Source organism: Dicentrarchus labrax, unplaced genomic scaffold, assembly GCF_905237075.1.
Source record: "Dicentrarchus labrax unplaced genomic scaffold, dlabrax2021, whole genome shotgun sequence".
Taxonomy (NCBI): Eukaryota; Metazoa; Chordata; class Actinopteri; family Moronidae; genus Dicentrarchus; species Dicentrarchus labrax.
Genome location: NW_026136702.1, coordinates 24,766,599 through 24,910,777, shown reverse-complemented (window position 1 = coordinate 24,910,777; position 144,179 = coordinate 24,766,599). Strand labels below are relative to the sequence as shown.

The 144,179-nt window shown below is 41.0% G+C and overlaps 4 protein-coding genes across 12 annotated transcripts; all 4 read left to right on the top strand.

The window, feature by feature from the left end:
• Positions 1-21,224: 21,224 nt before the first annotated feature.
• chchd1 (coiled-coil-helix-coiled-coil-helix domain containing 1) lies at positions 21,225-25,391 on the top strand. Its single transcript, XM_051424641.1, has 3 exons — positions 21,225-21,511; positions 23,308-23,426; positions 24,632-25,391. The coding sequence occupies exons 1-3, from the start codon at positions 21,373-21,375 to the stop codon at positions 24,731-24,733; spliced, it is 360 nt and encodes a 119-aa protein (XP_051280601.1). The 5' UTR covers positions 21,225-21,372; the 3' UTR covers positions 24,734-25,391.
• A 5,139-nt stretch (positions 25,392-30,530) lies between these two features.
• On the top strand, positions 30,531-55,678 carry si:ch211-51a6.2 (neurotrypsin). Of its 2 annotated transcripts, XM_051423074.1 has the most exons (14): positions 30,531-30,805; positions 34,355-34,394; positions 39,898-40,140; positions 41,300-41,438; positions 42,761-42,936; positions 43,545-43,692; positions 43,898-44,076; positions 45,455-45,596; positions 47,102-47,316; positions 47,495-47,636; positions 48,030-48,308; positions 48,583-48,705; positions 49,289-49,569; positions 52,095-55,678. In XM_051423074.1, exons 1-14 carry the CDS (start codon positions 30,734-30,736, stop codon positions 52,412-52,414), a joined length of 2,499 nt encoding a protein of 832 aa, XP_051279034.1. In that variant the 5' UTR covers positions 30,531-30,733; the 3' UTR covers positions 52,415-55,678. The 2 variants fall into 2 exon arrangements, with proteins under 2 accessions (XP_051279034.1, XP_051279044.1); XM_051423084.1 differs by lacking the exons at positions 30,531-30,805; positions 34,355-34,394 and adding an exon at positions 38,741-38,763.
• Positions 55,679-58,956: 3,278 nt separating this feature from the next.
• zswim8 (zinc finger, SWIM-type containing 8) lies at positions 58,957-92,799 on the top strand. 6 transcript variants are annotated; one of them, XM_051422631.1, is made up of 28 exons: positions 58,957-59,188; positions 60,396-60,642; positions 70,222-70,375; positions 72,041-72,135; positions 72,237-72,409; positions 73,837-73,944; positions 74,070-74,151; positions 75,245-75,365; positions 75,471-75,672; positions 75,923-76,098; positions 76,311-77,601; positions 78,347-78,478; positions 78,811-78,990; positions 79,747-79,930; positions 80,419-80,526; positions 80,689-80,813; positions 82,863-83,184; positions 83,575-83,730; positions 84,327-84,549; positions 84,898-84,945; positions 87,166-87,455; positions 87,534-87,757; positions 88,009-88,521; positions 88,716-88,893; positions 89,075-89,248; positions 90,954-91,073; positions 91,344-91,522; positions 92,228-92,799. In XM_051422631.1, exons 2-28 carry the CDS (start codon positions 60,465-60,467, stop codon positions 92,429-92,431), a joined length of 5,940 nt encoding a protein of 1,979 aa, XP_051278591.1. In that variant the 5' UTR covers positions 58,957-59,188; positions 60,396-60,464; the 3' UTR covers positions 92,432-92,799. The 6 variants fall into 6 exon arrangements, with proteins under 6 accessions (XP_051278591.1, XP_051278602.1, XP_051278612.1 ...); XM_051422642.1 differs by having other exon boundaries at positions 58,957-60,642; positions 80,428-80,526; XM_051422652.1 differs by having other exon boundaries at positions 58,957-60,642; positions 88,009-88,506.
• Positions 92,800-100,963: 8,164 nt separating this feature from the next.
• ndst2a (N-deacetylase/N-sulfotransferase (heparan glucosaminyl) 2a) lies at positions 100,964-141,832 on the top strand. Of its 3 annotated transcripts, XM_051422999.1 has the most exons (17): positions 100,967-101,114; positions 110,509-110,632; positions 115,021-115,082; positions 120,087-120,137; positions 121,167-122,800; positions 126,984-127,071; positions 127,922-128,076; positions 128,177-128,362; positions 129,286-129,414; positions 130,979-131,161; positions 132,227-132,323; positions 132,411-132,534; positions 133,356-133,530; positions 133,624-133,794; positions 135,109-135,218; positions 135,317-135,419; positions 138,988-141,832. In XM_051422999.1, exons 5-17 carry the CDS (start codon positions 121,727-121,729, stop codon positions 139,111-139,113), a joined length of 2,721 nt encoding a protein of 906 aa, XP_051278959.1. In that variant the 5' UTR covers positions 100,967-101,114; positions 110,509-110,632; positions 115,021-115,082; positions 120,087-120,137; positions 121,167-121,726; the 3' UTR covers positions 139,114-141,832. The 3 variants fall into 3 exon arrangements, with proteins under 3 accessions (XP_051278951.1, XP_051278959.1, XP_051278966.1); XM_051422991.1 differs by lacking the exon at positions 110,509-110,632 and having other exon boundaries at positions 100,964-101,114; XM_051423006.1 differs by lacking the exons at positions 110,509-110,632; positions 115,021-115,082.
• Positions 141,833-144,179: the final 2,347 nt, after the last annotated feature.

Here is a 144,179-nt window from a genome sequence, read left to right as displayed (position 1 = left end):
CATTTGCTCTTTTCCCACCTTACCCTCTCTCCCTCTCCCCCTCTCTCTTTCTCTTTCAATTCACAAATTCAAATAAGCTTTATTGTTCAGTATATCAAAGCATCTACTGTAAATAAAAACATGCTATCAGAAATAGAAGATTTTTAACAATTAAAGCTCCATTGTGTGTAACATTGAGGAGGATATATTGTCAGAAATGCAATATAATATTCATAGGTATGTTTTCATAATCACCAGAATATAAGAATCCTTGTGTTTTTGTTACCTTAGAATGAGCTGTTTTTATCTACAAAAGCTGCAGGTCACCTTGCATGGAGTCCCCCATGTTGAACCGTCATGTTTCTACAGTAGACCAGAAGGGACAAACCAAACACCGGCTCTAAATAAAAATGCGCTCCAACAGTTTCAGAGTTGAAAAGCTCCACAAGTGCCTGTGTGCCCCCCACAGTCAGACCACTGCAGCCAACACAGCCCCAAAACGGTAATTTGTAATTTTTGACCACTCTTATTCTGTCATTACATCACATTTCTGAATGTTTCCTAAACCAGAGACCCGCTAAGCCTGGTCTACTGGCATACTGCAAAATAAAGCGATACTGAGTTGGGAGTATGTAGCTTGTGGGTTCGAACACAGCATACGTCCAAAGATAACAACAAAGCAATTCAATTATATACAACATATAAGATAGCAGTAAAAAACCTAATAGTCTTCCCCATCAAGGCTCTACACCTGGCATCAGACAGATCTTTGCGCTCACTGCATAATCCGGTGGTAGCCCTATAAATGCCCTATGAATCCGAACCAGGGGGGTTCACAGACATTGCACCAAGTGCCAAGTGAGACATACAACCAGAAGTAATATCCCTGAGATATGGGAAACCATGAAGCAGCCAGGCAATGTCTTCCAACAACACACCCCTACAGAGGTCGGTTGACTACAGAGTGCTCCTGGTCCCACCCAGATAGCACAAACCATTGCCTCAAAACCTATGCAATCCCACCACACAACCCAAGAGCTTGCCACTGAACCATCAGTGGACCACCCTTGGCCCGCAGTCCATGGCAGAATAATATTTCCCATAAAACTTGTGCCACCAGCATATCAGCTGAGTATATGTAAAAGTACACAGAGCAAAGGCCCCTCTCCCTCCGGTATCCACTTCAGCAACCCTGGGCTTGAAGGCATATGGGGTGACCTTGGGTTGAATGTCCACAACTCCATAAAATGACAGTACAGCTATGTCTCCTAGCTGTAAAGCGGACAAAACCGCCATAGCCAGCTGTGTTCACTGCTGCAAATACCCCTACAAACACCCCCAAGGTCCCTCTTGTCAAACAGTCTACAGAGATGCAACACATCCTGCTGGAGGCAAGAACACAGGTCGGTGGAAATGTCATTTCACCAGTTCGTGAACATGCACCCAAAGCATCCCACATGGCTGGGAGAGCTAAACCATTTAGTTTCAGCCTCTCAACCTCCAAACCAGGAGGTAGTGTTCCAGGATGGGACAAAAATCCCTATTTGAATCAGTTCCATGAGCAGTGATTTGGACAACTTGAGCACACACAGCTGTCATTTTTGATGTAACCACAGTATGATGTTGGCAGTAACTATCAAAGAATGGCTGAGGCTAAAAAGTGGAAATAGAGGGTGAAAAACGTACTCGCCTTTGTGTTGCCCTCTCCGGTAAGGGAGAAATGTAACAAGAGAATGGACGCTTCCATTATTGTGGTCCTGGACAGAATCACCAATAAACCATGTGGGAGCCTGGTTGGGAACTCCTGTGCAGCAAGTGAAGGCAGAGGATAATAATGACAATTGGAGGAGAAAATTGACAAAGCAAAGGAATCGAGCAGGTTGAAGGTCATACCAAAGTTCAACAGGACTTGCTTTGTGAGGTGACACCACAGGGTTAGGCGTTTGTATGTTCCGAACCTCATTAGTGGTGGCTATTAGTCTTAAATCTCCCTAGCTAAGCTACCTATGGATTCCAAATCCCAAAAAAGAAAATAAATAGATAATTTAATAGTGCGTAGATCAATTAGTTTGCTTTAACCATAAACGCTGCTGGCTTACAGTATGCTTGATCTGTGGTGAAAAATTCAGATCAGACAGATTTTATTAGGGACCAAGCACTGACCAGTGCAAGGCCCTATTGTTATTGCAGGAATTATTATTTTTCTGCCTCTTCGACTGCATATTTGGCGGCTGCAACATGCTCGAAAAGTCAGGGAAATTTGCACAAAATTCAAACGTAGCGAGAATATCGGTATGCAATTGTCCCGTGCACAGGCGCCGCCTAATGGCTAAGCCCCCCCGAATCAGCCCTCAAGACACGTTCGACATGTACGAAAATCGGTACGCATATGTATCTTGATAAAAAAAAAAAGCAGAAAAGCCTCTTGGACCCATACCTCAAACCCAACAGGAAGTCGGCCATTTTGGATTTAGCGGTCATTTCTGGCGATTTGCACACGCTGAACGAACTCCTCCTAGGGAATTTATTAGATCGACTCCACACTTGGACACAGTCATCTAAAGACATTCACCATTAAAACTTGTGCTATTTACATTATTTTGTCGAACACTGTGGACATGGTGTCCAATTTCGATCCTTCACCATAAAAAGAGGGATTTCTTCTGCGTACATGATCCGACTGCAACGAAACTTCACGTTTGATAAGAGTCCCGTCCTGAACACGTCTATGTGATAATATTCAGTAATAGTGAGAGCGCCACCTAGTGCCAACAGGAAGTATCACGTTTATACTTTCATGTTCTACTCCTAGCAGGATGATCAGATCCAGCTGAAATTTACTCATGAAATGCAAAACACATTGTTGATGATATGTGATGACTGTGGTGAGGGGGCGTGTCTGTGTGTTTATTCGTAAGTCATGAGTTATCCATGTAACAGGTATACATATTACTGATTGTTTTCAATATGTGCTACATAATATAGTTTAAATTTGTCAGTTTGCTTTAGTTAATTGCTGCTGGAATACAGGTAAAGAAACCAGTGCTATCAAAATGAGTCACAGCTGCTTTATATTTAGTTCTTTAACACTATCTGAACACAGACAAAGTGAATGGAAAGTTTCACAGTTGATTTATTTTAAACAGATTTATTGTGGAGACAGTGGATGTAAACAGTAGGAAACTATTGATTTGAAACAAGTTATTCATGACAAGTCTTAGAAAACAATTAACTTAGTTAAAATCATATTTGCTTTCATGAAGATGTCAAAACAGTTAGCAGGGCACCGCAGGGAATCGAACCCCATCCCAGCAAACCAGGAGTACCATTACCGGAGCCTTTTGCTTTTTGACACTACATAGAAGGTGAAGCAAAACCTGCATTATCAGTAACATTTTTGGGTCTCTGTAAATAATGTTATAAGGAGTTCGGTCTAGACCTGCTCTATTTGAAAAGTGTCCTGAGATAACTTCTGTTATGAATTGGAGCTATACAAATAAAATTGAATTGAATTGAATTTGAAATAATCTCATAATTGTACCAGTGTTTCCTCTAGGATTTTTTTTAGCAGGCAGGCCTCTCAGAATCTGAACATAGATTATTACTTGATATCGGCCACATTAATGCTGAACGTTAGCATGTTTAACCAAAGTCAGGACCAATGCTAACAATATAGAACCATGTGTCATACTTACAGCAGCTGCAGCCTGATGGCCTCCCCCTGCGGGTGGTGGTCCAGCGTGGGGAGCCGGGTGGGAGAATTTATATTGTTAGTCATTCCTGTAGAAAAACAGAACACAGTACAAAATAAATCACCTACAAATAACATCCACAGCATTAACATAGAAACATACAGTGAAAACAACACAAAAAGTGGCATGCCTCACAGCAACGTGCAGTAGCGACTTACTTAGGGTCTCCAAATCCGGTAATGACCGGATCCGGGAGCCCACGTTAATTGGAATTGCGGCCAGTGCAGATCTGACACTGTTAAAAGGGCGCGAAAGCAGAAATTCAAAAATAAACTGCAGGATTTTAAAGAGACTAATATTGTCAATCAATAAGCACACTTAATAACTGCTGATGTATAAAAGGAATAAACAGGACACGAACAAATCAAACAAAGACTGTGAACTACAGTGAACATTGATTTGTGTTGCCATGGCAACCATGCATACACTATATTGATCAGGACAGCCAAAGGATCTAATGTTACAAATTAAAAATATAAAATAAAATTGTTCTCTTTGAATATACTAGAGGAAAACAACATTTTGCAGCATTCATAGTAAAATAAACTAAAATAAAAATATAATCTGGTAATTTTGTAATAATACATTTTTTTTAAATAATCTGTTATTAGTTAACACGCGCTGCATGGCGATTTTGATCTTACATGACATTTTAATGTTTTTTTTTTTTTTTTTTTTTTTATTTTTTTTTTTTTTTTTTTTTTTTTTTATTTTTTTTTTTTTTTTTTTTATTATTTTTTTTTTTTTTTTTTTTTTTTTTTTTTTTTTTTTTTTTTTTTTTTATTTATTTTTTTTTTTTTTTTTTTATTTTTTTTTTTTTTTTTTTTTTTTTTTTTTTTTTTTTTTTTTTTTTTTTTTTTTTTTTTATTTTTTTTTTTTGTTTTTTTTTTTAATTTTTTTTAATTTAAAAATAAAAGAATTTTTTTTTAGAAGAAGGGGGGGGGTTTTTTTTTTTTTTTTTTGGTTTTTTTTTTTTTTTTTTTGTTTTTTTTTTTTTAAAAATAAAAAATTTTTTTTTGTAAAAAACAAAACACTTTTTGGAACTCTTTTCTCAGAATCTTAGAGAGGAAGGGATGTTGTGGTCCACACATGATAAACTGTCGCATCACACAGCCGCAGCACACACTGACATGCACAGACTGCAAATATTTGTAGGTATTAAGGTTATAAGATTATTATAACATTATGAACTAATAATTTTGATAATACTGATCACAACATAATGATTTTAAAAATGTTCTTTACCTCAAATTTTAACGTGAAAATAAATTCTGGCTTGGTGTGTGATTAGTTTTGCACTGAAAATGCCAACATTAACTCATGGTCATAGCGCCCCCTACTGGCAACAGGAAGAGATGTTTTATACTGCTCCTTGTTGCAGGATGATTAGAGCAGCTTTAATTGATCGGAAGATGCTTTTAAAAAGATAATACTCATAACTTCAGTGTACATGGTCCTATTTCAATGAAACTTCACATATTTTATGCGAAGAGTCCCGCCCTGAACACGTCTACGTGACAATATTCAGATATATTGAGAGCGCCACCTACTGGCAACAGGAAGTAAGCGCTGCATGGCAATTTTTGATCTGGTTTACGTGAAATGTTCATGTTGTGGGCCGCAGCACACCTCGACACGTGCTGGCTGCGAGGTCCCATTCAATGCTGCTTGCAGCTTTAATTGTTTTTGTTTTGTTTTTGTTTCCAAATATGGCTTTTGATAACAAATGTTGCTAACCCCTAAACTAATACCATAAAGGGAATTACAAGTTCTAAGTGACAAGAAATGAAGGGCCAATAACTGTCACCAGATCATGGAGATGAGTGGAAAATAGGTCTCAGTGTAAGCAGTAAAGTGATTAAAAGGAATAAATGATGTGATCCCAGAAGAAGCACATATAGGGCAAAGAGAGAGAACAGGGTGATACCAGCTATGAAGGATGAGAAATTGCCCAAAGTGGCAATAGTGTTAGAGGTACCCCAGTCTAGAACCGTACCATTAACATCAGCTACATTGTGAAGGCCATTCAACAGATCACAATGATAGAGATAAGATATTGCAAGCAGAGCTCTGCAGAGGAAGGCATGAAATTGATTTATATATATATATATAATATATATATATTCAAATTGATTACTGTACGAGAGTTATTTATATTCATCTCTGTTTTCATCTGTTGCAGTCTCACCTCCTGCCTCTGATTCTGGTTATCTCTCATCGAAATTCTCCATCCTCCCTCTTCACTACTCTCTCTCTCTCTTTCTCTCACCGTCTCTGTGTCTCCCTCAGGCTGCCTTCACTCCCTCCTCCCTAATACCTCTAAATCTATTCAAAGCTCATCAGTTGATTATCAGCTGCAGGGAGAGAGAAACTGGAGATACAAAGCAGGGATTCGTGACACAAACACAAACTTCTCCCTGCTGTGGGTTGTGACTAGAAAATGTCTTGCTGTGTCAGAACAAATGCCAGTAATTGAAGGGTTTGGCTGGAGAAGAGTATAATGTTTGCAAAAAGCTGTGCCTGTGTATCTGTGTGGGTAGGAGAAGGGCAACTGGAGTAGCTATCCTTGTGAGGACCAATGTTGAGCAGCCAGCTGTTCTTATGAAGATATACTGCATATAATACAGATCACAACACAGATTACAGTACAGTTCCATTTGAAGCAAAGCACCACCACCACAATGGCTGAATGCTACAGGCAGAGCAGAATGCCTTCAGATGCATTACCACTAGTGGCCACTCGGTGGCTTCAAAACATCACTGACACAATAAATTTTTTCTCTCAATCGCTAAACTTAAATCCACTTGCTCTTCATCATCGCCTTCTTAACACAGCGAAAGTCTTCTGTTGCACACCTTTTCACTGGTTTCACACATCTTTTTTCAAAACAGTTAACACAGATCTTAAAGTAACCTAGACTCGGGTTACCTTCTTGGTAGGTTTGCTGCATGTCATCCCTTCTCTCTACACACTTTCCAAAAATATGTAGATATATAAAAAAAGAAACAAAAGGAAAACATCTACTCGAGGAGCGGCTGTGGCTCAGAGGTAGAGCGGGTCGTCCACTACTCAGAAGGTTGTTGGTTGCTTCTCCCACCACATGCATCCTTGAGCACGATACTGAATCCCAAATTGCTCCTGATGCTGCGTGTATGAATGTGAATGAATGAGTTAGTTTCTGTTTGATGGACTTTGCCATCAGTGTGTGAATAGGTGAATGTGAAAGGGCAAGTGTGGCATATAGTGTAAAAGCGCTTTGAGTGGTCGGAAGACTAGAAAGGCGTCAAGTACAGGTCCATTTACCATTTACTGACAGAAGTTACTTGCATATTTATGAATCGCTATGAAACTCCTTTGCACATCTCTTCAATCAGCAGTCAGACCTCTTTCTTAATTATTTTGGGTCCTTTTTGCCTTTTATTATTTTCATTGAGACAGCTGAAGACAGATAGTAAATGGGTGAGAGAGAGGGAGGATAACATGCAGCAAAGAGTCACAAGCTGGAATCAAACCTGGGCTGCTGTAGTAAAGACAGAGCCAGGGTACAAGTGCTGCATAGAAGATGCCAATACAGTACATTATAAATGTTTGTTTCTTAGTTTTTCTCAGTTTGGGTGACATTATTATTTGGTTCTTTGGAGGGAGAAATAATGCAGAACAAAAGCTTACATAGCTTACATGTCGACAGTAGAATAAAATGAAAACCACTGCATCTCTCTAACCCACTGTTAGCACATGAAAAGCCACGTATCTCTCTCTCTCTGTCTCTCTCTCTCCTCCCCCTCTCTCCCTAGTTCCTCTTGCTTTTCCTCTCTTTTCACTCAGGCTTCTCTGGGGTGGACCGGTGGTTTGATGGAAATATTTGCTTTTGTTGCATGTTTTTAATGTTTTGAGTGTGTTTCGCAAATAAAACGTGTAATTTTGGCCAGCGAGTTTCAGTTTAGGCCTGTGTGTGAACCAGGGGTGTTTCCAGATCCAGATTATTTGAATGAAAATGGGTTCTATGGCTACCCACAAGTCTCCCCTTTGCAGACATGCCCACTTTATGCTAATCCCATGCAGTTTTTTTGCATAAACAGTGTTTCATAAATTGGGAATGACTGGAAAGCTGAGACACAAACAAAAAAAAAGTCTGGACACGCCCCTGGTGAACTGTTTTGAAAATGTGACTTCTGAATGGGCAAACGTGCTCAACCAAATAAGAAAAACTGTAATTAAAAAAGTTCCACCTTCTGTCTAGAAGCACTTCATTATAAATACACTAATGCTTAAATGCATTTTTGGATGCATTTTTGAGCACAGGAACTCCACAATATCCATCTGGTATTAACACGCAGTCTGTATCAGGATAATCACATCTTATCACATGCCGTATCCCAAATCTGCTACTCAATTGATTCTTGATTGTGATCAGAGCTCAATATGCAAATTGGATAGCTTGCGGACTGAGGTAAAGGGAGGCAATGAGATGAGGGTCACACAGCTACTTATCGTAGCCTTGCTTACGAGGCTAATATTACTTACACTTAGGGTGCGAACTACAGGGGAGCCAGGGGGAGCTCAGCTCCTTTTAGTAAGACATGAGCTCCCCTGAAATCAGGATTTGTAAAAAAATGTTTCTCTAAAATATTGAAAATATGCTATTTTTGTCATACATTTTAATTTTTATGTATCTTCATTATGATGTAAGTCATAGTTTAGGCTATTATTGATGATTATGATTCATGCAAAAGGTTTTCCACGCTTTCCATTTTTTTGTTGAGAAAAAAACATTTTGTTTCCTATATTTACAAATGATAGTCAGGAAACATTTCTCATTTCATGAAAAGCTGCAAAGTACACTGACCTTCATCAGTAATTCACTTTAATAAAGATTCTTGCCATCACCATCCAAGCGTGGTGGCGCAATATCCCAAACCTTACTCACTTAAAGTATTTTCAAAGATCAGAAAAAAAACTTTCTTAGTCCGATTGAGCCTGTGAACAGAATTGCCATTATTTCCTAAAAAAGAGTGAGCTCCCCCAAAAGCCATAGTTTGCACACTGCTTACACTGTAAGAAGGTAATTAGAGGCAGTGGAGGTGCTTTCAGGCACTAGTGCTAGCTCAGCTGCCCTCATTGATCATATGACATTTATATCATATCATTTTGTGGAGGTCAAAACTAAACAAATGAGCATAAAGGCCAAAAAGCTCCATAGAGCTGAATAAAATGTCACAATTGGTGATATTTCTTGAATCATACCCATTTGATCCATTTTTATATAGAGAAAATATTGCTTAGTGCAGCTTTAAAGGCTCCAGCCTTCAAAGCCAGCTGCTTCACAAACCTACAGGTGACATCCCATGATTTACACAGTCTTGTCTTACATTTCCCCCACATCTACCTCCATATCCAGCCCTCACCACCAGAGGAAGAAAGCTAGTGTCAGTGGGTGGATTTCTGCTGGATCTGCTCTCTATGCAGCAGGGGGAGTGCTTGTACCTTTATCTGCTCATGGCGCCGGATAACAGGACTGGTTAATGTGTTAGTCCCTATCACAAACCCCCACCCCAGCCCTGGGCTTACATCCAGTTTCATCATCTGGAGATCAGGCACATACCAAGGCATAATGTAACCCTGCAGCTCCTTTTAATGGATTGAGAATATTTCAGGTGAGGTAATGCAGGTTACAGGTTAGCATGTGAAGTCATCTAATGACACAATGCCCCATCTCTGCAAAAAAGTTTGACTCTGAGGAAAAGAGGATGGCATAACTACATTGGACTTATGAAGGGTGTAAAAGAAACTGAATTTGATCTCATTTTGATGTGTATATGTATAAAAGTAGCACTTAGTGTGACTTAATGACCTTTTTTTCTCATAATTAGCTTTGCTGGTTATGTTTAGACTCTAAATGCTAAAGCATGATAGTCTTGTGACTGAGAGCAGTGAGAATGTGAGGAAATGTAATTAGGACATCAGTTAGGAGTTAGGTAGTTCCCAGGCCCAAGAGGCTGTCCAGCCAGTAAAACTATTTACAGTACTCAAAACTAAAGTATTTCATTATTAGTACTGAAGAAATGCATTAATTATTTCAATTATATCTAAGGCCTTGTACACCCAAGCAGGTGTTTGCAACTATCATTACTAATTAGACCTCAGGTTGAAGTTGGAAGGGGCTATACACCGATCGGCAATAACATTAAGAGCACCTGGGCACTGTGTGTTCTGACACCTTTCTATCAGAACCAGCACTAACTTTTTGAGCAGTTTGAGCTACATTGTTCAACATAACGGTACTGTGGCAGTGTTGTCCCATGGCCAGATTTTTTAGCCATTAGTGTTTTACAATTTCATTTTCCTTAATTACACAATCAATAATAAACAGTTTAAATGGGCATGGATAAAGTAACAGTACTGCAGTAGCAGTGCCTGTAAAAAGTAGACTTGGTCTGTGACTATTTATAGACATTGGTCATTTTATGAGTATCAAACATTAAGTTGACAGTTTGAATACAGTCTAATAACCAATGATGCAACATAGCTGAGGCATTTTTTCTATACCAAAGGGAACGTGTTCCCCTCCGGCTAACCAAATTACCACAGCAGACAATCTAATTGTGCTCAGGTTCCATAAGTGCTCCTTTGACACATCTCTTTGTACACACACTTTCCAGTCTATGTTGAGTAATCTATGGCATTGAGGATTCTATTTAGGGAATAAACCTTTGGACTAATACAGTTTTAGCCATGTTTGATCAATTTAGCGTAATGCAATGAGAAGTCGTCTAAAAGGGGATCTTCACTAACTTTACACACCAAAGTCTGTAAAGGTATTGGTGTATTATCTGAAAAAAAAATTGTGTTTCCGGAGGATGAAGTATGATAAATGTGCCTAAACGGTAATATCGATGTAAGCACCAGCTGGGACTGAAAATTACAAGTTAGACAATAAAAAGAATCTGGGGTGTCAACTGTAGAGTTAGAAAGAGTTGCGTCGTTGGTAATGTAGGCACCAGGTTTTGTCAAGAAAGAAGAAGAATAAAGTCAACATCTCTTTGCAGCACTGACTTTAATGCTTTCATTTTTAAACTGTCCAGTAATCTTTTAAGTTGTAGTGGTCTCTGAAGAATGTAGAAGGGTGAACACAAGGACTCATGAAGGGACATAAGCAAATAAGGTGACAGCCAGACAACTTATAGGTGGGCTCATGGACTGAAATATATAAGTCTTATGTATCTGAAAGAACACAGTATGTTTCCTGTAATAATACTACATCACATTTTCTGATGGAGTGGAGTACCTCAGAGCTCCGTTCTGAGACCTCAGCTTTTCTCTTTTTATATTTCTACTAACTCTACTCATGTCAGACCAGACTTTAAGGTACGGTGCTTCAGATGACTTACAAAATTCAAAATATCACACCCCTACATACCTGTCTCTAAACCTTACATTCCATCCCGTGCTGATCACTCTCGGAATATAGGGCCCCATCTGTCCCTAGAGTAACAATGAAGTCAGTTGACTGTAACTCAAGTTTCAGTTAGTTGCTTATGATTTGACAATGATTTGACAATTTCAGGCCTTCTACCTGTTATTATTATCCTACCAGCAGGTCAGTCTCAGTCTCAGTGAATCAGTTAGGCCTAGTACTGTTTGTCCTGTTGAAGAGAATACTGTGAACTTCCTGAAAACCACTGCACCTCTTTAACCCACTATTTGTTTGTTGTCCCACAAGCACATGAGCATCCCAGTTGCGTACCTATCGGTCGCTTTCTCCCCCTGTCTACCTAGTTCCTCCTCATCCTCTGTCTCTCTTTCCAGATGTTTGGATTGGGATCTTTGTCCTCCAGAAGATTCCGCCTCTTTTCTTGTATCTCTCTCTCTCTCTATCTCTCTTCCTTGTGTGCACGTTGTCCTTGTCTCTCTCGCTCTCTTTCTTTGTGCTTGTTTCTTTTCTTCTATCTGAGCAGTGTCTCCAGCTATACGGCACCAGATACAGTTGGTGAGCACAGGTCTTGGTAATATTGATCTTCTCATCTAACTCTTGGAAGGGACACAAATAAGAACATTTCTTTACACACAGAGTATCTGCCAAAATGCAAAATGCCAAAGTGGTTTCCTTTAATCCCTAAGAAAAGCAATTTGTGAAGTCTCTGATCACATTACATCCTGCTGTAATTCATCGAGTGTGAGTGCAGGTAGCACAAGTCATTAGTATGCAGGCAGCTCCTCTTTGTCATACATGAGCATAATTGACGCTAATGCATTGGATCATAAAAACAGCTTTGGGATTCATTAACTGGACATTAAGGCAGAAGCTAGAGAGAAATTCTTTGATTTTATGCAAGGTCACGCCATCTGCCTACGAAGCCGATGTTTTTCCTCATGGCTGCTTATATCTGCACATGAATGTGGATGGTTAATGTTGTTGCGCTTGTAAAAAACGGCATTGATGCAGCAGTGTGTTGGGGTGTGAGGATTGTGATTTCTCAGAGGAAAACACCGGTATTCTCCAGACAGACATGCGCTTCATTAGCTAATGGTCTTGTCGGGATAATCAATTCAGTCTGTCAGGCCGCCTCAGACAGTCTGATGCTTTCCCACCACGCTGTCCTTCACCTCCCTTTGGCTCCAGCTCACATCCCCAAAAGCACTGGCTGCTATTCTTTTTCTCTGTGTTTCTTGGTTTCTTTCTTTCTAATTCTCTGTTTATCTGCTCTTTCTATAAGTTAAACTTCATTTCTGGTCAGTTCTGTTCTGTTAAGTGAAAATTCAATTCACTTCACTGAAGCTGCAGTAAAAGCAAAATGCATTTCCAGTGAGTATGAAAGTTCATTCTTTACCTTTCTTTCTTTGACAGAAAATCTCACTTAATGTCCAATTACGAAATTTGAACCACATCGGGCAATCTTCACCAGCAGATGGAGCCAACAACAATATGCCATATGTGGCGGCTAGTTTGGTTAGCCAGCAAGATCCATCAGAAGCAGATCCCTATGCAATTAACCCTTCCTAAGTCCCCTCGGTCAACTTTCCCAGTTCTTATAGATACCAGATTATGAAGATGTTTAAAAGATAAAACATATATGGAGTCATATCTTAAGTTATCCAATGTAAGCAAAAAACTAGCTAACTAGCTAGCTAATCTAAATCAATTGTTATCTAGCTAATAAAAAGCCTGCTAACTAGGTAGCTAACGACTGACGTAGATTAGCTCACTACTTAGCTAACATTTTGCTAATATTAGCTAGGACTAACCTAAGATGTGTCTATTTTGGCTATGTCACTTACAGTACAGAAAGGTGACTTCAACTGACGTTGAAGCGCAGAGCAAAAAGGGGCGGGACTTAAGAAGCTAATCCAGTGAGTTGTTCACTTTGGGTCATATTAAGACAGAGAAGCACTTTATATATTGTACATTTGAAAAGCTATACTTGTGCTGCTTGCCCCGATGTTGTTATGCCATAACTGATTGTGACAGAGATGCTTGTAAATGAAACAAACACTCTCCAGGCTGAAATGTTTTATTAACTATTGATATGTATGAAACCTAATTCAGTACCAGGAGCTGTCCATTTGATAACCTTATTTTCATATCTTTTACACTATTAAGATATTAGCTTAGCATTATCATTATTATTATTAATAATAATAATAATAATAATAATCATATTCAATTCAGTTATTTTATTTCAGTTTTCTTAAACAGCAAGGCGTTTGATTGTATTGTATTACTGGCAGTTTGCTGTCTGATTACACTGCTGTATTAGTGTTGGGCTGAGCTCTCAGCACTGACTTGTCACTCAGCTCAGACAGGTCATCACAGCTCATCATATGTTGTCGCCTTAACACACACTTTATACAGTCCTCCGTTCATTCTCTCTGCTACCAACAGCTGTGGCTGTGGACCAGCACTCAACAAGAGGGCAGGGTGAGGTGAATCCCCTCCAACCCCCGACGCACACACACGCACACACACATGAACTCCCTCCTTTCCCTTTCTGCACTATACCAGCTGTTGCTTTCCGAAGACCCTGTGCCCCAATTAATTATTCAGTTTTAAAAGGCAGACAACCATACACACTCACAAACACACACTCACAAACACACACACACACACACACACACACACACACACACACACTCATGCACAGCAGGATGGTCTCTCTTCATACAGTCAGCCCACATGGGCCTGTCATGGGAGATTCATGCTCAGCCCCAAGTATCAGGTCCACTTATAGTCCATGAAACATTTAACCTATATAGTGGCTAACATGTACTCCTTAGCATCAATTTTGTCTTGTTTCCAAATGTAATGTGGTATGGGTCAAATAACAACCAATACTTATGAAGTGGGATAGCACTGAATACAAAAACTCAATACTAAGGTCTCACTCCATAAATTATTTTCTTATGCTGATGCTTTTTGGGAACAAGCCTTCCTCAGAGGACAACAAGAATGTCTTCCTTCTTCTGTAGAAGCAATCAGTCCCAGGTATGTATGGGAACCTAGTAATACATCTCTCAAACAGCCTGGAATACAAGCCTTATAAAAAGGATTAAACAGGATGTAAAAAGAACTTCAATCCCAGGGACACTAAAACTCTGTACTGTTCGTGCTTGCCTAACTTGGAACATCTGGTGATGTCATGCTGTCCATCCTACTTTTCCCAAAAACCCACCTTGGTCATCATCTCTGCTGTGTACATTGCACCAAAAGTGGATATTGACCCAGCAGAGATCCTATAATGGTGAGTGGGGATGCCTCCCATGACCTCAATGATGCATACTTTAATGTTAACACTGCGGAAAATTTTTTTTTTTTTTTTTTTTTTTTTTTTTTTTTTTTTTATTTTTTTTTTGTTTTTTGTTTTTGAAAAAAAAAAAAAAAATAAAAATTTTTTTTTTTTTTTTTTTATTTTTTTTTTTTTTTTAAAAAATTTTTTTTTTTTTTTTTTTTTTTTTTTTTTTTTTTTTATAAGTTTTTTTTTTTTTTTTTTTTTGTTTTCTTTTTTTTTTTTTTTTTTTTTTCCTTCATTATGATTTTTTTTTTTTTAATTAAGGGATGTCCCTTTTAGAGTAAATAACCCAAAAAGGGGGGTTTGTTTTGGGGGGGGGCTCCCTTGTAATTGACAGGATTCTCAGTGAGCCGTCCAGCTCAAGCTGCCATTGTTTCCTGCTATGGACGAGTTGCCAATGAGAGCAGCTCATCTCGCAGTACGTCACCTCGACTGGCTCTGACAAACTATCATGGCGACGACCATAATTTCAAACTCAAAGCTTCAAAACAGTACTCCACAAACCAATGGGTGACATCACGATAAGTTCACATTTGGTCCACACTTACTGACTGTGTGGTCAGGAACCGGTTCAACTCCATTATTGAGTGTTGCTGACCTAACCTTGGGTTACCAACAGTGATGAACAGGTCAAAGGAAAGGAAGAGGTGGGGAACCTGTGATCGCGTTTCCACCAAGCACTATTTCAGTTCACTTCAGTTTGTTACACTTATTTTTAATATTTTCCTTTGGCAGAGGTTGTGGATGGTACCAATAGAACCACTCTATAGATCATCTGTTGAGGTCCCAAGCAAAGTGAGCCAATACTAAAACTATAATACTGTTTTTTTCTCAACTGCTGGAAAAGTGAAAGAATTCTGTCTGCTGTAGAATCGAAAAACCGATCCAAGATCTTCATACATGTAGACTGGGATTTCTATACTGTACTATACTGAAAGGTGGAAACTGGTGAAAAGACATCTTACTGAACGTCAGCAAATAAAGAGGCTGGTTTTGCGCTTTGGGAGGAAGCAGCAGAGGAACTACACCGAGGGTGAGAATCGGACATGACCCGTAAACATCATGGCCAGAAGAAAAGAAAGAATCAGTGTTTGTCTGAGTCCTAAAGACCTTCCACACTTGTGCTGTAGAGCAGTTTTAGAAAGCCTGGTGGGCATTTACTGATATTATATGTATTATTATAAAAATTATTTTTAATGATAAATGGCATATCAAAACCATGCCATGCTCATCTTTCTAATTGCCTGTCAGTCAAAACAACATTCCATCTCATAAACTGTTGTTTAGTCAACGTAGTTAGCTTTCCAGCATCTATCTACCTAGTGCTAACTTACCAAAATTGACTTGATTTTGAAAAGACCTGACGAGCATTAGTAGAACTGACCAGTGTCTCAATGTCTATCCGTCCATTATCTACAAGCACTTATCCTTTGCAGGGTTGCAGGGGGTTGGAGCCGATTCAAGCTAACATTGGGCGAGAGGCGGGGTACACCCTGGACCACTCACCAGTTCATATGATTTGTTTCATTTGACTGGAACTTTGTATGTATTGATTAGCTTCACTGCAGCATCATATTTCCATATTTTTTTTGCTGCACTGTTTTGGTTGTGTGTTGTTTCCACCTTCTAGCCAAACACTGAGAAACTGTCCCAACCTCCTTTTCACAAACTCAAACAAAGGGCCTAGAAATCTGTCATCGGTTCAGCGTTTTTTAAAGGATTGGTTTTCCTTTTAAAATGGTGATTACTGTTGTTGCGTTTTATGTAGTCTTACTTTTTCTGACGGCATCTGCTTAACCAATAAGGATAACAGAACTGCTGGCTATCCATGAAAGTACCTGGAACTTGGATTTAGTATCCCCTCTTGAGCAGCGCCTAGACTACAGGAACTCGTCCCCATTGTTGGCGGAGACTGTTGGAAACAAAAAGCAGAAGCTGTAAAAATGGTCACACTTTATGTTTTGTCCCTGCAGAGAGAAAGGGATGTACTGTCCAAAAAAAGATGATTCGAATAATAGAAATTCAACAGTTGCTTTTTGTTTGTAGTTGGGGGGGCAAACATATATTCTCTGAGATATTGGTCAGCAGTAGCTGAGGCTTGTCTGGTCTCTACAGGAGAAGTCAGAGTTAACAAAGCAGCAGTGACCCAGCCTGGCCTCCCACAGAGTGCGCTGGGAAATATGCAGATCTGCAGAAGGCTTTCAGACCTGGAGTCAGACTCTGCAGCACTGAAGGCAAACAAGACAGAAGGGGTCAAAGTTCATGCTACAGCTGGAGAAGCGGAAACACAAACAAGGCAAAGCTGAGATGCTAAAAGGCATTCCTCAATCTCCCAGCTCAGTCACCAATCAGACCCTGATCCAGAGGAGCAGGAAAAACAGGTGGGGGACAGTGTAACTTCAGCTCTCTTAAAGAATATGAGTTCGACTTAATGCATCAATAATTCAACAATCTCAGAGGAGCCTTTCTTCATAATTAGATCTTCTTTCAATGTAACTGTTGTCATGTGTGACATTGTTTGTTGTGATTGGCTGAGCTTGTGGTAAAAAATGGTGAAAATAAAAATTTAAAGGCTCTATATGTCACTTTAAGAAAACCGTTGGTAACGGCCACACCATTGTTATTGCTACTTTTACTTAGTGAGGAAAGTGAATTTCAGCACTGTATTTTTGTAGGTATATGCAACTCTTAACTGCTAATGAAAACAATGACTCTCCTCACTCACATCTTTCTCACTATCCATTTTCACTTACCAGTCCCCAGTCAACCAGCATGCCTTTCTGTTACAAAGAACTTACAGAAATGATTTACCATGCCCAACTGTTGATAACCCACAACAAGTTCCGAGTTGTGTGTCAGTCTGCTTGTATTTTGTGTTCTGCGGTTAGAAGAAGAATAGTTGGCAGGGACACTCATTTTCCCTGTTTACACGAAGATTATCAAAACTATGTCATAATTATATAGACATACAGTATCTTGAATGTGTTGGAACCTGACTCATCAGCGACTAGTTTTGTGGATCATAACTGTAGAATTATAAACTTTTATCTAATGCTGTTTGGAAAGGTCAGATATTACATGACTTCTCAGTATATCAGAGTTGAAGTTGGATCTTTTGAAAAATCGATTTTTCTTTTGGACATGTTAAAACTAGTAGAATTTTCAGGGCTGTAATGTGTAAAAGGTGGCAGTGCATTTTTCAGCTGGGGGTTAACAGGAAAGGAAACTGCTTCATCAGCACATCTAAAAGAATGCTCAAACACTGTCAGCATGATTTATCAGACCACTTGAATCCTCACAAAAGATTCTTTAAGACTTCAATTGTTTTTAGTGTGTTTCTGTGTGTGTGTGTGTCAGAGGTCTTGAAGGTTAAAGGTTCAACTCAGGACTCTGCCCTCTCTTTTTTTCCTTCTGCCGTTGAGCATGTGAAAATAAAAGCTTTGGCACACATTGACGCTTTGCTGTCACGTGCGCATACACCTCGTGGTAAGAAAAAGAAATTAGCTCGGTCTGTGGTGTGTGCTGTAATGGTCCCTGGGTGTCGGATCGCTGTGGATGAACTGATGCTGGCCCAGAATCAAGCCCATATTTATCCCAGTGCAGAGACAGCTGTGTGCAGCACATGTCCTCCAGGTGAAGAACGTGCAGAGACACAGAGAATACCACACAGCTTCCAGGCAGACAGTGGCAGGAATGTGTTCACCTCTGGGAACCTGAGGACACAAACAGTTTCCAGATTGTATTTAAATGAAAGCATGGTTGTGTGCCTTTGGAAGAAAATCATTTTTCAGACATCTAAATAAATCATATTTATTTAGGTTAAAGGTTGTATATATGACTTTTTGAAACCTGTTAATACTCCCACCAGTGGCTGTTAAGTGAACTGCTGTTGCATTATCCTGGGCATCAGTCAAAAGTGACTTACACTAGACTGAATACCGGAAGAGAAATTACAATTATATTGTACAGTCTGCAATGTTCCTATATTTTATTACTACATGCTACTAACTAGCTCAACGTTTGCAAATCACCAATCAGGCAACACCACAAACAACCAACGCCAGGCCACACCACACAGTGGGCGACTGTGGCTCAGAGGCAGAGCGGGTCGTCCACTAATCGTTGTTGGTTCGATCCCCGGCTCCTACTGCCACATATCGAAGTATACTGCAAGATACTGAACCCCGAATTGCTCCCCCGGTAATGTGTATGAATGTGTTAGTTTCTGTTCGATGGGCTTTGCCATCACTGAGTGAATGTGTGTGAAAGGGTGAATGTGGCACGTAGTGTAAGAGCGCTTTGAGTGGTCTGAAGACTAGAAAGGTGCTATACAAGTACAGGTCCATTTACTATTTACAGCCAAGACACAGCCAGTCGGACAACACCAGCGTAGCTTAGCTACAGTTAGCCAGTTTCAGTGTCATTTGTCTCCATCCTTCTGGTTGGTGCTAGCTAAATCCTAGGAACCTGTTTTTATTGATTTGCATTGGGTGCTACAGGACCTGCAGGATCCCAAACCAAATGCAGTCCTCTAGGGTCAATAATGGATGGTCAGTTTAAAAAAATAACTGACATTTGAAAGGTGTACGAGGAGTGGCTTCAGAAGTTGTTGGACCGATCCGACCAGCACTTCTGATAAAGTATACTGGCAGCAACCCTGTGTGAACGCGGGGCCTCAATTTCATTGAAGCATGTAGAGAGCCGTGCACAACACCGGTTAAATATAGACTTATTTTATTTTCTTACAGAGGTACAGTAATTATTAATGAATGTAATAGTTGGTATAGTCATTAAACTACAGCTGGGGACCAGTGATCTACAGTATTGTAACAGCGAGGCCTTTTGATATCTGATATACTGACGACCCACGAGTTTTGTTACTTAACATATCTGTTTGAAGTGGGAAAGTCTGATATGTGAGTAACACAGTGCTGTTTCCTCTGAAAGCTGATATTATTAAGCTGAACCTGATTTCATTTGATGATACCAGTTCTACTACATGCTGACACTGCATCCACACTGAACATGCCCTCAGAAACAGGCTGATGTTAAGACTTGCCCTGCATTCTCCCTGAATGTCATGTAGCCATAGGCCAGGTGCCAGAACACAGTGCAGAGGACCTTTTCACTGGAAACTCTACACAACCTTCTTTATCATTGTCAGTGAACTGGTAGCACTATGCAACATCTGACATATGAGTACAATCAAAATGGCATAGTTTAGGCATTAGTCTACTTTTACCATCAGTTGATACAACCTCCCTCTTTGGGCTCACAATGTCACATTAGTTGGACACATCTGGTTACATAAACTGCTTACAATGCACTGCTAATGGGCTGATTTGTTGTTGTTCTTTTTATATAGAATAAGGCCCCATATCAAAATGCTCAACTTTAGAGCAGAAATTATCTGGTTTAAAGCGTGGTACAAGAATTTGATTTAGATTTTTTAGGTGTTGTTCATAACTATTAAATGTGCTATAAATTATCCTAGCCATTCAAATGTATGCAAAAACAATCAATGTTATGCATTTAGCATGATCATTATATAGACTGACTTTCACTCAGCACCCCCAAAACAACTGACTTCCAGCGTCCCTGCCAGAGCCGACCACACTGAGCTTCACAATGGCTCTTCAAGCGATATTTGAAGAGGAAGGGATGCATTTTTTCATTGTGTTGTTCACAGGGTGTTGGGCTATGATGATAATAATAATAGCTTTATTTGAATAGCACTTTTACATACAGATTAAATGCTTTACAACAATCAATATACATGCAAACAACAAATAAGATAAAAGTAAAAAATACCATAAAAGCTCAAATGTTTCTTCACAAGTGAGATAAAACAGAGAACTGAGCCTGTTCTACTCTGGCAGGTTGTTCCAAAGTGTAGGGGCCCTGACAGCAAAGGCCCTACTTGCTTTGGTTTTCAGCCTAGAGCTAGGAAGGCCTTGCAACGCCCTACAAAGGGATCTCAGTCTGTGTCCTGGCTCGTTGGGGGACAAAAGGTAAGAAATGTAGGGAGGGGTCAACCCATGCATGACCTTAAAAGTAATAACTGTCACAATTCTAATATTGAACCCAGATGCAGACACAGACCAGGAGATAAGTTGAAAACACAAAACAAGTTTTATTGAAAATACTGGAAGGACTGGTGGAATGGTGGATGGCTGGCAGGAGGCTGAGGCTAAGGTGAAGGTAAGTTATCCAGGGGAGGCTTGGCAGAGGGAATCCAGGGATGAGAGCTGGCCAACAGGCTTGGCAATCTGACAAGAAAGGCTGGAGGGTAATATTACTGGACATGGAAACAGGAGTACACTGAACTGGTAGGCAAACACAGTAAACACTAACTGCAGTCAGATTGAGAAGAATACGGATGGAGCTTTCACCTTTGTCAGCATGCATAAGGATGTCATTAGACACTGTCACTAATGCTGTCTCCGTGCTGTGTTTTTGGCGAAAACCAGATTGGAATTTGTCAAAGATATAGAATCTTTACCATCTACCAGCTTCAGGTTGGGCTTTGACTATGGAGAGGATTCGTAATTATTATTATAATTATTATTACTACTACCAGTAGCAGGCGTAGGGTTAGGCGTTTATCATGTTATTGAGTATTTCTTTAACCGTCGGACTGCACCTGAATGCGACAGTGGCTCCTTGTGATACAAACTGCTATACGTCCGTTTTACGACAGAACTGCGTCTTACGGCAAAACATGGCGCTGTCCTGAGCAGCTCAGCGCAGGAAGAAGAAGCGCAGAGTGAGCGCTGTGGTCGGTCACAGAGAGCAGTCCACATACCAGAACACTGTAGAGCAGCTCCTCGCTGTACTGAGGAGAAGAGGGGCTTTAATGGCGGCAAAGAGAGGCATCGCGTTCCAGGAAAAGGTCAGCAGACTGCTCAGCAAACAGAGCGGGAAACCAGTGCTGAAAGCCAACAGGAGCCTGTCTCTGAGGGACACTGTGGCCGACCGCAAGCAGAGGAAGGGAGGTATGAAGAGACAGAGAGACAGAGTACAGCACACACACACACACACACACAGTGTCAGTCCAACACCCGAAGCAATGGCGTCCAACATGTTACATGTCGTTCTGATCAGGTTAGATAATCAATCTACCCCAGATAATAATGCTGATGGGGACATACTGGGCTGTCATGGTACCAACATGTGCTAATGCAAGGACACACACACACACACACACACACACACACACACACACACACACACACACATTTAATAGTGTTCTGGATGATCATCAGTTTGATCATGTGACATTCTGTCGTATGTTGTGTGGTGACACAATGAGATATTAGTTTATGACTTTATAATCTAACGTTAGCTGGAATATGTGCAGTGTGCAGAGGGGATGTTGAAGGGATTACAGTATGCCTTGATTGGCCCACAAGGATCTTCAAAGGTCATAGCAGTGCCCACTGCCCTGATCACACTCAGAGGCTCAGTGCACTGGTTATAGTGGGAGAGAGAGGCTCAGTGCACTGGTTATAGTGGGAGAGAGAGGCTCAGTGCACTGGTTATAGTGGGAGAGAGAGGCTCAGTGCACTGGTTATAGTGGGACAGAGAGGCTCAGTGCACTGGTTATAGTGGGAGAGAGAGGCTCAGTGCACTGGTTATAGTGGGAGAGAGGAGGCTAGGGCAGTGCACTGGTTATAGTGGGAGAGAGAGGCTCAGTGCACTGGTTATAGTGGGAAGGGCTCAGTGTTAGTAGGGCTCAGTGCACTGGTTATAGTGGGAAGAGAGGCTCAGTGCACTGGTTATTGGAAAGAGGCTAGGCACTGGTTATAGTGGGAGAAGAGGCTCAGTGCACTGGTTATAGTGGGAGAGAGGGGCTCAGTGCACTGGTTATAGTGGGAGAGAGAGGCTCAGTGCACTGGTTATAGTGGGAGAGAGAGGCTCAGTGCACTGGTTATAGTGGGAGAGAGAGGCTCAGTGCACTGGTTATAGTGGGAGAGAGAGGCTCAGTGCACTGGTTATAGTGGGAGAGAGGGGCTCAGTGCACTGGTTATAGTGGGACAGAGAGGCTCAGTGCACTGGTTATAGTGGGAGAGAGAGGCTCAGTGCACTGGTTATAGTGGGAGAGAGAGGCTCAGTGCACTGGTTATAGTGGGAGAGAGAGGCTCAGTGCACTGGTTATAGTGGGAGAGAGAGGCTCAGTGCACTGGTTATAGTGGGACACAGAGGCTCAGTGCACTGGTTATAGTGGGAGAGAGGGGCTCAGTGCACTGGTTATAGTGGGAGAGAGGCTCAGTGCACTGGTTATAGTGGGAGAGAGGCTCAGTGCACTGGTTATAGTGGGAGAGAGAGGCTCAGTGCACTGGTTATAGTGGGACAAGAGGCTCAGTGCACTGGTTATAGTGAAGAGGCTCAGTGCACTGGTTATAGTGGGAGAGAGAGGCTCAGTGCACTGGTTATAGTGGGAGAGAGGGGGGCTCAGTGCACTGGTTAGGGGAGAGAGGGGCTCAGTGCACTGGTTATAGTGGGAGAGAGGGGCTCAGTGCACTGGTTATAGTGGGAGAGAGGGGCTCAGTGCACTGGTTATAGTGGGAGAGAGGGGCTCAGTGCACTGGTTATATCATGCTTTGAGGTAGCTGTTGTAACTGTGCAGAATCAAAGCCAGCTGACTGAGAGGGTCTGGCCCTGGGATCACTGAGGAGGTGTCACCAGGAGCCACTAATCAATGAAATGCAGTGCATGGAAATACAAAGACTGCTGAATAATTTCAGCAGGGGCCATCACACAGGGTAAACACGAACCTTTCTCTCCACAGAGGCCACCTGTGTCACAGAGATGTCAGCCCTGATGGTCTGTTGGAAGCAGCAGAACTTTGCAGAAGAACCATGCTCTTATGAGATGAAATCCTTCTTCACTTGTGTGGAGGAGGCAAAGGTATGTTCACGTACACAGCAACACAACTGACACCTGGACTGGTTTGGGCTGTAGTGAAGCCCAAAAACACTTTTCTTGTAATGCACACTGGGAAATTCTGGGAAGCGTTATTCAGATTTGACATATTAGACATTTCTTACCACAGTAATCAGAAATAGTGAAAACATGGACCACTTGACCATCTGCCACATTTCAACTGATGTGCTGTGTAATGTTACTGTGCTAGCTAGCTAGCTAGCATAATCAATCAAGAGTTGCATTTAATTATCACAGACCACTTATATTAGTTATAATTAGTTTATTCTGATTTATAAAATATAAAATTCAGAATTCCTAGAAATAAATTGATCATACAAGCAAAGAGTACTACTGTGTGCAAAACAGCTCCACTGTGCAAGTGTCTTATAACAGTACCAAACATCCATAACCAAATTAGTTTGGAAAAGAAATAGGCATTCAGTAGGGCTGTCCCCTCATGGTCGACTAAAGCGTGAATACAGGGTCAGCAGAAAAACACCACATAGAAAAGGCCTACTTATGAAGATTAATATTAGTTAAAGTGTTCACTGTGTTTAGAATATTTCCACTGCTTTACCTCGCCGACAGACAGCCCTTTCCAACAGGAAGTCTTGTATTGCTCTCTTCAAAGGCACCAGACTTCATTGACAAAAACAGCAATTTCTGGTCCACCGCTACCTCAGTCAGTGTTGATGTGGGACTTCAGTGTTTTAACACATTAGTTGTAACATTTGTAGCTGCAGACTCAGGCAGTGGTGGACCACCAACTTCTGTATTCTGTGAGGTAAAATGGACGTTTTTGTCAAAGGGGTTTGGTGGCTCCCGTTGGAAAGGGCTGTGTGACAGCAAGGCAAAGTGGCTAAAATGTGTTTTTCTGCTGACCCTCATCCACAGCAGTGCACCTGTGGGACAGGAGAAGGCATGAAATCTCTATTGTGAATGGTAGCAGACGGGAGTGGAGCACACACACACACACACACACACACACACACACACACACACACACACACACACACGTACACTTGCTGGTACTCCTGTCCGCTTCTCCAAACTGAGGACGTGCTGACCGTCTTGAGTATGGTTAAGAACCTCATACAACAGCACTTCAAAAAACCCAAACTAACCCTTTAATAAACACATTACTGTATTAAAAAGCACTGCTAACAAATGATCTTCCTCTCTCACAGGCTATGAAGAATAAAACTGAAAGCACGAAGGCAGAACGTCTGCCCCCAAAAGTAGCCAAGACCCTGCTGAAGAGATACCCTAACCTACACACTGAGATCTAAGAAACAAACCTCTTAATGAATCACTGATACAGACTTGAAATGTGCAGATTAATAAAAACACCATTGGACTGAGCCCTGGAACTGGAGTTCATCATGTTACGTTATGTTGTTAATGACTGTATGATTCAACACCATATACATTTATTAAATAAATAAAGTTAGCAGTAGAACACTGAAAGATTTCAACACAAACACTCCTTCCAAAGGTTATTCACTCATTTCATATTGCCTCTGTAATGGTACAGCCTTTGTATTCACAGCATGCTGCATTTTATGGTTTGAAATATAATGGGACTTTCTCCTTGTGTCCTGAATTGGCTCTGATGAAAATTACGCCATTTCGTCTCAATCCAATTTCCTAGAGTGGGCTTGTTCAGTGCTGAGATGTTATTAGTGGACACGATGGAATTATTCTTCTTGGGTTTCATGGCTCCTGGCCGGCAGCTTACTGTTATCACCGAACACTTAAATGCCTCGTCATTCCTGTGAAGGCTGATGCTGAAATGAAATCTGCCAGTCAGACAGATAGAGTTACATATGTTACCAGTAAGCAAGGCTCAGTGGTTGATATGGATATTCCTGAATGGATTTAAACTGTTTTTCTTTATCGAGTCTTTTATCTGTCGAATTATACATAATTAAATCTGTGGGAACATTTTGTTTGCTGTTTTTTATTGATAATTGCAGTCAAAGTTCACAGTTTTGAAAGATGCATGTATGTTTTTGCACATACTGTATCATTTCATGTCCATAAAAAAAAAAATCACTTTGTTTTATACATTCATTATGAAACAATGTAGCATGGAATTGGGACACTGCCCTCTCTTTCTTTCTGTGCACGAGCATCAATTTGAAATCAGACAATATCAGTGTGAATATAGTGGTTGGATGCAAGGACACGTAATCGTTAACGTGTGACATGCATTTAGCATTAAGCACTTCCTCGCACGAGGTCACAGTCTGCACAATGCATTACATTACTGATAATATTTTTGTCAAAGATATGTTCAGGGTTCCCACACGTTCTGGAAAACCAGGAACTTTAGGGACTAGTCATGGAAACACCTGGAAATCCGTTAAAATGACCTATTATTGATTGACGTGAAATAGTAGGGTAAACACAGGTGTTACTGTGTTTTGATAGTGATTATTGTTCTGTTCCAATTAGGTCAGGGGGGATGTCTGCTCACTGGAAATGCTTTGCTATACTTATTGGAACAGAGCGTTTGTTAGTATCATTGCTAACACCTGTGTTTACCCTACTATTTCATGTCAAAATGGCTGCTGTAAAAAGGTCTATTAAAAAAAGTGGACAACGCGAAAGTGAGCTAAAGCAGAGTGTCCCATAAACCTATGGCTGACCACCATCAGGATGTGGCTAACCAGAAGTTGTACATTTAAGTCTGAAATTGACATGAGTTGATCAGAAGTTGCTATATTTATTAGAAAACTATTTGCAGAACAACCTCAGAATTGAGCTTCAGAGCAACGTTTGGATTGACTATCTTTAAATAAAAGTTGCATCAACCCTGAGGTGAGTGGACAAGCTACCACACAAATCTCCTCTTATACTCCTCTCTACAGAACTCTAAGCTGATCTTGATTTGTAAAACCTGGATCTCCTGACAGAGGCATTGCATTTGCTTATAGTTTTTTTCTGGGTTTGAGTTTCACAATATAGTGAATATGATGCAGAAATGCAAGTATGTTTTTCTTCTCAGATAAATAGGTAAATATCAAGTACTACTTTTTAATTAATTAATTAATTTTTTAAGTGTGTAACATTTATTGGCAGAAATGTAATATAGTAGATATGGGTTTTTTATTTTTTATATGGGTTAGTGTATAATCACCTGAGTCTTTTTGTCACGTTAAAATGAGCTGTTTTTATCTACTAAAGTTCCTACAGTAGCCCCGAACAGACAAAGCAAACACTTTTTTTGGTGCGTTTCTTCCTTGTGCTTGAAAAAGTAGGGTGAAGCAAGGGAGTTGCTCTCTGAAACTACACTGCTAGATGCCACTAAATCCTGTACACGGGATCTTTGAAATGTTACATAACATCAGACTATCTAATAATATGTGTTGTTATAGATGAAACCATCCAAGAGTATATAGAATTGTTTAGCTGTTTGTGTCAACTTTATTATTAATTCCATACAGTAGGCTAGCATTTCCCCCTTGCTCCTAGTCTTTGTGCTAAGCTAAGCTAGGCTGCAATATATTTACTGGATGCAAGTAACATACACATAATTCATATCACTCCTCTCATCTGACTGGAACAGCACGCATGTTTAAGGTTGGACTGTTTCTGATGCTACATCCCTTTTTTTAATGACTGTCCCAATTATTTCCCATGTTTCCTGATTTCTCCTGACGTCCTCTTCCAGTTTATTGTGGCAGAAATATTGACATTTTGTTAATGATGCTCTAAGTGTGGATTTGGTTTCATGTTTTGTCTGAGGGACAGGAAGGATTGTGTGGTATGTTTGCACCCACCATTGTCAAAATGTGGTATTTTTGCTGCGTCCGTTTATCTGCCCGTCATTATACAGAACCATTTCCCCGCCCTGCTTATCACTTCCTCCCAAACATCTCGACTGCCGAGTAACTTCCTCCACAGCCCGCAGCAATTACTTACCCACTGGTGCACACACATCTTCAGGCTTCTTATGCACGAGGATTACTTCAAGAGACTGTACAGCTAACAGGAAGGGGCCAAACATCACCTCACACAAAACTACAAGGCTTCATTAGCAGCCCTTTGAGATGCTCTTTACACACCAGCCAACAAAATAATTGGATGGAATGTGAGAGACAGCTTTGCTATCCTTAATTGTTATTCATTTACTATTAGGGCAAAATATGTCATATTTGTCATATTCTCAGGTTGGTGTTGCATATATATATATATTTTAATAAAAAAATGGAAAGAGGTGAGGGGATGGGCGTCTCCAGAGTTGTTTATATTGAAGGATTATTGTATTGTGGGTTTGTGAAAAGTGTAAAATATTACAAGCAAACAAGTATCAAAGGTCCAGTGAGTAACCTTTCAGGAGGATCCATTGGCAGAATTACAATATATTATTCATAGGTATGTTTTCATTAGTGTATAACCACCTGAATATTAGAATCGTTGTAGCTGTTTTTATCTACAGAGGGAGTGGGTCCTCTTCTATGGAGTCCACCATGTTTCTACAGTAGCCCGGAACAGACAAACCCAACACTGGCTCTTCATAGGGGCGTTCACATTTTTTTGTAGCCACCATAGTTTCTCCTTCACACCCGGAAGGGGAGGGTGAAGCGAGAGAGTGGCAATCTACAACTGCACAACAACATGCCACTAAATCATACACACTTTGTTGACTTTCGGTTGGTTTGTTGGCTAGTCAAACTTGTTCCCTGACACGACTACATCAATGAATTGGTGAAAAATGGTGAGAGCATCATCCAAACACTGTTTCAGTATGCTCAGAGCATCCTCTTGACACAATGGAGAGGTTACGTCCGATTGTTAGCTAACGTTACAGGCTATCAATAACATTTGCTAAGTTACTTGCCTATGACGAGTTTATGCATTAAAAATAGTTAATATATATACAGTACAAGAAAATGAAGCTAAAGTTCACTTACATCTGTTTTAAATTTGTTTAGTTTTGTCTCTTAAAAATGAATAAAAAGAACCAATGAGAGTATCGGTAAAGTATCATATTGATAAGCAGTATCGGTAAAAGTAGTGGTACTGTTAAAATCTTAATGATACCTATCCCTACCTACGGAGTGGCATCAGATAATCAACCAATACCTAATAATACTACACCTGAATCTACGTAGCTACAACTCAGTACTGATAGTGTACTAAGATCCATTCTGTGGTCTATAAACTTGTTGATCGTTACAAGTTTATTTACTTGATACAGACCCTTCTCAAAATGATGAGAACAAGACATAAAGCTCCTCAGTGACTGCCTTTGAAAACCATCTCAAAGCCTCAAGCGGCTTTTGGTTTTTGTTGGGCCCCCTGTCGATGCCTTGTTTGGATTTATCCACATTAAATCCTCAACTGTTGCAGAGTAGTTCAGTGGGATCTTTGAAAATGTTGCTATCTTTGACATCCATCTAATGAGGCAAGACACACCTCTGCCCCGAGAGGGGCGCTGTTTTGATGATACGATCAGGATAAAGCTTTACAGTCATCTGTGTTTGTGAGAAGTGGCCAAGATCAACAATCAGTGCCTCGAAAGTCGGCCATTGAAACCCAGCCTATCAGGCTTTATTATTGAGATAAATCATGGCCATGCCCTGCTTATCTCCGTCTGATCTTCTGAGTTCTTTGGTTAGTCTTACAGTGACAGGATGTTGACTTCCACTGCTGTTGTTTGCAGAGCCTCCATTGTTCCCCAGGTGTCAGAATGTCGCTATCAGTAAGTTTAACTTCAGGTTGAACCCTCCAGACAAAATATTATCAAATTATGACCACACCCTAATCGATAAGATACCTAGGTCTTAAGCAACTTAAGTTCTTTATTCATTCTTTGGTTCAAGGTAATGTTGCTGTTGAATTTGTAACATACAAGCAGTCAGTTTTCGGTGTAGTGGGTAAAGCTTTGAGAGCCCTGTGGTGTCCCCGGCTCAGACTGCCAGGATCCTGGGTGTGACACTGAATGACCAGCTGTCCTTCGCTGCCAACATCATTGCAACAACCCGCCCCTGCAGATTAATTCTCCACAACATCTGGATCCGAGCCAGTGCCTGCACTGACTGGAGAAATTAACCTAACATACATGTTTTGATGGTGGGAAACCGGAGCACCTGGAGGAAACCCATGCGGACACGGGGAGAACATGCCGGGAATCAAACCCCGGACCTGTAAGGCGACAGTGCCGCCTCAGTAGTCATGGCTTGAACCACACTCATCTTGGAACTCTGCCTTTATTATGATCTGAACTGCACACCTGTACAGTTTCTTGACTATTGTGTCATAAACACAGACATAAACACCTGCCTTACTACTGAAAATGAAATATTTTCCCTAAAAAGATGTCTAAAACAGACGGAAAAATGCGACTTTCATTAATCAATTTAACACACCTGTCAGAATAATCAGATTATAGGATTTTAGACTGGACACAATGCAAAGTAAATCCCATGTCAGATATATATATTCACCATGGTGATACATTCAGTATCAGTACTGCTTTCCAGGGGTGCTGGGTACTACGGAAGCCCATTTCCGCCAATGTGACAAAAAGATCCTGTAAGTCATTATAATGAGAAACCTTGTCAAAATAATGACTAATATCACAACGTCAGCATCGTTGAGATACTAAGTGAAAGTTTACAGAATGTTTTTTTTATAATTACAGTGGCAGAAATGGGCTTCCATAGCCACAACATGAGCTCCTTTCCCTCTTGCTGTTGTTGACAGCTCTGCTCTGATGCTCTCCATGAGGTCTTCAAGGACCTCAGGGCTTTTCTGTACTCTAGCGCCGGCTGCGTCATATTATCTATATCTATATATTGTATATGTGGCACCTTCACATAGACTGCTATACGCGGACTATTATGAGACTATTTAAGTGTAAAGATGAAGAGGCTCAAATGTCAGTCATTGATATTAAAGGGTAAGCATGAGGCTTTCACACCCTTGATTTAAAAGGGAAACTGCTTGAAAAGACTTTGTTCGGCGCGCTGTGTGTGTGTGTGTGTGTGTGTGTGTGTGTGTGTGTGTGTGTGTGAGAGAGAGTGAGTGAGAGAGAGAGAGAGCGAGAGAGAGAGAGAGAGAGAGAGAGTTTCCTCACCAACAGACAGTCATTTTTAGCTCGGCAGCAGGTTGTGTGTCTGGAGTTGAGTTCAGGGCGGACCAGCCGGGCTGTTTGAGGGTGTTTTCCCGGCACTTTGTTATCGCTCGGAGGGGACAGATTATCAGCAGGCGGTGGGTCGGTGGGTTGGTGAAGGTGTGTGTGGAAGGTGTGGGGGAGATGGTTCCTTCCTCCCGGCAGGATGGACCGGAGGAAAGTCGTGCCCGGGTTCGTCCCCTGCTGTCTGCTACTGGCCCTGTGTGTCTCCGCAGAGGTAAGTTTAAGCAGCCTATATAAAGCTGATGTTTACGGGTTGTCATTAGCCCGGACCGGCCTTTGTCACGGTATTCTGTAACGGAACACGTCTGATTTATCTCCATAGATACAAAACACCCTATTCTGTGGATCTGTCATAAAAACATCTAGGAAGTTTCCTGGAAATAATTTCTTCATTATTATTATTATTGTTATTATTATTATTATTATTATTATTATTATTTATTTATTTATGTATTAGTCATTACTAATTTTTTTCAATTTTCAATTTAATATGCTTTTAATGGCATGGATGTTAGAAACAATTATTGCAGTGTTAATATTTCAAAACAACAAACAATAAACAAGATTCTAAAAAGATGAAAATAAATACAATTCATTAAGAAAACAGTCCGTTAAGAATACACTTCATAAATATACAATAGCTACAATATGTAGATGAATAAAAACAACAACGATACTATACTCTTTTAAAAAGTAACATCATTACTTTACTCATAACACCCTGCCAACAATTAGTTTCACTACTAGTTATATTACTTTTGTGCTACACAAAACTGTGGTGGTCATTGTGTCCCCGAAATCCAGTTTTGTTTGTTAAAATTAAAGTAATGGAATATTTTTTCCATCTTCCAAACTAGTTTCCTCCACGAGTACAGAAATGAATGAATGAAGGATGTGATTGGATTGTTGGATTTCAAATTAGGGGGTGACAACAAAAATAAGGTTGTAATTAATTCTATTTTAGGGATACTGTAATATTATGACTGAAATGTTTTAGTAATTGGTTACACTACTAGTTACTGTGGAAAGTAATATTATTACTGTAATATTATTACTAGTAACGAGTTACTGCCCAGCGATTAATAAGGAAATTACAGAAAAAATCCGACACTGTGCTTAAGTTCAGCTGACCTGCTAAAATGAAATCAGGTCTGGGGTGTCAAGCCTACGGCACGCAGGCAAAAACTGACCTGCCAAAGGGATGACTTTGCAAAAGTGTGAGAACTGCTGGAAGTCATTCATTTCAGTTTTTAATAAGAGGCATTGCTATTAGTGATCTGTCCAAAATACTAAATACGTACCTTTGTAGATGAACAGTGATCTGAAAAATGGAATGACAGTAGACCGACTGACTGTGGAATGACTGAGATATTGTTTTTCCTCTCATGCTGTTTATTATCTGTTTTTCTAAATGGATGATTCATGAATTGTGACTGTGTTTTCAGAAGATACTTCTTGATATTAAGAATCCGACACCCCTGTAGGTTGTGTTATTACATGGAATTAAATACACTGTCCCCTCCATGAACCTTTAGAGGAATTTACTGACATATCAGATAGCTTAATTTCTAGAAAACTATAAGACCCATAACACAGACTTTGTAAAACACAAATGGCTAAAATAACTGGCCATGGGATAACAGTTGAAAATGAACCTTTTGGCTAACACTGGCACAGTTACTGTGATGTTGAACAATGTGTCCTGTCCCTGAAAATGAATAAAACATTTAAAAAACAGTGGCAGTTCTTATATCTCATAGTGCACATCCAGAGCATCTTGTACGTTGTTTTTCTTTTTTTCAAGATGAATAGTTAGAGTATGACAATGCTGTCACAGTCTCAGATAAGAGTACACTTGTATAATCCCTTGTGGAAATCAGAGGCGGGCGCTGATACAACCAAAAAGCAGCAGCTCTCAGCAGGAATAAGAGAGAGCTGTAAGCAGTGGGAATGTATGTAACACAAACCATTACCCATATCTCTTTGCTAAGTTACGGTTGTTGTTTTTTTTTACAAATTTCGGAGTTGTTGTCTTCTCCACCATTGTCATCATTGCAGTCTGCTTCTCCTGGTTAGGATTCCTTCAGTGTTCATGGTTCAGGAGGTTTCTACCGGGAGCCCAGTTATCCACAGAGGTCTCCTCCGCTCCAACACAAACAGACCTGCTGATTAAAACCGCTAAAAACACTGAATAAAGCAGTTCCACTTTAAAAATCACTGTTTCTCCCACGCTGTTGGACAGACAAAGGACGACCCAGAGGGGCGGCGAGCCGAGCTGCTGCTAACGTTAGCTCAGCTTGTTTCTCTGATAACTTAAGATCCAGACGTCCGATGACTAAAATCCTTCATCCGGTTCAAATCTAGAGTTAAAAAGCACCAAGCCCTAAACAGTGGATGGTAACAATGTGGCTTCAGACTGGATAAACAATAAATGTATGACAGCTTCTGGCAGACAACCACAACGCTGACGCAGGCACAAAGGGGATATGACGCCATTGACATGCGACCAGTAAAACACAGTGGTACCTGAATAAAATGACAGATTTCTCTGAGTTTGAACATTGTTGCAAACATTTGAGATAATGGAAGTACACAACTCAACTACATATAGAACATAGCTCGAGTGTTGAAGAAATGCAGAAATGTTACATGTTACAGCTTTAAGGCCAGGCTCAGATCGGTTTTCAAACAGGATTTTTATCTTATAGTTTTGTTTTTGAACAACCTGTGCTGGGCTAAGATATCTGACTGAGTTGTCTTGCATCAGATGACCTGACTGTGTTTTGAAAGGTTGACTGACAGCTTTAAAGTTGTCACATCTACAGTACACTGGGTGAACAGTGTAGGACATTTAGCCCTTTTATACACAGTCCCACAGTGTTGGAGGACAGTGACAGGGCTGTAATTCTTGCACCGTTCACCCAGAATGCACTCAAACAGCCTTAAATCCAAGCTGAGTCATAGTCTCAGATCCACTGTGCCGCAGGAGGAAACGCAGTGTGTTTATTCATTCATTCCTCCATTGGCGGTTGATCTGTTTGCTTCATATTATCAGCAGGTCAAAGTCTGTGCTCATTTTTATTTATATCACTGCAGATAAGTGTGACAGTGAAACACCACAGTTTAACAACTCTTTCAGGTACGGTCCGAGTCTTTTAGAGGGTTTTTAGTGATTTTAAACCCCCAAACACTGATCAAATAAACATAATTATGTAAAAGAAACCATATTAACATGTTTTTTTTTTTTTTTTTTTTTTTTTTTTTAAATATTTTTTTTTTTTTTTTTATTAAATAAAAAAAAATTTTTTTATAATTTTATTAAAAAAAAAAAAAAAGGATTAATTCCTCTTTTTTTTAAAAATTCCCCTTATAAATTTTCTATTTTCTACATTACATTCCCCAAAACAGCTGACATTAAGAATTGGACATACGATAAACTGAAATAAAAACAAAGATGGAAAAATCCTTAGCAGTATAGCACACTGAGGCTTACATTTTTGTAATTGTATAAAGTCAAGAAAATGAGTCAATGGAACCAACTGGAATTATATCATTATATCAAAACACTGCACAAATTTAAGATCTCTAAAACACTACAACTTTATTTACTTATTACTTCAACAGTAGTTGAAAGTTGGGTCTCTGGCATGAAAACTGTATAAAAGCCTTGCAGTATAATATACACCATGTGTTCGTTGCTTTAGTCCTCTGCATTCTGCTTGTAAATCATTGTTTGTTCCATGATGTCTTATTTCCTCCACAGGTCAGTGAAGGTGGATACTCGAATACTGTGCAGAGTGCAGGTAAGGGTAATCTTAAAAACGTAATTCTGTTGCATGGACCTTACTGAAATATGTGGTCTCGGAACTAGTGTGAAGTCATTGCTTGACAGTAAAACAACAGTATTTACGAGCAAGACAGGTAGTATGTAGTGACTCCCCTAGATCAGATATTGTAGTCAAGATTTGGTTTGCATCCAACATTTGTTGTTTGGGTTGACAACCCTCTGTAGTCCAGTCATTGTAATAATTAATTCTGATTGACACAGTTTGATAACCTCCATTGTCTGAATGAGTGGTTGCATCATTTATATGGCCCATTCTTTATGATATGTGGTTTCAGTTTCAATCTTTCTATATTCCTATTGTGATGAGTGCTTTCAGAGAGGAAGATTCAGTGAGTGTTAAATTAATTTAGTTTAAGGTCCAATGTGTTGGGTTTTTTTTTATCAGTGCAACGTTAACATGATAGTTAAGACAGGAAGACATATGAGACATGACAAGGTAACACAAACAATGACAGCAACTGGGGTAACAACAACAACAACAACAACAACAAAAAAAGTACCAGTGTGCAGGATTTAGCGGCATCTAGTGGTTTAGTTGCAGATCACAACTCCCTTGCTTCACCCTTCCCTTCCAAGTCTAAAGGAGAAACTATTAAAAATGGGTGAAAAACCCAAACGGCCTTATCTAGACTGCTTTTTATTTACAATCGTCAATAGTCCAGCTGCTTTAATAGCAAATGGCATATGACATCAGGGGCTAGTGTTTGTCAGAAGGCATGTGAGAGATTCTGAAACAAAGGTCTGAGTAGGCCAAAACTAACACCATCACACTTAACACTATGTTTGGTGTAAGCCAAACTAAACACAACAGCAGAAAGACTCCATATAGGATTTTAGATTTTTGATACTAATTTTAGAGGAGAAAATTTCACACCAAAAATGTGACCCAAACACAGAAATTCATTACCGATATGGCGGCCAATATAGTGAATGTTTGAGCTGGAATGAAAACAGACCTTTTTTCTATGGGGATTGTGCACTGATATGATGCTGCAAATGTTCTCAGGAGGCTGCTTTCTTCAACAAATAACTTTATATTTAAATTAAATATTCAATAATTGAAAATATACACTGTCAACCAATTGTAGTTGCTGAGAGCTCCTTCTTCTCTCTTACTCTGTGCTGCTCACCACGGTATTGCAAATCACAGCACGCTCTGCTAGAGAAACTTTGCAGTGACACCAATACACATTTCTTTGTGCATTATATACCAGAAAATATATTGAATTTTTTTCATATATATACTATACTGATATGTCTGCGATTGACCAATATCTGCTGATGATATCTTAGTCACCAATATCTCAGTCCGGCTCTAGACTCCACCCCAGCATGAGCCTGGGGAAGGCAGCAAGACAACAAGCCCCAAACAGAAAACCAAAGCTTTACAGGGATGGCTTTAAAACAACAGTAAAACCACATACTGCACAATTCTTTTCATGCAGTATGTGGACCCCCCTGTTCACATAACTACTTTCGGTCTGTTTTTCCTGGTCTGGGCCCTTTACTTCCAATGAAGGAAGGAACTCTTAATACAGCAGCATACAATACCACAAAACCAGCTCCATAAAGAAATGGTTTCCCACTATGCTGTGTAAGAACTATCTAACACCTTTAGGATGAGCTGGAGCACCAACTCTGGCTGATTCAACATCAGGGCTTTATATCTAATGCAGTCTTTAAGTATTTTATATTTGTGATTGAATGATTGAATTTACCTTAGAATGAGCCGTGTCTATCTACAGAGGAGGCAGGTCCTCTTCCAAGGAGTCCGCCATGTTAAACCACCATGTTTCTACAGTAGCTCAAAAGGGACAAACCAAACACTGTCTCTAGATAGGGGTGTTTGAGCATTTTGTGTTTCGCGGCCACCGTAGTTTCTACATGCTTGGAAGGGGATGATGAAGCGAGGGAGTTGCGATCTGCAGCTACACCACTAGATGCTACTAAAACCTACACACTGGTCCTTCTGGTCCTTTACACTGTGTTCCAAATTATTATGCAAATACGATTTCAATTAAACAAACATTCGATTTTTTGTTTTTCAATGAAAGCTTTCAATTGTGCTGCTTCCCATGTCTGTTTAAATCACTGACATCAATCTCAGACAGGTTTGTCTTTATTAGTTTGCCAGGTGAGCCTAATTAACAGGAAACTACCTACGGATGTTGTTCCACATTATTAAGAATGTCACAGGTTTCATGTAATATAGTGGAAAAAAAGATCTTTCTGCAGATGAAAAGCGTGAAATAGTGCAGTATCTTGCAAAAGGTATGAAAACACTGGATATTTCACGAAATATTAAGAGAGATCATCTTCCTGTGAATTTCCCCTGGGATAAATAAAGTATCTATCTATCTATCTATCTATCTATCTATCTATCTATCTATCTATCTATCTATCTATCTATCTATCTATCTATCTATCTATCTATCTGTGAAAACATTTGTCTGATTCAGAGCACAGACGGGTTCGTTCAGATAAAGGCGTGTTAAGGAAAGTTTCTGTAAGGCAAATTCATCGTATTAAGAGAGCAGCTGTGAAAAAGCCACTGATGAGTAGCAAACAGGTATTTGAAGCTGCTGGTGCCTCTGGAGTCCCAAGAGCCTCTCGATGCAGGAGCCTCCAGAGGCTTGCTGATGTGCATAAAGCTGTATTTCAGCCACCCCTAAACAATGCCCACAAGGAGACATGATTGCAGTGGGCTCAGAAATACATGAAGACTAATTATTTAACAGTTTTATTAATTGATGAATGCCGTGCTACACTGGATGGTCCAGATGGATGGAGTTCTGGATGGTTGATGGATGGCCACCATGTCCCAACAAGGCTGTGACGTCAGCAAGGAGGTGGTGGAGTGATGTTTTGGGTTGGAATCATGGGAAGTGAGTCGGTAGGCCCCTTTAAGGTGTCTGAAGGTGTCAAAATGACCTCCGCAAAATATATGAAGTTCCTAACTGCCCATTTCCGGCCATGGTATAAAAAGAAGAACCGTGCCTTTCGGAGTACAATCATTTTCATGGAAGACAACACACCATCCCATGCTGCAACAAATACCATTGTGGCCTAGGCTGCAATGGCCATTAAGGGAGAAAGAATCATGGTGTAGCCACCATCATCTCCTGACCTCAACCCTACTGAGAACCTGTGGAGCATCCTTAAAAGGAAGCTCTATGAGGGTGGGTGGCAGTTTACCTTAAAACAGCAGCTCTGGGAGGCAATTCTGGCATCCTCAAAGGAAATACAGGCAGAAACTGTACATGGACTTAAAAGGTCAATGGATGAGAGAGTTGTTAAGGTGATATCAAAGAAGGGCTCCTATGGTAATATGTAGCTCGATCTGTAAAGATGTTTTTGATTGGAATAGCTTTGATTTGAGAAGAATTACCCCCTAATGGTAAAATTCACAACAGATTTCTGTTTTCAGTCCTTTAGAAACTGTTAAGTGTTTTGAAACTCTGTTTTGCATAATAATTTGGAACACTTTTATTTTGCAAAAAATGCCATTGTTATTATTGGTAATTTTGTTTAATAAAATCCAGATTACGATATAATTGTTGAGAAATAAAAAATCATATTGACTATCTAAAACTAAAATAGAACAAAAACATTTGGAACACAGTGTAGTCAGTGTCCAATAGTAATATCCACAGTGATTGAATGCCGTGGAAAAAAATATGCTTGAGGGTGTGAATCACTTCATTGGTAGCGTACAAACCTGTGCCTCTAATTTCTAACCTCTGTTTCTGTTGCCTCCCACAGTCTTGTCATAATAACCAACATCATCCACCAAAAGCAGACACTCACAGTATCAGCCTTTATGCTCCTTCTGTCCGTTGTTCTTTCCAGCCCTCTGTCTCATCACCTCAGCTCCCTGCCCTGTCCCCTCCAGTCACAGCATGTCTGTGTATAGTGTGGTTTACTGTTTTACCCCCACTACCAGCAGCAGCACCCTGTGCATATAGCTCATAGCCACAGTTAAAGTGCCTGTACATTTCCTGATTTTCATGCTTGAGCCCATATGGCAACGAGGGTTTACCTCTAATGGGAGCAAAGCCCGACTGACTTCATACCTGTCTCATACTCCCTCTGGAAAATATATGAGCTGGCAGCTGTGTCTGCAAGAGTCTGCACGTACAAATGTTGAGTAATTGACTGTGGGATTCTGGGTAAATCAGAGTTGTTCTTGTTTCTTTATTTCTTTCTTTCTTTATTTATTTATAGGGACATTAATCAACAATTCTGTAAATCTGCCAGTGTTAGCCAGCTGGATCTGTTTCAACTGCAGGGCTTTGGTGAGATCCGACCAGTAAGGTGAAACCAAGGTGTGTGTGTGTGTGTGTGTGTGTGTGTGTGTGTGTGTGTGTGTGTGTGTGTGTTGTTTGTGAACCAGTCACATAGCGTCTCCCCAGGAAGCAGTTTTATAGATAAGTTTTACAGTTGGCAGTGCTTCTGGCTGCTCTTAAGCGTCTTCAGCCACAGCATTGTCTTGTTAAACTACCATCTGCCCACCAGATGAATGTTTCCTGTTTGACATGCACTCCAGCTTCATAGAGCTTGTTCTTAGCAATCACTACGGGAGCCCATAACCCAAGGAAGAGCTCTGAAGCTGCTTCAGACACCACTGGTGATCAGCCGGCTAATGAGGATCCTAACGTAGAAATAAATAAAGATCCTAACAGAGAGCAGCTAAGCATTTTGAGGATCATGTAGGCTCTTGGCTTATTTATGGGGCTGTCAACAGTGATCAACCCTGTTCTGAATGTGTCTCCAGTGTTGTAAAAAATCCAAGTTTGTTGATAAGGGAGGTTTTGAAGATCACCTCAGACCAACCACATGCCCATTGCAGCATCACACAGAGGCACTCAGATCCTTTACTCAAGTAAAAGTGACAATACTACAATGGAAAACTACTCTGTTACAAGTAAAAGTATTGTTTTGTTTTTTTAACTAAATGTACTACAAGAAGTTTTTACATGGTTATGAAACAGTCTCAATTTACTGATGCCTCTATATGACATACAGAAACAAACAAGACCATCAGAGATAAGACTGGATATTTCTATACAGTTATTCTTACTGTCTGCCACCAGGTTGGATTCCCCTTGAATTCAATAAAACCAGGCAGTAGAAACACTACCACTTTTGTCCACATGGGGCGCCAGAATCAACATAAAATGAATGTTCCTTGTAGGCGCTGATGGTCTTGTTTGTTTATGCAGGTCATATAGAGGCATCAGTATTACATTGAGACTGTTTCATAACCACTTAAAAACTCCTTGTAGTACATGTCGAAGTGTCCTTGAGCAAGCTATTGAACCCCAAATATGGGGCGGCTGTGGTACAGGTCCATTTACCAAATTGCTCCTGAGTCGAAGTATTATGACCAGAATGTTTCAAAGTAAAATCATGTGCAGTAGAGGCTGTATAGCTGACTGAGTGACGTCCTGTTTCTGCAGCTCCGCTCTCCTGTTCTGAAGGCTTTACAGAACTGGGATACTATAATGGCTCGGTTTCCCGCACGGAGTCAGGCTCCCCCTGCCTGAAGTGGACAGACTTCCCAGATTACATGCAGCAGTATCCAGGCCGAGGCCTGGGGGAGCACAGCTTCTGCCGAAACCCAGACCAAGAGGCCAACCCCTGGTGCTTCTTCAGGCAGAGCTCCGGTGCCATCAGCTGGGCCTACTGCGACTGCCATCAGGGTGAGCTGATATGTGAGGATGGATGGCTGGATGGATGGATAGATGGACAGGCTGAATGGATGGATGGGTGGAAGAATGGGTGAATAGATGGATGGACAGATAAGGGAATAGATGGATGGATGGATGGATGGATGGATGGATGGATGGAAGATGAATGGATGGATGGATGGACAGGGGGAATGGACATATGGATGGACGGATGAATAAATGGATGGATGAAAAGAAAGGGGAATGGAAGTATGGATGAATGGATGGATGGGTAGATGTCACCAATTATTTCTCTATTCAGTAATGGCCATATCAACCTGCTAGGGGCCCCCACAGCAAACAGGAACTGCTGGGCCCCTGTTAACCCCCTGGTCGTCCCACTCTGTACCGTGTGTACAGGTTTTCAATGTTAGAAATTTACCTGGCTTCAGATTTGCTGTGATTCATATATTTGATTATTATAACACCTTAATTTAGGAATATGCAGCATATATACAAATAATTAAGAACTTTCAGCTTGACTTTGATACAGGAAACCTCTTCAAGACAGACCCCCTAAAGCTCTTATCATGTCAGCTAACATTGTGCTTCAATAATGCAAATTAATTAATTTGTAACAAAATGTTCAGTTAAATTCACAAACTTGGACACAGTGAGGCTGTTTTTCAAAGTTTTCAGGTCTTCTGGTGCTTTGAGCTCCTAGTGTAGTTTCACACTTTCCCTGCTTGTTAATCTAATTATCTATCTATCTATCTATCTATCTATCTATCTATCTATCTATCTATCTATCTATCTATCTATCTATCTATCTATCTATCTATCTATCTATCTATCTATCTCTATGTCTTAAGTGTGATGTGCTAATTATTGCCATTACAACAATGTGGGCTTGTTGCAGGTGATGGGGGCTGGGCTTTGTGATTGTTGCAGGTGGTGGGGCCAAATACCAATTATAGGTGCGGAGTGTCATCTCTGATGGTGGGATAGGGCTTGTTTTCGGGGCCAGGTGGAACAGCCTATGTGTACACATACTTTTCAGCTAATTATGTTTCAATATACCTTTGTTGATACCTGCTCCTGATTGAACTTTGTCTAAATATTGTATAAATATTATATACACATTTTTCCATGTGTTGTTTACCTGTGGGAATTCTCCCTGTGTGATTTGCAGGCGCAGCCAGATTGGTGGGGGGGACATCAGGCAACAGTGGGCGTCTGGAGGTCTATCTGAATGGCCAGTGGGGGGCAGTATGTGACACACACTGGACCGATCGCGATGCCAGTGTCATATGCAGACAGCTGGGACTGGGGTGAGAGCGCAGAGCCAGACATGTTTCTAACGATAATACACATATAGAGATGACTGGTCAAAACCTTGTTTGTGATTAGCCACCCTAGCCACAGCCTGTTCACCCTGCTGCATTCTGGGAAGAGGTACTGAAGTATCCGCTGCCGTACCACCAGACTGAGAGACAGCTTCTTCCCTCAGGCTGGGAGACAACAATTCATCATACAAAAAAAAAAAGAATTGTTATTAATTTTTTTTTTTTTTCATTTTAGATAATAATTTAAGCTTTAAAAAAAACATGATCTGAACACAAGCTATATTAACAGATCCTTTACTCACTGGTGAACAGCCTCATCCTGCATTAGAACAATGGCCAAGTATCAGGGAGAAGAAAACACTGAATCTGTCAAAAAAGAAGCCTATAAAGTATGTTAAATATAAAAGTATTTATAAAGAAATCCTGAAAATACCAGAAAAACACATTTCTAATGCAGCATTTATAATTTGTACTGTTTATAAGTTGTTCTGTTTGTATAATATGAAATATCCCTAAAATATGTCATCAGTTTACTAAATAATGGAAAAGGAGTCCCTTAAAGAAAAAGGTTGGGACCACTGGCATAGAAGGAACTATGACAACATTTCATTATACAACCCTGCATAAATGACAATGAACAGCAATGATTTCACTGCAGACAAAGCTATAACCATACTGACCTTTTTCAGTTTTGTTGCAGTTTTATTTTGAATGGCCGCCTCTACTTACTTTGCATTATAGTTGTGTTTTTGGACAGACAGAGTGTCTTTCGCACTGTTGTGGAAGGTTACACACAACTTTTGATCTAGTGCTAAATATTACTACTTGTGACTGATCTGACCCTGGTCTACAAACCAACTCTGTTCAGAAAGAGTGACACAGCTCCACATGCAAACACAGTTGTTATGGACAATATAATTAAAAGCATGATGCACCCTGATCACATACAAACATCCCTCTAGTGTTGTGATGCTGCTATCAGTGGATGGAATCTGACACTGTACGATGAATCAAAACAGAGGCAACTCCATCACGCATTGTTTCAACTATGAAGCAGGCTTCAGGCACTAGAAGGTCACTTAGGGCAACACAGTAAGGCTCATTGACCTACCCCAACCCAGGCTTAAAAACTAAAGTGAAAGTTTTTACACCATTGAGGTTGTAGCTTATAAACTTTGGAATTTGCATTTAGCTTAGCATGACTGGACAGAGTAGCTTCCATCAGAATTGTCATTTACACTTTGAAGTCTTTTTTAATGTGACATTTCCATTGCCCTTGCCTCTGTGTGCATCTTCTGTTCATGCAGTGAGATTGGTACAGCCCTGCAGCATTCCTACTTCGGCCCAGGTTCCGTATTCCACTATGAGCGTCTGGGTTGCCGTGGTAATGAGAATTCCCTACTGGAGTGCCGAAACAGGAAGTTTCTCACCGGCGACTGCAGCCATGGCAACGAAGCTGGGGTGATTTGTGCTGAACCAGAAGGTGAGATCAGAGTGTCGCCTCAGATAAACAAATACATAACTAATAAATAATAACAAATGTATTGTGGAAGCATTATAACCACACATAATGCTGGAAACATGTCACATGGTACACAATTGCACTGCTGGCCATATACAATCATATGTAGAGATAGGATCTTGTCTTGTTGGCAATGTTTAGAATAGATTCAAGACTGACCAACTGACCCTTCCAAAGTCCCGCCCTTTTTTGCTCTGTGCTCCACTAACAGTTGAGCAAGCCTCAGTCAACTGTCTCCTGTAATTAGAAAACCTAAGTTCTTGTCTACGTTGAAAAGATTTTTAAGATGTTGGTTTTGCCCAGTGGTTCATCAAGTCACATTTCTGTTGCATATTCAAAAGCTTTGCATGCAGCCCAATACACAAATATACACACACATAGGTAATGAGGCAGCAAAATGAACCAGAAAATGAGACTCTATGGCGCCTGTGAAGATAGAGACGATTGTTATGACGTCCGGGGCTACATGGCTCCAGATCCAGGGTCTGAAAATCTTCCCAAAAGTAACACCATATTTTGGTGATATGTGTATAATCAGCTCACTTATTCCTTTACCCTTTGTTTCTCAGGCAGGGGCATCCCTTTGAGGCTAGTGGGAGGCCTGGAGGACTTTGAGGGCCGTGTCGAGGTGTACCGTGACGGCAGGTGGGGTACCATTTGTGATGACCAGTGGGATGACACTGATGCTGAGGTTGTGTGCCGACAGTTGAACCTGGGGTAAGAAAAACACCCTTTCTACTGGGTGCACCACTAGAAACACCAGGTGCATCAACATACAGTTTAAAAAAATTTAAACTCATATAAATCGATGATGCCAATATAGCACCCCACCAAAACATAAATACAACATGGACATTTCTTGGGTGTAATTGACCTTATACTACAGATTAAAGGTGTAGTTTGTTTGCCCTTTTACCAACAGGGGCGTAGCCAAGGCGTGGACATGGGCCCACTTTGGCCAGGGTTTTGGTCCCATCTGGCTGGATGGGGTTCAGTGTACAGGCAACGAACTCTCTCTGGAGGAGTGTCCTCATAACATGTGGGAGCAGCACAACTGTGACCACATGGAAGACGCAGGCGTGTCCTGCAATCCATACACAGGTCAGAGCCAAGGAAGGAAACACTTACTCACACGTTCATATTAGACAACACTGTAATCATTCCTGTGGAACCCCATTATAACAGATATCACTGCAATATCTAAAGTCAAAGACATTTGGCCTCTCATCCGAAAAGGGTCCTTCTGTTCTGACTGACTTCTTTAACATAAAGAAGTGAAAGGGAAAACAGCTCTCCAGGTTGTTGCTTTTGTGCAACAGAGAAAATTTCTGTTTAATCTTTCTCAACTTCCCCAGGTTGCACTGCTGAGTGACTTTTGAGTCTTGTGTCTTGCTGCAAGACCCATGGATGTTATTTGGAGGTTCAGTACACATCTGTCTGTCAGTCGGTCAGGTCAGCTGGTTAGTTCACTAATATATATCTATATATAATATTTCAAGAACAGATGGATTGCCATGAAACTGTGTAAAAAACAAAGATTTATTTTGACAGATAATTGTGATCACTCAACTTTTTTCTTTAACACAACCACAAAGTTTCGCATTTTTGATTTTGCATGAAATCTCCCAACATTAGGCAGGATTTCCATCAAATTTGGAACAGGCATTTATGCTCCTCTGAGGATTAATTGTAATAACTTTGGTTATCGTTTAACTTTTTATCTAGCACCACTACCAGGGGGGAAGTTGTCCAATACATTGGTATAGAACCAAATACCTGCAAACTAATGACATTTCCATCAGCCTCAGCTTTACTTTGTGTTTAGTGCTAGTTAGCAAATGTTACCATGTTAACATGTTAAAATAAGTTGCCGAACATGGTAAATATTATAGCTGCTATATAACAGAATGTTAGCATTATGTTGCCATACCTGCTTTAACCCCTAGTCTTTTTGGTCTGAACATGGCTGGTAAGTGGTGTCGCAGACACCTGTGATGGTTGTTCCAGTTTGACATATATGGCCCTCTTCACTCCTCATTCAAATCATCTGTCTTCTCTGTCCAAACTGTATACATTGTTATTCTCAGAGATGTCCTTTAGATGCAGGTAGGACTACTGCATCTTGACCCAAGGATTGGCCCTCCTGTGTTTGGCCATGCAGTTGTTCAGTGGGTGTTTTGTGGCCCTACTATAGGTCAGTGTATTCCTTACTGTAGGTTAACAATCCCACAGAGATTATTTGTCTGGGACTCCCCACTGGTCAATCAGAAATGGAGAAGCCTCTTGGATGAGGGGCAAAACATTTTCAAGAATGTACTGCATGTACTATCCCATAACTTGGATGACTGAGAATCCTTCCACACAGTGTGAGCTAAAAGAGACCACTAACACCAACACTAAACCAGACAAGATAATGTATGTCATGCACTCCCCTGAGTATGAGATCTAATACAGTATTTATTTTCCTGTGTGGCTGCAGATGGTGCAGTTCGTCTGGTGGGAGCAGACAGTCACTGGGAGGGTCGCGTGGAGATTTACCACCAGGGAGAATGGGGCACTGTGTGTGACGACAACTGGACTGAGCTCAATGCTCAGGTAGTGTGTAGACAGCTGGGCTTCAGGTCAGTGCATTGCTACATCTGAGTCACTATGGAATAATGTTTTAAAGAGTTCGGTCTAGACCTGCTCTATTTGAAAAGTGTCCTGAGATAACTTCTGTTATGAATTGGCGCTATACAAATAAAATTGAAAATTGAAATTGAAATTGAACACCTCTGTGCCTTAGGAGCTTGTGTACCAACCTGTGATTTTATATCAATCTAAAATAGGGATAAACAACCATGTGCCATCATGTGTGCAGATGATCATTCTTACTAAGCACTAAAGGTTTCTTTTCCCTGCTCAAGCAAAAAGAAAAGAAACCCACAAAGATTGAACAACATACTGGCATTTTTTTCTAGTCTTAGAGCCTTATGATTATCCATCTATCCATTTTTCTGCATTGTATATGGGTTCCTGTCATAGTGGCCGGCTAGGCAAGGTAGTCCAGATGCCCTTCTCCCCTTACTCTGTTTGGTCCCAAGGCATTCCCTAGGATTTAGTATAAATTACCATCGAGGCTTCCGCAGGGGTCTCTTCAGAGTTAGATGTGCCTGGAATACCTCCTCAGAGATGGATCCAGAACAAATGCCCAAACTACCTCAACTGGTTTCTTTCAATGCAGTGGAGCAGGGATTCTATTCCTGTCTGCTTCCTTCCTACCTACCTACTCCTTCTAAGGTCCTTTGGGATGTCTGAGCTCCTTACCTAACCATAAGAAGCCCTCCAAGAGGATCAAATTTTGTTCATTTGAATTCATGATCTTATTCTTTGGGTCATTTTAGTGGCATCAAGCACGGTTGCAAATTAAAAACCCCTCAACTCACCCTCCCATTCCCAAGCGTTTCCGAGAAACTATGATGGCCACAAAAAAACATGAAAGGCTCTATCTAGAGCCAGCATTTGGTTTGCCCATTCTGGGCTACTGTAGAAACATGGCTGTGCAACATGGTGCTACCATCATTGTTGTGGTGGCACAGAACTGAAGCCAAAGTGTTAGAGACCAACTGTGTAAGATCACAATCAAAAATTTGACTGGTTTTATGATTACATATCTTTTTACCAGTTTACCATCTGATTTACTGATAGGTCCCTTCAATCGGATAATTCCACCAAACTCAAATCCAAGATTGGTTTGAATGAAAACATGCTGACACATAACTTGCAGTGGCACATGGTTCCATGTCTCTGATCAAATTAATATAAGACTATATTATTAGATACTCATACACTTATATCAGTTAATAAATAATGATAAAGGTTTTTCCACCAAATTTCAGAACACTGAGAACAACCAGTATGCATGATGTTTGTCCATAGAAAACTTTATTTACAACCTTCAAATTCTAGAGAAAATCCTTACAGGAAATTATACTGTTTCTGTAGTTACAGATGGGTCATTCTGCAAATTAAATTAAGATTTAGCAAGCCTTTGTACAGAAGTCTTCCTCTCATTCACCAGAGTTTTGGTGATGTTGTCAAAATGACCATACAGCTATAGATGTTCTGTGGTTGTTTCTGTCTGCAGGGGCCGAGCAGAGGTGGCTCCTGACAGGGTGTATGAAGAAGTTCATGGACTAATCCTGCTGGACGAGGTGCAGTGTCAGGGAACAGAAGCCACTTTACTGGAATGCACCCACTCTAAGTGGGGCCAACATGACTGCTCTCACAGTGAGGATGTAGGTGTCCGCTGTCAGAGAGGGGGTGATGCCAATGAGATACCAGGCCTAATGCTTCGTATTGGTAAGCACACACATTAGTGGCTAAAGAAGACCTGCTTATGAGATTAGTGTGAATTATCGTTGTAAAGGCCAACATACCTCAGGATATGTCAAAACTTGCTAGCATCTGAAAACCTCAGGGCATGAATAATTCTCATCAACTACACAGTAATCCCATGTTTTCTCTTGTGTGTTTGCAGGCCCTCTGGTGCGTTTGGTTGCTGGAGAGACCAGGAAGGAGGGTAGAGTGGAGGTCTTTATTAACGGCCAGTGGGGAAGTGTGTGTGATGATGGCTGGAATGATGTCAATGCAGCTGTGGTTTGCAGACAGCTGGGGTTCATGTTAGTATTATTACACCTTCTCTGATATTTTGGCCTAAGAAAGCTAGTGTGTCTAAAATGGAAAGGGTTTATCCTTCTAGGAAATCCATTGTTGGTTGACCACTTTGATCCAGACTAAATTATCTCAACAACTGCTATATTGATTGCCGTGAAATTTTGTACAGACATTCATGATCCCCAGAGGATGGATCCCGAACACTTTGATGATCCTCTTCGTTAAGTACTAGAAGCAAGGTGACATTTTTGGTTGTGCATGAAATGACAAATATTGGATGGCTTGCCATCAAATTTGGTACACACAGGTTGAATTATAACAACTTTGGTGATCCCTTAACTTTTCTTCAAAAAGGAACAGAATTAATGATGCTGTGACTTTGTGTGCTGTCTTCCCAGCGGTGTGGCTAAAGCCCGATCCATGGCGTACTTTGGCGAGGGTCGGGGTCCCATCCATCTTGACAATGTTCGATGCTCAGGCACTGAGACGTCCCTAGGCCAGTGTCCAGCTGTGGGCCAAGACAGCCATGATTGCCGCCACAGTGAGGATGCAGGTGTCATCTGTGATTACACTCTGGATCCTATGGGAGATGGCGCCATAGCAATGCAGACCTGTGGCCTGAGACTCAATAACCAGCGTCGTCGACGCAGGATCATAGGAGGAGATAAGTCACTGAGGTTAGTATGCGCACACAACACTTGGAATCCAGTGGAATGTATGTATATTCACACACACTTACAAAAAGCAGAGCTGAGTTTGATTTACTGTGTCTTTAAGCCCCTGTACAGCCATGGATCTCCACCCAACAGAGGTGCTGTTACAGTAGTTATACAGTGTAATTTCTGTGTGTGCAGTTGTCGAGACATGTGAAACTGTGCAGTTGTTTCAGCAGCAGCAGCAGCAGCCTCCTGAAAGCTTAACTCTGACCTGTGTGTCTGCGTGTGATTTCAGGGGTGAGTGGCCCTGGCAGGTGTCTCTGTGGCTCAGGTCTCAGTCTAAAGGCAACCATCCTCTGTGTGGAGCCTCACTCATCAACCCCTGCTGGGTTGTGACTGCTGCCCACTGCTTCAAGAGGTAGGAGACAGCTCCCTCTAATGGTCGCCTATTGTCATTAGAAACCGTACACAGCTCAAAAATACACATTGATGTCACATAGTCCTTTTCCAGCTGTGATTAATTATTCATGTATTAATATTAATGTAACATTTATGTTTTTAATTGTTACCACATAATGTGACCACAATGGACACACATTTTGGCAGAATATGTGAATCTGGTCAACTTCTTTAGTTGCATTGCTTAACCTGTACCTTTTCTTTTTTTTAAACTTTTTTTTTAAACTGGCAAATTTCACACACACAACCAAATATAAAGTTCAAGTATCATTCAGTGGGTCACTCAAAAATGCATGCGTGATTAGAAATCCAATCTACTCACTTAACTTACATTTAATGTTTTTATTTTGGTTGTTTTTACCTTAACTAACAGGTCGCAAACGCAGATTGTCTTAACTGCATATGAAGGTGTAGTTTGAATTGATATGAAGCAAGAACAAATATTTTGAAAAAATAAAATAAAGCAAATCCTCCTGAGCTGCAGTAGCACTACTTTGTGGGTTATGCATGTCATATATACTGTCTCTCTTTGCTCCCTTCAGATTTGGCAGAGACCCAACCCGCTATGTGTTGCGCCTGGGTGACTACCACACTGAAGAGCAGGATGACTTTGAACGCACTTTGTCCCCCGAACGCATTGTTATCCACAGAAAGTACCATAGTCAGGGCTGGGAGTACGACATCGCCCTGCTGCGGCTCAAAGGCACAGAGGGCAACTGTGTGGCATTCAACCCTCACACTGGTGCAGTGTGTCTGCCAGAGCCAGGTAACAAGTGGGAGAAGAGGCCTGCTGCCTGTGTGATCACTGGCTGGGGCATCACAGGTAACTTCACCGCTCAGACTGTCGCATGTTGAGCCCCATTCTCAACGGGAGAAAATTATTTCTGTTTGTGTTTCATTAGGCTATCATTACAATGTGACAAAAATATTTTACCATTAGTATCTTAATCCAGCATGGTGGCTTAGTGATGACAATAAGGCAACCACTTAAATGAGCATTGCATCTTTTTGTCAGATGAACAGATAACAGCTTCATTTCTGTACGTCCACTATATAGATACAGAAACATAAGTCAACAAAATTCTCAATATTTAACCGACCACCATCTGTCCTAACCTGACTAAACCAGATGGTTTGTTACACAGAACCATGCAGAAAGTCGTCATTGAAAACTGGCACAAAAGAGCAAATAAATAGTAACAAAAAAACATCACTATCGGCCAAATAGTTATTAGAAACATGGGTATCTGCCCAGAATTTCCCAATCTGTGCATCCCTACTTATGTCTGTCTGCGGCCTTCCCAAGGCTAACAGTGCATTCCTGTCATACAGAAAGACACATGATCAGCCTAAATCACATAGTATATTACCATTTATCAACAACACATCCTGCCTTACAACAAAATGCCACAATGTGTTCATCCGTCTCTCACTACTTGCTGACTTCCCTACCCTGTCTGTGGCTCTCAGCTCCAAGAGCAGCCACTTTCAAAAATGACTCGGCAGGTGACTGGATGAACCATTTGTTTTATCACCATCTATCACAGGTGAACTTCACAAGATCAACGAACCATATAATGTAGTCAAACTCGTGAGGAAAGGGAAAACATATTTTCCATGGAGAAAAACCTTCAGTGTCGTTGTTTGCTCTTCTTTCAAAGAAGAAATACTCTCCAGTTCTTATAGAACTGATGCTAGCAGCATCTACACTAACCTCTTTAAGCAGCGGCTATTGTTGTTTTCAAGCAAACAGTCACTCATCACACGCATCATCACACACTGGCGTTAAACCCTGCCTGTAGCTCACGCTGTAGCTGCCAGTTGTTCCTCATAGGATGCTGATTGGTCAGAACCACTGTGGCTGGACACAAGAACATAACAAGGTTACATCTTTTCCTAACTTAAATGTTTTACTTGCCTAAACCTAAAAACATGTAGGACCCCGGTTTCTGGTGTCAAAGTCAAGACAGGACTTTTAAGACACTGCTTGTAGTCACAGGATCACTAACAATTTGCTGGAAGGTATTTTTACCACCTCTTACAGAGCTATAGTTTCCTCTTGCTTTTAGGAGTCTACGAAACTAGGCTGAACACAATCCAGACCTATCCCTGTAGTAGATGATCTTTTCATTGAACTCTTGGCAAACAGGCATTTCTCAAAATGTCAGCACATTCCTTGGTGTCATCATTACTCTGGACACACTCAGACAAAATCAAGACTTCCCCCAATCCCCTACCTATAACTGTATTGTTGCCATCTTTACTATGTCTTAACCTAACCTCATAAATGGCAATGTGAAGGTTTCCATAATGGTGCAACTCAACCTGGGTTAACTCAGACTTTTGTGCTACAGGTCACTTGCTATCTTTAGTTAGCACGTCTATACAAATCACACAATGGGTCCACGATGAGTCACTTGAGCCAGTCCAAATGAAACCCAGCTCAAATTGCCCCCATTGGCATCCACTGAATGTCACAACCACTGATGCTGCAACTGCTGAGGCTGTTGATAAGTGAGCCTGATCAGCAGACAAACATTAATTAACTTCCCATTCACAGTGTCTCACGTCTTTCCCCCTTCAACTCTTCCAAGGCCCCTGACGCCTCACAGATCAAAAACCTCTGTTCTGGAGTGACTGTCAGCAGCTATCACAGGGATTACCTCTTCAGTATAAAGTAGTTCTAATAAAATCTCTTCACAATAAGGTGTATTAATTATCCAGACTTACAAGGACACTGTTTGTAAGTGCTGATGAATTGTTTAAATGTCACATAGCTGTGGCGCTCATAGCAAAGTCACACCAAAACTGCGTTCACCTCAGTTATATTTTATTGCAGTGGTAAATTGTTAATTGTTAAGTACATTGTCTAATACAACAATGGCCAAGCATCAAGGACTAGAAAACACTGAATCTGTCAAAAAAGAAGCCTATTACGTGTGTATGATTGTTAAAAATGCTATAAAATCAGCACACATATATCTTTAGTAGCATACATGTTCCTTGTACTATACGTCCAGTTTTTAGAGTGCAATGCTCATGTCACTGTACCCTGACTTCTACTGTACATAGTGCGTACATCACAGTGGCGAAGTCATGACATGCCTTACTGGCTCTGATTGTACTGGTACTCGTTGCCCTCATTGGTTTGGCAGGTTAGGTTTAGGCATGAGGAGTGAGATTGGTTAGGGTAAGAATGTCAGGGTAAGCAGAGTGGGTTAGACATGGACTACTCCTTTTTTTAATAATGAAATGTTATTATTTTTACACACTGGTCCTTTAATGCTTTAATACTGTACTCACATGTAAATAAGAATAAATAAGACCTGTTTTTTCCCCCGCTGTCAGACTCAGAGTACTCCCGCACTCTGCTCCAGGCCTGGGTCCCCTTGCTTCCAGCCTGGAAGTGTAAGAAGCGATACGGTGATCGTTTCACCAGCCGCATGCTGTGTGCCGGGAGCCTGTCAGAGCACCACCGTGTGGACAGTTGCCAGGGTGACAGTGGGGGTCCACTGGTTTGCCAGGGCGAGGAGGGCCGTTGGGTGCTGACAGGAGTAATCTCTTGGGGCCATGGTTGCGGTAACCCCTCTTTCCCTGGGGTGTACACACGTGTGAGCAGGTTCCTGCGATGGATCGACAAGGTCATCAACAAACCCTACAAGAACTAATGACGGAGAGCACTTAGTAACACTGGATAACCAGTGTTATTCAGGGCTTCTGACAGGAAGTGTGTGTTCGTAGGAGCCTCCAGGCCATTGCTTATGTGTTGTGCCTCCTGGCCTTCTACACTCAGCTCTTAAAATCATTTCCCACATCACTTCAATGAGCATGTAAAGGACATTATATATACATGTATAATATTCTCACGGTGTAAACTGATGCCAAATGTCCATACAGTAGGGGACACCTGTGTTGTGGCATACTTTGATGAGAGCCAGTGATGAGCGCACAGCCAGCAGTAAAGATAGCTTACTTTAATAATTTGCTGCAATACGTGCCTGTATCTTGCACGTCTTCATCTAAACAGTTCAATGGCTGCATCTTCTTTCATTCCACACTCACAACAGAGTATTTAAAACTGAACACAGAAACACTAAGAAAAATTTCCATATCTTGCAATGTAAATACATTTTTATTATACAAGGACTTAGCAGGGCTTTGCCAGTGGCTTGCCTGTGGAAAGCTGTTAATGTGAAGCAGCAGCAGCTTGAAGGTAGACATTGTTTTGTGGTCTGGCCATGCTCCCAAGCAGCCATCTCCTGCTGTGAGTGCGTGGAAAGGGAAATGTGTATGATCATGGCTAGAAAATACAAGTCAGGGGAAAAACCTACCAGTACCCACTGTGCATGAATACATTTTGATTTATTGATGAGTACTGCTCTGGCTGGAGAGTAGTACCTATCCAAACAGACTGGAATAGAGAAACATACTGACACACCTGAGACCTGTGCAATCAAATTTTGATTCGGCTACAAGGAAACAAGGGGACTCATGAAGACCTCTACTGGGTACACAATGAATGACATTGCACTAAAATGCATGGCTGATAATCACACTGGGGTCACCTGTAAATGAGAATCTCATGTAGGCTGTCCTATGACACTGAATTTGTTAATGCAGACATTTTATTTGTTTTATTGACATTCCATCTCTGAAGCAAAACCACAGGTCAAACCATTATTCATTGTTATTCATCATTAATCATTGTTGCCATATATCTGCTGAAATGTAACTAATTACAGGCCTAAAAAATAACATTTATTCTCAACTATCATACAGAAAAGTGCATGTCTATTGACAGGCTGTCTACACAGAGGCCTATAGCCAGAATTATCAATCTGGCAAAATAGGCAACTGCCCTGGGGCCCAGGAACCTGCAAAAGCCTCAGGTTTACTGTTTATGATAATTGGTTTGTGGTAATGATTAACTGTAACTGTGTTTTTGGGGATATGGGAGTATGTATATTATCAACTGACATCATTAGGGTCGTGGGGCTGTATTACAGAAACTCTAACTTGCAGATCCTATCTTAAAGCTGCAGTAAGTAAGTTATAAAAATAACTTTTTGACATTATTGCTGATATTTCCAATGTGTTCTGACAGTAGAACATGAGACAGATAATCGGTGAGAAAATCACGTTCCTCTGGCTTCTCCTAGTTCTCCTAATGGTATTCGCAAGAATCCACCGGGCCTGAACAAAAACAACCAATCAGAGCCAAGAAAGATATAAGGATGCTTTGGGTTGGAGATTGAAGATAGTTGATTGCTGAATCTCATTCCCAAACACCCTGGGAATGAAACTCAACAATCAACTATATTTCTTGACTCTGATTGGTTGTTTTCGTTCAGCCGCAGTGGATTCTTGCAAATGTCATTAAAGGAACACTAGGAGGAGCCAGAGGAACCTGATTGTTTCACAGATTATCTGCCTCATGTTCTACTGTCAGGATATAGTGAAAGTTTCAGCAAATATAACAAAAAGTTATTGTTATAAAAGTTACCTACTGCAGCTTTAAGATAGAACGTTTCTGTAATAAGTCCCCTGGCGTCTGATCTTGAGGCGCTGTCTTGGGGCCCTGTTTTGAAAAATAGATTTAAAACCATCATCATTTCAGCTGATAAAGTGATTACACGGTAGATAATCCAAAAAGAAGTTGTATTTATTTTTGGAATACTGCACACAATTTGTGTGTACAACTGTAGTGTATACAAGAAGATATACTATGTTCTGTTATGTATAGGTCAATGCAATTTTCATTTTTGTATTGTGTTAATTTATTTTGAAAAAAAACATCAATGTTGACTTTGTTGAGCTGTATTTATTGAAGCAGTGTTGATTTGAACATGGTCACATTCCACTACTAACTGCTGAAAGAAACGATGCTGCTGGGACATTTCAGATAATGCGTCTAAGCCACAGGACACCAGTATTCAACCCTAAGACACTTAACAGAGACTAGCTGGCTAGTCTCACTGGCCTTTTTCATTATGCAGATATCATTCAGATAAAAGTCTCAAAACAAATTATTACATTAACCACAATCTCACAGATTCCCATATAGGCCTACTTTATGACCCATGCTGTATAAAGATGGGGAAAAAAACTGTCCTACATTGGCTCATGTGTTGATTTCAGTAAAAAAAAAAGTACATTTCCACAGCACCTTCCCCTCACTTTCTCTTTTTAACAAAAACAGGTCTCTGTGGTTAATTTATTCTGATGATTTTCTGATGTTAAGTTGCTCTTCTGCGATTCCTGCAAATGTTTGAAAAGCCTTACAGGGAAGGGATTACTGCCTAAACTGCTGGAAGGCTTTTAATGTTAAACCGATTGAAGAAGTATGAAGCTTGCATTTACAACAAACGGCAAATTAGCATAACAGAATACAGTTTTTTTCAACAATATATTTATTATTCTTTGCCTCATATACACAAAAACACAAACAAAGCAAACCTTGATCAGTCATAGGATGCAGAAATCCTAGATCTATCAGTATTCATCCATTTTAATAAAAAAATATATATTTATCTGGATAAAACCTTAAAATTGGAAGGTTTTTTGGAATAATTTCCCACCTCATCCCACATATAATTTTTTTTGCATTGCCAAACACAGTGTAACCCTACAGTGTTTCGTATTGATTTATTTCATTTTACAAGAGTGACATGTTTGCATTTACCAATTCTACTGTAGTTATCTGAGTTGAGTACTTATGACCATATGACCTCTGGCTACTAACTAAAGGAGACTAACTCACCGATCTGTGTCAAATTTGGACATATAAAGTATTGAATAACACTGCATTGCATTGCAAACAATGAAAACCAAAAGAGGAGTAGGACACTTTTTCAGCTGTTAAATATTAATTTATGTTCCTGAAGATCTTACTTTCTTGTTGTGGATGAAATAAATTCATTGTGTTAAAAGTTGACATTTGTACAGGTTTTTGCTTTTATTGCCTTTAATTGATAATGACAGCTGAAAAGACAGAAAAGGTGATGACATGCAGCAAAGGGCCACAGATCAATCCCGTCAGGTTCTCCAGCTCATCAAAGCAGCAGGTCTTACTATCATTACCAGTTAAGGTTTGGAAGTGGAGTCATTAGACACAAGTGGGGAAGGTGCAGGTCATGCAGGAATTACTTGTGCCCACAACTAAGAATATGGTTATCTTTCTTGGGGTTGGTATAGGCGATTGATTACAGTCCTGCATAGCCCTGACTTCTCCAAGCCATTTACCCTGCACACAGACACATCAGGAGTAGGCCTGGGAGCTGTGCTGCTGCAGGAAGTGGATGGGGAGCAGAGGCCAGTGGCATTCTTGAGTCAGAAGTTGCGGAGGAGAAGCCAGGTACTCAACTAACTCATGCTGGTGTATAAATGTCTGTATGTTCATGCTTGTGCAACATAGGAGGATTCGTTGGTCTGCAGCTCATGGCAGCCTTGGAAGTGGGTCCTACACAAAGCATGAAACATAAAAAAGCAGTTGGGCAAGAACTAATGAAGTTACGTTTTAAAAAAGACATATGCTGAGCAGGAAAGATGCAGAGCGTGGTGGACAGGCTGTGTGTCCTGGATGTACTGTTGTTTCTTTTTTCCTTTGGTCAGCCGTCAATAACTCTTAATGAAACTTCTACTTCATACATAGTTTTAATCTTCGGACTGCAGAGAAGTACATACAAATATGAAATATGAAGGGTATGAATGAATGAATCAAGATAATAACAGTAACGGCACAAACTTTTAAATTCTCCATTTTACTTTCGCAAAATAGTTCCACCCAGAGGGATAGGACATTCTTAATTTGGTATGGACTAGTCAATTGGCCGTATGCCTTTACACTTTTATCTAATTAATTCCACCACTACACAAGGAAACTTGAAAAAAAAGAAGAAGAAAAAAGCAGCATCTCTTCAACCATCTACCACAGAGGACACCTGCCTTTCTGTAGCCTTCCTACGTCTTTGGATACAGACAAGGATAAACATGCTTTTAAGAAAATAAACTCTGCCCTTTACTTATAATGCTTTCTTTGTCACAGAGACAGAAAACATTTATCAACAAACTTCCCAGGTCCTCTACAGAAATATAACTGTGGCCTCTTGGCTTGTGTGTTGCTTTCTGGTTCAATACAATAAGGTTTTCTACGACTACAATTTATACGTCTTGGTTTTGAAAATAATATGGTTGCTTTAATGAATATAAACATGTCTAGAATAAAAAAGGGTCATGCAAAACACAATTAACTTCGGTCAGAAAGATTTGTCTGAGCCATTTGCAGCACAGCAAGCAGGTACCAGTGTCTTGAAGAACCAGAATCTGCGCCCAGGTGAGGATCCTCCTAATGTTGTGGAGAATTAATCTGCAGCAAAAGGGGAAGAGGAAGCCCTCTTGGTAAGGAACAGTTTAAAAGTTGTATATAATGGGACCAGTTTGACAAAACATGGCTCTTTGACATTTTGCGGCCAATGTAGTTTCTCCTAAACACTTCACTGCCCATTCTCAATCCAAAGTCATCAAATACAGACACAAGCGGTGTTCACTTAGTTGTAATGTGCAACTTCACCACTAGATGAAGGCGGTAGTAGCTCAGTGTGTGTGAACTTGGCTTGGGAACTGGAGGGTTTCTGGTTCAAGCCCCACAGACCACAGTATAGAGAGTGGACTGGTAGCTGGAGAGGTGCCACTTTAATCACCTGTGTACTGCCCTTGAGCAAGGCACCTAACCCCTAACTGCTCCCTGGGCAGAACAGCTACAGCTGCCCACTGCTCCTAATGTATATAGTAATGTATATAGGATGGGTCAAATGCATAGGACAAGTTTCATTTCATGTATGTAAATGCTGTATATACTGTGAAAATGACAATAAAAAGACTTTTTCTTTATCTTATCTAAATTCTACACACTGGACCTTTAACCTGTTTTTCTCCTATGTACTAAGAATAAAAATGGTGTTTAATAAAACAAAAAGCAGAGTGAGAAAATGTCCTTTAACTACCCTGTTGATAAAATAGTTAGAATTAGCTCCACGTCCAATGCTGCTTACATTTGAATACATCCATAATAAGAATAAACTAATGCAATACTAATGCATGTAGTCAAATAGTCAAATACAAGCTCTGGAAGGTAACATCCAGCCATAGGTTTGTTTGGCCATGTTAAGGGGCACAATTACCTGGGGAGTACCAGAAAAGTACTATAACTAGTGTCACTAATTACTGTTGCAGGGAGTAATAAGCAAGGTAATAATTAAACATTTGTCAAAAGAGTAATGAGAGATACATTCATTTTTTTTTAGAAGTAACTAGCCCAACACTGCTGCTCACAGATAACTATGGCCCATAAACTCACTAGGAGAATTTTGGTTAATTCACAAGTAAGAAATGTAGGTTGATCGGCCATCGGTTTGAACCATAGACTTATATAAAGATTTATGTAGAGTCTATAGTTTAAGCAGTCGCGCCATTATGCTTGAGTGCACTGGTTCCCAACCTGCAGGTCGGGGGCCCCCACTAGGGGTCGCCAAAGCTTCACGGGGGGTTATGAGGCCTTCTTGATTTTAAGAGGTACATTAAAAAAGTTTGCAGTTAAAACCAAACCGCTAATAGAAAAATGTCCATGCGTCAGAAAGAAGAAAAAACACAGAATTTGAAAGAAAGAAGCCGATTAAGTATGTATGATTGTTAAAAAATATATACATAATACAAACAGAGAACTGTATAAAAACCTCCCAAAAATAATCAAGAAAAGTAATTTCTGATTCAATATTCACCTTTTAGACAAACTTCTTTCAGTATTTTGGTTGATTGTACAGTTTATTAGTTGTTCCATATTTTCATTTGTATGCATTAAATATAATATTAAATGTCCATCAAATTTACTCAGTGATAGAAAAAGGGTCCCTTAAGGAAAAAGGTTAGAAACTAAATAATGAGAACGTTTCTCAATATTTATTTATATATATATATTGACATACTCCGATATTTTGAGAAAGTTTCTAATTATAATGACTTACAGAATCTTTGTTTCTTGTTTTTTCGCTACATTGGCCGAAATTGGCTTCCATAGACACTGGGTCTGTTGCCATCCTGCCTGGCTGCATTCTTCTCCAGCAGGGCTGATCTGAGCCGCTGCCTGTGTGAAAGCTGGCAGCCGGAAGCTGTGATCAGCTGATGGAGGAGGAGGTGCTGTAGGAGAGGTGAGCCATCTTCCCCCGGCAGACTGATACACTCTGATAGAGCCTGGACGAGAGGGATACGGGAAACATTCTGGGGATCCCGGTGTCATTTGGTGGCAGAGACGATTGTAAGACGCCGGGGCAACCGGTGTCAGTCGGGAGGAAAGATATCTGAAGGACTGATCGGAATTTCTGCACCAGAGCTGACTGAGGAATCTTTTAACGCCAGGCAGAAGGCTCTAATACAAAGAACGGAAAACAGTGAGCTAAGAGCGGGGATTAATATCGAAATATGAACCGTATGTAACCTAGGAAACAGCTAAAGTCCAGAAGATATGCGGTATAAATCAGCATGTAGTCGTTCCAGTGCGGCAGGTGTATAGCATCACCGGTAAATGTAAACAAACAGCTATTCAAGCTAGTTGAAGTTAGCCGATTGGGGGTTAGCTCTCCACCGCTAGTGCACACAGCTAACGTACGGTAGCTGTGCCCGAACGAAGGTAAACCCAACTGAACAAGCCTGTCGTCGTGTTCAAAACCAAATTTAACCTCAGTATAGTCGTCTGTAGCCGATGACAGCTGCCTGTATCGTCTCAGTATGCATTTATTAGCATATTTAGCCTCTCAAGCTAACGTCGGCTAAATGTTATTCGCACTAGCAGCCCAGCACAATAACATCAAACTAGCACACTAAATGTAGAACAAAGACGATATTTGGCAGTAGTACGTGTGTGTTTGACGTCGTGTGAAATATTCTGCTGTGACATATTAAACTCTTCGTGGATTGGTAACGTTACATTAATGCTAGTTTAGACACCCAGTGTGGTCCAGTTGATTGGCTGAAAGGAGTAGGACGTCGGGGTGAAGGGAAACAACTTAATGACTTCTTAAAGATTTAATCGCATCGCTGCCCCTAGCCAGCGTTGTCGCACGGCTGTGTGGTTACATTTGGCTGTATGGTGGGTGTAATTTTTCAGGTTTGAGTCGCTGTGTGTTTATGAACTACTCTTAGCTGGTGTGTTTGGTTGGTTTGTCCTCTCAGCGGCAGCAGTCGGCAGTAGTACAGTCAAACAGGCGACCGGACCTTCTGTTCACAGTAATAGGCTGTAAGGGGAGCCACAGCTCAGCCAGGCGACATGGAGTGGACTGATAAATAGACCTAAATGACTAGTAGTTTGGGTTGAATATAGTAGGAGAAAACACCGGTAAAACATATGAGAAGTTGCGTGTAAACACTTTTTAATTGTAGTTTTCTTGTCTGCATATTCTTCCACACTATTTAAAGGAGACCACCGCCATGTCAGAGTTTGTATTATGTAGCTGTGTTTGAGGGCCCAGCGGTAAGCCTCTCAGCTGTGTTTTGGTTGCTAGTGGCCTCCCCTCCCCCCAGTCTTCTGGAGGCTCTTGATTCTCCCCGAGTGTTGGACACTGTTCGCCGGGTTTCCCCTTGATTTTTTTTTTTTTTTAGCGTGAAGAAAAAGGCCGTGGCCTCACGTCGCAGTCCTCTGGACTCCGAAGCAGTTAAGAAGTGGATGTAATGGAACTGATGTTCGCCGAGTGGGAGGATGGGGAGAGGTTCTCCTTCGAAGACTCGGACCGGTTCGAGGAAGACTCTCTGTGCTCCTTCATCTCAGAGGCCGAGAGCCTCTGTCAAAACTGGAGGGGGTGGAGGAAGCAGTCCGCTGGACCCAACTCACCCACTGTCAAGATTAAAGGTTGGAGAAGGACACACTTACACATACATGTTCATTCACTCTGAATACTTAAAGTGAGTGTGAAAGGCTTTACTGAAGTTAAAGCTGCAGTAGGTAACTTTTATACAAATAACTTGTTACATTAGCTGAAACTTTCACTATATCCTGACAGTAGAACATGAGACAGATAATGTGTGAAACAATCAGGTTCCTCTGGCTCCTCCTAGTGCTCCTAATGACATTTGCAAGAATCCACTGTGGCTGAACGAAAACAACCAATCAGAGTCAAGAAAGATAGTTGATTGTTGAGTTTCATTCCCAGGGTGTTTGTGAATGAGATTCAGCAATCAACTATCTTCATTCTCCAACCCAAAGCAAAATAATGGCAATACAACTTTTTTTTTACCAAATTGTGTAGCCCTACATTGCACGTCGGCCCATACTTACTTGTTAGTTTGGTAATATTCTAAACACTGATATTACTGCAGCTTAGTAAAAAATGAAGAAAAAAAAGTCCAGCACACCATCTGCTCCTCTTAGCTTTGTCAGTTTATCGCTCTGCACATTTTTCAAAGTAGAGCCCAACTGATATGGGATTTGTAAGACAGATACTTTTACACAAAGCTGAAAGGCTGCCCACTGGACAATCTGAGTGGGAAATAACCAACATAACATTTAGCCAGCGCAAAATTGATGCAACACGACAAATAACCATCGGTCACTGACACCGGTGAATGCCAGTCAACAAGGTGAATATCAGCCAATATATCGGTGTATCCCTAATGGATTGAAAAAGGACCTTTTCTATGGGGATTGTGTAATAAGACTCTGCAAAGGTACTCAGGAGGCTGCTTTCTTGAACAAATATCTTATTACAAAAATATTTAAGTTAAATATTCTTTAACATGTTAAATAATTGAACATATACACTGTCAACCAATTCTAGCTGAAATTGCAAAGAGCAGCTTCTTCTCTCTTACTCTTTGCTGCTCGCTACAGTATTGTAAATCACTGTGCACTCTGCTGGAGAAACTTTGTAGTGACAATATATTATATTAAATATAAAGCATTTGTACTGAAGAAATACAGTTTTCATATCGGATAATATATATGCCAAGATCTGTTGGGCTCTATTTCAAAGCAGAACCAAAATATTATTAACTTTTTTGGACTTAAGCTAAAGCATAGTGGTTTTTCACAAGTTAGCCAACAAACTACTACTCCAGCCTTTTGGAAATGTGTGTATTTTGATCAATAAATTGCTTTTAATGTTGTTGTAGTATCCTGGCAACAGATGCCTCACAGCATCTTTAGGCTCTTCTCTAGGGTTGTTCTCCAGAGACTGCTCCATGTTCTTGTTTACTTAACCCATCAACAAGCAGAAAGCCCTGTGCTAGCAACTAGAGCTAGTAATGAGGTTGTCACAATACCAGATTTTTTAACTTTGATACAATACTAGTACAATAAAATTATACTCGATACCTGTTTTGATAACGTGGCAAAAAGAAAAAGTCGTAGACACACAAAAAGGAATATTTTTCTTTAATTAACAACTTACACACACACTGCTGAAAGTCACTGAACACACATGATGAGTTGTTGATTTCCTTCCTGACTGTGATCTGACTGTAGATCTGTTTTTTTAAATAGTTTTGGTTCTTTCCATACTACTGAATTATAGTATTATGTCACACATGGTTTTAAAAAAGTACTGAAGTATTGATACTTTTCACAACCGTAGCTAGTGATGCATGCTGTTCCAAATCCAACGTGTGCCACAAATAACTCACCTGCAGTCATTTCATAGCAAAGAGTAATGAAAGAGTTTCTTTAGCAGAAGACACAACTGTACTCCAACAACAATAGTGCCAAGTGCCCAAAGCAGCTCTGACTTTGTCAGAGGTGTTGCTCTTGGTCAAGAGCAGGGTTTAGTCTTTGACGGAACTGTTGCTGGCTTTTAACAGTATATTGGACCCAAGTGGGTCAAAAGATTAAAAAAATGTTTGCATGCCCACTCTGTAAATTTTTGTAGGTTTACAGCTGATTTTGTAATGAATGTGTGTGGTAAAAAGTTCCTGGGTGTCACGTCACCTGCGGTTCTCACTGTGCCCACTGCATCAAAATTCTTGCACCTTATCTAACAGCTCACTGTGGCTGCTTCTTGTTTTAACCTCCCTCCCTGCAATATTTAAAACTGACAGAGAAATGCAGAAAGTGTCTGTATGTTGCTGTGTACACCAAGGACTTATCTGTTAGTTACTAACTGTGATAGATAAAGATGAAAGCCACTTTATATTTTCTCTGTTTTTAAGCTGTGTAAATGTGGTGGGTTTGAAAACATGGACACACACCACGTGATCTTTCTATTAATATCTGATCTGCATCAGGAAAAACATGTTAATGCAGGTATAAATGCACCCCGCATGCTTTGCAATTGGAACGCGGCTATGGCCTTAGACTAGTTAGCAAGGCTTCTGGAAAGTAGCCTATGGAAGCCTTTTCACTTTCTATGTCGCAAAGAGTGTCACGGCTCACCTCCGTTGACCTTATTTGTACTGTATTTGCTGACAGATCTGCTAGTTCTGGTCATTATGCAGATAACGTATCCAGATACTAATCCTCTTAATACCAGATGGAGGGCTGATTAAGACACCTGACAAAGACACCTGAAAAATATCTAGCAGGCTAAATATCTGGTCATGTCAGGGATGACTTAGGGAGCCATTGTTTGCCGTTATGTATCATTTTTAACATTTTGTCACCACTACAGAAACACGAGGTAACTGTTTAAGTATGATAACGTTGTCTGATGTGGACTGCTGTTAATTATTAGTTTGATCAGTGGTTTAATAATGTGTGTATTAATTACTGACGCTGGCAAATCAGTCTAAATACTCAGTTTCTAACAGCAGTGTGCTGTAAATGGTTGCCCTTTTTTAAACTATTTACCTATTAGATTAAACATGACGTGATTGTTCTTATGGTGCTATTAATGACTCCTGATGAAACGTAGTTTGAAGAGCAGACAGACTGGTTGTGAAAGATCTTGTAGTGTGTGACCCCGGTTGCTGATCAGTCAAGCAGTGGGAAAATCACAACAACAGTACAGAGATCTGACGACTTTGAAAATCAAGTAGTTTGACCAAAGTTTAACGCATTAGCAAACAGTTGCCTACTTACACACCCACCAAGCACATATCAATTTTATATTCCCAGAGGGGTGTATGTGTCCACACCCTCATTTTAGCTCTGGTTTCGTCCCACCAACTGGTGTGAAAAATATGTGGATCTTTTACTTCACTCGTAGCTAACGTTGTCTAGTGCTGATCAGGTAGTGTATAATGGTTTTATTAGAGCTACAGTTGCCTAATGCTGCTGGAAATGGGTTTGATGACAGCACAGAGACTGTACTATACAATCAAAGCAATAACTTAACAAGGATTTAAAGGTCCAGTGTAGATTTAGTGGCATGTAGTGGTGAGATAGAGCTCATTCTACACTAATGAAAACATACCTACAGCACCCTATTGTAAGTGTTTCTCTGTATTTCCTCTCAGTGAGCAGCAGTCAGGACACACAGCCTGCCCTTGCCAAATGGAACTCTACAGCACAGAGGAAAAAAGACGAGGAGAGAATTGTAGTCCTATCACATCCAATGTTTCTAGTTCTTATAAAGGATATGCAGTACAACATACAACATAATGGGGACAGGTGTGTGAAAAGCCCTTTGACCATCTGCCAGCTGAGCAGCTGAAAAAACTCTAGGGGGAGGGGAATGAGTATGGTATGGGCAGGTATATGCTATGGGTTTCATCAGGTAAAATTCAGTGCATATTGACAGAAAGGTTGAAATAAATGACCCTTCATAATGACCCTTTATCCGATCGACTTCTCACTTGGCGGGTATTATTTCTGGGGACTCAAGGAAGTGCAGTGTTGTATTTGGTGCAATTTGGACATGCGCCACATTCAGTGTCAATAAACTTTAAATAAGTGAATGCCGGGCTTCCAGTGCAGCACGGTGTGTCTCTCCTGCCAGCTGCTGACAGCCCTGTCAGCTGAAGGGTCGATCGCGCAGCACGATGGAGCAGAAGATGTAGAGCAGGAGTTTAAACAGGAGTTTAGCCAACGTAGAGGCATTTACTGTAACACACCAGAGCTGAGAGCACCAGAGTCAGAAACAGTTGTTCTGCGTTGCACTGTCCTCCGTTTCCATCGTCTCTGTTTTTCATCCTTCCCCGTTACGTCGCAGCTGTGTATTTAAGTTGTAGCAATATCGCCGCTTAATTGTAGGCTATTATATGGCTATTTAAACCATATATGCCCGTATATGGTCAATTAAAAAAAGTCTAGAGTAAACTGTGTCTGAGATAGCAAAGTTACTAAAAATTATGTCTGAAATTTACCATGGAAGTATAGTTTCTAACCAATCTCTTCCCTTGAAAAGAATGGGTTAACTCTATTTCCTCCCACCAAGGCAGAGGTATGAAATGGAGGAGGAAACCTTTACCGGTGAGAGGACGGACATAAAGACAGCATGGCACAGTCAGTATAACTAGCCATTCATTGAGCTGCTTGTGGCAGTATAATCCGACTTTATTCATCCATTTATTTCAAGAACTTACAGACCAAAATAAAGATCAATCAATAAGTATTAATCAACTGAGGATGGCTTTATAGAGTGGTACCAATACCTAACATGTTTGGGTTTTTTTGTATTGGCTAAGTGGCTACTTAAACAGAGCTGAGGATCTGGTGTTTTTAAATAGTGAGCAGAATATCCCACCCGGCACACTATAGGTGTATGTCAGCGTACTAATGAAGTGCACCCTGTGGAGAGAAATACACAGAGGGGGGAAATGAGGACGGCAGTGAGACAACAAGTGACCCAGTGAAAAGAGTGAATGTGTCCTAAGCTCTTCACCAGCTAGCTCCTAACGAACAGCTGTTGAAGTGGCTTCCCCCTGTGCTGGCAGCGGATTGGCAGACAGCTTGCTGTCATTCACCTGCCACAGCCAATCATAGGCTGGCAACATGAACTCTGTTACTACCCAGCCACCTCTCTCTCTCTTCAGGGTTTAGCTCTGTACTGTTAGAGAGTCGCACTGTCCCAGTTTCTACTACATACTAGTGCTGTGATGTAATAAACAGTATTCACATGTTGATGGCACACTCTGTCATTTTAAACTCATTTTAAATGGACGATTTTGCAGGAATTGAATTATGGCGTCAAGGGGATCAGTCAGGCTGCAGTTTTTTTCTTTTTGAGAGGAAAAAGAGAAGTTCATAGCAATGCAACAGTAGTAGTATTGTTAGTGACAGCAGAAGGAGAAGAAGTCAGTGGTAGTTGTAGGCTTGAAAAAATATGTACTATGACTATTTTGCATGAAAGTTCATAATTGTTGCTGGCATTTATTTCTAGAATCACTTAAACTATACCTACTTTAGAAATACAAGACTGTAGCACATATATATATATTAAAATGTTGTTAACTGTGAATTTAACTGTGAAAAACACAAATGAACTGTGAGTAAAAACTTTCTAATGGGTTCATTTTATCAGCAGAAAGTGAAAGGCTTAAATAAGAACACATTCACTTGTTTAGTAGTGTTTCAAGATAAATGTTCTGGTGAAAGGCAAGCTATCAGTTTGGCTTGTGGCTCTATGAAGGTTGTCCTCCTAAGGCTCTTGGAAAGAGTATATCAGCTGATGTCCACTCAGGACTCTCTGTCAGACTAAGCTCTCTCCGTCTTCTCCTTATGGAAGACCATGCTCAGACTTCACTTTGTCCTTGGTTGTTTATTACTTTCATTACTTGGCATTTTAACCACCACTGAAAGTGTTTATAGTTGTAACGAACGAACGCACTCAACCGTTGAGTGAAAAGCTGGCTGTCACAGAGAGGGGGAGGAACAATATCATTTAAAAATGGCGATAAGGTTGCACATTTGTCACAGTCTCTCCAGGAAGGCCTTCATAGTGTCATGTGTGCTCTATTGTACACACAAAAATCGCCACAAATAGTGTGTAAGAAATAAAAAAAATGCTGCACACTTGGACAATCACGGTGTGACGTGGGTGTGAATGTTGCATGGTTGGTTTTAGAAAATTACAGAAATGGTAGGGAAAGGTGTCCAGGGAGGGGGTTTCTAAAGCCATCTGACAAGCACTTCTAATGAAGTATACTTGCCAATTAAGGCTGCTTGGGTGAATAACGGGAAGCATTATGTTGTTATGTAGCAGTTTTAACACAGTGAAAAACAGTTCACAACTATTATAAGAAGGCAATTTAAATTACAATATTTCATGCTTATTTTTATATGATTTTGCCAAATGGGAGCAATTAATACTCAGGGCCCAAAAATTAGGCCATGGTGAACTCCACACGTCATGTTAATCTGTTAGTTTGTACCTAGTAAAACTCTTACTGAAGCCAGTTGGGAGAAGAGAGAAAACATCTTTTCCATTGAGAAAATCCTCCGATGCTGTTCTTTGCTCTTATTTCAATAAAGAAATACTATCCAGTTCTGATAGAACTGATGCTAGCAGCATCTATGCCCCTCATCCCTCTTTGTCCAGCTTTAAAAGTTGTAGTCCTGACATTTGGTTACTGCGGGCTGCTTTGGGATTCTAGCAGCTGGTTTCAGTCTCTGCCATCTAACCTCACACAGCTAATCTGTTAGAGATGGACCTATCAGGGGAAAGAGGATGGTGGAACTGGGGTTGAAAAGAAAACACCCAGAGTATGGTAAGTTAGGATGACGTTGATCACTTACAAATTAGCAATCACATGATAAAGCAGCTGTCAGCCTCGCTGTATATGCTTACTAGCTAATGCAGCGTTAACCTACCCACTCCCTGAAAGCTGTAACATGTTCCTCTGTAACACCAAGATGGATTCTCGCCTGATTCTGATCTTGCAAGTTGCGCTGCCAAGTGAGACATAATAGCTTCTGTCTAGAGATAAGACCTGATCCACTGTAGAACTGTGTCTGAGAGTCCAACCCTGTTTTCCACTCGATAGTAGTTATGTCTAGTAAGGCAGTACTTAAATTCAGTAGGATTAGGACTGAGATGATGCCAGAATTAGTTTCTAGACAAATTTTAAAACTTTAATGAGTTCAGTCTCTGTAGTGTGATGAAAGGAAAATGGATACACTCACAATGGTTTTGAGTTCACACAGGACATATTCTGCAGCAAATGCTACAATATTGTTACAAGGCAGATTTCTGCTTTAGCTACTTTTTGTATTCTGTAATAAATGAATTTGCCAAGTCTGTAACATTGAAGGCTTCATTTGTACTGTTGTTCAGCATTGTTGTCCTTGTTCTTAGCTGTCTGTTCCTGTGTAAGAACATTGAGAGCATCAAAACAAGTCAAATTCCTTGTATGTGTGCACATACTTGGCCAATAAGACTGATTCTGATTGGCCAATAAGACTGATTCTGATTTACCTCACCTGGTTTAAAACTTTTGTATGTTTTTTGTCACACTGTGGCTTAGCTCACTGATTTACACCCGCATAACATATGCATGATGCTAGTCTGCTTGTCTTGATGGGTTTCTTATGGCCTGTAATCATGAGCCCCTGAGCCTTTACACCAAGGATGGCATTATATGAACAGAGTGCTTTCCTCCATATATGGTAAACAGAAGCACAAGTAGTGGCTTGGAAATGAGGTCTGTAATCTGAGACCCATTACTTTTTCTCCTCTCAGTGGCAGACCACTGCGCTCTCAATAAGACTCCTGTCATTGTGCTTATGCTGCCCTTTCTTCTGTAGGCACACACACACTGTTAGATTTGATTTCTTCATTGGTCACAGCTTTGTGTCATTAATATTTTATACCTTAACAAAAGTCTGTAGCTCTTCTCGTGGCCCCCACAGGCTGCTAAGTTCATGACACCCCACCATAGTGAAGTTTAGGATCGAAAGAACATACTGATGATGTAGCTGTTCTTAGGGCCTCAGTATGGGTCAGTATGGTTTGTCAGAGCCAGGTGTCATTATGATAGAATGAAAATTATCACTGTCATCCTTGTTTTGTTGCAGTTTCTACTTTGGATCCCCCCAATGTGTAGAAATTTAAAAACATTGAAACTTGATTTGCCATTTCAGTGTTTCCGCTCACATTTAACCCAGAATTTTGTGTCCCAAGGCTGGTGCAGATGTAAGCACTATGATGCTTAGGACTGTAAGAAAATGTCCAAAAATAATATATCACAATATTTTGTTTTGAGATATTAAATTGATTCTCAAAAACGCTGTATGGATTAAACCACTAGACAGCAGTGTTGTAAACACTCTCTGCCACAAAAAATACATTTCCTCCTGTGATAATGCCGATGCACGAAAAGATCAGAGCTGTTAAGAGTCCACTTAGATTAATTTGGGTATTAGACATATTGATACACAGACCTGATATACAATACAAGGGACCTTTTTGCAAACCCAATTAGTTTAATAATATGGACCTGACTCAGGTTGTGGGTTGGACCCGCCTCCAGTTCTTCTTGAGGAGGAGGAAAAAAATACATGGCAAACTGTTTTTCAGAGGGAGAAATCTTGGTGTTGTCTAAAAGGGAAAGAGTTCATCCTTTTTAAATTGTAAAAGTACTCACAAAATGTTATAAGATTCTGCAGTATATTTAAAAATAGCTTTAAAAAGCAACAGCAGCTAGTCTTGTTTTTGCTCTGCTTGTGGTTTAACTTCTCACCTTGATGCAGTAATGTAGAGTGTACACCAGGTGTGTCAGGACACAGTGACATCACTGTTGGGTAGGGCTGTGTATTGGTAAGAATCTAGCGATGCGATAAGTCATATATTGTGATCTTAGGAAAACTGTATTAGTATAAAGAACACACTGCAGTATGCATAAAACCTGACTTTAAAAAGTTCCTTGCTACAGTCCTTGTAGTGTCCATTATCATAGTCCCAGTTTACGTTTACAACACTGCTGTCTGGCGATTGGGTGTTTAAACACAAAAATGAATAGAGTTTTTGAGAATCAATGCTATATCACCGAAGGAAATATAGCAGAGCACACTTCTGATGACCTGTTCCAGAGGGGAAACAGACTGAAACATTCGACCCAAGAGGGCGAAGACACTGCTGTTTAGCCTGTTGTTAAGTTACTCTTTAATACTTTTTGCCATCCAACCTACAGCCTTCAATAATGTGATACTAGAGTGTAGGGCTGCACAATATGGTAAACAAAATCCTATTGCGATTATTTTGATGGAATTGCTTCATGATTAATTTTTCAATCACAATTTTAATTTTAGCTGGAGAGAACCCTATTACAATCATGATAATGTGTCATTTCATGGGGTCTGTACCAAACAAACATCAATCTGGAGAAGCTTTATAGGCCAGGGCATCTCTATAGAAATACAGTACTTCATTTTATGCTGTTTTATCAAACATTTTACCTTTATCAAAAAACTGCAGCTTCTATGATTTGGAAATTGCACTTGGCTATATTGCAATTTCAATACTATTTTGACTAATTGTTTGCCCTACTAGAGTGAAGGATAAATGCATAAATGCACCTGACTATCTGAGCTGATCTTCCTCTTTTCTGTGCTCTTCCCCAGATGGCCAGGTGATTCCACTGGTGGAGCTGTCAGCGAAGCAGGTAGCGTTCCACATCCCATTTGAAGTGGTGGAGAAGGTCTACCCCCCTGTCCCAGAACAGCTCCAGCTCCGCATCGCCTACTGGAGCTTCCCCGAGAATGAGGAGGACATCAGGTGAGAACACTGATAACCTCTCATTAGGGATGTGCCACTATTATATAGTGGAAGAGAAAACAATTTTCCGATAGCCTGCCAGCTATGAGATGTTTACTAAGAGAAGAGAGCTTCTTGTGATAATCAATGAAAAGAAAAAGCTGATATCAAACAACAAAATGTGGTTTGAGTCTGTGTGCAGGTTTGACTATTTTCAACTATGCTGTCCAATGTTCATGCATCTATATGTTATGTTTATTTTTAACCTCTTTCTATTGAGTTTCATGTGGTAATCCAAAACTCATTTCTTAAAGTGTGTGTAGTGCAGTTTGACACTTTTGCATAATACGTCCAAATCACAGTCACTCTGGGTAATTTTGCAACTAGAATATTGACTGAACATCATGATAATGGTGATTTTAATCAGCCAGAGCTGCTTCTGTGTGCTATACAACATGTCTGCTGACAAAAGCTTCCCTTTCATAAGTTTATGTTTAATTTGTCCCAGAAAATACATCATGATGTCAGATTTTTAAAAACAAAAATTATTGACTTTGTTGTCACTTCAGCAGCAGGCAGTATACAGACTGCTCTGTAGTCAGTCTGTGTCGATTTCACTGTTTTTGCTGTATTTTCAAGGAATAATTCAGAATAAGAAAAAGTGTATCTTGTTACAGTTGCAGTTGACTCATGTGATTGTTGAGGTTAACACCAGCAAACCCCGTAAGCAATATGGTGAAGCACCTGATCAGAAAACATGTTGTTTTTTTTTAAACACTGACTGCTCTCAGTTTCATTACACTTAAAGCCTTGGTCTTTGACTTTTCAAAGTTCATACTACACAGTTTTCTGTGTTGTAACCAGGAGACCTTGAAGTTGTTGGGGTTTTCACACTACGTGACTGATCAGCAACAGGGGGTCACACACTATCAGATCTTTCACAACCAGTCTGTCTGGTCACATCATTTGATCAGGAGTCATTAATAACAGCATTATTAACAAGCACATCGTCATACGCTGACTCACAACACTGTTACTTCACTGTCTATCTAGTGTGTGTCGGTATCTGAGGAATTTTTTAATCCATAACCAAAGTAACTACCAGTTCACTGCTTCCTGCTCTCACTGGCTGTAGCATGTTGCATGGCTCCCTCGCTTGTCTCCACCCCAACCATATATTTAGCCTGCAAGATATTTTTCTGGCATCGGCAAGCTCTGTCGTTGAACACTGCACACAACGCAATCTTCCTTACCTGGGCCAGCAGTGATTTCACTCTGATCTGGGGGCATTTGTCTACAGGCTCCCAAAATAGTTGCCAATTTCAAAATCAGGGCTAAAATCACGTAGTGTGAAGAAAAATGATTGTCCACAGTTTCTCTAGATTTGCGATGCTTAGAAATCAGATTTTTCAGAAAGCAACAGGTGGCATTTCTGTGTGGGAAGTTGACTTTTTTAGATAGTACAAGTGTCCAGAAAGAAGACATAGGAAACTTCGACCTTTAGGCCAGTTTGGATGGAAGGGATGGGATAGGCCCCAACCCACCGCAAACCCTGAAAAGCCTTACAAAATAGAGATGGATAAACAGAACTCACCAGTGTAGATGTACTCAGTTTTGTGATTTGCTTACTAATTTATTTATCGTCCCTTCACCTCTCCGTCTGTCTCTGTCCTCCTCCTGCTGCAGGTTATATTCCTGCCTGGCTAATGGGAGTCCAGATGAATTCCAACGTGGAGAGCAGCTCTACAGGATCAGAGCTGTGAAAGACCCCCTGCAGATTGGTGGGTTGTCCTTCTTTTATTCATTATTTATTTATTTTATCATATATATATATGGCACAATTCTCTTATTCCCTTTTTCTATAACTGCCCCTTTCTGTCAGGCTTCCATCTCAGCGCTACAGTGGTGTCTAGTCAGGCCGGTCAGTCTAAAGGAGCCTACAACGTGGCAGTCATGTTTGATCGCTGCCGCATCACTTCCTGCAGTTGCACTTGTGGTGCCGGGGCAAAATGGTGTGCCCATGTGGTGGCTCTCTGCCTTTTCAGGATCCACAATGTGAGTTTGTGTCTACACAAAGCAATCCTATCAATCTGTGTGACATTTTCACCAAATCCGAGTGGGTTATTAGCAAAACGATTAGTCCAGTCTTAGTGATCAGTCGCAACAGAACATTGATTGACAACCACACTTATTTATTTTCCAGGGGAAAATACCAAAAATCTACTACGGTTTCCTAAATGGCCCTTTTATTTGTTTTAAACCAAATATGAATTATATATTAATTAATTCATTCATTCATTCATTCATTTATTCAACCTTTATTTTAACTCGGAAATACATTGAAGTGTAGACCTGATCTATGATATTGTAAAAAACAAAATAATAAAACCTTAAAGTAAAGCAATTTAAACTTAAAGAATCAACTCAAACAAAAACAACTGGAAGTGAAATAAGATGAGATATCAAATTAAAATTACGCAAAGGATGGAATTGAGGCAAGCTTTGGATTGTTGTTGATTGTTGTTGCATGTTATTCCAGCTTGCAGGTTGACAATGAGAAAAACTGTGTTTTCCAAGCTCAGTAAAAACAGCTGGCAGCTGCAACGTAATTCAATGCTTTAATGCTTTCAATAGGGGCTCACATTTAAAGACAGCAACGAATAATGTGATGTAATGTATTTAGATTGGTAGAGAGATACTTTATTGATCCCTGTGGGGAAATTATGGTGTCACATCTTAAACAACAAGAGCAAAAATAAGTTGATAAAGTCAAAAAGTCACAGGACAACAAGAAAATAAGCTAATAAGTATATAGTACAGAATAGATAAAAAAAAAAAAAGTAGACCTCTATAAAAATAGATCTGACACAATTATGTATTATAATGTATTATAAATAATAAAACTTGGTGTCTTTCACAGTGTGAAAGTTGCCTCAACAAGTTATTTGAAAAAAATAATCAATATGATAATGGCCAATGAAACTAGTACTGAAGATACAGCGAGTATAATATTTATGCTTGGGAGTGAAACTTGTCCTTTATGTTAAAAAATGTGCACGTCACTGGGTACACACGGGGTAAGTACACCCTTATCTCACCAGAAAGGATGTATGATCAGTTGACCGAAAAGCTAGAATTTTTACCAAAACGATACAAAGGGAGAAGGGATGCTTGATAAGCAGTGTGACTCTATAGCCTAGCGGTGTACCGTGTTGTTCCTGTACTTACTCGGTTGTTTTAAAGTTTTATATATTGAGAAATGTTTAAAAAAAAATTATATTCTGGTGGAAATGTGTGGTCAGTCTGTTGTAGTTTTCAATAAGGTGCATTTTCAGCTTAAGATTTTGTGAGTGCTACATAGTTGATTGTTAACACTGTGTGTGTGTGTGTGTGTGTGTGTGTGTGTGTGTGTGTGTGTGTGTGTGTGTGTGTGTGTGTGTGTGTGTGTCTGTGTGTCTGTGTGTCTGTGTCTGTGTGTATAGGCATCAGCAGTGTGTCTGAGGGCTCCAGTTTCCGAGTCTTTGTCCAGGCTCCAGAGGGACCAGCTCCAAAAGTTTGCCCAGTACCTCATCAGTGAGCTGCCTCAGCAGGTAACATCTATGTCCCAAACCGCTCGTTCTCTCTATAGATCTACTGAACAAACTGAACTATATCTGTCTGTACATTTTATGTCTGACAAAGCAAGTTTGGTATTCATTGAGTTTTGTGTGTCCAGATCTTACCCACAGCTCAACGGCTGCTGGATGAGCTGTTGTCCTCTCAGTCTACTGCCATCAACACCGTGTGTGGAGCTCCAGGTACAGTAGCACTAATGAAAACAGAGATTCCTAACGTACAGCGAGAGAACAAGCTGTTCTGATATTTGCTGTCTGGTATTACAACTACTACAATCAGAGGAGAGCTTTTCATCATTTCATTCAGCCTTTTTTCTGAAAAGTGCAGGAGTTCATTATTGCCTACTTCTGCAGCCAGATGGCAGTGATGTTACCTGAAGCACAGGGAGAGGAATATTTCCTGTATGGTATTCCTCTGGTATTGTGAATAGGAGAGTGTGTTTACAACACAGTGTTGTGTAGTGTGAACCTATTGTGACGTCACCCATTGGTTTGTGGAGTACCGTTTTGAAGCCTTCAGTTTGCGTCGTTGCCATGACCATTTGTCAGAGCCATTGGAGGTGACGTACTGCGAGTTGAGCTGCTCTCTTGGCTGCGCAATTTTGACTCGCCTGTAGCAGGAAACAACGGCGGCTCGCCTGGTCACACGCAATCTCTAAAATATGTTTGTGAAACGATTTTAGGAGATAAATAGTCAACGCAGTAACAGAATCTGGATCCATATCTGATCACAGTCTCTAGTTTGACAGTTTGATTTTAGTTTGGTGTGTTGAGCTGGACGGACTCACTGAGAATGACCTGTCAATCACAAGGTAGCCACGCCCTAAAGCATACCCTGCTTTATGGTCTATTTTACTCTAAATGGGACCATCAATTACTAAATTAACATCATGCTGTATGGAAGAAGCGCATTTACATATAAAAATAACTATATTGTAAATTACAAAACCATTAATCCAACCATTTGCAGTACCACTGACTTTGCAGCCTACACGGCTAGTGAACAGCATCCATGGAGAGAGGAGTTATTGTTATGACAGGAATCCTCTCAAAACGATTGCCCATCTACTAAATGTGGAGTGAAGAGAGTGTTTATTTTAAACCACATACACTGTTTGGTTCACTTGCAAATGCAAATAAAACTAGAAAAATAACAATTTCTAGACTTTATTATGCACGACGGGATTTTCTCTGGATGCTTTGCCCAGAGAAAGCTAAAGTAACACTGTATGATCTGTGTGTGTGTCTGTGTCTGTGTCTGTGTCTGTGTGTGTAGACCCCACAGCAGGCCCTTCAGCATCTGACCAGAGCACCTGGTATTTGGATGAGTCGACCCTCAGCGACAACATCAAAAAGACTCTGCACAAGTTCTGTGGGCCTTCACCTGTCGTCTTCAGGTACACACTCCTGTTCTCACATAACAGTCCTTGACACATTTCTTAAAGGCTTTATCTTAACTTCAGAGTTAAAGTTGAATGCATCTAATCCAGTGTTATCCACAGTGATGTTAACTCCATGTACCTGTCATCCACCGAGCCGCCGGCCGCCGCTGAGTGGGCGTGTCTGCTGCGACCTCTGAGGGGCCGAGAGCCAGAAGGCATTTGGAACCTTCTGTCTATAGTCAGGGAGATGTTCAAGAGACGAGACAGCAACGCTGCCCCGCTGCTTGAGATCCTTACTGAGCAGTGCCTCACCTATGAACAGGTATGTCCTCAAAGTGACACGAGCTCCAGATGCTGAATATAAAACCACTGACTTAAATTTAGAGATGATACTAAATATGTAAAATGTATCTATGTAGCACTTTTCACAGACATAAGTCACAAGGTGCATACATCGTTGTTGTTCACTGCTATATTAATGTTTTAAATCTCATATACAACCTTTTAAATACACATGCCAAACTGTACGTTCTTTGAGACATGCACACCTCACTTGTCTGATGTGTGTTCAGATAATCAGCTGGTGGTACAGTGTTAGGACTTCAGCATCCCACAGCAGTGCCAGTGGCCACACCGGGCGCAGCAACGGCCAATCAGAGGTTGCGGCTCACGCCTGTGCCAGCATGTGTGACGAGATGGTGGTTCTATGGAGGCTGGCAGTGCTCGACCCCACTATGAGCCCCTGCAGGTCAGACCACTGGCCTCAGCCTACACACTATTAATGAAGAATGTTTCTTCAATTATCACAAAATTTGGTCATGAAGTATGATAATTCCCATTGGAAATTTATGTAATATCAGCACATTTATCACTTAATGATTGCATTACACAGCATATTTAGATGGAAGTATATTAAATAGACACTGTGGCAAAAATAAAGATGTGTATGCTCTATTCCAGGCGCCTGGAACTGGCAGGTCAGCTGAAGCAGTGGCATCTGAAAGTTATAGAGATAGTGAAGCGGGGACAACATCGCAAGTCCCTGGATAAATTGTTTCAGGGCTTCAAGCCCGCTGTGGAGTCCTGCTATTTCAACTGGGAGGTGGCCTACCCACTGGACGGCATCACCTACTGCAGCGCTGATAAGAAGAGTGCCACATTCTGCTGGTCCAGGGCAGTGCAGCTCCAAAGAGGAGCCAAAGCTGCTGCAGCAGCGGGTGGAGAACCGTCTGAACCAGGGGGAGGGGTGAGAGTCGAAGGTGGAGCTGGGGGAGATTACAAAGGTAGAGGTGGTGGTCACTCGTCCCAACAGGAGGTGGCAGTGCGACCCAAGGAGACCATACTGACCAAGAGGAAGGGCCTGTCTGTAAGTGGAGGGGGAGGGATGCTGGTCCGTCTTGGAGGGAGTGTATCTCTGTCCCTGGAAGACGGAGGAGGGAAGTGCATGTACAAAGGGCCAGGCTCCTCCTCTGGAGGGAAGCTGAAACTGACGCAGGGAGGTGGGAAGGGGGCATCTGTAGGAGGTCCTGGAGGTAGTGGAGGGTTAGGAGGTAAGCATGCCAGTGCCAAGCGGAGAACCAGCAGTGAGGACAGTTCCCTGGAGCCGGACCTGGCTGAGCTCAGCCTGGACGATGGCTGCAGTCTAGCTCTGGGGGCTGAGGCCAGCAACACTTTTGAGTTTCTCCCCCCACCGCCAGAGATGCTGCCCTCCCCGAGCCCCCTGCTTCGAGACTCACGCAAGTACAGCAGCAGCAGCGGGGGGAGCAAGATGTTTGAAGCAAAGCGTGTCAGCCATGCCTCGGCTACACTTACTGCTGCAGAGCCTGCTCCACCTTGCTTCCCTGCCAAAGAGACAGTGGTGGTTGTTATGGACATGCCCAACGCTGTAGAGAAGGAAGCAGAGCTGGAGGTGGAACCTGTCCAGAACAGGGATGAAGACGTAGACTCAGCCGGCAGTAACCAGCCTTCCACCTCCAGCACTACAGCAAGATCAGGTACCACGGAAACGTCCGCCAAGCCGCCACAGGGCCGCAGAGAGGCAGCACCTGCTGGTGCAGCAGCCGCAGGAGGACTAGCTAACCAAGGAGCAGAAGTGGCAGGAGAAGCTGTGGGTGAGGATGACTATCAGGCATACTACCTGAATGTTGCCTCAGAGGAGGGAGCAGACAGACAGCTGGTGGACAACCACCAGGAGGAGGAGCCAGACATCTTCGCAGGGATGAAACCGCTGGAGCAGGAGGGGCGCATGGAGGTAAGGTTTGTGCTGGTGTTCACAGCCGGAGCTGACAGTGTCAGTACTGTAATTTGATTGGTGCAATGTCTGTTTGGGTGGGCACTAAAAATAGAAAATCTTAGCTGTCACACAGCCATTACTCCATGATTCTGCACAGAGCAGCAAACAGGTAAGGTCCCAATTACCAGTAGGTAATCTAAGAGTTTTGACACCTGCCATCACCACATCTCGACCCATGAAAGAGACACAGCTCATGTTGGCAGATTACTGCCACGGCCCCAAAGCCCATGCACAAGAACAACTAATCGCATGACATTGTAAAACATTTGCAGGTAAGGCCACAATGCGGGACAGTGAACAAGACAAACAGTAAGAACATGGCAGTTTGGAGTTGGAGTGCTGCATACAGCTTCCTTAATTATCTTTGAAATCTCTTCAAATAAGTGGTTTGGATAAGTGATCGCATGTTGCTTGCCTTCAGTTGTGTTAGTGTCCAACTGTCTTTACAGCAAAGCTTGTGAATAAACTGTTACTTTAAAGATCACCTCCAGACATGTTTTAATACATATATACAAATAGTCTTTAGGTGATATGTTTTTTCTGCAAAGAAATGTAATTTCCATATTAAAAATCTACTCCTTTTCCTCTTACTTAAATTCCACACCTGACTGGATCTAATGCCATTTCACAATATTGCTTCCAGACTCAGTGGCCCAGTGCTCTTCGTCTCACTGAACTGAATTCTGTTGCTGTGTGTGTGCAGGTGCTGTTTGCGTGTGCCGAGGCCCTCTATGCTCATGGCTACAGTAACGAGGCGTGCCGGCTGGCCGTTGAGCTGGCCAGGGACCTGCTGGCCAATCCACCCGACCTGAAAGTGGAGCAGCCACAGACAAAGGTAGCTACGGCCACAAGTCCCACCCCCCACTGGAACACATTCTCCTATGTCCTTTGACTTCTCTTCTCTCCTTCTGTTGTACAGTCTCAATCTTCCAAACTCATCAGTCAGCATCTTGAACTATGTAGTGGGATATTGAGCCTTTCTTCATGAAGGAAAGACATCAGATTCTTCTAATATCTGTTCTATATTGGCATCATTACTGTGCCAATTTGTAAATGAGCAACAAATATAAGCTTCACTGAAATTAAGAAATTCAAAGTGTGAATCTGCTCGTCAAAAGTAAAGTTTTGTTTAATGTTCTGACGTCATTATTATTTCTCTGGTTTTAGGGTAAGAAGAGCAAGGTGTCAACCAGCCGTCAGACGCAGGTAGCCACCAACACGCTGTCCAAAGCCGCCTTCCTCCTCACTGTTCTCAGTGAACGACTGGAGCTCCACAACCTGGCCTTCAGCACCGGCATGTTCTCCCTGGAACTCCAGAGACCGCCGGCGTCTACCAAAGCTCTGGAGGTCTCTCACTCTCACATAAATACACACACATACTGTATGCACAGGTACTTACTTGAAAATATAAGGGTTAGTAGCATTGAATGGTTGTAGAGTTCCATTTATTTATTACACTATAAAACACTGTAGTTTGAATTCTGATTCAGTCGGATTCCCATTGAAATTAATAAAATGAGGCGGTAGACACACTACCACTTTTGTCCACATGGGCCGCCAGAATCAACACAAAAGGAGAGTTCCTTGTAGGGACTTCAATTAATCGCTTCACGCCTAATTTCATGCCATTTTTTTCTTTTTTAACCTTTCCAGGCCATTAATACTGTTTTAGTCTGATGAATTTGTACCAACTTTCTAGTCATGTATTCAAGCACACTTCCAGGTGTTTCCTGTCCTTCAGTTTACAGAGAGAGTCTGATATTTCAAGTGCACTTCCCAAAGGCAATATATACCTGGCCCATTGACCCATATCTGTAATAAACATGCTCAGAGCTGGCTGCTGGCACAGAAACAAATGAATAATAACAAGTAAACAAAAAAAGAAACAGCGATACAAACAGATTGCAAGGCAAAAGTACCGAACAGGTTTTCAATTGATTATGCACTTTGTTGTTTTACCGCCAAATCCTATAAATATAGATCAATACAGAGTTCCTCCTACAGACACTCCATGCATGTCTAGTGTATATGCTTATAGAATGTGGACACATGAACGTGTGCCACACATACTGACTGCTGTGTATGTGTGTTTGTGTTGACCAGGTGAAGCTTGCCTACCAGGAGTCGGAGGTGGTGGCTCTGTTGAAGAAGATCCCTCTGGGCCTGGTGGAGATGTCGGCCATCAGAGAGAGAGCAGAACAGCTCAGAGACGGGAACTTCTGTGATTACAGACCTGTGCTGCCTCTCATGCTAGCCAGCTTTATCTTTGATGTGCTGTGTACCCCAGGTAAGCACCAATTGTTGTTTGATCAGTGGGATTTAACATTTGGAGTTCAGATAGTTTGGAAGATAGTTTTCTCCGTAGATGTTGGGGATATCAATGACAACCTTGCAGTTATTTTCACAGACAAATCAAGACCAAGTTTTATAATATTGTAAAATTGTTTTAGCATTCCTGCCTTTATTTGACAGTTGGGATACAGACAAGAAATGTAGGGGCAGAGACATTCAACAGAGGTCCCCAGCTGAAATTAAACCAGTGACGTTGCAGTTATATAGTATGTGTTTTAACCACTATCATCCCAAACAAGATAACTTTCTTAAATAGCTTATTTTTGCAGTGCAATACCTAACCAAATACTCTTTTTGAGTATACTGCCTTTTGGACAAGTGGCAGCTCAGAGTGACGGAAGAAATTTGTTTTTAAGACCAAATTAAGACCTTTTTAAATGGGAACTACAATAATTAACATCTCTTTCACTTTTTTCCATATTGTTTGTGCAGTTGTGTCCCCAACGGGTTCCCGTCCACCAAGCCGCAACCGTAACAACGAGATGCCCGGTGATGAGGAGCTGGGCTTCGAGGCTGCTGTTGCTGCACTTGGTACATTTATTCTCACCCCGCTCCTTCATTTCTGTCTGGATCTGTTTCTCAGTATCCTTTTCTCTCCTCACCACTTTTCACATCCCCTGTCTTTGTACTGTCTACTGCACATCATTCCTGCTGTAATCTCTCCTCGTGTCCACCCTCTGTGTGTGTGTGCAGGTATGAAGACCACAGTTAGTGAAGCGGAGCATCCTCTGCTGTGTGAAGGAACGAGACGGGTGAAAGGTGACCTGGCTCTGGCTCTTATGATCACCTATAAGGATGACCAGAGCAAGCTCAAGAAGGTAGACGTCACTACTCTGACCATTCATTCTGACTGATAAATGTGAGACGGGTTCTTCCAGTGTACCAGGCAGAGATATTTTCATGCTGTCGTAGAGAAGCCCAGTGGCTTTAGAAGTAGGATATGAGCGAGGCTGTGCCTGGAGAACTGTGCGTTTAGTACTTGCACTACTCACAAACCATTAAAACTCATAAACAAAATAACAGTTTGTGGGCTGGGGTAAGACAATTTAGCTTCAATTCATAAAACTACCATTAAAAACCTAGCCACTGAAAGACTGTTATGGGTCTTAAAACTAGAAAAAAATGCCAAATATGTAAGCAATTTGTGCTTATTACAGACAATAAAACAGCAGTTGTTTAAAATAAGTATTTTGGTCACTTTGTTGAGATGAATTGAAGAATGTAAAAGTATGTTTAATCTAAATCTAATAATTAGCAAAAATAAATCTTCCTATAAGACACAATTTATTCAAACAGCATAATAAAATAGGTGACTTTGTCTTAAATGAAGGCAGCAGAAGCATTCCTATTTTTTTAGCATTTTTATTAAAACAATGAAAAACTAAACAGCTGCTTCATTTCCAACACTGGAGACTACTTTCTCTTGTGCAAGTGGTCTTCCTCTTAAAATAAGGAAAATAATCTTGTTCCTCTGCTGGGATATTATGCAAACCATTGTTGGAACTTGTTAAATCGAGCTCAATATTAGCTGTAATATCTTATTAAGACAAAGTTAGATAGACTTTCTTAAAACCGGATTACTTTTCTACAGCAAAACGTGCTTGACAAGATAATTATTCTTTTAAGCCAAAAAATAAGACCCAGAAACAAGGCTTTTATACTTTATTTTGCAGTGCAATAAAACAATAAAAATATTAATAACAATTCCAATCAGTATGTTTAGCAATTAGATCTTGGAATGTTAAAATGTTTTAGAAGCAAATTCTAAGTATCAGTGGCACAGTAACAGAAAGCAGATCTTCATAATTCTGTATTAATGTTAGGCACCTGAAGGCTGAATAATACACATATGATAATATCCTGTAAATAATCCAGCTTTTTGAACATCTTGCTAAAGGACTGCAGTTGAGAGTTGGCTGACAGGCAAACGGTGGCATATTTACAGAAATGTTGGTTGATATGTGCCGTCCTCATGGTCATGAGAGGGAATGGACATGAGTACTCCAGTACTTGATTTGTATTTTTTGTGTAGGATATAATGTCAGAATCAGAATCAGAATTGTTTATTGCCAGGTGGATTTTTACACCTACGAGGAATGTGACTTGGTGCGTTGGTGCATAAAAAAAACAAATATACATATACAAATCCCACATGTATAGACTACTTGCATTTTTCTAACAAAAATGTTAGATCTGTGTCTTCAGTCACACATTCCTCATCTTTGCATTACTCATTGTTTCTCTTCATTTCGGCTAATCTCTACAGTCGGTGCTGCGCAGGAAGGTAGGATACCCGCACTTTCGCGTAGGTGTTCATTTCAGAGCCTATTCTTACCTTAGAATATAATGCAGGTACTCGAATATGAAAATTACTTTAAACGCCCTCCCTAGACTTTATCAATAGAGAAATGAAATAATCTCCCACATACTGGGAGGTAAAAACATTCAACAGAAGATGCACCTATGGGGCGCCCTGTTAGCTCAGTGGGTAGAGCGGCCCAGGGTTCGAATCCGACCTGCAGCCCTTTGCTGCATGTCATCCCCTGTCTCTGCCCCCCTTTCCTGTCTATCTCCAGCTATCTCTATCATAAAGGCAATAAAAGCCCAAAAAAATACTTTTACTACCAAAATAGTGTGTACGCTGTTCTTGACAACAACATATAAACACAGTCATCCCACACATACAGTGTTTAGTCTGAATGGTTGTCTTACTCTAAACATTGTTGTTCGGGATTGGAAACCTACCTTCCTGGGTTCCTGGGTTTACCAGGAAGAAGCTTAAAGAAGCCACACCAAGTGGTTCAACAATCTAGATGTTATATTCGGTTTCCTAAAAACAGTCTCTCTACCCCTCCTCTGATCCTCAGATCCTGGACAAGTTGTTGGACAGGGAGAGTCAGACCCACAAGCCCCAAACCCTGAGCTCCTTCTACTCCAGCAAGCCGGCAGCTGGCAGCCAGCGCAGCCCGTCCAAACACACTGCCGCCAGCCACGGTGGGGTGAGCGGGGCCACTGGTGGTGTCTCCAAACACGTGCCCTCATCTTCATCTGCAACCACTGTGGCAGCCTCTTCTACCAGCTCTTCCTCTGCTGTAGCGCTGGCTGGCGAAGAGGTGGCTCATCAGGCTGAACTGAACCCAGTGCAGAATAGTTCAGCAGGGGAGAGTACTGCTGAGACCAGGGAGCATGGTGAGAGCCCCTGCCCCCACTCTGGGAGCCAACAGTAAAAAATAGAATGAAATATCCAACAATACAACAAGATAAAAAGGGCTAGAGGGTGAAATAAACCAATAAAACAGATTAAACATACTTTAGTCTTGATGCAGGATTCAGGAGCAGTCAAAGGAGTTCTGCCTAAGGATCTGAGGCTTCACTCTGGCTCTTTGAGGAACAGCAGCAGCAATATAGCTGGAAGTCAGAACATGCAGTGCATTAAAAGTAGCCAAGATTGCTGTGTTCTAGCAGTAGTCAGTGAGAAATTCAAGTTCTTTACTTAGTTTACAGTTCTGAAACCTAGAAATGCTATGCATTAGGTAATCACTCTATTGTACTGAGTTTTCTTTGATCCTTTCCTCGCAGTATCAGATGGGCCTCCTTCATCAAGTGACCAGCAGAATGAAACGGCTCCATTTAAGCTGGAGGCCACAGTGCCCAGTCGGCTGGCACTGGGGGCACGCTGTGGATACAGCCAACGCTGCTGGGGCTCACCTGTCCGGCAGAAGAAGAAACACACCGGTAAACACATTTTTTACACAGAACTCAGACTGACACTATCATCATTTGGAACCCTCTACCTGTATTTTCATATTTGTCTGTGTTTTGTGTTTCTGGGCATCAAACTCTGGGCAGTGCACAGGGTATGAGGTAGGGACTCAGAACCCACAGCTTGCAGTCACACAAAATCCAGCAATGTGGCTTTTTCCCGCAGGGTTGTGCCGAGGTGTGGTCATTTTTATTTGTGCTTGAGAACATAACCGTCGTGTCAGAAAATAATGTTTTATTTCTCTGATTCATGGCTTGGTTCTCTCTAGCGCCACTCCCTCTCTTCATTCACTCTCTATCTTGCTCAACTACAACTGCGCCCTCTCTCTCTTGCTTGCTTGTTGAGCCAGGACTGAGGGGCAGATTATCTCCACTGTTTCAGAGAATCAATGTAACTTATATCGACATTGTCAGACAGGCAGTGGCGAGTCATATGTATGGTATTTCTGACTGGGCACATACAGTGTTTATCCAGAAATGTAACGTGAAAATGTAGAAAACAGCCTCACATCAAAAATGAACCAACACATTATAGTGATGTGAATGCGATGTGCCTGTTAATTGGACAGGCATGGCGAGCATCGACAGCAGTGCTCCGGAGACGACCTCAGACAGTTCCCCCACTCTCAGCCGGCGCCCGATCCGGGGCGGCTGGGCAGCAACGTCTTGGGGGCGGGGCCAGGACAGCGACAGCATCAGCAGCTCATCATCTGATTCACTGGGCTCCTCCTCCTCCAGCGGCTCTCGCAGGGCAGGGGGCGGAGCCAGGGCCAAGAGCACCGATACCAGCAGGTAAACGCAAACTCTTCCTCATATCTGGGTTAATAATAGTTTGAATTAAAAACATTTAAAACTAATGCTGTCTGTTAACAGAAGTGTAATTATGACTGCTGCTGACTCGCTGGCAGTCAACTCCCAGCAACCTTTGCTCACCAGCAAGGTATTTTATAATGGAGGGTTTATGCTTGACAAGGGGTTAAGTGGAGGTTTTTGTTTATAGTTTAGCATCTTATTTGACCTATTGATGTTGACACCACAACAGCAGACAGATGTATCGTACATGATCAGGCCATATCCTGTTTTTAATCATATTCCCCGCAGTAACTGTGTTTACATTCTTTCATTGACTTTGTGATACAGAGCGATGGTGGTCTATGAACATACATATAGAACTGGAGTCGTATCCAGGTAACTTCCATTTCTCCTTGTCTCATTACTTCTTTCATTCACTTTGATAGACAGCGGGGGGTCGCAGTGAAACGAAGGCTCGCGGTGAAAATGTATTTGCTAGATGTGTGTTACTTAAAAAGAAAATATTACTGAGCCTTTCTTCAACCTTGTTAACACTGACTACGTTTACATGCACAAAAATATTCCCTTTTTTTGTCCCTTTATTATGAAATAGACAGTATTCCCAGTAAGCTGTTTATATGGCTAATGAAAATGAATATTCCACTAATATTCCTCTTTACATGCAGCTTACTCTGATTGACCTAACTGTTAATGACGTACTGGACGTCCTTCAGGGGAATTTCCCTCCTTTTCAAACTGCAGTCATGCTGCTCCCATGGTATAAGTGGAACAACTGGAGCCGTTTGAGGCATTTTGCCTCTTTATGTCAAGGTTCTCACCTTCTTGGAAAAGGTTGGCGTTGCGATGTTTGCGGGTTTCTAAAAACCTGTTGATATCCAAGTCATAATGTTTAACAGTAGGTGTGTTTGTCCCTCAGACCAGAAATGTGGGCTTTTGTTTTGTGCATCAGGTAGGCAGTGTGTCGCAAACTGCAGTAAAAACCCCAAATGAGACATATTCCAAATGTGCTGTATACATGTCCAAAGCATGCTCCTTAAACCTGAATAATATAAAAGTGATCCATTTGGAATAAGCCTTAATTAGGAATATCCAAACAGAATAAACTTTTTACATAACCCTTATCAAATGCATTGTTATAATTAAATAACTCAATTATAATACAGTGCATATGTACATGGTAGTGTGCATGTAAATGTAGTCTGTGTTTTCACTCTCAACAAACTCCAGCATCAGAAACTTGTACACCTCAACACCCTAGTTGACCAGTCACAGCTCTATCAGCAGCTGTTGTAGCCCCAATGTGTAGGCGCACGTTAGCCACGGCGTACCTACGTGAGGAAAGTGGTGGTCATTGCTTAAAGGCTGACTTGAAACTACAAAACTTATGTGATTAAACCATTCCAGAATGCTAATTCAAAAGTCAAGATAACCAATGAACATGTTCAAAATTCTGAAACACAGACATCAGATGTCAACTATTGATCACATCAGTTCACAATGGCAAAGACATATATCATAAGAAACTGACAATGTAATGATGTGCTGAGGTGCAAGCAGGGACAAACGATGAACCCCATAATGCAAATGAAAATTATTTTTATTGTCGATTAGAGTTGCAGTAGGTAACTTTGACAAAAAACAACCTTCACTATATCTTGACAGTAGAACATGAGACAATATCTGTGAAACAATCAGGTTCCTCTGGCTCCTCCTAGTGCTCCTAATGACAATTGCAAGAATCCACCAGGACACCTGGACGAAAACAACCAATCAGAGCCAAGAAAGATAGTTGATTGTTGAGACTCATTACCAGTTGACACAACGATCAACTGTCTTCAAGCCACCAGCCCAATGCACCAGTATTGGATGACCTGGGAATGAGACTCAACAATCAACTACCTTTCTTTGCAGTAATTGGTTGTTTTTGTTCAGCCACAGTGGATTCTTGCAGTCAGATGTCATTAGGAACACTAGGAGGAGCCAGAGGAACCTGATTGTTTCACAGATTATCTGTCAGGATATAGTGAAAGTTTCAGCAGATATAAGTTACCTACTGCAGCTTTAATCAGCCAATCATTTGATTAATCAATTGGTTTTTTGATCCATTTAAATCATGAAAAATGTTGATCAGGGTTTCCTAAAGCCAAAGGGAAGAGGACCAAAGAGACCATAAAATATATTATATTTAAGTCTAAAATCTCAGCAATCTTGTCATCTGGGAAGTTACATAATGCCATATGATGGAAATAATTTTAAATACCCTTCCGATTGGTTGTCTGCTGCTCTTATGCTCTCAGTAAATTATTGAATTGATGTCCATTTACAAATTATAAAATTACTACTTTTTAGTCATCAAAATTGACAGACAACATAACAAACAAGGGGGCAGCATATTGTAAGCCTTAGGGAACTGTACAGTTTAACAACAAAAATGTGGAGTAGAGATGAGCTAAAGCTCAATTAGCAAACTAGTCTAAATTGAACCAGACCTGCCTACTTTGTTGAGCAGGTTTTCTTGAAAACTGTCTCTATTTGTGCCTTTATTCTAACGAAGATGGATTCTAATCAACTTATTGTACATTTCCCTGTGTTCAGGTACAAAGGGCGACGTCCCGAGTGCCATGCCCCCCACGTGCCCAACCAGCCATCAGAAGCTGCAGCCCATTTTTATTTTGAGCTAGCCAAGACGGTGCTGATCAAAGCCGGAGGAAACTCCTCCACCTCCATTTTCACCCAGCCCTCAGCCAGTGGGGGCCACCAGGGGCCCCACAGAAACCTGCACCTGTGTGCCTTTGAGATTGGCCTGTATGCTCTCGGCCTCCACAACTTTGTGTCACCCAACTGGCTGTCCAGGACCTACTCCTCCCACGTGTCCTGGATCACTGGTGAGTGTGTGTAAGAGAAGAAAAAAAATTGCTTTCCTGCTTCCGCCCTCTCACTCTCATCCTCTTTCCCTCTCTCAGGCCAGGCCATGGAGATCGGCAGCGCCGCCCTCAACATTTTGGTGGAGTGTTGGGACGGTCATCTCACTCCCCCAGAGGTGGCTTCCTTGGCCGACCGAGCGTCACGGGCCAGGGATCCCAACATGGTTCGAGCGGCGGCAGAGCTCGCCCTGAGCTGCCTGCCTCACGCTCACGCCCTCAACCCCAATGAGATCCAGAGAGCCCTGGTGCAGTGCAAAGAGCAGGTACAGTGGGGGAGGGTTTACAGTTCATTGATCAACCTGCTGCTGAGCACATCACATGCTGCTGAATGTGTTTGATCCCAACATGGCAAGATCGCTTTTTCTTAAATGCATTTGTAACTAAGTAAGTATTAGATTCATTAGGTAACTGAAGTTTTCATCAGTAGCAAACATTTTTTTCTTAAAGTGGTCTTAGAATCATTTACTTTTCACACATTCTCGTCCCACCAACTCCCTTGTCCGTCTCTTTCCAGGACAATGTGATGCTGGAGAAGGCCTGCATGGCAGTAGAGGAAGCAGCCAAGGGTGGAGGTGTGTACCCTGAGGTCCTCTTTGAGGTGGCTCACCAGTGGTACTGGCTATATGAGCAGTCAGTGGGTGGTGGGTCAGGCCAGCAGCGGGAGACCTCCGGGCGCTGTGGGGCCAACGGGGGTTCGGGCAGGAGGCCCCCAGAGTCCAGCTGCGTCGTCCTCGACGGTGGAGCCAACATGGAGTCTGCAGGAATGGCAACAGTCACGGCCTCAGTCACTGCAGCGGCCGTTGTACCCGTCATATCCGTGGGCTCCACAATCTACCAGTCCCATGCCATGCCTGGACAGGCCATGGCTCACCCCCACAGCCAGGGCCTACACCCTTATACCACAATCCAGGCCCATCTCCCCACGGTCTGCACCCCGCAGTACCTGGGACACCCTCTGCAGCACGTCCCCCGACCCACCGTCTTCCCTGTGTCTGGGGCTGCATATCCACAGGTCAGTTTTCATACAGTGAGTGGGCTTTTTTTGAAATTTTCAATTTTTTCTGAAATAGCTAAGTAGTACTGAAAGTACAGTTTTCACAGTCTTCACATCAAGACTTTACTGTTGCTGTTGTGAAATAAATATTGTTCATGTCTACACAAATATTCTCACACTTTTTAGTGCAGGGCACTCTAATTGTGAATGTGTTTGTACATCCTCAGGGAATGCACCCAGCCTTTATCGGTGCCCAGTACCCATTCTCAGTGGCTGCTGGCCCCCAGCCACCTATGGCAGCCACTGCTGTGACGTTCCCTGGTGTCCCCGTACCGTCCATGACTCAGATCGCCGTCCATCCCTACCACACTGAGACTGGCCTGCCCCTCAGCACCACTGTAGCAGGTCAGGACGACACACTCGTGTGTGTGTGTGTGTGTGTGTGTGTGTGTGTGTGTGTGTGTGTTTTAACCCAGCAATTATAAGTGTTCTTCTAAATTTAGGCTACATTAGTTATTGTATGTTAGTAAATGGGTTGAGTTAATGTATGTGTGCTGAATAGTATGATGTGTGTCATATTTTACAGTAGGCAGCGTCCACTCGGGCCCCACCATCCAGGCCATACAGGGAGCATCTCTGCCCTCCCTCTCCTCCCAGCCCGGCTCACTGGTCAGCACACCTTTTCCAGCAGAGGACGAACAGCACAGCCAGCCAATCAGCCAACAGGGCCTGCACTACCTGCATTCTGCCTACAGAGTTGGTGAGAAGTTTGTGTTGATGATTATATTTAACTAACCAATTTGCATATAGTACATTGGGTTAAATGTGCCATATATAAGATTCTGAAGCATTTTACCCATTATTCTTATGTATTAATCACATTTAATTGCAAATTTGTACTGACTTTTTCGGTTGCTGGTGGACTGATTTCTGTGTAAAGGTTTCTGGATGGATTTTACGTGAAAATCCAAAGGATGTGACGCATGCTTCCTGAGTGCCTTCTCTCTTTGCTTCCCTACAGTGTGAACAGTGTGCAGCACTAGCTAACGTTAGCTTATAAATGGAGTCAGCTAATGTCTGTAAACCACCAGGTCTAAAGTCAAAGCTAACATTAATGCAAAGCATGTGAAATATATTTTGATATTGTGGTTTTAGCTGGCTGTCGTTGAAAGACAAAGAGAGGATAATCAGTTAATTCATCCAGGCTCCCCGGCTGGGTGGCAGCTGGCTGGCTAACCTTAGCTTGCTAGCTAATGTTTTTTTGTTAGTTAAATACTATCTGAGTGGATACTATATATCTAGATATATCTATATAGATATATATATATATATATAGATATAGATATATAGCTATATAATCTATATATAGCTATATAGATATATATATATCTAGATATATATCTATATATATATAGATATATCTATATATCTATATATATCTATCTATATCTATATATATATATATAGATTATAGATATTATATCTATATATATACTAGATATATCTATATAGATATATATATATATATATATATATATAGATATATAGATCTATATAGATATATCTAGATATATAGATAAAGATATAGATATATCTAGATATAGATAATCTATATATATCTAGATATATATAGATCTATATAGATATATCTAGATATATAGATATATCTATATATAGATATATAATCTATATAGATATATCTAGATATATAGATATATCTATATATATATATAATCTATATAGATATATCTAGATATATAGATATATCTATATATATATATATCCATAGATAGTATTTAGTTAGATCATGGAATGTAGCAGGAAGACTAAACAACATCAGAAATATATATATTTGGCAATATATATATATATGTTAGGATGATTTAGATATACGCCAAATATATTTGGCGAATGTTATATATATTAGATATAGATATATAGATATATTTGGCAAATGTTAGCTTTCAAAATCCCTTCCTCAGCTAACATGATCCATGATACTAACTGTACTAGGAAAAACACTTTTGATTTAAGCCAACAGTCAATGATAGAATGGAACAAAGCAAACAGTTCATTTCTACCATGCAGGGGCATCCAACTAGCTAACTGTAGCCTAAACTAAACTGGGGTCGTCCAGCTGTCTGTCTTGGCTGTGCGCTGTGGGTCTGGCGTTGGTTGCTTCATTGGGTGATTTGTAAGGCGAGCTAGTAAATACATGGAGTCAATGGTCCAAATAAAATATAGGAACATTGCAGATAGTCACGTTATTCTCAATAAATCTATCATTTATTTTCCAGTTTTGTGTTTTTGTTACCTTTGGTCGATGTCTAGTGACTGTGTACGGAGTGCAAGCAACAGGACACTCACTGCCGTTAACTTAACGGCTGTTAACAACAGTATTCTAACAGTTACATATAGAGCCTTTAACTGAATAAATGTGATCTCTGTTGTTCTTTTGTGTGAAGGCATGCTGGCATTAGAGATGCTGGGCAGAAGAGCTCACAACGACCACCCCAACAACTTCTCCAGGAGCCCACCTTACACTGAGGACGTCAAATGGCTGCTGGGACTGGCCGCAAGACTAGGTGAGACTACACGTCAATGAATGGACTGTAACAGAGGGACGATTTGAGCAGCCGACCCCGGAAATTCATTATTTATTATTTAGATGACTGGGATATGGATTGTTGTTAAGCTAGTCTTAACAATTTAAGCACACAGCATCAGCACGGCTAAAAAGTCCACTACTAAAGCAAACTAGAATAAACCAAAGGAGAACTCAAGCTATGTATAATATTGTCTAAAGTTTAATTTAAACCTCAACTGACTCTCTCTCTGCCTGTCTATCCTGTCAGGAGTCAACTATGTGTACCAGTTCTGTGTTGGAGCAGCAAAAGGCGTCCTCAGCCCGTTTGTCCTGCAGGAGATCATCATGGAGGCCCTGCAGAGGCTTAACCCCGCCCACATCCACGCCCACCTCCGAACACCTGCTTTCCACCAGCTCGTCCAGCGCTGCCAACAGGCCTACCTGCAGGTACGACACGTCTGCACGCACTGCCGCCCCCGCTGCACTCATACAGGGGTTAGATGAATGAACAGAAGAATCAGCCCACAAATGTCAGAGTAATGTAAAGAGATCTTCCTGGTTTATTAAACGTCCCAACTGTTGAGTCTTGTGGTTGGACTGAATAGGTATTGAGTCAAACTGAATACAGCAACAGTGCACAGTTGTCTGCCAGCCCAGGTTGTCAATGAGCTAGATACGTCCTTTAATCAGGGAGAAGCTATCAGATAGGAAAGGCATTGTAGAGCTGTTGTGAGTTAAGATCTGGCAACATTTGTAAGTCCACAATTTTGTCACAAATCCCAACTAAGTATTTTGCTCTAACCCAGTGGTTCCCAACCTTAGTTGTGTGGTCCAGAAAATGTCAGAAAATGATGAAAAATGTCAGCCCAAGTTGACGTCCTCAAATGTCTTGTTTCGTCCACAACCCAAAGATATTCAGTTTACTGCCAAAGAGGACTAAAGAAACCAGAAAATATTCACATATGAAAGGCTGAAATCAGAGTATTTAGAGACTAAAACGATCGATTATCAAAGTAGTTGTTGATTTACTTAATATTTCACAACCAATTGATGAATTTTAGCAGCCCTACAGTATATCTGTGCTCTTTGATCCATCCTGCCTCTCTCTCTCTCTCTCTCTCTCTCTCTCTCTCTCTCTCTCTCTGTCTGCAGTACATCCACCACCGGCTCATCCACCTGACGCCCGCGGACTATGACGACTTTGTCAACATCATCCGCAGCGCTCGAGGTGCTTTCTGCCTGACGCCCGTGGGCATGATGCAGTTCAATGACGTGCTGCAGAACCTGAAGCGAGGCAAGCAGACCAAGGAGCTGTGGCAGCGCATCTCCCTGGAGATGGCGACCTTCTCCCCCTGAGTGCGCCGCTCAGCAGGAGTGTGTGCTGGGCTCGGGCTCAGAGAAGTCCCACCCAGCATCAACTCAGCCTCCAGCATTGCTACTGCCATTGCACTGAGCGGGCCACATCCATGCTGTCTGGTTCTGCCGGGGACCCTGCGCCCTGTTGCGTGGACTCACAAACATACAGCACACAGGCAGTACAATCAGCTCCCGTACCCCCACGCCCCACAGAGACTTCCTTTTTTTTTATGTGTGTTCGTCCACGCCGAGCTCCGAGGAGAAGCCTCCCCGCTCTCCTCCGCTCGCGACAGACTCCTCACTCTCGTTTTATCATGGTTCATGTTTGTGTAACTGTGGAATTAAAAGTGTACTCCTTCCTTTCTTCATCTAACTCGTCTCTTCCATTTCCCCCCCTAAACTTGAGACATTGACGGGGATCTCTCACCCTCCATCCTCACTTCATTTCCGGTGGGTTTTTCTTGAGTAAAACCACTGAGCGTGGGTCATTTTTCATGCTGCAACATTCCTGTCCAGAGCGGTAGGTGCTGTGAGGCCTCATTCACCAAAAGCTGTGGATCTGAATCTTTGCAGAGTGGGAGAAAAGGAAGATTTGCAAGAAAAGAAAAAAAAAAGGTTTAATATGAGAGATTATATTGTGAGTACGGGTGAGGATTTTTCAGTATTTTGTTTAATCTTTTTTGATACTTTGTATAGAATATGACACGTATGCAGAGAGGGATGGGAAGAGAGAGAGTGTTATAGGTGCTGTTATTGTTGTGTGGGATCCATATTTACATTTCAGCCTGCCTGAGGAGTGACATGAACACGGCTCCAGACCCAAACCAGAGGCCCCCTAACCACTGCTGGGCCTGTCAGTCTGTTAGAACTTGTCAATAAGGGCTGGGTTTCATTGGGCTTTGATTCAGACCTCCGTATGTTTTCTTTTCTTTTCTAAGTAGATTCTGGTGCTCGCCACAATCTTACAGTGTGGTTATGGAAAACAGCTTTTTGCTCATATCCCATTGAAGCACTGGTTCCCAACTTTTTCCTTAAGGGACCCCTTTTCTATCAGTTAGTAAACTTGCAACCCCTGACTGACCTGAAGTGACACATTTTTGAGGTATTGCATATTATATTCAAAACTAACCTAACCTAACCCAATAACTGCAAGAAGTTTGTGTCAAACGAGTGATTTAGATGAATTTTGAGCAGGTTATTTCCTTTTTTGAGGAACTTTTTATACAATTCTGTCTGTATTATGTATTTTTTTTTATCATTTTTAACAATCATACAGACTTAATAGGCTTCTTTTTGACACATTTTTGACAGTGTTTTCTTGTCCCTGACACTTGGCCATTGTTCTATTGGACAATTTATTTTACATTTCTTCACCGAAGTGAACCAGATGCTGAGATATAGGCCTACTGAGTATATTTTTTATGTTTTCTTTTTTTTTTTTACACCCCTTAAAATCAAAAAGGCCTCGCAACCCCCCCTGAAGGAACAACTGCATTAGAGTATCGTGGTTTTTTTTGCTAAATATAAATATGTTTTTCTACAAAAGATTTCTAGTCATCTAACAGAATAAGACAAACTTGTCAAATTCCCTCCGTTACGCTGTAGGCAGAATCTCAGCTAAACTTTAAATACAGTTCGGAAAAAAGAAAATCAAAAATTTACATGAAGTGATCAAAGAGTGAGTTTACATGCTCCTGAGTACCATACCCAGCCTTTCTTTTCAACATCCTAATCACTGACTAGTTCGAACACACAGATGGTCCCAGGTGGCTCCCACTGAAACGCTCTTTACTGGACGTGGTTGCCAAACTAGTCAGTCAGTCCTCATCCAAAACAAAACATACAGTTTGAAAACACTGCTGATAAAACACTAAAACTTGTCTATGTGTAGGTTGTCCACGTACATTTGTAGGCATTCACCTCCTTCCAGTTTAAGAGGAGTGACTTACTGTCTCCATAGTTACAAGTACAACTGCTTGTTGTGCCACACTTGAAAACAGGGATGCACCGAATGGGAAATCCAGCTGATGCTGATATGTTTGTTGTTATTTAATGGCCTGTTTGTCGCAGGGAAACTGGGTAATAAGATAAGATGGATAAGCATCTGTGCCTTGTTGCAGCTTAGTCTATTTCTCTTCTCATCCAAGATGTGAGGCGCAGAGCTGAACAGCCGCTCACTGTCTGTCCGGTGTCGGCGTGCAGTTTGTCCCAGTGCTGGAAAACAGAGGGGATTATTTCTCCAACGTCTGAGTTGGAAATAACCAACACAACATTTAGCCAGCGCAAAATTGACAACAGGTAAACAACGGCCAATGATGTGACGATGCACTCAACTCATGATTGGATACAGTTCACGATACAAATTTCTTATGGTTTATCCAACAAAATGAGATTGGAAACAAATTATGACTGGAAAAGATTCCCTTATTTCCCAGAAAGAAATTTACAAAATATCTTTTTTCTTATATTTTCTTGTGCAAAACAATGCATATTTCCCTTTCTTTGTAAAAGTAACAAGATATATTGCGATTTAACTGTCTTGCGATATATCTAAATTTATTTGTTATATCTTATTTGGCCTGTCAACAAGGCGAATATCGGCTGATACATCGGTGAATCACTACTCGAAAACAAACTTGGAACAAGCCACTAGAAGATGTGATTTTTGCTTTATCAGGAGTGTTTTCACAGAGTGTGTTTTGGTTTTGCGAGAGTAAAGATGGTTGAGAATGAAGCCGGTGGTTTGGCTGATGTGTGTTTTCAGTGGGAAGCATGTCACACAGTGGATACGATGGTCCCGCACACGGCTGAGACAGTGGCTGTGTCACATTGTTCGGCCGCCTTCTGTTCGAATTTGGAGGCCTCTTGACGTCTTCAGTATCCCACAATTCACAGTGTGCCCCTTTCTTCAGTGTGGTTAGCTCATAGACCATGGTGCTGTTACTTTAAGACATGTCGACGTTCCATCTCTGTCTAGGCAGCTGCTGTGGTTCTGAACCCGCCTCTCTGATTGGCTCTGGACCTCACAGGTGAAGGTGACTTAGTAGAAAATGTACTGTGATATTTTTGTATTCCTCAAAAAGTGTAGCTTGATTGAAAAGTTCTATATGTGCTGATTGCAAAAGGTTCTAATTTAGAGTGAAAAGAATAAAAAAATAAAATAAAAGCAATACTAAAAGTGTAGAGTTTACTTAATAAAGATAATTCAAAACACTAACTGTGCTGTGAGTGATGTGTGGCCTTCAGTGGGAGTTCTCAGTCATTTTCCCTGCAGAGGTCAAACCGGTGGGCTGCTGAGGCTGCAGTGGCCATAAGAGGGTGCAGTAGGATCATTTATCAGATCAATCAGGACCTAAATGTCCTCTTAAGATCAGTCTTACCCTGTGGAATAGACTAATGGGAAGACCATTCTTTAAAGACGCTCCATGGTAAATGTCAGATGTTTTATTTTTATTTCAACAGTTCTTGAAAAGACAAAACGACCTTTCATCTCCTGATCAAAAACAGATCATATCATCAATATATCGACAGCAGAGCTTTATTGGTTTTGTTCAGGATTTAAAATGAATTCATATTGTGATATTTCAAATTCAACTGTACAAAAAAATTGTAATACCTCACAAGTCAGCTGTGTGAAAATGCCAAAGATAAATTATATGGTTGATTTCAGCAGATTGTAATGCAGAAAGTGTTTAAAGGAGGACATTTAGGAGGATCTGTTGTCAGTAATGGAATATAATATGCATAGGTATGTTTTCATTAGTGTATAATCACCTGAATATAAGAGTCGTGAATTGTGCTTTTGTTACCTTAGAATGAGATGTTTTTATAGGGAAAAGTCCGCCATTTTTAACCACCATGTTTCTACAGCAGCCCAGAATGGACAAACCCAACACTGGCTCTACATACGTAAAGGCGTTAGCGTTAGCATAGTTTTGCAGCCACCATAGTTTCTCCTACACACTTTACAGCCCATTCACATTCCCATGATATTTAAAACATGAAATATTCAATTCAATTCAATTTTATTTGTATAGCGCCAATTCATAACAGAAGTTATGTCAGGACACTTTTCAAATAGAGCAGGTCTAGACCGAACTCTTTATAACATTATTTACAGAGACCCAACAGTACCACCATGAGCAAGACCTTGGAGACAAGGGCAAGGAAAAACTGCCTGTTAAAAGGCAGAAACCTAGGACAGATCCTTCGGCTCTAGGTGGGTGGTCGTCTGTCTCGACCAGTTGGGGCAGGGCTTAGAGGGGTAAAGACAGAAGACCGAGACAGACATGAAGAAGATGACGATGATGACGACAATAGCCATAATGATGGGGGATGATGAATAATAATAGTAATAATGATAATAATATATAAATATTGACATCATGTTAAAGCTACAGTAGGTGAAACTTTCACTATATCCTGACAGTAGAACATGAGACAGATAATCTTTCAAACAATCAGGTTCCTCTGGCTCCTCCGAGTGCTCCTAATGGTATTAGCAAGAATCCACCGGGCCTGAACCAAAACAACCAATCAGATCTGAAAGAGATGGAAAGATGCTTTGTATTTGACAACCTGGGAATGAGACTCAACAATAAACCAAGCTTCCAACTGAAAGCGTCAAAACTTTCTATCTTTCTCTGCTCTGACTGGTTGTTTTCATTTCATTTATCTTATTCAAAAATGACCTACTACAGCTTTAATTATACACATATGATAATATTTTGTAAATAATCCAGTATATCCATTATATCATTTCTGTCCATTCTCACTTTGTGGTTCACACTAATTGTTCTTTTCTTACATTATGCTTACAGACTCTCTTCACCTCCCTACAGTTGTATTTTGGGGTGGAGAGACACATTTAACATCACCAAATCTGCTCTCACACACCTGCATGACCTCTGCAGTGCTTTCTCAGTTAGCGTGTCACACAGCAGGGTTTTCTATCTCTATCTGTGCAGCTGATGGATTCTTTCACCCATGCTGTGAGAACCTGTCGGGTTTATCTGAGCAGGAGGCAGTTTGATTCTGTTCCTCCTGTCGGGACCTGTGATAAAGTCAAATCACATCAGTGGCCACCGTGAAAGCAAGTGGGATTCAAGAGCCATTCACCTCGCAGACAGCTGCTACAGGAAGATCAAGGACTTCACTGAGGACTCAGCAGACACTGCTGCCTCAGCATTTTGGTCTCTACAGACACAATTAACTAGTTGACTGCCTGATCCACTTAACTAAGTTCGAGAGGCTAAGATGTCTTATATAAAGAACATAAAAAGTAGGGAAGCTCAGCAGTCTCTTGTTGCAGGATTCAAAACATGAGTTGGCTGGAGAGGACGGAGAAGAAGCAAACATACTAATAATAATAATAATAATAATGATTAACATATACAGCTGTAATCCTATAGTAATTTAGTACTACCCCTGTAGTAATAGTTATTATTACTTCCCACAGGCCAAGATCAACTATAAACTTTGGCTGTACATGGCATGAAGTTCACGCATTATCTTTAGATTTAAAAGCTTCTCCATCATCAAGTCTTCTCCTGTGTGAGCTAAAGCATGCTGGGGGATTAAACAGGGTGATTAGAGCCAAGAATAAACTAGTACCCCAATAAAGCTGAGTTGTGATGGTGAGCAACTGATAAACTGTTCCTTAAAGGGGCAATTTAGTAGACTTAGCTTACCTTACCACAGCGGGCCGGGTTTGATTACAACCTGAGGCCCTTTGCTGCATACCCTCCTTTTTAGTCCCTACTGTAGTATGGATCCAGGTCCAAAAACATCTCTCATAATGCACCTCAGCGGCCTTTCTATCACCTACTCACACACACTAATACCTTCACTTGGACACCACTTAAACATATAAAGGATCAGAGATAAGAACTCTCTTACACAAAGCAATGTCTGACAGTGAGGATAGGGAGGGGGGGTTGCAGTGTGTTCAAGGGGCCATCCTGGGCCAACATGAACAAATAATATAACTAAAGCTGCTGGCACTGATAACATCCCTGGCCACGTACTAAACACGTGCCAATCAGCTAGTTCGCATGTTTTTGGGGCTTTTTTTGTTTGTTTTTTATCTTTGGGGGGGGGGAGTCAGTTCCATATCTGATCTGACTAATTATGTCTGTGGACAAATGACCACAGTGTGAAATATCCAAATGTTACTTAGTTGTTAGTTGTCATCATCCCCCCCCAGTTTCGACAGTATTTCATTGTAACTTAATCAAACAGACCTCAGAACTGTTTTATATAAATTCCATCAGCATGTCTACACCACCACCAGGGGTTACAATACCTAGGAGCATGTTTACACAAACATTCCTTGTAGCGACAATGCCCTCCCCTGCCCCCCCTTTGGACTATCAGACTCTGCTTCTCCTGCCAACTTACACAAAGCTGATAAAAAGGGTCAAGCCATCAGAAAGAACAGTTAAAGTGAGGACAGATGAAGCAACAGCAGCTCTACAGGACTGACACTGGCACATGTTCAGAGATGCTGCAACCCAGGAGAACCTCATCAATGTTGAGAAAATGCATATATCATCATCATATGACATCATACATCAGCAAATGTGTTGATGATGTGGCGATCACAAAGACCATTCCTGCTACCAGGTGAGCTAAATGCATTTTATGCTCGCTTTGATCTCCTCAACAAAGAGTCAGCTGTAAAGTGGACTCTGCCTCCAGAGGATCCACCACTGTCAGTATCCACGGCGGATGTGAGAAAAATCCTGCTGAGAGTGAATATGACTAAAGCTGCTGGGCCTGATAACATCCCTGGCCACGTACTAAACACATGTGCCGATCAGCTAGTTGATGCCATTATTAAAATGTTTAACATATCGCTGTCACAAGAGAGTGTTCCCGCCTGCTTTAAAACAGCCACCATCATCCCTGTACCTAAAAGGTCTGCAGTGTCTATTCTAAACCGCTACCACTGTGGCACTCACCCCAATACTGACGAAACACTTTGAGAAACTGGTTCTCCACCACATAGAGAACAACATGCCAGACCAGACCCTCACCAGTTCACATTCAGAACCAACAAATCCACAGAGGATGCCATCTCCGCTGCCCTCCACTCAGTCTTCACACACCTTTAGAAAAACAACCCCTACGTCAGTATGCTGTTTATTGGTTTCAGCTCAGCATTCAACACAATCTCTCCTGTGAAACCGATTGGTAAACTCAGCAGTCAGGGCCTGAATACCACACTCTGCAACTGGATATTGGACTTCCTCACAAACAGACCCCAGACAGTTCTGATATGTCACTGTAATCTAGTTTCCTGTTTAGTTTTCATTTGTATCTCTTCCTTTAGTGTAACTTTTATATAGTTTGCTCTATTTATCTATTGCCTATATTATTTTTCATTTTCTATTCTATTTATATATTTGAAAATCTGTTTATACATTTTCTGTGTGTGAAGCATGGAGAGGGCAACAACTGCATTTTATTGTGCCATCCTGTAGTGCATGTAGACCACAAGCCTTTTTTGATTTTAAAGGGTGTACGAATACACTGGCATAGCATATATAATAGTAATATTTCATTATTTTCTGTAAAGAAAACTAAATGAAATTGTATTTTTTAAGTTTTTATTAATATTCAAGATACAAATGTTTAAGACCTGAACACAAACTATATTCACAGAGCCTTCACTCTGATAAACAGCCTCGTCCTGCATTAGAAAAGTATACAGTTATAACAACCAAAGAGCTAATAGAACAATGACAATAAAATGCGGAATTTCTCAAAAATAAAATATGTGATTGTAAAATAAATAAATACACAATATAGACAGAGCATTGAATAGAAATTCCCAAAACTGTAATGAAAATCTCTGATCAATATTCACAGGAAATAATCTGCTCAAAATTCATCCAGATGTTACACAAACTTCCAGCAGTTATTGTGTTCACTGTACAGTTTATCTGTTGTTCTCTGTTACTGTTGAATATAATATGAAATATCCATTAAATATGTCACTGACTCAGTTTACTCAGTGATAGAAAAGAGCTCTCAGAGGGAAGAAGGTTGAGAACCACTCTATTATACTGTACCAGTTATAGCTAGGTGGACCTAATAAACTGGCAAGTGGCCACTGTGTGCATATTCATCATTTTAATGGCTCTAAAAATGTATAATGTTCACATTAGTAACAGTTTGTTTTGTGATAATACATGTTTGTAAGGATAGGACTGATAATGTGCTGTCTGTACTTGTACATGTCAATTCCTATCTTCATCTCACAAATCATTCAGAGGTGTTTGGAACTTTTTTGCATTGCACATCTGTAAAAAAGAAAAAAAGAAAAAAGCTGCCCTGTGGCCACTGTGGCTTTAGGGGTTATCCGTGAGTAATATGAGGTAAGATATGACAACAATACCACTGACAGACCTTCAGTCTTTCCCAGATAGCGAAGAGAAAAAAGAATACCCAGTCTTCCTTTGGACTTCGGTTTGTGAAAACAAACATTACAGGAATAATTTTGAGGGTTAAATTTTAAACCCTCCCCTGTTTGCCAGATTTGGTTGAGCCCAGGGTTCCAGCAGATCCAAGATGGCGGACTGAGCAGCGCCGTGCAGAAGTTCACTTTTAACTCTAAACGCTGAAGCTTGTTCTCCTCCCTCTCTCTCGTCGAGCTGCTGTTTGTCGTGAACGAATACCGGTGAGTCCGAAATCACTGCCAGGTCTCATGTTCTGTGCCGCTGTGTCAAAGCTGAAGCCTGTGTTCTGTGCGGAGTTCTGAGAGTAGCTGTCGTAGCCTCAGCAGCTAGCTGTAACGTTATTCCAGTTATCCCAGTGGTTGCGGGACTGGGGTTTGTACTTGGAATCTTTATTCCACATGGAAAACACATGAATATACCAGCGCTATAAAGGGAACAGACCATGAGAGAGAGGAGGTTCAGGTTTATTACCCTGAGCCCCTGAACGTTAGCGTTTGCTATGCTAACATTAACGACTGTTGCTTTACGGAGCTAGCTGTTAGCATGCTAGCTGGGGATCTACGACGCTGCTGGCTGTAGAAATAAAGTTTTCCCGTAATTATTTTATGCTGCTTTTCTTATTCTTCATGCAAGGCCGCTTTGTATGCGGACACCGAGATGTGTGTGTGCTTTCAATATGCAGAACTACTTATTGTGGAGCATCGTCTTTTCCTCAGTGTAACGGTAATGGGAAATCTGAGGTTGTGTTTTGGTGTCTGACGTTACTGAGATCCGGAGCTGTGTCAGAGCTGCCGGGATCCAGGCTGGATGTTCTGGCCCCTGTCTGCCCGCTAGAGTCACAGCTACTGGTACTACACACCCCCTCTGTTTGCAGGTTATCCGTGAGACTATAAGGGATGAAGCTGAAATCTCATCGAGCTTGACTGTCTGGCTTCTGTTTACAATTCAATGCCGCTCATTAGTGCAGAATGCGAGCAATGAATGAAGCCATCTATTGATGTTGTGAGCTTCCATGTGGTTTAGTGAATTATTGTGAAATATAGAAAATGTGACTTGTTGAATGGGGCTTGGAAAAAGGTGTCCCTAACCCCAAGTTCCAGTTTTATTACCGATGCAAGGAAACTCATTTTGTTCTCCCATAATGAATATCAGAAGTAGGGATGCACCGATTGGGAAATTCTGGTCCAAAACCGATGTTACAATAACAATTTGGCCATTACCTATTTTTTCTTGTTATTTATTCCCCTGTTGTGCCAGATAACAAATACATATATAAAGATAATCACCTCTTCCTTGTTGCAGCTCAGTCATTTCTCCTCTCACCCATGATGTGAGATGCAGAGCTGGACAGCCACTCAGCTGCTGCATGGAGCACATCTGTATTTGTGTGCAGTATGTGCCAGTACTGGAAAACGGAGGTGATTATTTCTACAATATCCGAGTTGGAAATAACAAACGCAACCTTTAGCTGGCACAAAATTGGTGCAACACAACAGATAAACGTCAACCACTGATAAGGTGAATGCCACCTTATTCGCTGATACTGATGTTATAAAATGAATTAACAGTACTAAATGAGGTCTTAGGTTTGGGTGGCCAACCTCAATATTTGAGCCATCTGAATTTAGACCCATTGTATTCCCGTAAACATTTTCCTGTCCTTGGACAAGGATTGTCTTTACCTTTTACAAACAGGGTCGAATTCCATCCGGATGCTGCCTGGCTCTGTTGAATTGGTGAAGGGATGGAAGCTTAATTTGTTGATTGCGAGACTTGAAAGTCATTGAACTAACCAGAGAAAGAGGAAGAGAAACAGAGTGTGGGCAAGAGAGAGAGAGAGAGAGCGCAGCAGATTTGGATGTCAAGAAGTTAAACTGAAAGAGGAACATTTATTTATGAAACAGTGACAACCACACAACAACCTGTGACAGCAGTCTGATGAATGGGTTCATTGTGGGTTGAACACGCATTCCAGGATGGGAAATTGTTATGATTCACGTTTCATGTTTTACCAGCATTTGGCAGTTGCTAATTTCCCACGCTGAGCAGACCCATGTCATATGCACATCTATATGAAAGCTATAGAAATAATACACTTTGTGGACCTACTGCTGCAGTGGCCACTATGCTGACACTGTTGTGTTTGTTCTGGATTTGGTATATGCATGTTGAGGTTTTCCCCTTTAACATACTTGCAAATGCCAGCATGCATAAAAAGCTCCTGACTGCTGCAGTTACAATTGACATATCCAGTCCTTTAGTCATAGTTGGGTAGAAGTCATGGTAGATAACTTTTAACATAATTCTACAGTATACCTGGCAACACATGTTTTTCACAGTGAATATAAAGCACTGTGAAGGGTTTTCAGTGTTTGTTAATTTAATTGGACTTCAAGGTTGTAGTCTATTTCATTTCATTTCATGTTTTTTAATGCATTGCTGTTTTTGGTCTCAGTGCCTGGAAAAGGTCTTCTCACATCTGTTTATACACCAGATTTGAGGGGCTCTGGTTTTTTTTAATTATCCAGAGAACTCGTAAACATGTATCTTGGAACCGGCCCAGTAATAAAGAAAAGCAAAAACTGTAAATTGCCCTTCACGTTATTTGTGAGTTTGATGCCAGTGTGCCCTTCAGATCCTTTATCATGGACCAATGTGTTGGGCATGGGAATATTTTACCTGATGAAGGCACTGGAAAACGTCATCAGGTTCTCCAAAATCACTGGGAATAATATACTGGGGAACACAACTCTATGACAAAATGTTAGGACTATATCTGGCCAATAATTGTTGCTCTTAACCAAAGTCTGACAGACTGACTTTGCCATCCATAGAACCCCAACATGAGCAGGGGGAAAACACGTTTAAACAGGCATGCAAATTGTCACCTTTTGGTGAAATTTGCCGTTTTGAATCCAAAAGGGGTCAGCATTCTGGATACTCAAATAAAAACACAGAATAAAGCAGTTCCACCTTAAAAATTACTGCTTCGCCCACACTGTTGGACAGACTGCTGCTAACGTTAGCTCAGCTTGTTTCTCTGATAACTTAAGATCCAGACGTCTGATGACTAAAATCCTTCATCCAGTTCAAATCTAGAGTTAAAAAGCACCAAGATCTAAACAGTGGATGGTAACAATGTGACTTCAGACTGGATGAAAGTGTCGTAAACCTACTCTGTTCATGTGCAGTGTCCTACTGTGTGGTAAAAGCCAGAATGAAGACAGGTAATGTTAGCCAACCAGCTACCTAATTGACAAGACTGTTGCATGTGAAGTAGATGGCATGGGCCAATGGACTTATGCATTCTTATTAATTATACTGTAGGGGAGAACAGGGTAAGATGGACACGCTTTTCATTTTGATTTAATAAATAAGCGCATTATACTTTATTTTGCTCAATTTCGTACTTCTGTCAGCCTGTAACTAGCACTGGAGTAGACTCGACTAAACGTCATCAGCAATTAGCCTTTAGTGGGCCTGAATTTACTCTGCTCATGCATCCTTCCTACTTTTCCCACCCCTAACCAGTTTGCATATCTGATTTACATCAGCCAGTGTTGTTGCAGGAAGAATCAGTCATCAGAGAGGAGGCCTGTGATTCCATGTTTAGGAAACATTGTCCTGGATTGATCGCCGAACCACCATGACATAACAATGAGCACTCATGTAGATCATCACCTGTCTTTCTGTTTAAGCTAAAAGCAGTCAATCTGTTGGGCCGAGTGCATTTCCTGAGTAATATATTATGATTCACCTTTATTCCATCCTAGTAATTTGTTTCCTGGTAGACTTTAAATGATGAGCGAGGCTCTGAAATGGCACATTGAGAATGGTGGCTATAAAAAGCTGATTTCCCTTTGTGACATTCCCGTTTGATGACTGACTTGTTCTTTCTGCTCCTGAGTGGAGACCCAATTAGTGCTGAGCTGTAGGCCCAGGCCCACTTCTGTCCTGAGCATATCACTGATGTCTGAGATAACACTGGATAATTAAGAGGAAGACCCCAGGGTGGGTTTTCACAGGGAGATAGTGTTTGTGTGCCAGGGCGAGGCTATTAAAACCCTTCCCTGTGGTAAGTGGAGCTTCTTGATTTCTCTGGTAACATTATTACATTTTATGGATTTTAAACTGTGTGTGGACTGAAACCTGCCAGCTACACAAACATGGACACTGTGTGGCATAATTGTAAAAAGTGGGTTTGTCAAAAGTCAAAGACACAGGATTGCCCACTTTTTGAAAGCTACTTGTAAAATATTCAGACATAACAAAAGATCATGTCCTTTACATTCTCATCAAACTGGTGCCTGTCCAATGGTTGGTGCTGATGCTTAATATATATACCTATTAAATATATATATATATATATATGTAGTGAACAGTAAGTAGTGCATTTTCTGGGAATTCGATGGTCAAACAATTCAGTGAAGAACTTAACAAATAAAGGTAGGCCAATGATGACGTTTAATAAATGCTCATTGATTTGCATCATTGCAAACTTAGCAAATCAGTAGTCAGAAACTGAGGACAAATTAATACATGTTGAAAATGATAAAAATGATTTACGTTTAGTGCACACACTAACTCTCATAGTATTAACAGTCAACACTTAAAAGTATGTTTCATGAAGTTAATGTTTCAAAGCACAAAAAAACGTTTTTGGTTAAAATGACCAGGAAAAAGTACATATTTATTACTCCAAATTAGAGGTGCACCATTTTTGGTTCAACATCGCACTCAAACGCATCATGCTACAGCTTTTTTTGCTGCTTGATACAAAAGGAAAACTTGCAAGGTTCTCATTTTCCGTGACTAATTTTACAAAAGTCTGTCTGATACAACATGAGTCCAGTTGAAGTTTTCTTGGATACATGGCGTTTGATCAGTTCCCAGAGTGCTCTGGTAAAGGGGTGCTCTTCAGCAATTTATCAAACAACCAAAGCAGCGCTGCTTGTTTAAGTAGTTTGATGAAGACTCTGCTTATCACTTATAGCTTAGAAATAGCAGTTTGACCTCACATTGACTAATCCCTTCCAACACCATGCATGATGTCAACAGCATGATTGTGTATCAAATAGGCTCTGTATGCCAAGTGAAGAGGTTAGTGTTGGATCACCTACTAAACTGCTTTAATGTTGATCATCCAGAACAGGTGATCTTCTGAGACAAGGTTTTACCCCTGAGTTATTTCTTTCATTTGCATCAGAATTCAGCAGGCTACAAGGGCTGTCCATGCTTTTAAATAACTTTAATATGGGTCTTCAGGAGGGATAGTCAGCTCAATACTTAGCCCTAAATACTAAACTGCTCCCACAAATTCCTCTAAATTCTCAATTGTGAGTAGAACTATAGTATTAAAGGTTTAGCTATAATGGAGGCACACACATCTTTGCTCTGTGTTGACACTGAAGGGCACGCTTCAATATTTTGGCACTGAGATGAAATAGAAGGTGTTCCATCATTTAAGCACTGAGAATGTTTCTACCGTTCGGTGTCATGGGTGTGTTGTCAGTGGAAGCATGTCTCAATATTTGCCAGGATTGATGTAGGGATGAAACGGTTAAATCATAAACCACAATATATAATATATATAATAATATTTCTAACAATACATGAAAGTGACAGATGAGGCACATTTGAAGGTCAGGAAAATAGCAACATGTTGTAGAGCAGCTGGCACTAGTCTTGCCATTAAAACTAAAGCCCCTTCTATCTGCTGTATATGTGCTCTACGTGTCTGTATATTTGCTGTATGTCTACAGTATACTCTGCACACATGAGCATGAGCAAACATGAGCACCTGGACAGTATCATGTAACCAAACACATCAGGCCTGCAGTAGGTTTGCCTTCATAAACCTTTTAATGTTCAATTTGTGTTGAGGCCAGGTGTTCAGTCAATTCTGCTCATTTTGGAGGCCACAATTGTTGTTAGACAGTAATAGGTAGTATTTTATTCTTTGTGTTAACCGTTCTGTCCATCCCCCTGCAACTGTAATGTCTGTACAGCCAGTAACTATTGCTAAATTACAAAGCAATAGTTACTGGCTGTACAGACATTACAGTTGTCTCACAATATAGATGGATAGATTGTTATTGTTAATTGTTGATGGAAACAGCAAGACTCCCTCAATTTTTACTTTAACTTGAGGTGGTTTTTGCCATTTTCAAAGAGTTATTGCTCTTATTGGGAGCTGGAGACACCTTTTCCAAACAAGGTCTGATGTGAATATTAAACTCACAACTGATGAGCTGTTTGGCTCCAACAGTCTTCTCATTGCTCCCATGACTCTATAATATGTACATGATCCCTGGACACAGATCTGATGGAACCTTCCTCACATTAATACATGAAACAAACTGACTGGAGAATTCGCCCACCTACTGCTTATTTTGATGAAGTTACTCCTGATAATGGCATAGCGGCAGTGGATGGAAACATTTGGCTGCAAAAAAGGTAGAGCTGCACAATTAATCACATTATATTGTAATTGCGATATGGCCAAGGGTATTATGTTAAAATGTAAGTTAAAATGTGTGATAAAATAGCATTATAATGAACTAGTCAGTTATACAGAGATGCCATGGTCTGCAAATCTACATGTAAGAAAACAGGTTTGTTTGGTACAGACCCCAACAAATGTCACATCAGCATGATTTTATTGGTTTTTCAGTAAGAAATTTCATTTGTGATGCAAAGATGATCATTCCTACTACATGGAATCATATTGCAATATCTGTCAAAATAATCCCAATATGATGTTTTTACTATATTATGCAGCCCTAAAACACAGCTAATAATAAGTTCCCTATCTGGGAATAACTGTTTTCAGAGATGTAAGACACAGAGTTGTTGTGGCTGGAAGTGTAATCCAAGAGACAAAGATGTTTTTTTTAATGTATCTGCATTAGTGTGGACATTATCTGCTTGTGGTTGAGTGTTTTAGCTAATGGGGTAAATATTGTAAATGAGGTTGTCCCCGGAGGATAGAAGAACAAGTCTTCCCAGCTGTGGGGTGTGTTGGTGTGTGTTGTCAGTGATGGAGAGAATATCCCAGGCTTCCTCCCTGTCAGCAGTGGAGTTCATCAGCTCATAAAACCAGATGCACTTTTTTTTTTTATGCATGCAGCAAAGTCAAACTGTTCTAAAGAGACATTTGACATTTATTGAGGCGCAATGTGCAGACTTGAGCTCTACTGACCTTGAACCTACAGATTGGCAATGACAGAAATCATGGAAAATATTCTCTTTAGTTCAGTGACTCAATTTTAAAACCGCATTCATCACAGCAGAGGTCTCTAATTGCCTACAAATCCTATTTTTGATTCACTGCTATAGCTGAGTACACAAATAAAGATGCAGTGTGGATTATAGACGCAATGAGGCTAAGTGTTTAGCCTGATGATTTGGTTAGATCTTATTGAACGCCCTGTGCTCACTAATGAGCTGAGTGAATCTGAACACTAGTCCGTCAGCAGTAACATGTAGGCTGTTGAGGGTGTGTGTTTCTAAAGAAACAGTGGTTTCAGGGCATTATTGGGGGTTTCTGTGGAAAGTGTGTGCCTAGAGGGTGAAGTGGGAAGGTGTGTTAGAACATGTTAAGACACGAGGGGAAGGCTGTAAGGAATAGTTTGTGCAGGAAGCTCAGCCCGCTCCCCCTCCCTGTGCTCTCACTATGACTGTCTGGGGAGTTCTGCTCAGTGCTTGGTCTTTCTTTGGGAAGGTGTTACACTTTAATACCTTGTTCTTTTTTTGTCTTTTTCAATGTTTGGAAGAATGTTTTCACACTTTCATTTCATGGAACTGGTGCTTGTGGTTGTGAAGTTGTGTTTAAGTATATGTTTGCAGCTCAAACCGTGTTTAAAATTATGAAGTGATTTCTTAGAATGGTTTTAGAGAATACTGTTGTTATAAGAAGTTGAATATAAATGACAGCAATCTTTGTTTTGTACTCAGTTAATTAACAGAGAATATCACGAATGTGCCCAATTAAGCACAGTGAATCACCATTTCAGCAGCTCAAGCAGCAGGATACACATACATGCAATTTCTACTCGTATTTTTTTAAATTACTATTCTTGTTAGAGAAATCCTCTTGTAAAACCATTTAATCAAGGCTTTCAAATAATGAATTTTCAGGGCTGTGCCTTATTAATTAACACCTATTAAGTAATTGTTAATTTTTCAAGCAAAAGTACCAAAGCTTCCCTTCCAGCCAAGTGTGAACCTATCATGACGTCACCCATTGGTTTGTGAAGTACCGCTTTGAGGCCTCCAGTTTGGCAGTATGGTCGTCGCCATGACAGTTTGACGGAGCCAGTGGAGGTGACGTTGAGCTGCTCTCATTGGCTGCTCAGTTACTACCCTACACCCTAAAGCCTTCTAGGGCTTTGACTTTTGGCCAAAAATCATATTCGAAGTTTGTTTGTTTATTAATATTCGAATATATTTGAATATTTTTTAATAATATTTTGACCATTAAATGCCTTCAGTAAGACCTATATTGGTATCAAACTTGTATATATGTATCAGTCAATGTCAATAGGCAGGCAATAATGTTTTCAGAAGAAAAACACACTCATGTTTTTTTAATTTTTATTAAAAGTCAGACCTGGGTTTTATCCACTGTTCTTATCAAAAATAAATAAAAAGTCGATTCTGGCCTGCCTCGCCCCCGATCCCTCCCCCTCCCCCCCTCCTCTTCCTGCTTGCCGGGATGTAGTGTTGACAGGTGGGCTCTCAAGTTGCTGGTCGTTGCGTGGTATGTGAGTTTGGTCCTACATATTTTACATATCACTTTGTCCTTAGTCGTGATTTTCCCTGTTCCTTTGGGAACCCAAAATAGCGCCACACGTTGCTTTTCAGGTGGTCTGGAGTGTAGATTTCGAACTCCTCAGGCATAGTTGTTGTAGGCGTTGGCGCGGCCATTGTTGTGGTATACAAAATAGGTGCTAACCAGGACGCTAACGTCACCTACAGGAGCCCAGATGACCAATAATAGCCTTGCTAATGAGCTCGCGATTGACAAAAAGCCTTGGAATCTGAATTGAAAACAACATTTACAAGCAAACACATTTACAAAAATAATGCCTGTAACAGGTTCGAATATTAAGGGCTGCCTAATATTCGTTAGAATATCTTTATTTTTATAAATATTCAAATTATATTCGAATAACGAAGTTCGGAGTCAAAGCCCTAAAGCATACCCTGCTATATGGTCTATTTTACTGTAAATGGGACCGGCAGCTTTTTCTACTGCAAAATTAGTGTCCAGGAACATCCCCACACAGGACAAGCCAGATATGAAGTCTGATTGTAGTTTGATGATGGTGTGTCAGACTTCACAACAGTGTTGTCTCCATGACGGGGGATGCAGTCATGGGTGTACAGCATGACCAGGAAGGGGCTTCAGTGTTGAGCTCTAGTGGAGGAGGTGTAACCACCAGTCCAAACTGTCTGGGGTCTGTTTGTGAGGAAGTCCAATATCCAGTTGCAGAGTGTGGTATTCAGGCCCTGACTGCTGAGTTTACCAATCGGTTTGACAGGAGAGATTGTGTTGAATGCTGAGCTGAAACCAATAAACAGCATACTGACGTAGGGGTTGTTTTTCTAAAGGTGTGTGAAGACTGAGTGGAGGGCAGCGGAGATGGCATCCTCTGTGGATTTGTTGGTTCTGAATGCGAACTGGTGAGGGTCCGGGCTGGCATGTTGTTCTCTATGTCTGTTCGTCAGAATTGGGGTGAGTGCCACAAGACTAAGAATGTTTGCAATTTGTCGAGTAGTCGGTTACTAATCTTGCTAGTCGACACCAGAAATATTAGTCGGTTAAACTAATTATCATTTTTTATTAATGTACAACATTGGTTAATGTCGTCTTTGCCCCAGCAGGCGGCAGCCCCTCGTCCCTGCACTAAATGCCCCCACTGGTTTTAAGAGTCCTCTTTGTCCCACTTGTAGTCCTGACATTTGGTTACTGCGGGCTGCTTTGGGATTCTAGCAGCTGGTTTCAGTCTCTGCCATCTAACCTCACACAGCTGTCTGTTAGAGATGGACCTATCAGGGGAAAGAGGATGGTGGAACTGGGATTGAAAAGAAAATACCCAGAGTATGGTAAGTTAGGATGATGTTGATCACTTACAAATTAGCAATCACATGATAAAGCAGCTGTCAGCCTCGCTGTATATGCTTACTGACAGTTAGCTAACGCAGCGTTAGCCTACCCACTCCCTGAAAGCTGTAACATGTTCCTCTGCAACGTCACATCATCACCGATGGCGTCATCTACGTTTTGTCATTAACGAAGTGAATCTAGCCAGTGGTGGTAAAAATGTGGTGGATCCGGTTATCCCACAACAAGCAGCCAGGAGAGTGATCTCTTTCTCCGTCTAATAACACAAACAGCTTCTTCATTTTATTTCTAATCATTCACAGCGTTGTCCTGTTATAGGTTATTCCATCTGTTGCCAATTACAGTAATATCCCAATGGGGTTCCTGACATGTAAATGTGATAATGTAACAATCTGCCACCGCGTCAGGTCTGTTTAACAGGATATACTGAGAAATATAACAGAGGAACTTGTGAAGCCTGTGTGTGTGCGCGCTTCGTGTACTTAGTCTTTACAGTGGGATCTATTTTGACTGTTTTCTGAACCTTGAATTACTTTTAGACTAGTCAACTCGTCTAAAGTTAGATTTTCATTTAATTAGTCGGCAGAAACATCCATACACAGGACCAGCGAGTAATACTGATAAAAGCGCTCATCAACCAGCGGCAGCTATGGTTACTGGGAAAAGCAAGTAGCAACAAGGAGGTCAAACAGGGTTACTGGGTTGTTGGTATGAAAAGTGGCCACATGGTCTGGTCATCTTTTCTTCCCATGTGTTTATAAATGCATAATCTGTCAATTCTGTGTGGTGATTGTTGAGTTGTTTAAATGGTGATAAATGGGGCGCCCGGTTAGCTCAGTGGGTAGAGCTGGCGACCCATGTACCGAGTCGTTGCTGCAGTGGCCCGCGGTTCGAATCCGACCTGTGGCCCCTTGCTGCGTGTCATCCCCTCTCTAGGCCCCCCCCTCCTGCTTATCTGCAGCTGTCACTATCATAAAAGGCAATAAAAGCCCCCAAAAATGTTGTTAAATGGGATATATATCTCATTTTCATTAAAAATTTAATTAAAGTGACAGAATAATAAATGAATGGATTGAGCCACATCTCTGAAGTGGGAACAACGGTCTCTGATTTCCTGTTGCTGGGTTAGCTTTCATCCATTTTATTTTCCTGAGTCTGGACATTATCCAGGTCCAAGCTGGGTTAGCTTCGCTCTTATCCCGCCCTCCCTGCCCCTCTTCTCTCCCCCTGATAGGGACGCTTTGGATCAGCTCGTGGCATATCTAGAAACAAAAGCATGTTTTCTGTTAAGTGACAAACTGGCATGCGTTTTTGGCAGTAAGATGACATGTCCTCTCATTGGCCTGTCTGTGTAAACTGACTGATTGTGTTATTTAGAAGAATAGGTGCTGTGTGTATTTAAGCCAAATAGTCTGGTAGTGCTGGATAGACAAGCTATACCACAAATAGGGACCTCGCCACGGTCAAGCTGTCCCTCTGTGCTCCCTTTGCTAACAGAAGTAGAGAGAGCATCAGTCAGGACTGGCCGAGTCCTTCCCTCAGTTGTCTTGGATTATGAAACAGTGTCGCCTTTCTTCCACCAGCACTGCAGTGAATACTGCTGATAGAGAATCACTCAACTACAAAGTGGGACTGAAGAGCAAATAGTTATTATAAGCACCATGTGGCTGTCCCTGTCACACAGGCTGCAGTGAAGTGGTTTGCTTATGGAGCGCGTGCAGTGTGTAGATGAGTGTTAATCAGTGTTGAGCTGGAGGAGAGCAGCTGAGGGGATGTGTTTCCCTGCAGGCTGATGAACTGCAGGATTCTCTTTGCTCAAACTGAGACATCAAAGTGAGAAGAGAGATGGGGACCAAAAAAAAAAAAAACAAGAGGGTATTCATTGACGTCACATTTTCACACAATGCCACATCCCAGTCCCAAAACTCAGAGGTGACTGCTCTGAATGCATAACTGCAGTACAAGGATGAAAACTGGAATCCTTTAATATATTTAATATTGGGCATCTGACAATACTAAGTGCAATTATTGATATGATATGAATGGATGTTTAACTGAAAGAAGGTCGACATGACGTGATCCACTAGAGAGAAGACATCTCACTCTGTTGGAGCTGAGACTAGAGGTTGTGTGTTGTCTTATAGAGTGCTGCTTAAACAATCTTTGGTGAGTACAGACACCAGCTTGCCGGGAGCACACAAACCTGACAGCAGCGAAGCTTTACATGGGCCTGCCATCCAGTTACTCAAAGATTTATCACTAATTAGCGACAGGTGATGTGGCCTCCTGCCGACGTTTGTCGCTTTAACCGGCACATTGTGACATCAGCACTGGCTAAAAATGAGATGTTGCTACCTAAATGCTTTGCACACTCTGACAGTGCCTAATTTCACACCGTCACACATCTGGTCACACAATTGCTGTGTAAAGGGGATGTTGTTGTCGGGAAGATTGGAAAGTTACAGAAATTGTTGGAAAGGTGACGCTGTTAAGGCTCTGACATACCGCCAATGCGGGCTGTCTGTGAGCATCTCTAGTCCTAGTTTTTGGAGTTTTTTCCACAAAAAATGCAGCCTACCGCCACCTGTCAGTCATTACCACTCAAGCAGGTGCATAACGTACATCCTAGTTGGCCATTCGCTGTAGTTGGTGCTGTGTGTTCTACTTTTTTGCCAAGACCTAGTCAACGTGATGCAATGCAACAGTCGGCTTTTGTCGCCGCTGGTTCTTTGCCGTTGGTTTGTTGTGTTAGGGCCTTTAGACAATCAAACAAACAAGTACTTTCTTTGAAGTATACTGAGTCCTTTGGATACGGTCACAGTTTTGAATACTCCATTTTACATACATGCATATCTTAGTCATTACCCAAAGAGCATCAAGGTGAATAAAGTAGTTTGTGAGTGACCACTAGGGACAGCCAGCAATATATGAATATATATAATATATATAATCCTTTTTTTTTTATTTCTAAGGTCGGAGCACTGCATATTTCTTTTCTTTTCTTTCTCTGTAAAAGTGAAATTGAAGTCTTTGTGCCTTGATACCACAATTGATATCAGGCTTCATTTATTATCTCACCAATTTGAATATTTACATATTTGTATTGTGATTTAACTGTGATACTTCTGTACATTCCCACCAAATACTCACTAGAGCACCAAATGTGGATTAATCTGCCACTGAAAATACTCTCCAACAAACCCATCATTTCCTCCTGTTTGAGTTATGTTTTCTAAAAACTACAGTGACCAGCTGTTCTAAGAAATTACTGAGCCTATTTTAACCATGAAACTATATATTTATGAGGCTTTAAAGATTTATGTTTTCAGAAGGAACCAGCGATCTTCACTCAGCCCAGTGACACAGACGTGAGGGAAGTCAGAGAGGGATAAGAGATGGAATAGTGCACTGTTGATTTTGGTGTTCATTGGATTGCTACAATAACAAACTATACCATCACAAGTGTTCCTTCTGTTACACACACAAACAAACAAACAAACAAATGAACTATTATTTTCCAAACCTGGTTGAAGTCTCAAGTCCTTGGTTGAAATAGATTATAGATTTCCCAGCTAGTCTCTGTTCCACAGGCCTGCTCAGTGGGTCTTTTCATACCAGGTTTCTTTCATTACCCTTTATGAAAATCTGAAACATGATAGATTTTCATTCAGCTTAGAAAATGGCGTTCTGTCCATTTTCTAAGCTCAATGCGTTTCAGGTACTATACTGCACAGTAAAATTACAATTATTATGTTCTGTCAAAAATCAAAAGAAACCTGACCATTAGTTATCGAGTTGGCCTTTCAAGGTGTTGTTCAAGGGGACATTTTAAATGGATTTTGGAGGAAAGGTCGTGGGTTCACCAAAGTCATTAAGACTTATCCTCAAAAATTCTTAGGGGGTTCATTTCTGTATTTTGAATGCTGTTCTCTCCTGCACAGTGTGTCCACTATTTGCCTTAATCGCAGCCTCTTTCTCTGTCCTTTTTGCTTTTTCAGATGTTCCCAGCAATGTTGAGTTGAAGGTGTCGTGGCAGTGGAGGAAAAGACAGGCCAAGCAAGTCAGTACACATAATACATTTTAGCTTTCAGTAGTGACTTCGTAGTGATATGTAAGTATATTATAACAAAGAACACAGACAGTGTTACTGGAATTTCATGAGCTATGGTTACTTGATCTGACACCTCTGTGTTTATATGTATGCAGCCTGATATGGGAAATTTGATTCTGATACCGATTGTAGTGAGGAAAATTTAGATTACCAATATGGCGACTAATAGCGAGTTAACTTTTTCTATGTGGATTTTGCACTGATACTCAAAATGCTGCTTTCCAATACAAAGAACTTTATTACATTTCATGCTAACAGATAAGTGGCACAGTTCACATAAGCAGAAGGTCAAATTTGACCTCACAAATTGTGTCTTTTATAACTTTGATGATTATGCTCCAAAGGTAGCTAATAGGTGTGACAGCATCAGTGAGCTTTGTCTCAACAGATGCCATTTTCTTCTTACACATCCAAATTTCTGTGAGCCTATTACTCATTGGCTCTATTTAGAATGACCTTTGAATGAAAGGCTTTTCTGTATCAGATACAGAGTTGGTTAAAGGTTACTTTTACTGAGTTTCTCCTGTTCCTCTGAATGTTTGAGCCAGCATGTAGGAATAATTCAGTTATTATACAGCCACTTACTTGCCTGAGCCGTGTGCTCCTTCACAGCACATTATGACCACTAACACCACCGTTCTTGAAGTGAAACCTGTAAACACAGTTCAGTAGCGCTGTACTACACTCCTCCATATAAATGCTTAATCTGTAGGACCTTGAAGCTCAATACTCAATTGCTAAGTGAATATTTCATACTTGAGGGATTTCTCCACTTGGATTTTATTATTTCAGGTGCTAGTTTATTTATCCTGTCAGGAGTACACGTGATTTACTCCTCCCTACCTCAGTGTTCATTACAGCCCCACATGTTCTGTGACATGTAATGGCAGAATTGAAAGAATCAAATGTATTGGAACTCATTCGCACTCCTATGCCTGATTTATACTTCTGCGACAAACCTCCATCCCCTAATCTGTAGCCTGTGCCTCCCTAGAAATGTAATGACACATGGCAGCGATGCAGACTGCAACAACTGTGATTGGTTCACTTGGTGTATGTGTGTATGTGCATGTCTGAAAATGGGATCCAACTCATGGAAAACCCAGATGAGTTAATAATGCAGTTTGAGAGTCCCTCTTTAAACACACACACACACACACATTCTCAGACAAGTGTGTTAAGCACAAGTGGCATGCTGCCTCACTGTATGACATGCTCTTGTCTGTCGCCTTGTTTTTCTTCGTCCTTTCTTTTGACAGGCGTTGTGGAGGAAAAAAGGAAAAGAGGAAAACACAAGACATATTGAGGAGAGAGACGAGGGAGGGTTTCAGTTTCAGTCGCCGTTGTTGTAAAGTACATGAAGAAACTCAAGACAGTGGCTTAGAAACCCAACCACCAACTAGTGTTATGCTCGGCGTAGAGCATAAAAGTATAATTCTGCCTTTAGGCCAAACGTTTTACCATTACACAAAAAATATCAAAACCTGAAGGCCCAGCACTACATTACCAACTTAATACCTGCTATAACTAATGGCCATGTCGCCATGAAACTCTAGACATTCACATCCTCCATACTGCTGGTTTTGTGCTGGTTCCTCAGTCTTGTTGCTGGTGTCTGGTCTGATCCCAGAGGAGTGTTCAGCTCTACTCAGTAATCCATTAAACAGCAGATGCTCATTATGACCACAGTCTCCCCACACTGCTCCTCCAGCACTCCATTTATTATCTATTCCTCCCCCTCATCTTCCTCACCTTCAACCTATCTGTCTGTGTCTGTCTGGCATTTCATTATGCACTGCTCGTAGGCCTCAGACAGGGAGTGGCTGAGTGTGTATTCAAATCTACTACTCAGTACTCTTGATAGAGTTTAGATGCTATGCGTGGACAAAATCAGAACAGTCTTTTGTTACAGCTCGGCAGTAATTGCTACCTATGTGAAGCAAATCTCACACAGCCTAGAATGCCACGTATTGATGTTCTGAGGGTCTTTTAAAGCGTCATGCAGCTTTCCATTGTTTATGACTCATGTACTAACAATTCAGACAGTGTCTCTTTGGGTTTTTGGCCTACAAAAGTCGATTTCAAAAGAAAGTTGAGCAGAAAAACAAAACAAATTCTCATTGTCCCGCTCAATCAGAAAATGAAAACACAGAGTGAACACAAGGTGAACTGAGCATGGTCGCTATTATATAATGATACAATAGTATATTGATTCTTTGGACAACAATATGATATAAGTCTGCCACAATACAATTTTGCTTCAGTTCAGGGGACTGCCATCAATATGAGACAATATCATGATGACCGAGAGGTCCGAGTGTAACAGATGTCTTGAGCAGTCAGTAACAGGTTTGAATAGTAATTGTTGGGGAAAGGATAGAGGAGAGATAAAACCATTCCCAGCAGTCCAACAGGGCTGTCTGTGAAACAAAATCATCCCTCACTCTTGCTGCCTCCTTTCACACAAGGCAAAATCAAGTTATTATGCTTTTTTTCTGACTCACAGTTAATCCCTGCTTAAGTCGGAAAGCAAGTTTATTTTATCAAGCGTGAAATGTGCTGTTCACTACATATTTTGGTCACCATTCTTTTAAGTGTCCTTAGGAAAAGAAAAACCCCAAACAGGCTACTACCAACAGGGATGTCGCCAGTCCTTTGCAAAAGGGAAATTGTTAGAGAAGGAATGAAGCACTTTCTTATAGGGGATTTCTTATGGTTTATGATGGAGGCTTTCTTACTTTTACTACTGAAAAATAGTAATTGATATTATTGTTCTATGTTTTTGTACAAGAAGCCCAATAATTGTTCATTTTAAAGAGTCTCGGGTGGAGCTCTCGTGGCCTAGGGGTTTCAGGTTCAGATCATGAACTATAGTGTTCCTTGTTTGAGTCTGGCTGGGGACCCTTGTTCCCCATCTCTCTCTCCCAACATTAGAATACTTCAATATTTAAAAAAAGGTTCTTGTTCTCATATTTCAAATTATTCGTGTACTATTACTTGATTAACTGTCAGGACTCGAAGCAAACAAAGTCTAAAATATAGACTGTTGCACCTTAATAACATTGCTCATAAGAAATATGGTATACATGTCTGGGGATATTGATGACCCTCTGGCCTTTTCCTTGGACACAGTATCGGTATGTCGTTCTTTCTGTCAAACACTGACCTAATATGGGGAATAATATACATAGTAGCTTCTTAGGGCCACTAAAACAAGTTTTAATTTTGTCTGAATTGAATTATTTTACAAATAGATACAGAGTCTGCTGCCTAACAGTAACTTCTGTAAAACAAGTAACAAAATTCACAAGATGTTGAAATAATCTTGAGGGAATTCCCTCTTTACAAAACAGTTAGATAATAGACTAGCCGTCCCAGGCATGTTTAAGTTTATTCTCACACAATTCGGGTTTATTCAGAAGCATGGGATTTTTCTTTTTTTTATGAGCACTAACATCAGCGCCCCTGTTCATAACAAAGGTGTGTTTTAAAGAGATGTCTTTTTCAATGGTTTGCTTGACTGCCTCTTTATCCTGAACATTGACAGAGTGCATCAGTGTCCAGCTGTCATTTGTGTGTCTGCCTCAATTCCATCCAATTAAGTTTTATCCATCACCTCGGCCTTTTGCAAACATTTCCATTCATTCCACTGTCTGTTCACATACACTCGTGCACACACAGTGAGTTCTAAGGCCATCACAGAGCATGAATTGAAGCCCAAACAGTAGCTGATTCACTGCATGGGTCTTCAGTAGACTGTGTCTGTGTGTCTGTGTGTGTGTGTGATTGCTCGCAGTACTCATTGCTTCCAGTTGCTGCGGGAGGCTCCTTTAATTAGCACTGCTAGCCAAAAGAATTGAGGCCTGCATGGGCACGCGTCCACACATGTATAGTTGCTCTACTCATACCAGAATGAGAGTGGTTGATGAAGGACCACACACAGTTATATACAGGGTATTCTCTCTGGGTCATAATGAAGGAAACTATGTTTGCCTGAAACTTTGATTAATTAATAAATAGCATGTTTGTTAGTATGCAGCTTTTTTATCCTAAACTCTGGATAATGATTCTGTAAGCAAAGAGATGAGGATATTCATTAATAGATCATTCTTTAGTCATTTTGAGCTTCTGTATTGATGTTCTCTTTGGACTCACAAGGAATGTTGGATCACATTCTTTGCATTGGTACAAATGCTTTTTATAGTGTTTCCATTGGATATTCCAAAGATAAATGGGATACTGACTTTTTTGTGTATTTCATTTAACAACTTAGGTTGGTAAGATTTTTGAGTTATTTTTTTAAGATGTTATGGCCATCAGTTTAAATTATTTTAAATGCACTGGTTTTTTTTATTTGGTATGGCAGCTGGCACTAAATATGATACTCACAAGCCACGGCCACAGTTGCTATGGAGAAGAAGGCATGAACCTGAAAGTTAACCCATTTAAACTGCTGAATGCTTTATCAGAGTCCTACAAAGTGTAATCTTAAGCTTCTGTTTGTTGTTAGCAGAGCACACAACAGAGTTTCAAGCTTGATGATTGGATGTTTCTTACTGTAATACACTTTGGACATTCCACTTACTTCATTTTTTTTAACTTTTTTTTAATCAAAGCACCAGTTATTTTCTCATGGAATTGTTGATCTTTTGTGCTGATTATTCAACCAGGATCAACCTAAGCCTTGAAGAGCTCCAACTGTCTGTCAGCCACAGTATCTATGTGGAAAATGATGTGACTTTTTCTTCAGGCTGCCCCAAATAACAAGGCCTTGCTTGTCTTCATTTCATGTTGAAAGTCTGGGTTTGGACCTTTTGACCTATGAAGCTTCTTGGATTTTTATCTAAAATAAACAGAGCTGGGACTTGTTTTTCTTATAAAGGAATAAAGTTTTAAAGTTTTTTTCCCCTTTTTCTTCTCCTCTCTCCATTTCTCTCTATCTCTCACCTGCAGGGCTCTTCCAGATTTGGAGCAGAAGGTTTTCAGATCTGCAGTGTTTTCCAGGTGAGAATTACAGACCTTTTTCAATCTAGAACAGATGTTGTCCAATAATTCTTATTCATCAATTAGTTTTCTTTGGGCAATTCTTCAGCAAAATACTCTTACTGCCATTTGGAGTGCTGCATAGATGTCAGAATTGACCCTTTGTCCTGCCCCTTTTTGTTCTCTCCTATAATAACAGTTGACTATGGTCAACTTTCTCCTTTCCTGTACTTGCCAGGCTCGTCTAGCATATAGGCACATCTGAAGTTAACTAATGTTAACTAACTAGCTAACTAACAAGTGATGATAGCTAGTGTTTTGCTAATATTAGCTAGTTAACTTAAGATGTGACTTTATATATATATATATATCCCTTTATTTTTTTTAACCATCTTCAGAGTTTGGTTGTCTTTTCTATATAGACGAGCCTAGCACATAGCATATCTAAGGAAGAGAATGGAGAAAGTTGACCAAGGTTTTGACCAAGGTTTTGACCGAGGTTTACTCGACTGTACAGGGCAAAAAGGGCCGGGACTTAAGCCACTGGACATGGCTCTGTGGTGATCATCTGCAATGCTGTTTTTGTAAATGGTAAATGGTAAATGGACTGTACTTATATAGCGCCTTTCTAGTCGACCCCTCAATGCGCTGTACACTACGTACCACACTCATCCCATTCACACACATTCATACACTGATGGCAGTGGCTGCCATGCAAGGTGCCAACTGCTCACCAGAACGGAAACTAAGCATTCACACACAGTTATCCACAGACCATCGGGAGCAATTTTGGGTTCAGTGTCTTGCTCAAGGACACTTCGACATGCAGCATCCATCCAAATGAAGAGCTGCTTCTGGGACACTTTTTAAACACACTTCTGGTGGAATCACAAGCATTGTCTAGAACGACTGCAATCAGCTCCATCAGCCGCGTTGCAACTGGAATGAAGGGACAGCTATAAGAACTAAATGTTGATTAAAAACGTACTTCTTCACTTTGTCCTTTTTCCTTCTTTCTTCTTCCCACCCTTCTCTGTCCTAATCCTCTAGGTGTCTTTTTCTGGGATGTCCAGGCAGGGTGGCCTGAGGGGGTTCAGCCCCGAAGCGCAGGCCACCAGCACAGACACTCCCATTGCTGAGAGACTACACAAGCATCTACAGACGGACACATCCAAATGTAAAGACACCTGCACTGCTGCTTGAAAGAAAGAACTGACCAAGCAGCCAACAGCTCAGACTGAACTTTGGACCTGATATTCAGGAGATCACCTGTGTCGTTGCCATCTTTTATTTAGCCGACTGACCTTTCTCCCAAATATTTGACATTCCATCCATCAAATAATCATCTATCCTTCCCTCTGTTCCTCTTTGCATTCAGTCATCTGAGTTTTTGCACTGCAGAACTAGAAGTGGAGAATAGGTAATGCATGATGTTGGCCATGTTGACCTAGTGTAAATGGCTATTCCTCAGCACAGCTCAGTGCCGGTGTCTACTGCTCGATCTTCCGCCTCCACTCCCTCCTCCTCTCACCCCTACTCCACCTCTCAGCTCTCCTTCACTGTTCACTGCTGCTGCTTGCTGCCCAGTCCTGCCTCCCCCCTCCAACACCATGGTAGGTGCAGGCTTGGGTGTGTGGAAGCTAATGAGAGGTGTCCGCCAGCTGGAGCTTCACCGCCTCATCCTGGCACTTATCATCTTCTGCTTACTGTCCATGGCCTTCCTAGCTTACTACGTCTCAAACAGCCCCAAAATCAAGGAGGCTCCACCTTTACCCTTCAGTGACTGTGGCGGAGGAGGGGGAATGTCACCCGGAGCGAGTACTGGGGCAGCTGGAGGAGGAGCAGGTGTCCAGAGGGCACCGCTTTTCCTTCCTTCACGCCAGGGACGATTACGACAGGTGAAGGCGGTTGACAATTCCAGGACGCAGCCTGTTGTTCTGGTGTTTGTGGAGAGCATCTACTCCCAGCTGGGCCAGGAGATTGTAGCCATATTAGAGTCTAGCCGCTTTCACTACCGGACAGAGATTGCTCCCGGTAAAGGTGACATGCCCACATTGACAGAGCATAATCGTGGACGCTACACACTGATCATCTATGAAAATGTGTTGAAATATGTCAACCTGGATGCGTGGAACCGTGACTTGCTGGACAAGTACTGTGCTGAGTATGGAGTAGGAGTCATTGGCTTCTTTAAAGCTAATGAAAACTCTCTTCTTAGCGCACAGCTCAAAGGTTTCCCCCTCTTTCTACACTCACACCTGGGACTCAGGGACTACCGTATCAACCCCAATGCACCTCTACTCTATATCACCAAACCCAACCAGGTTGAGCAGGGCCCTTTACCAGGGGATGACTGGACCATTTTCCAGTCCAACCACTCTACCTATGAACCAGTGCTTCTGGCTAGCACCAAGTCCTCTGAGGTGCTGGCACATCTTGGACCCAGCCCTCTCCGGGCCCTCCACGCCACGGTGGTCCAGGACTTGGGACTCCACGATGGCATTCAAAGAGTTCTTTTTGGGAACAATCTCAATTATTGGCTTCACAAGCTAGTGTTTGTAGATGCCATTGCCTACCTGACAGGGAAGAGACTGTGTTTGTCCTTGGACCGCCACATCCTGGTGGACGTGGATGATATATTCGTTGGCAAGGAGGGAACCCGTATGAAGGTGTCGGATGTGGAGGTGGGTGAGCCACACAAGAGATAAAAAGTGATCAGATATTAACTATAACTTTAATTAATAACTTTAGTTGCCTCTGACATTTCCTAGTGGTTGATTAAGAGATGTTAGGATACATTCATACTCATACTGTTAAGAGGGCTTCGGATTGTATGCCAAGGAAGTTCTTGTCTCACACTGAAAGAGCAGTTAAAGGATCGGTTCACATTTTTTGTACATGTTTTGATGCCAATGTGCCATGAGTAACGTTGAACAATTACTGTGACGTATGTAAGGGATAATGCTCTCAGAGGTGTCCATTATCAGGAATTAAAGGACGACGGGGAGTCCATTAATTCCTGTTAATGGACACCTCAAAGAACATTATCCTGCTTTTAACATGGTCATTTGCTCAGCTACAAGCCAAAAAGCTAACTTTATACTAGCAAGATTGAAAGTCAATAACACTGCATACTGTTGACAAACAGGACTAGCTAGCTACCCATCCCTAAATCAATATCAATATCCCATTGTTTAGCCCATTGTTTAGCTAGATAGTCAGGTTTGCAATTTGACTGTTTTGGTTTACTCTCACTGCTCACTTGGCGTCTCTCTATAGAAAGTGTAATTGTTTTTTCGTCTCTGCCCCTCATCATCATACTGACCGTCTGACATTTGCATGTAAAAGCGTCACGGTTAGCTCAGTGGGTAGAGCTGGTGACCCATGTACTGAGGCTGAGTCCTTGCTGCAGCGGCCCAGGGTTTGAATCCAACCTGCTGCGTGTCATCCCCTCTCTCTGTACCCCCCTATATTTATGATAAGATAAGTTCCTTTTATTGATCCCATGTGGGAGAAATTCAAATCTGACACAGCAGCATAGGGGAAAATGAGTGTAAAAAGAATACTAAGTATTATAAAGATGTAATGGACAATAGAAATATAAAGACTATAATTAAATAAATGTACACGATGTGCAGTATGCAAGTAGGAGATGTGCAAACATATTTAAACAGTGTTAGCTAAACTGTACATGTGCAGGTTGTGAAAAACAGGTTAAGTTAAAACAATCTTAATCAGAGGAGGTTGGAGGTATGGCTGTCATGTAGCAACAATTATCAATTAAATCAGAAAAAGTATAGACCCAAAAGTGCCTGTCAAAGTTGGGACAAGGTTTTATGAAATGCATGTCTAATATTTATTTGTATTCCCTGTTGAGTTTCCAAACATTGCTGCTTAAAAGTGCAATGCTATGTGGCAACAGAATTGTGAAGTTCGGCAACACCAGGACGGATTCACAGATCACCGAGTTGTGATTAGTCCATTAAAACTCTAAATTAAAACCAGAGCAGATGTATCCAATCCAATCCAACTTTATTTGTTAAGCACTTTAAAAACAACCAAAGTTGACCAAAGTGCTGTACAGGAGAATAAATAAGACATCATAAATGTAAACAGTGATGGTGATGATGAAGACCACTGTGAGGAATATAGACAGTGATGGCGATAACACTGGAAAGTTCCCGTGGCAGATAATAGGACGAAGTCCGACGGCGACAAGCTCGATGTCCGGGATGCAGACGCTCTTTCACACAGACTTATGCAAGTTTTAAACACAAGGTTTTTATTGGACTGCATTGGACCTGGATTGTTTAAAATCACTGATGTGGCCCTTTAAGTGTGCATGTGGAGAGTAGGGTGAGGATCAATGACTCATGCTATAAGTTGTGAGGAATTTTGATTAGGCTTGCGTCAGCTGTCTGTTGAAATAAAAAGCTAGCATTAGCATTTATAGTGACATATACTAATGGCACTCTTGTAGTCTTTCATATTGTTAATTGCTTCGGATCTGACAAATTGTCACCACCCCGCCCACATTAAAAGGCTTCACCAACACAGAGCACAGAAAACCAGAGTGTAACAAGTCTTCAACAGCAGCTGGGTATGGCTGGGCTAATCAAGTTCCTCCTCTAAGCTGCTAATGGTAAAGGAGGTATAATTACGTTTATTACAAGCTGAACTTTTCAAACTTAATCACTGAAGGAAGCCATTCGTAAAAAGGAATTGCCAGTCTAGATAAGCAGGAGCATAGCCAGCTTTCCCACTGGGTGACCAGGTTAGATCAATGTTAGATATAAAGGTACACATCCCTTCTGATGTTACTATTTCTGTGACAAACTGTTGTGTGGTTAGAGACAACCTAGAAAAAGTAGGAGGAGGTCTGGGGGCATGCTATTTATGTATATGTATATATATATATATATATATATATATATATATATATATACACACACATTTTAATAACCTTTTAAATGCTAATGTCTAGTTATGTCTAGTTTAAGTGTGTATTTTCACCAGTCTGCCCTCCTCCTGACTGCTGTTTTTGTGAATCGTTGACTTGTCAGAACACCATGTTCTTTTAAATGAGTAACCATGGTGACGGCTTGCATCTTATTCTGCTGTTTTGTGACACTGTTACATTTTCAAAAGGACACTAGGTTACAACAGACTGTTGCTGGTGAATGCAGTGTAGCACAGTGTGTTGTGGACATTATGGAAGCGGGCCCCAGCCTGTAGGCTATTAATAGAAAAATACAAATGATTTCAAACTGTGCCTTTGAGTTTGACACACGTGGTTTAGCCTGTCTTTGGTTTGGTTTTAGAGGTGGGCGATACATATCGTTTGCGATAATATCGTCATTGTTGTTTTTCCATTATCGAGTATTTAAATTACTTCGCCAAAAAAAATTTAAACATGCGGAAACTCCTCACATCCACTTAATACACGGTGCAGCAACGCTCTCTACAGCATGGCAGGATTCAGTCACACGATCAGTGGGCCTACGTGATCCCATGACCTCTCGCTAGCTTCCTCCTTGCAACAGTTTAGCAGCACGTTGTGATGGTAGAGAGAAAATGCAAACACCTCCAGTCCCTGAAGCTACCGGTACTTCAGATGATTTAGTGCCGAGACGTGGGTCTACCTCTCTGGCATGGAAATGATTTGGTTTCGAAACGAGCGGAGACGGTTTTTGAGCGCAGCGCTCAGAGCGCTTCAAGTTGAAATCTGTTCAACTTTTAACACTGCTGGGCGCTCGGAAAATGAGTTTTTAAGCGCTCTCAGCGCTAAAAACGCGTTTGGTGGACGCAAGCCCTAACTCAGACAATTCCAATCACATTTTATAGGATATCGACTGATTATCGTTATCGCCAAAATCCCAAAAAATAATGAGATTATTTTTTGCCCATAAATAACGAGATTATTTTTTGCCCATACCGCCCACCCCTACTTGGTTTTATAAAAATAATAGATGCATTTTATTTCCAACAGAATCCTTGCATAGCATAGCATAGACCTGTACAGTGGTTTGCAGGTAGCACCGTAGCTTAGTAAATTGGAATGTGTTGTGGAGTAAGGTCCTGGTTTAAATCTCTCCCCTCGTCCTCTGTGTGTTTTGATGTTCTTCTGTTGTGGTTGTGTGGATTTCTTCTAGGCAGTCAGAACTGCTTCTATTGTCAAAAGAGATTAATTTAACTAAATTGTAAATGTAAATGATTGTTCTGTGATAGATCTGAACAGGATGTACCCTGCTGCCTTTCACCCACTGCATGCTCATTTCAGTCTTTCTTCTTGAGACCTTTGGTGGTGGTGGACCATGGAGAGGCCATGTCTATAACAATTCATGGACTGTTTCATAAAATAAGATATTCCTTTATTGATCCCCTGTAGGGGAAATTCAAATTTGGCAGAGCAGCAGAGTGGAATGTAGTGCAAAGAGTAATGAAAGAAGAAAATACTATATATATATATATATATATATATATATATATATATATACATTTTTTTTTTATGGTTTTGCCACAGTTTATTATTAATTATTATTATATTAACACTTATATATGTTGGGTTTTGTGAGGGAGGCTCCATAATGAACTCTAGAATGATTATATAATGGAAAATTAAGACATTAAAACAAATCAGCATAAAGGTACCAGTATCAATACTAGTGATATAAGTTTCAGTGTGTTGGTTTATTTTCAACCAGCGCTGTAAAAAAACATCAGTTGTTACTACATATGACTAAGGCCTTTTTGAATCACAGAGGTTAAGCAAAAACGGTTTGACATTTTCTTGAATAGCATAAAATAAATTAATGTTTTTGAGTGGGTGTGAACTTTGGCTGTATTTTTATTTTTATTTATTTACAGGCGTTGCTCAACACTCAAAACAAGCTGCGAGCACTGGTCCCTAATTTCACCTTCAATTTGGGATTCTCTGGAAAGTTCTATCATACAGGTATGGAACATGTGACATTACTGCATCAACACAGCTTTCTGTTTGAAACATTCTCTTATAATACAGCTTTGTATATTTGTAAAGAGGGCAGTTTAAAAAATAATAACATTACAGTAACAACATCGAGGTCATTGTCAACATGACCCAAAGTCCCAAAGCCGCCCCTTCTTGCTCTGTGCTCCAGTAACAGTTGAGCAAGCCTCAGTCAAAACCTGAGCAACTTCAGACAACCACATTTTAAAAATAGTTAAAAGGTATAAGCAACATGCTAACATCAGCGGTCTATATCATTGACAGTATATGTAGGTTTATATGGACACTTACAAGTCACTAATGTTGGCAGAGTTTTTGCTCTGTAGCAATTTTTGAAAGCCTAGCAAAATGCTAGCTAAGTAATGATTAATGTCAATTAGTTAGTTAAAGTTTTGCTAACATTAGCTTTGAGATGTAACTAGCTAGTTAACGACTGACGTAGATTTTGCTATGGGGCAAAACTCTTTCTAACAATCTAACAGTTGATGTAGATTAGCTCGATAGTGTTGCATTGCTAGTTAGCTCACTAATGTTAGCTTTTATCTCTTAACCATATTTTCAACATAGACGAGCCTTCCACATAGCATATCGAAGTACAGGAAAGGAGGAAGTTAAACAGAGGTTCTGACTGATGCTTGATCCACTGTTGGGGCGGAACTTAAGAAGGGCCAATTGATTCTGGCACAATTCATCTCAGGGTATCTGCCAGTACCATGTACCAGTCTGACAGCAGTGCAGTCTTTTTCACAGATTTAAAATCCCTATTTTATGTGCCACATTACTTATGCCGAAACTCTGTGCTTGTGCATGATTTCAGGTACTGACGAGGAGGATCGGGGAGATGACATGCTGTTGCAGCACAGGATGGACTTCTGGTGGTTTCCTCACATGTGGAGCCACATGCAGCCTCACCTTTTTCACAACGTCAGTGTCTTGGCTGAGCAGATGAGGCTCAACAAGATCTTTGCTCAGGTTAGCAGCGCTGATACAATGCAGAATTGAAAATGTAAATACACACCTGCATATGCTTACATTCTTTCCTGTCCTGTCTCCCACACCTCCCTTTCTCTAGGAGCATGGCATTCCGACAGATATGGGCTACGCAGTGGCTCCGCACCACTCTGGGGTTTACCCAGTTCACAGCCAGCTCTATGAGGCCTGGAAGTCTGTGTGGGGCATCAAGGTGACCAGCACTGAGGAATACCCCCATCTGAGGCCAGCTCGATACCGTCGCGGCTTCATTCATAATGGGATCCAGGTCAGTCTGCAGTCCTTGATCAATAATTGCAATAATGTTCCTGTGGGTAAGGTTTTCTGTCAGAAATGAGGTTAGATTTTGAAGTGATAATGAAACATAGCAGCTCTGCACAGCTGGGATGTCCTTTTCTGTGGTGCTGTGTGGAAACAGTGAAGCAGTTAACCTGAGTAATAGTGATATTATTTATTAAAATGGCACGGCATCAACACTATTGTCACATTGACATCAGTATCACATATCACATAAAGAATAAAAACCAAAATTCCTACTTACACTAGGTAGTCAAAGAAACGTGCTAATTCAGGAGCATGGTGTAGAGATGAAGGGGTACAGTATAACAGAGTTAGGTGAGTTCAGTGCTTTCTGCAGAAGGAAAAAAACTGTCCTTAAAGAGGATGTTCTGTTGGACAAAGACCTCTGTAGCACGTGCCAGGATGGAAATGGAGCAGGTAGTGAGCAGGGTCAGATTGGATTTCACTTGCCTTTGTGTTACACTGCAGAGGTAAAACAAAAATCCAGTCTTAACTCAATGGATCGCAGCTCAGTTCTTCACTGCTAGTCATAAACCTGTACTTTTATTTGTGAAAAGAGACCAAATTAGATTTTGTCTGGAGAAGGGACTACCCGTATAAAGTAAAGGGCAATTTGTTAACAGGTCTGATTTGATATGTATTTTTTAGATGTAGTACAGCTGCAAAGTGAGCACAAAGCTAAATTACTCAAAGTAACCCTGCATTAAAATTAATAATGCTATATAAATTATGATCCTGAAGATCAGTTCAGGACATCTCTGGTCTAGGAGTCTCCTGGTTTAACCCTGACTAATTACTCATTCCTGCCTTACCCTCAACCTCAAAGTTCTGATGTAAAATAGTAGTGACAGGGAAGTCACAAACAACTAATGACCTCCTTGTGTGTTTTAGGTGTTGCCCAGGCAGACCTGTGGTCTGTTTACCCATACAATCTTCTACAATGAATACCCAGGAGGCTCAAAGGAGCTGGACAAGAGCATCAGAGGAGGAGAACTCTTCCTCACTGTCCTCCTAAACCCTGTACGAAAACCACACCGTGCACACACAGGAGCTGTAGACTTGACACTTGTGACTCCACTTGGGTTTTTTTGCTGGGAGACTTGACTTGAGACTTGAATACCTGCTTGATTAGTACTAAATAGTCTGTAAAATGGGTTTATTAGCTATAATGTTAAACAGAGAGTTAACGCGAAAAGTGAGGTATAAAAAGACAAACTTGAAATTAAATTCAGTCAACAACTGCTTCGTTATACAAACGAGCTCAATTTTCATCATAGTTTTTCTCAAAGAATTCTTTTTCACTGAAAATAACTACATAAAAACTAATTTATGATGACAAAAACTATGACACAATCTACTGATAACTGATAAAAACAGGACTGATTCTCTGTGTGAGCCCTGTACTGATGAGGGAAGTGAATAACCCAGAGTTGCTAATCTTAAATTAGTCTTATTAATATCGAGGTTTCCTCTTTTCCCAGAATAGTTGGAAATTCTAGAGAAACATTTGAATAATGCATTAGACTTTAACTAAACCCATTTTACTTGACTAAATTTATTGTATATCTAGTTGACTAAAAATCTCCTGATATTTAGTCAACTAAAACTTAAACAATTCAGATGACTTAAACTAAATCAAAATTTGCTGTCAGTGTCAACAGTTGAAGAGCTGCTAGTTATGCTTCACTTGTTGAATCACTTGTACAGCTTTTTCACGGCGTTAACTGAAAAGCTTAAGTTATGGAGTATGGAGCATAGTCTTATTCAGGACTGATCCTGGTTTTAATGTGGCAAAGCGGTATCAAAACCAGGAGCAGAGATGTACAGAAACACTTACAATGTTCCAGTTGGACTGAAACTCATCATGGGGCTTTTTGCACTGTTGCACCTTCATTTTGAGAGTTCTCAATTAACTATTTGACGCATACAGATACTTAGATTCACGACTTGAAACTGGACTTTAAATGCCCTGTTCCAAGTGTTTAATTCGATTTAGGCCAATTTGTAATTTTCATCCTCAGCACTGAAGCTGCCTTTGACTTGCAAGTCACATCTCAAAGACTTGAGACTGGACTGAAGTTGCCCATTAAAGACTTGAAACTTGACTTGTTCAAAAGATTTAAAAACAGCTCTAGCGCACACACACACACACACACACACACACACACACACACACACACACACACACACACACACACACACACACACACACACACACAATCATATGTATGCAATCTTATTGGGACTGGTTTGTTCAAATAATAAATATGCTTTGTTGTATTTTTCTGAATCTTTAAAAATGTCCTTTTGTTTTTAGTGAATTCAATTATGATCATTATTCTGTAAAATTTGTGAGACTGATCTTGATAATTTTTCGGTGTAGCCAACGTGTTTGTATGTGAAAACGAATACTTCTGTTGAGTTGATAATCTGAGTAAACTTAACAGCTGTTGCTCATTATGTAGCTAATTTTAGCTCAGCCTGCACATCTGCTGGTTTGAGCCTAAGGACTTGTTGCCCTGACAACATCTCCAGGTACAATTTTAAACTAACTTGCAAATTACATTGTACCCTCTCAATCCAGATCAGTATCTTCATGACCCACCTGTCTAACTATGGCAATGATCGGCTGGGTCTGTACACCTTCGAGTCTCTGGTGAAGTTTGTCCAGTGTTGGACCAACCTCAGGCTGCAGACGTTGCCCCCTGTCCAGCTCGCTGAGAAATACTTTCAGATCTTCCCTGAGGAGAGAGACCCCCTCTGGCAGGTCAGTAACTTTGGAGAATAAAAGATTAGAGTTGGACATTTTAGTATTTTGAAATGTATTTTTGAATAGCTATGTCTAAATCCTCTGGATGGTTTCATTCTTAAGTTAGATCATAGCCAGTCATTAAAGGTTATATAAACGACATTCATTGACATGAGATGTCACACTAGAGCACCAGCATCTTAGACCAATACAATGGGCACTGCAGCTGACCAGACTCCATTGACAAAAACAGTCATTTTACCTAGCAGATAATTGTAAAACACACTTCAAACTGGACAGAAGCAAAATAAAACTCAGACATATATATATATATAATAACAGGCTCAGATTGTTATTCTATGTGTTCCCTACTGAGATAGACCTTAATGTTCAACCAGAAACTGCTGTAATATTGCTCACCAGTAATTTTACCTCGCATATCATTGTAACATCCTAACTTCATTCAAAGTGGACAGAAACTAAATGAAACTCACCAAAACAGTCTTTGTTAGTCTTTACACTGTTCCAACAACAAAATAAATCCTTAATTCACAGACGTAGATGATAAAAACAGCAGTTTCAGTTGCTCTACTCGCATGGAGGGATTCGCATGCACTAACATGGACTCCCGGCCAGACTGGCTTTGTAAACAAACCACAGAGAGGCTGCAATGTCCTTATCTGGTCAGGACACCATGACTCCACTATTTTGTTACATAGCAAATAGTTGTTTACTGCTGTATTAATGTTTCAAATCTCATATGCACAACCTTTAAATGATGAAGTCATTGAAGTCAATGGTTTAATCAAGCAAAGCTAAAATGTTGTTTGTCCTGGTGAAAGTAAAAGCCACAGCTGTACACTAAATAAGATTTCCTTTACATTAAAGAAGGTCTTTTCTACCTTAACTAAGTCCTTTATTGAAAGGTCTGTAAAAAAACTTTCTTCAAACTCAGTCATGTGACTATTTTACAGAATTTAAATAAACATATGTAGCATGAACACTGGTATTGAAGCATAGTGTCAAATGTATTTGCTTCCAGATGTGATTTAAAAAGTGAAAACCAACCACATTATTTTTCAGAACCCTTGTCATGACAAGAGACACAAAGATATCTGGTCCAAAGAAAAGACCTGTGACCGACTCCCCAAGTTCCTCGTCATTGGACCACAGAAAACCGGTACCACGCTCTCTCCATCTCCGTTTTCATTCTTTATCTTTGTCTACGTATCTCTTTCTTCATTATTATAAATGTGTTCACTCAAAGGCACTACAGCGCTTCATTCATTCCTGAGCCTCCACCCGGCAATCACCAGCTCCTTCCCCAGCCCCACCACCTTTGAGGAGATCCAGTTTTTCAGTGGAGCAAACTATGACAATGGGATTGACTGGTAAAGACATCTTTCTTAAGATTTCTTATTTTCTAAGGTTCCGTTTTGCTGGACTGGTGCTTGCAGGTCTTAAAGGATGGCTGATATTATAGGGGTAAAAGTTGAATATCAAGTCTGTCTTAAGACTGTACAAATATTACATATGTACATTGAAAATGTTGAAGGTACTCTGGGAAGTCATTCTTCCTCTCCATACTAGTTGTAAAGAGATCTTTCTAACATGGCTACACTGTAAAATATTGGGGGACAAAATCCAAAGTTAGGTGATTTAATTTAAATTAGTGTTAGCTGAACTGCAGTGGAGGGATATGGCAAGCTGGTTTGTTGTGAGGACACTAAATCTACCTGCGATTGCCAAGACAAATATACCCACTAAAGATTAATTTAAATATTGATTAACCAAAAAGAGAAGCAACTCCAAACTTACAGCCAAAGCTTCAAAACAACTGTTAATGTCCTGGATTGACCAGTCAGGGTCCAGCACCTCTATCCAATCCACAATCTGTGTCAAACTGCTGTTGGCTGAGCAGTTCAGTAAAGAAGAATGAGCTCTAACTGCTGCCAAATGTGTCTCTACTACATACTGACTTGAGAGTGTGAATACTTATAATATAATATTTGTTTAATATTTGTACTTAGTACAGTAGTTTTAATCGGTTTTTGGCGAGCTGTTTGACATCAAAGAGTCCTCTGTTCACCGATGCAAATTATAGTAATTCAACTGTTAATGCCGTAGAACCCAACTGAAGTGGCCTGGGGATGTGAATACTTTTTAGTCAGTAGCTAACTGGTACTTGTTTTTTTATTGGTGTTCTCTTCAGGTACATGGACTTCTTCCCATTCCCTTCCAATGTCAGCACAGATTTCATGTTTGAAAAGAGTGCCAACTACTTTGACACAGAGGTAGCTCCTAAGAGAGCTGCTGCCCTGCTTCCCAGAGCCAAAATCCTGGCTGTGCTCATCAACCCGTCTGACAGAGCTTACTCCTGGTACCAGGTGAGAACCATCATCCAGACTGTGTCAGACCGTACAGTTCCCTCAAAGAAACACAGTTACTCACTGTGTCTCTGTGTGTGTTAATGACCACAGCACCAGAGAGCCCACCAGGACCCTGCAGCCCTCAATAACACTTTCCATGCAGTGGTGACTGCTGGCCTCTCAGCCCCCAGGGACCTGCAGGCCCTCCAGAGACGCTGCCTTCATCCCGGGGCCTATGCTACTCACCTGGAGCGCTGGCTGCAACACTACCAGCCCAGTCAGGTAACAGACACACACTGGGACAGGTGGCTATTAGTATGGTCCAGTCTACTTCACTGTCAGTCAGCAGCTGCTTTCCATGCAGGTGTTCTTACAAGGAGATGGTTTATTATTATTAATGCTTCTAAATGTTGGAGGAGTTGCACCATCACCAGACAGATACACAGACGCACATAACATATATAACAGACATCAAAACAATAGCAGTTACCAGTCCTCAGTATAACATATACTTGACTCTTTCGCCCCCTGCTGTCCAGTTATAGATATAACACTCTACATATAACATTGTATGAACAGAATATTAAGCTGCTTTGCTGAGGAGCCTGATTATTTTTGTTGCCATAGATACCATTCTACACAGTAACTTGTAATATCTTATGCCATTAAGGATATTTTAAAGTTAAATGGACTCAAAGCATGTCTCAGAATTAAACTTGCAGATGTCGTCCTAGCTAATGTTAGATACTAGATAACTAGATGGGTGTCTGCCAAAGCTCTTTACATTCAGTACAGTGTCATAAGGTACGAGGACCTGCATTACGTGCATCAGTAAAATGAGTCGGGAGTCTCTATGATGCAGTTGCTTTCTCTGAATGTTGCCACAGAGAAGACTCTCAGGCCCTGTTCATACATTTATAAGTTCACACTGGGCGTTAGAATGCATCATGAGTGACCACATGGGATGAGATCTCACTTCCCCACTCTGTATGCAAATAAACATACATCGTTTCCAAATGCAGCCCCCTAGTAGTAGCCATTATAATAATTAAGAATTTGTCATAGAAAGCGCTTAACAAAATGTATAAAGTTTCTTGTCAAACTCAAAATTGTGCGATTTTTAAGGGGAGTCTGGGGACATTGCATTTACTAGTTCACTAGTGAAATCACATCTATTTATTATGGCGAGTCCAATCTCAGACAGCATGGTTTGTGTGTACTTACAGGATGTCTGTAGAGTAGGCGGTCGTTCAATGTGGGCCAGTACGCATTAGGGTTTACACTACAAAAGATATGTTGTTAAACGTATACCAGACCACCTCAGTAAGTGATCGGATCACAATGTGGCTCTTTGGATGTTTACAATTGTATTTAGAGCTTGAGATCCTATTACCCAAGATGCATCTTAATACCAGGTGTAAACAGGCTGTACCAGATGATCACCCACTGAAAGCACTGTTTATTATCATGTGTATCTGCCATCTGTTACTATATCATACTCTTCATCTGTGGTACAAATGGATGCAATCAAACAAATATGATGCCAGTGGTCAGCTGTTACTCACATATCCCATATGTTCCTGTGGGATGGTGCAGTTGCACATCGTGGACGGCGCCCTGCTGCGCTCCAATCCAGCACTGGTCATGGAGGGGATCCAGAGATTCCTTGGTGTCACTCCCATCTTCAACTACACCCAGGCTCTAATGTTTGTAACACACACATACTGCCACACATACACACACTGTTATTCTAGAGATTGTGTATAAAAAGTGTACTGTGAAATAACACGCTGTGTTCCTGCAGGTACGATGACAGCAAAGGTTTCTGGTGTCAGCGGGTGGAAGGAGGTCGAGCAAAATGTCTGGGGAAGAGTAAAGGCAGGAAGTACCCTGAGATGAGTTCTGAGGTACATATACACCTCACACTGCCATCACCTCACATCACACATTGACTGGAATGTGCAAGCAGCAGTTATTATAGTTTTGTGTTTTTCATTAGTTTTTATTTTTATTTTTTAATTCAGTTTAGCTTCCAGAGTGAGTTTGCTCATTTCAGTTTATTTATTTATGTTTAAAAAGGTTTCAGGATTAGTTGTAGTAGTGTTAATCCTAATGTTGGGGTTATTTGTCATGGGCAAGATTGAACAAGTTCACAATAGGTATTACAATACAAACACTGACTCAGTCATGTCTGTCTCAATAAACATATGCACCAGTGCCTCCTTGTTATGTTTACAAATATGATTAAATTGACTAAATACAGTTTCTGTATATTTTTTATTTTATTTTATTCTAGCAACTTGTTTTTTCACACCTAGTTTTAGTTTTAGGGAACTAAAATAACCTTGGCAAGTAGTAACATTTAAAGGATGATTTTAGTTTATTAAAACATCGATCTTATTAGGGATGCACAATATGGATTTTTTTCAACTAATACGATAACCGATAATTACCTGCTTCTCATGGCTGATACCGATGAGATAATTATAAGAGAATATAAGATATAATAATAATAATTTCACATTTTGTATTTAAAAAAGTTAACGTGTTATTTTTACACACTTGATTGCAAGAAAGGCTAAGATATAGTGAGCAAATGGGGATGACTTAATGACAATGAGTTAATTCTACTAAGTATTGTGTCTGTATCAGAGCCTAATACTAGTTTAGTTTTTTTTTTTTTTCAGACTTTAAAAAATAAAAAAAATGACAAAGATAACGATAATATACAGTGCTGGGAGAGGCAGCCGCAGAAAACTGGGGCTTATTTAAATCCTCCACTCAAGTTAAAATGATGAGTTAGAGAGAGTATAAAAATGAACACAACAATTTGACCACATAAAATTGATGGCAAACTAATAGTAATAGTAGCACACTCCAAGGATTAGCTAACATTGCACATAGCTATTTTCTCATCTAACTCAGTGAATTAGGGGTTTATTTGAACCAAACCAGAGTTGGTGATTGTTGGAAAGACTAACAGAGACAGTTTTGGTGAGTTTTATTTTGTTTCTGTCCAGTGTGTTTTATGATTATCTGCTTGGTAAAATTACTGCTTTTGTCAATGGATTCTGGTTGGCCATAGTGGCCAGCATTTTGGTCTGAGATGCTGGTGCTCTAGTGCGACATATTGACATATATTTCACATATATGACCTTTTTTAAGTATTTCGTTCATTCTCTTCAAAAGTAAAATTTGCTCACATTTTAGCTGTATGATGATGGGTTGAAAGACATTTAAATGGAATTTGTGAGCCTGCTGTTGTGTGTATGGTGTCTTGATGCAGAGAAAGACTGAAGAGAGCTGAACCCACAGGTCTGACTCACCAGACAGGTGATTCTTTGTCTTGTTTTTCATGTATAAACAGATAGGATGCTGGGATGAGCAGCACAGTGGGAAACCACTGAGTGTCATTGATAAATGTTCCACAGGCAGACAAAAGCTGTAGCTCTCACTGTGAGCTCTGATCAGATCTTTGAGCTCTATGTGAGTGGCTCTGACGCTGTCACTGCTAATGTGTCACTATGACAACACTGGCAGCGGTCAGCTGTGCCTACATGGAAATGATTGAATCAATCCACTGCTGAAAATAGTCCCCAACAAATGCACTATTTGCTCCTGTTTAAGCATTTTAGTTAAAATGAATGTCTAGCAGTTTAATGAAATTACTGAGGCTTAGTTAAAAGTCATGTATTCAAAATCCTCTTGCCAATGATGTCACACTAGAGCACCAACATCTAAAACCAAAACAATGGGACAGAAGTAAAGTAAAACTCACCAAAACTGTTTTTGTTATTCTTACCACAGTCTTTCCAACATTCCCCAGTGATGGTGTCCACTGATTGTTGTTGCCACTGACAGGCTCAGATTGTTATGGTCAGTGTCTGACAACATTGTAGAAAATATTCCTACAGATATGGACCTTTTTGTTTAACCAGAAACAGCCATAATATTACTATCGCTCACCACCACAGGGTTTCCTCGCATCCTGGAAAACATGGAAAACCTGGAAATTTACAGACTAGTTTTCCAGTCATGGAAACACCTTGAATTTGATTCAAATTACCACAAATCCTGAAAATAGTTTCATCCTGGAATTTTTTTGGTAGTATTTTAGCTCCTCGCCTAGATTGCCTACATTAAACTAGAAGCATATTTAGTTTGAAGCTGTTTGTAGAAGAAGCTGTGCAGTCTCACACAAAACTTGTTTTCCAAATGCGGAGTGGAAAAACGTGAAGGTGAAAGTCGTGAAGTGAAACAGGACTTGCAGTAATCTTTTCAGCCCCCAGTCTACTCAAGCAGAATTCTCAGAGAACCCAGTGGAAACACTGTAAATGTTCATATCTAAATGCATACAACCTGTTAATGATGATCACATTTGTTGTTGTGGCTGTTAAATACATGCACAGTGATGTTAATTGTTATCAATGCTTTGGCTGGGGTGAGAACAGCAAAGGGCGCTACGAAAGTGAGCTAACGTGGAGTGTACAATATTCATCGTGAACCCTGCATCATTAAAAGGAGTCAATACTAGGCCTACCGGGAAATTATATGACTGACTGTGAACAAGTGGTAAACGGACCTGTACTTGTATAGCGCCTTTCTAGTCTTCCAACACTCAAAGCGCTTTTACACTACGTGCCACATTCACCCTTTCACACACATTCACTCAGTGATGGCAAAGTCCATCTAACATTCATACACATTCACACACCGATGCACGACATCGGGAGCGATTTGGGGTTCAGTATCTTGCTCAAGGATACTTTGACATGTGGCACCAGGGGCTGGGGATCGAACCCACAACCTTCCGATTTAGGAACGACCCGCTCTGCCTCTGAGCCACAGCCGCCCCACAGTGCTGTTCTGTATTGTCAAGAAAAAATCCTGGAAATTTCCTGGAAATGGGGAACCCTGCACCAGACGTAATAGGCAAAACAATTTTACCTTGCATATATATCACTGTAGCATCACATCACATTCACAAAGTGGACGAACAACATAAGTCTTTGTTCGTCTTCCCACTGTTCCAACAATCACCAACTCTGGTTTGATGGAAATAAATCCTTAATTCAGACGTAGATGATAAAAACAGCAGTTTCAGTCGCTCTACTCAGCTGCACACGGAGCAGACCGGCTGTGGAAACAAACCACAGAGAGGCTGTGATAATGTGACACCATTATTACACCATTAGTCTCCACTATATCTTTACATAGAGAATAGCTGTTTGCTGCTGTATTAATGTTTGAAATGTCACACACACACACACACACACACACACATATATTATGGAATGCCGTTTAGGAAATTATATAATATATTATAACCTTTAACAATATTGGTTAACACAGTTATCCCTTAAAAAAATACTATCATTATTTAGTGCAAAGAGGCAGTAGACTGTTACTGCACTTTAACTTCTGTATGTTGTATAAATGATTTTTTTCCCTAATTCTTCTGATCTTTCCCGACAGTCGCGTGCCTTCCTGGCAGAGTACTACCGTGAGCACAACATGGAGCTGCTGCATCTGCTGAATCGGTTGGGCCAACCGCTGCCGTCCTGGCTCCGCCAAGAACTCCAGAGCACGAGCTGGAGCTGAGGCCACATGCTCTCACACACACAGACAGACAGACACAGGACAGAAAAGCCGGGACTGGAGTCTGTGGATGAGCCAACCGCTTGGCTCTGGATTAGACTGGACTACCTGATCTGGAATCAACAGCAGCACACACTGAATGAGCTACAAGGTTTGAGCCGATGTTACCGGTGCTCCTGGCAAGAAGAAGACAACATGAGGTCTTTCTTTAAACATTGGGCACCGTTGGAGAAGTGGACTCTCCCTCCAACTCCTGATTTGTTGCCAACCTCCCGCGAGCACTGGACAGCCCTCAACCTCAGTGTGTGTGTGTGTGTTGGACCGGGGTGACATCAGTTTGCTGTGGATCCAGAGGGACTGGGTGACCAGCAGGTTTGAGGCATAAAGACCAGGTCCGACAGCCTTAACACGAGGAGAGAAAGTCACAGGGCGAGCGCGTGTGGATGTGAGTGTATGACTGGATACAGGACTAACATACACACACACACACACACACACACACACACACACACACACACACACACACACACACACACACGCCTCATCTCTCCACAAGAATGATTGTAAAGCAGTCAATTTTCAAAAGCAGTTGTATATGTTAGGTGTGAGGGAGAGCAAAATGGCCATCAGCCTGAAGCAGACAGTACAGACAGTACAGACAGACAGACGGTCCATATCCTGGTCCAGGTTTCTCTGCTACACACACACACACATTTACCTGCAGGTCTAGCCAACAGTCGGGGTGCTGCCTTTTATCCTCAGTTTTCCAGTCTGTTTAATGTCGTGGCAGACATTTTAAAATGGATTTGTCTAACATGATGACAGCTCAATGTAAATATCATGTGTTCAGATTTGGTACATGTGGTCCAGGCTCTGCCTCGCAACATCCTGTCAGGGAAGCTGTTTTTTCACTGAGGTGAAGATGGTTTTTGAATGATAATGGACTATACTCCACATTGGCAAATTTCTCCAGTTTTTATTTTAAATTGCTTTATATTCTTGCTCTTAACCTGCATAGCTTCCATGTTTCAATACTGGAGTGAAGCACACAGCACTGCGGAGCAAAGCTTGATGTAGGACTGGAGTTTTAGTTATTTGTGTATGTATTAAAGGTCCAACCTTTCAGAGGATCTGTTGTCAGAAATGGAATATAATATTCATAGCTATGTTTTCATTAGTGTATAATCACCTTATTATACACTAACATTTTTATCTACAGAGGGAGCGGGTCGTCTTCCATGGAGTTCGCCATGTTTCTACAGTAGCCCAGAATGGACAAACCAACCACTGGCTCTAGATAGAGCCTTTTGCTTTTTCGCCAGTTTCACAGCCACCATAGTTTCTCCTACACACTTCACAGCCCGTTCTCCCTCCCAGGTCGTCAAATACAGACGCGAGTGGTGTTCAGTTAGTGGCTAGATGCCACTAAATCCTATACACTGGTCCTTTAAGTGTAGTTATACATACCAAGCTGAGGGGCAAGACTAGTGAGAAACAAAGCTGAAATATGTATAACTGTCCAAAAACCTCCAACTGTGCAAACACTTCCTGGCTGCACATGATTGGACAAACCCTTTCTGCTCCAGGATTTTAAACCAGGCCGAAATGGCTCTAGTATTATGAAAGCAGCTCACTGAAATGTGTGTCTGAAAAGATTTGAGGCGTAAGTCTGTTTTTTTTTTTTGTTGTTTTTTTTTTTAAGATCAACAACGGTCAATTAAAACGTTTTTGTGAATTTCACCTGATTTGTATGAAGTAGACCTAGACCTCTATTTTATGCAAATGAGGAGCAGCCAACGTGACGCTCCGTCTCTTGAAATGCAATACCAGAATGCACTGCACAGCTTCTTACATAGACAGTGAATGGGAAGCGTGGAAATGACTGATCCTGTGGACCAGTCAGTACCTTTAGCCAACTAATTTTCCAAGAAATAAAGTGTTTTTAGTGATGAAAGGAATATTATTATTGAATGAAAATGGTCCATTGTAAATTTGCAGTTTGTCTACAGAGACAAATGTTACCCCTAAACTTGTGTAAGGTTGGGCGACTGAAGAGACAGATTTTTAAAAATGACTTTCTGCCTGGTACATTTCAAACTTCACGTCTCAAGCTGGTGACTCCTGCTATCTGTTTATAACCTCCAAGCTGAGATAAGACCATCAGGGTTACTTTCTCAGACTTGACAAAGCTCCTCCAGAACCACAGAAGACATACAAATGGTTACAGACACAAGACCAACCACGACCAGCAAGTTAAGTATTTGGTCGAAAATGTGCTTTTTATTTACTTTATCATCAATCGAAAAGTGTTCTTGACTGTGATGAACAGTTAAGCAGTCTTTTACAGTGATCCTGACAGGATGTGAGCATGCAGTACAGTCCTGGACCAGAGCTATTTAAACCTAGTGTGGGTTGTGTTTGACTGTGAAAAGGGGAATAAGCACCTCAGTGAATAAGTGCTACACAGAAACATTTAAAGCCTATCACATGTCAAATATCTTCTGAAAACCAACACAGAGTGCTACACACACACACACACACACACACAGTCACTTGTCTCCATCTGAGGACAGACACCACGAATGTCATTGGACGAGAGGACAGCCGTCGGAGCCAGTATGGAGATGAATCAGAAGCTGCTGTCTTGTTTTCTGTTTGTTTTGTATAAATGTCAAAAAGGCCAACACTGTATCATCTCTAATAAACACAGGGAGGTTGGAAATGATGGCTCCTGCCTCTTTATTACCTCACTCACCTTCATGTTACGTATGAGAGCCAATAGTGCAATAAAACCACTTGCAGGAAGAGGAAACCCAGGTTCCTGTCAGTATTTACACCCAGTACAGTCAGCAGAAACTAATAATGAAAAAGTGATGATAAAAAGGTTTTATTTTCAGGTAAACAACATAAATTCCAGTCCATATCATTCCTGCATGTTGCATCCTGCATTTGTCTTTGGTACACTCTTCCTATGCAGTAGCATGTAAACACACATAGAGCTGCAGTAGGTAACTTATAGAAATAACCTTTTGCTGAAGCTTTCACTATATCCTGACAGTAGAACATGAGACAGATAATGTGTGAAACAATCCGGTTCCTCTGGCTCCTCCTAGTGCTCCTAATGGGATTTGCCAGAGTTCACTAGGCCTGAATGAAAACAACTAATCGGAGCCAAGCACTAGAAGCCACCAGGGGAAGCCAATTCATTACTGTAGCTTTAAAGGGACAGTTCACCCCAAAATCTGAAATACATATTCTTCCTCTTACCTGTAGTGTTATTTGTGCTGATTGACTGAGTTTTGGACATATCGGCCGTGGAGATGTCTGCCTTCTGTCCAATATAATGAAACCAGATGGCACTGGGCTTATGGTACATTTGAAACATTTGTAGGAACTATTTTCTTTCCACGTATCATCGCACTGAAGGAAGAGTGCATACAGGATGTAAACATTAACAGCGTCCTCCTCGGCTGAGCTATAACGTTAGCTAGCTCACCTAGCATCACTGAGATGACTGAAACTGCTCACAACAAGGTCTATGGATTAGCTTGAATAACCAGGTCATGGTTTCTGGAAAGAGACACTGATGTTGAGTTTTTTAAATGGATTTATTTGGTGCTTTGAGCTCCACGTGCCCAGTGCCATCTGGTTCAGCAACTCACACCAAAACCATCTAGTTGGATAAATAGCTCTACAGGTAACTGTAGAAGTGTTTAGACCCTGAATGTGGGTATTGGTACACACTGAAGGATGATAATAAAAACTTTTATAGTCAATCAATAATCAAACTGGGATCACTCTAAATTACAATCAATTAAAAGGACCAACCCTGTTTCTTCCCCTGTTTTTTCAACTTCCATGAAATCTAATAAAAGCTCAAATTTGCTGGGGACCCGTACAACCTACTCAATTACCCCTGTTGGTCCCCGGACACTAGTTTGAAAAGCACTGCTGTAGAGAAGTCGAGGTTACGCAGTGAGTTTGTTCTTCATCTGCAGGTTGCTGCTGAAAAAACTGGTCTGACAGTGGCTAAAGAGCTTCCCCTTGTGGACAGTCTGCAGCCTGCTAAATGTGAATGTGGGTTTGTGATATTGTGAGGGTCAGTTCCAGGAGATTCTTTGCATTGAAAGGAGAGCAGAATGATGGTCTCACCATCTCTATGTATAGTGGGGTTGATTGGCTGGTGCAGGGTGCAGGGTGCAGGGTGCAGACTGCACTGTAAAGCCTGAAGAGGGCAGAGCCTGAACTCTGACGCTGACGCTGGTATCAGGAGCGCAGAGAGCAGCAATCACAGCGTTGTGGAGATTGGGACGTAATGAAAGAATGTGAGGATTACTGCTCCAAACACAGAAATATACTTTAATACTTTAAACACACATGAATTGCCAGCAAATAACACTATACAGAAACACGCACACAGAGCTGCTCCGAGAAAATCTTAGCCTTAATCTGTGCACAGCTGTCAGCCACCACCCACCCAACACACACACACACACACACACACACACACACACACACACACACACACACACACACACACACACACACACAATAAGATGAATTCTTTATATCCCTACACAAGCACACACACATATACTTGAGGTCCCAGAAAACCCTAATTCTCCACTAGGGTCACTGGGGTACCACAGCCAATCATTCATACATTGGAGTGATCAGCATTGGAAAGTCTTCAAAATGGTAACAAATTGTAGCTGGTGGTTTAAAAGTAACAATTCTCCATTAAAATGTCTATTGACACTAGGCCTATGTTCTACATGTAGTTCCGTTGTGTACTTACAATATCCCAAATGTTTGCAACAAATAGAAACAATGGTTTCAGCAGAGGTGGTGAAGGCTCCCATGATCCCATGCCACTTCACCACATCATCAAACTTCATCTTTTGTTATAGGTTTGTACATTTAAATTTCTCCTGCCATCTATATTAAGGAAAACCATTCCAGTGTTTCTAGTACTGGGTTAGACTGCTATACATTAATATTAATGGGACTAATTTTGGAATAATTTGTCCTAGAAAAGCGCTTGAAACATAATATTACAAAAGAGTGGG

What these genes read in the sequence shown, in the direction of transcription:
- chchd1 (XM_051424641.1), top strand. Translation starts at nt 21,373, where the DNA reads ATGGCGGCAAAGAGAGGCATCGCGTTCCAGGAAAAGGTCAGCAGACTG. An exon ending in CCGCAAGCAGAGGAAGGGAG is followed by an intron (nt 21,512 to 23,307) that starts GTATGAAGAGAC and finishes TTCTCTCCACAG; the next exon opens with AGGCCACCTGTGTCACAGAG. An exon ending in CTTGTGTGGAGGAGGCAAAG is followed by an intron (nt 23,427 to 24,631) that starts GTATGTTCACGT and finishes CCTCTCTCACAG; the next exon opens with GCTATGAAGAATAAAACTGA.
- si:ch211-51a6.2 (XM_051423074.1), top strand. Translation starts at nt 30,734, where the DNA reads ATGGACCGGAGGAAAGTCGTGCCCGGGTTCGTCCCCTGCTGTCTGCTA. An exon ending in TGCAGACAGCTGGGACTGGG is followed by an intron (nt 41,439 to 42,760) that starts GTGAGAGCGCAG and finishes CTGTTCATGCAG; the next exon opens with TGAGATTGGTACAGCCCTGC. An exon ending in GGAGGAGATAAGTCACTGAG is followed by an intron (nt 48,309 to 48,582) that starts GTTAGTATGCGC and finishes GTGTGATTTCAG; the next exon opens with GGGTGAGTGGCCCTGGCAGG.
- zswim8 (XM_051422631.1), top strand. Translation starts at nt 60,465, where the DNA reads ATGGAACTGATGTTCGCCGAGTGGGAGGATGGGGAGAGGTTCTCCTTC. An exon ending in GAGAATGAGGAGGACATCAG is followed by an intron (nt 70,376 to 72,040) that starts GTGAGAACACTG and finishes CTCCTGCTGCAG; the next exon opens with GTTATATTCCTGCCTGGCTA. An exon ending in TGGAGCAGCCACAGACAAAG is followed by an intron (nt 78,479 to 78,810) that starts GTAGCTACGGCC and finishes CTCTGGTTTTAG; the next exon opens with GGTAAGAAGAGCAAGGTGTC.
- ndst2a (XM_051422991.1), top strand. Translation starts at nt 121,727, where the DNA reads ATGGTAGGTGCAGGCTTGGGTGTGTGGAAGCTAATGAGAGGTGTCCGC. An exon ending in TATGACAATGGGATTGACTG is followed by an intron (nt 132,535 to 133,355) that starts GTAAAGACATCT and finishes TGTTCTCTTCAG; the next exon opens with GTACATGGACTTCTTCCCAT. An exon ending in ACCCTGAGATGAGTTCTGAG is followed by an intron (nt 135,420 to 138,987) that starts GTACATATACAC and finishes CTTTCCCGACAG; the next exon opens with TCGCGTGCCTTCCTGGCAGA.